Source organism: Ranitomeya variabilis, chromosome 2 (genome assembly GCF_051348905.1).
Source record: "Ranitomeya variabilis isolate aRanVar5 chromosome 2, aRanVar5.hap1, whole genome shotgun sequence".
NCBI lineage: Eukaryota > Metazoa > Chordata > Amphibia > Anura > Dendrobatidae > Ranitomeya > Ranitomeya variabilis.
In genome coordinates, this window is record NC_135233.1 from 256412598 (window position 1) to 256556776 (window position 144179).

Consider the following 144179-nt stretch of genomic DNA (forward strand, 5'->3'; position numbering starts at 1 on the left):
TGCTTGACATCAAGTGAATGCTGATGGAATTAGTCTTCATGGTCAATTAGGAAAGGAACATAGGGGATAATGGGAGTCATAATGCCCCGTTCACGGATGCCAGGACAAGGGAGCTGGATGGGGCACAGATTGATGACTGGGGAATAAGGACCTGAGACATCTTAGAGAATAGGCCACTTTTTTCTTCTCTAAATTCTTTTTAAGTTGGTTTAAGTGGAAACTTTTTTTTCTCAGGTCAAACTCAAGTTAACTAAATGAATGTAAAAGCTTTTCTTCCCCAGTCTGACTCTATTACATGCCCTGCTCAATTGTCGCTGGGAGAAAAGCGAGGATTTCAGGGCTGGTTGGTAAAGAGGAGATTTTGGTGGGAACCTGAAAAGGAGAAGATGCCACAGTTGTGAGAAGCCCAATGAGGGGTCGTCTCCGCCACCAGCCTCAATTGTCGGAAGAGAAATAGGAAAGCACTGTAAATATTTACACAAAAAAAACAAATTCAAACTATTTGGAAAAAGTGAAGGTGCAGCGGAGAGGGGCTGCTGCGAGGGGCGCAGGGTGGGCACTCACCTCCGGAGAAGGACTGGGCCAGGACCTCCGCGGTGAAGGCAGTTTTGGGGCTGCTGTGGTTGCTCTTCTCCTCAAACAGCTGCTCCCCCAGGACGTTCCTCCAGCGCCCATAGAGGAAGCTGTGCAGGATGTCGGAGGTGATCATCTCGGCCAGGGACAGACCTGGCTGCTTCAGGCCGCTCTTCAGCACCAAGGCTTCTGCGGGGAGCACTGAGCCCATCATGGGTGTGCTGGTGCTCTGGTGTCACCTGTGCTGGAGTCACCCCTGAGCAGCCTCTACCTCCTCCGAGCAGCGCTGTGTGCCACTGTCCTCCTCGCCGCAGCCCTGCCCTCTTTATATGGGCCGGATTGACCCTCCTAATTGGTTATTAATGACCTCCCTGACGTTGGAAGATAGACTTGTTCCACAGGAGAAGAGAGAGCCTCCTCCTCCCCTGAGAGACTGCAGGATAAAGAGAGAGCAGAGGATGGAGGGAAGGTGGGGAGGAGGAGGGGAGAGACGGCCCAGCACCCCCAGCCACCCCAGGCACCTGCTCCAAGCCCCCCAAACCTAGAAGGGTTCAGGTAATGGGACCAGGAGCATGGTGGCCCCAACAATTCAACACTCCATCTCCATTCTAGTCCTTTCTTTCATTTCTTCTTTCTCCTTTTTTTCTCTTTCTCTTATTCGGTTTTCCCCTCTTTCTTTCCTAATTGACCTATTTCCTTCTTTTTTCTTTTTTTTTTCTTTCTTCCATTTTTCCCTTTCTTGCCCTTACTTCTTAAACTCCACCTTCCTTTATTAGTTTGTTCTTGTTTTTTTTCTATACTTTCCACTTTCGAAATTTTTCTTAATTTCTCATTTCATTAGGTTAATCTTCTTCACTCATTTCTTTCTTTTTCTTCTTTTTTTTTGTTTTTCTCTTTCTTTCCTCTATGTATCTGATAGATACTTCCACGCAGTACACATCACACATCACATACATAAACCGCACACATCACATACATAAACCGCTCTATGCCCGCATTGTACAAGGCACCGGACTCTACAGGAGATTATTTCTGAGTTTCTATCTTTCTGAATGAATCAGTACAATTACAAGAAATGATGAACGACTTTCAACCCAATCCATAACCCGGACCCGTGATGCATCTACTAATTGTTTTGAAACGAAAGAAATATCTAATCTGCTCCCGGTGATTTTCGTTTCCCTACCTTTCACCAGACATCATCTCCAGCAGAAAAAAAACGGGATTCGTTCAAGAAGAATAAAATTAAACCAAAGATTCACAGCAAATTACCGAAAACCACCCGGAGGAGGCAGAAGATTTCCCAAGATCTTCAATTACCGGGCAGAGGAGAGAAAACAGGATCGTTCTCAGGGAAGGAAACGAAAAATTGAGAAAATGGATAACAATCACAGAAATTAACTTGTTGTATTCATCCACTGTAGATAAAAGGAAAGAACAAGATGTGGAAAGTCGCCCGGTAATTCAGAGAAACTGTGTGTAATAATGTCATGAATAGAAAAACACAGATAAAAAGATATGTGATAGGAGATAGATAAATAGATAGATTATAGATAATAGATAATAGGAGACAGATAGATTTATTATAGATAATAGATAGGAGATGGATAAATAGATACTAGAGTATAGATATGTGACAGATAGATGATAGATATGTGAATGACAATAGATAAATGATTGATAGATACAGCGATAAATAGATACTAGAGTATAGATATGTGCTAGATAGATGATAGATAGATAGATAGATAGATAATAGATAGATGATAGATAGATAGATAGATAATAGATAGATGATAGATAGATAGATAGATAGATAGATAGATAGATAGATACAAAGATAGATAAATAGATACTAGAGTATAGATATGTGATAGATAATAGCTATAACTAGGTAGACAGATAAGAAATACATATGTAATAGATAAGTTATATATATCAGAAATATAGATATTGATACCTAGATAAGAGATAAATATTAGAGCTGGATTTGAGCTATCAGACACATAGATGATAAATATTAGATAGGCTTCTATGTTACCATGACCTTATGGCTGATGATAGAAGTTTCTTCCCCTTAGTTAAGCACATATCTAGGAGTTGTATGAATATCTAATGGCCTCCAGCTAATCCCACTATTAGGCATGACCCACCTCTCCCCAGTTGTTAAATATTCATGACCATTAATTGAGCGTGTGACTCTATCGGGCCATTGTTGCGGGTGTATTGGGAGCCTGTCCCGGGCTGGTGAATGGGGTGAGTCCCATTCTTCCCCTGCTGCAGGGTGATGGTGATTGCAGAATACGTCTCTATCTCCAGCCCCAGCGGCCGCAGTGTCACCCAGGACTGGGGGCTTCCATGGAGGGGTGGTCAGAGGACAGCTCCAGCGGCAGAGGATGGAGCAGAGTGTGAATGACACTGCAAGAAAGGAGATTAGTGCAGTACAGCTGCTGGTAGCATGGAGGAGCCCCCTATCCTCACCCCATGAATGGGGCTCAGCAGTCTGCAGACTGATTTATATGTATGATGGTTAAACATTTATTACTGTCACTGAAAAGACTGAGAAAAGGCCTGATACAAAGGGGCCATTCTGAGAGATGCAGCCTGGGGCAGGTACAGGGGGAGCAGGGAGAACTTTCTAACTTTCTTCTTCTGCCTTTAAACTCACAGGGGGAGAAAGTAGGAACCCAACAACTGGGACCCATTATTTGTTATCCTATGCCATCTGTCTTCTATAGTTCCATCTATCATTCATCTATCTATCAATCAATCAATCTATCTATCTATCTATCTATCTATCTATCGAACTATCTATCTATCTATCTATCTATCTATCTATCTATCTATCTATCTATCTATCTATCTATCTATCACATATCTATCTATCTATCTATCTATCTATCTATCTATCTATCTATCTATCTATCGAACTATCTATCTATCTATCTATCTATCTATCTATCTATCTATCTATCTATCTATCACATATCTATCTATCTATCTATCTATCTATCTATCTATCTATCTATCTATCTATCTACCTATCTATCTTTGAACAAAAGAACACGGCCACCTCTTTAAGCTCTGAGATGCAAATATTGAAAATATTAAACTTGGATGCATTAGTGCTATACAAAATATAATTATATAATTAAGGTGCATTGTGCACAAATTGGAACATTTGTGAGAGCATATCTATCTATCTATCTATCTATCTATCTATCTATCTATCTATCTATCTATCTATCTATCTATCTATCTATCATACCTTAGATTGTAAATGCAGGAGGGTCCTCCCCCTCTGTACCAGTCTGTCAGTTTGTTTACTTTATTTTATATATGTTATATGTCTACAAGATGTGTTTTTCTAATAAGTATGTTATATGTATGTAATATGTATGTTATAGGTATGTTTTGTGGATGCTACATGTATGCAGTACGTATGTAATATGTATGTGTATGTAATATACAGTGGGGCAAAAAAGTATTTAGTCAGTCAGCAATAGTGCAAGTTCCACCACTTAAAAAGATGAGAGGCGTCTGTAATTTACATCATAGGTAGACCTCAACTATGGGAGACAAACTGAGAAACAAAAATCCCGAAAATCACATTGTCTGTTTTTTTATCATTTTATTTGCATATTATGGTGGAAAATAAGTATTTGGTCAAAAACAAACAATCAAGATTTCTGGCTCTCACAGACCTGTAACTTCTTCTTTAAGAGTCTCCTCTTTCCTCCACTCATTACCTGTAGTAATGGCACCTGTTTAAACTTGTTATCAGTATAAAAAGACACCTGTGCACACCCTCAAACAGTCTGACTCCAAACTCCACTATGGTGAAGACCAAAGAGCTGTCAAAGGACACCAGAAACAAAATTGTAGCCCTGCACCAGGCTGGGAAGACTGAATCAGCAATAGCCAACCAGCTTGGAGTGAAGAAATCAACAGTGGGAGCAATAATTAGAAAATGGAAGACATTCAAGACCACTGATAGTCTCCCTCGATCTGGGGCTCCACGCAAAATCCCACCCCGTGGGGTCAGAATGATCACAAGAACGGTGAGCAAAAATCCCAGAACCACGCGGGGGGACCTAGTGAATGAACTGCAGAGAGCTGGGACCAATGTAACAAGGCCTACCATAAGTAACACACTACGCCACCATGGACTCAGATCCTGCAGTGCCAGACGTGTCCCACTGCTTAAGCCAGTACATGTCCGGGCCCGTCTGAAGTTTGCTAGAGAGCATTTGGATGATCCAGAGGAGTTTTGGGAGAATGTCCTATGGTCTGATGAAACCAAACTGGAACTGTTTGGTAGAAACACAACTTGTCGTGTTTGGAGGAAAAAGAATACTGAGTTGCATCCATCAAACACCATACCTACTGTAAAGCATGGTGGTGGAAACATCATGCTTTGGGGCTGTTTCTCTGCCAAGGGGCCAGGACGACTGATCCGGGTACATGAAAGAATGAATGGGGCCATGTATCGTGAGATTTTGAGTGCAAACCTTCCATCAGCAAGGGCATTGAAGATGAAACGTGGCTGGGTCTTTCAACATGACAATGATCCAAAGCACACCGCCAGGGCAACGAAGGAGTGGCTTCGTAAGAAGCATTTCAAGGTCCTGGAGTGGCCTAGCCAGTCTCCAGATCTCAACCCTATAGAAAACCTTTGGAGGGAGTTGAAAGTCCGTGTTGCCAAGCGAAAAGCCAAAAACATCACTGCTCTAGAGGAGATCTGCATGGAGGAATGGGCCAACATACCAACAACAGTGTGTGGCAACCTTGTGAAGACTTACAGAAAACGTTTGACCCCTGTCATTGCCAACAAAGGATATATTGCAAAGTATTGAGATGAAATTTTGTTTCTGACCAAATACTTATTTTCCACCATAATATGCAAATAAAATGATAAAAAAAACAGACAATGTGATTTTCTGGATTTTTTTTCTCAGTTTGTCTCCCATAGTTGAGGTCTACCTATGATGTAAATTACAGACGCCTCTCATCTTTTTAAGTGGTGGAACTTGCACTATTGCTGACTGACTAAATACTTTTTTGCCCCACTGTATGTTACATGTATGTTTTTGTGTGTTATGTGCATGTTTTCTAATATACAGTTTGTGTATGTTATATGCATATAATACACATGCTATATGTTTGCAATATGTATGTTATATGTATGTTTCGTGTATATTATGTGTATATTATATGTATGTAATGTGTATTTAATATGTAGGCTTCATGTGTGTTATGTATGTAATTTGTATATTATATGTATGTAATATGTATGTTATATGCAAGGCGCGGACATACCACTTGTGCTGCACAGTGCCATTTCTCTTATGATGAGCTATTGGCCCCCAGAGGGTCCATCTATTGCTCTTGCCCGGGGTCTCTCCTGAGTGTGTCTGCCCCTGCTATGTGCATATCATCCATATCACATGTGCGCCAAGGAACTATTGGTGCTTTAGCAATACATAATACTAATAATTTCTGAGCCGTCCCATATGTCACACAGAGTTGCAGATGAATGGCGTCAGGGTGTTTTGGGTGTGATGTTTTGTGTCCTGCTCCTTGTGGGGCGACCACCATCCACCATCGTCCACCATCCAGGAAGCTGCTCAGAAGCGTCTTTTGTTCTGTCCAGTATATACGGTTTTAGTGACCATGGATTCCTCACACTTTCCCTTTGAACTTTAGTAGAAAATCTCTTATACCCTGGCTCCATGAAGGATGAGGGTCTTCCTCCTCCCCACACATCTGCTGGAGAAATCCAGACCCCAGGGCAAAAATCTGTAAACAGCAATTCATTAAAAAGATATTAGAGCAGGAGGGGCGCCCTGATCCGAAGTCCGGGAATCACCGCGGGAATATAATCAGCAGAAACTTCCATTTTGGGGCCCCATTTTCAGAGAATTTTCCCCAAAATTCAAACAAAAGTTTCAGAAATTTCAACCGGGTTTATGGGAAGTTTGTATGACACGACCACTAATGCTGCCGTCATGATAGTGGCCGCCCTTCCCAGGCCTGCTGGGAGTTTCAGCTTCCCCTGTCACCGCGAACTTGATGGGACCCTTGAATGTTGAAAGGGTGGAGCCATTTTTGGACTCTAGTTTTCATGTTTGGCATTTTCCAATTTAAGTGGGTTGTCAAGAACCAGAAACAAATGGCTGCTGTCTTCTAAAAATAGCGCCACCCCTGTTCTCAGTTTGTGTTCGGTATTACAGTTCACTTCAAATCATGTAAAATCAGACACAACATGTAGACAAGTGTAAGACAGTTTTGTGAGGAAGCAGCTGTGCTTTCTAAAACCTTTAAAGGGAAATTGACACCCCCAATGGATCCGCTTAAAGGGTTTGTCTCATCAAGGTAGGTGCTAACTCATTGATCATCTGGTCCCACTGCTGGAACTGCCAACAATCCCACCGTAGGGGCTCTGAAACGCCACTTTATTAATTGCCCCCATTTCTTTGGCTGGCAGTCCCATAGGCCATGAATGGAGCGATGGTGCGCATGCGTGGTCAATGCTCCATACTAATGGGGCACTTCACTGCACCTTTATTGGTGTTGGCGGATAAGTAATAAGCTGCTGATCTGTGGAGACATCCAACAATCTAAAAAAACTCACCTTTAAGTGCCCCATTTGTAGGAAATAATATCCGCAAATGCATATAGGAAATTCAGAGTCCCTTGCAAGGGGAAGTAGATGGGGGTCCCAGGTGTGGATTGTTGATAATATACTGATTTCTGGGGTCTGCAGCTGGGACCCCTCAGCAATCTCAATAACAGGGGTTTGAAGTTTCTCATTTGTAGGAAGGAATAGCCGTTCATGTGCATGGGCAGTTCAAAGTCCCATTTTGGGATCAGTGGGGGTCCCAGCTTGGATAAGAGATTAACTGCTGATCTCTGGGGTCTCATCTCTGAGACAACAATCCAAAGAATAGTGTCCCATTTGTAAGAAGCGATGGACGTACCTGAGCTTGGGAACTACACAGCCCTATTCTTGAGATCAGTGGGGGTCCCGGCTGTGAATAAGTGATAAGCTGCTGATTCCTGAGAGTCTCACCTTTGTGACACCCAACAATCCCAAAAACAAAGCTATGAAGTGTTCCATTTGTAGAAAAAAGTAAACACTCACATACAGCTCTGGCAAAAATTAAGAGACCACCACATCAAATCCCTGTCATGGGCAGCCCAATCTAAAGACCTGAACCCCATTGAAAACCTCTGGAATGTAATCAGGAGGATGATGGATTGTCACAAGTATCAAACAGAGAAGAACTGCTTACATTATTGTGCCAGAAGCAGTGTGAAAGACTGGTGGAAAGCATGCCAAGACGCATGAAAGCTGTGATTAAAAATCATGGTTATTCCACAAAATATTGATTTCTGAACTCTGAGTTAAAACATTAGGATTGTTGTTTCTAAATGATTATGAACTTGTTTTTTTGCATTATTAGAGGTCTGAAAGCACTGTTTTGTTTTTGTTTTTTATTTTGACCACTTTTCTGAAAAAAAAACAAACAAAAAACATTTATTGCCTGGAACTTCGTAGACATGTCAGTAATTTATAGAATAAAAGAGCAATTTACATTTTACTTAAAAATATACTTATAAATAGAAAAATCAGACAAACGGAACATTTTGCAGTGGTCTCTTAATTTTTGCCAGAGCTGTATATGGGAACTTCAGAGCCTTGTGGTTGGGTTGAAGTAAGGGATTTTAGGCTCCCCTAAATCCCAATAGAGCTTTTCTGTGGCCCGTTTGTAGGATGTAATGGCTGCGCAAGCACATGGGCACGTCAGAGCCCAATTCTCAGGGTAAGTGGGGTCCCAACTGAGGATAGGCAATAAGCTGCTGATCACTGGGTGATACGCCTAAGGACCCCCCCCTACAGTCCCAAGAACAGAGCTTATAGAGAGCAATGCCCGAACATACAAATCCACACTTAAGAGCCTCATGCTGAGATATGTGGGGGTCCCAGAGGTGCGACCCCCAGTAATAAGTTATCACATACCCCCTAGATAGATGATATCTTGATAAGCTGGGGCAAATCCTTTAATATATGAGAACTATAGGACACCCTGATAACACAACCTCTAATAAATCATACCCTTTATACAAATCCCGCCATGATCAGTGACAGGTAGGAAGTGTGCGTCTGACAGCATCATGTGATTGGCTGAAAAAGGTGAGTGATACCTCATAGATACATTGTAACAGACAGACCCACCTATGGGGAGTGGGGGGGGGACTAGGCAATAGGAGCTTTTAAAGTGACAATGCCCATTAAATAGAATTGTTTTAATTTTTACATTTTCTTTAAATATTTTTGTCCAGATGAGGAAGTTTTCAGCCGCTACAATGAACTGTTTACATCTCCGCGTCACTTGTGAGGGCGAGCATTGGTTCATTAGCACAAAGGCTGGAAGGTGATTTCACGATGGTGGCGGGGGGGATGTTCATAATGTAAAAATAAAAAGAGCCCCTGCAAAGGACAAAGAGATCTGCAAATGTTTTCAATAGGTTTCCTCAATGAGGAGGACATGTAGCGGAGTTTGCATTGACGGCTGAGTGCGGCGCTGAAGGCCGGGCACAATTTAATGGGAACTTGCAAATTTATTTGTTGGGAATCACATTTAATTAGCCACGTACGACCCTTCAGGGACAAAGATGTCTCAATCTGGAGCCAATCTAAAGCTCATTTCTAAACCCCGGCTCTTGCAAAAGTCAAAAGAAGCCGACGAGAGAAAAGGGCCACGCTTGAAAAGAGGCTGGAGGGTCTGCAGGAGGGGTCTGCAGGTGACTGGCACGCGTGGAGACAAGGGCCCCTCTGCGCTATAAAGCTCCATTCAAAGAGAGTGGAAACAAATGGGGTTTTCCTCAGGTTCTGCCTCTTTAAGGCTCAGTAAAAAAAACAACAAAAGATTTGAGGGGCTTAAAAGGGAGAATCTCCCGGGAGCCGGGCAAGCGGGGGCCATTAAGAGAGCGTCGGAGCAGCGGGGCCACCATTGGTTATGGGAATGCTCCCAAATGGCACCTGAAGTAGTATTTGTGCCGTCTACCTAGCCGTCCGCCCCCGCTCACTTGCCATTAGTGAACCGGCGGATTACAGCTTTTTTTGTGTGTTTGAGAAGTGGGTGAGTGCGTGGGGGTCCTCAAAATTTAGGTGCTAATTGCCGGCCAGACAGCTGCACAACTCACCGACAACCAGCCAGAAAAATATGGCTGCTGCTGCGGTCTCATTTCAAGGATCTGCATATATCAAGGGTATGGGGGGAATCAAACTGGATTGAAGGACCCCCATTTCCAAGAGGGTCTGCAAAGATAAGGAATGCAGGCGCAAACTGAAACCACCCATATTATTGTTCAGTGTATGGTAGTATTATCCTGGCACTACATGGCAGTACTATTTATGCCCCTTAACAGAGTACTGTTTGGATGGACCCTGCATATCATCTTGACATTATATGGTGGTAGAATTTGGGTTTGTTGAGAAATGGTTAGTTAAGTCCTACATGTTATTTTAGCACGTTATGGTAGTTTTACATGGGGGCTTTTTGGGAGCATTATTAGGATTCTTGCATAATATATTGGATAGTACCTGTCGGTATTATGTGAATGTTTTAATACAGCATTATTTGGATCCTACATACAGTCATGGTCAAAAGTGTTGACACTCTTGTAAATGTTCAAGGAAATTAAGTATTTCTCCCAGAAAATTATTGCAATTACACGTTTCGTTATATGCATGTTTATTATTTCCTTGGTGTGTATTGGAACAACGCAAAAAAAAAAAACAGAGGAAAAAAAAGGCAAACTGGACATGATTTCAAGCAAAAGAGGTCCAGACAAAATTGTTGGCACCCTCAACTTAATATTTGGCTGCACATCCTTTGGAATGTACACTCACCGGCCACTTTATTAGGTACACCATGCTAGTAACGGGTTGGACCCCCTTTTGCCTTCAGAACTGCCTCAATTCTTCGTGGCATAGATTCAACAAGGTGCTGGAAGCATTCCTCAGAGATTTTGGTCCATATTGACATGATGGCATCACACAGTTGCCGCAGATTTGTCGGCTGCACATCCCAAAGATGCTCCATACAAGGCAGGATGGATCCATGCTTTCATGTTGTTTACGCCAAATTCTGACCCTACCATCCGAATGTCGCAGCAGAAATCGAGACTCATCAGACCAAGCAACGTTTTTCCAATCTTCTACTGTCCAATTTCGATGAGCTTGTACAAATTGTAGCCTCAGTTTCCTGTTCTTAGCTGAAAGGAGTGGTACCCGGTGTGGTCTTCTGCTGCTGTAGCCCATCTGCCTCAAAGTTCGACGCACTGTGCGTTCAGAGATGCTCTTAGGCCTACCTTGGTTGTAACGGGTGGCGATTTGAGTCACTGTTGCCTTTCTATCAGCTCGAACCAGTCTGCCCATTCTCCTCTGACCTCTGGCATCAACAAGGCATTTCCGCCCACAGAACTGCCGCTCACTGGATTTTTTTTCTTTTTCGGACCATTCTCTGTAAACCCTAGAGATGGTTGTGCGTGAAAATCCCAGTAGATCAGCAGTTTCTGAAATACTCAGACCAGCCCTTCTGGCACCAACAACCATGCCACGTTCAAAGGCACTCAAATCACCTTTCTTCCCCATACTGATGCTCGGTTTGAACTGCAGGAGATTGTCTTGACCATGTCTACATGCCTAAATGCACTGAGTTGCCGCCATGTGATTGGCTGATTAGAAATTAAGTGTTAACAAGAAGTTGGACAGGTGTACCTAATAAAGTGGCCGGTGAGTGTATAATAGCAATAAATCGCTTCCTATATCCATCTACAAGCTTCTTACACCTCTCAATTGGAATTTTGGATCACTTTTCTTTTGCAAACTGCTCCAGGTCTCTCATATGTGAAAGCTGCCGTCTCCCAACAGCAATTTTAAGATTTCTTCACAGGTGTTCAATGGGATTTAGATCCGGACTCCTTTCTGCCAACTTCAGAAGTATGTTTGGGGTCATTGTCCTGTTGGAAGACTCATGACTAGGACGCAAACCCAGCTTTCTGACACTGGGCACTGCATTGCCACCCAAAATCTGTTGGTAATCTTCAGATTTCATGATGCCTTGCACACGGTCAAGACACCCAGTGCCAGAGGCAGCAAAACAACCCCAAAACATATCTGAATCTCTACCATATTTGACTGTAGGTACTTTGTTATTTCCTTTATAGGCCTCATTCCATTTTTGATAAACAGTAGAATGATGTGCTCTACCAAAAAGCTCTATCTTGGTCCCGCCTGCCCACCAAATTCTGTCCCAGAAGGATTTTGGCTTACTAACATACATTTTGACAAACTGCAGTCTAGCTTCTTTATGTCCCAGTGTCAGCAGTGGGGCCCTCCTGCCATAGCGTTTTATTTAATATAAATGTCATCAAATAGTTTGCGCTGACACTGATGCACCCTGAGCCTGCAGGACAGCTTGATTTTCTTTGGAACATGATTGGGGCTGCTTATCCACCATCCAGACTATCCTGCATTGCAACATTTCATCAATTTTTGTCTGCCGTGCACATCCAGGGAGATTAGCTACAGTGCCAGGGTTGTAAACTTCTTGATTATGTTGGGCACCGTGGACAAAGCAACATCAAGAACTCTGGAGATGGATTTGTAACCTTGAGATTATTCATAATGTTCAACAATATTGTTTCTCAAGTCCTCAGACAGTTCTCTTCTCCCCTTTCTGTTCTCCATGTTTAGTGTGGCATATACAGGTACATAATGCAAAGATTGAGTCAACTTCTCTTTTTATCTTGTTTCAGGTGTGATTCTCATATTGCCCACACCTGTTACTTGCCACAGGTGAGTTTGAACGAGCATCACATGCTTTAAACAGTTAATTAGTTATGCAGATTCTTGTCATGTCACTGCATTGTTACTCTTTTGCTCCTGATGATGGAAGAATCTTTTTCTTCCTGCATACTGCAAGATACAACCTGTTCTCACATTCCCTAATAGCTCAGTGTGTTATTAGGTTGATTCCCTAACGAAAGGTCACTGGTTCAAATCAAGGAGCAGCCGTGAAGACGATTTCTCAAGAAAAGAGAAACAACATCATCGAAACATCATCCTGCTCATCGATAGCGCTCTCTCTGCCAAGAAAGTTGCCAAAAGGCATGTGAGCGCCATGACAGTTGGGTAAATACTAAATGAAATCTGTCCATCCATTCATTTAGAAGCCAAGAGGTGTACAGTCAAGCAAAATATCGTCAGCAAGTCGGCTCATCCCAAGATCTATCAGTTCTGGTGCAACAAACACGGCAGTGGAGGTGGCTCGTATGCTTTGTAATAGTGAGATCACAGACGTCCATGCAAGCGCCGTGCGACACACGTTACCCAAGTCTGGAATGGTGGCCCAAAAAAAGGTGAAGAAACCTTGACTTTAATATTGTTATAAGAAGCATCAGCTTGAGTTTGCAAAAAAAGGATGAAAAATTGACAGGAGATTGGAAATGGGTGATTTGGAGTGATGAGACTCAACAGACTAGGCTCTGATGGGTGCAAATGGGTCTAGAAGAAACGAGGGAAAAAGGAGCTAACAGATCGGGAAATGGAAGGAACTGTCAAGTTTGGTGGAGGAAACCTGATGATATGGGGTGTTTCATAGCCAAAGGCGTTGGATACTTGACCAGGATCGATGGTGGTCTCACTGCTGAGCTATATGTGAGTGTCCTACAAGATGAGTTACTTCGTACACTCAAGCTCTATGGGTATGAAAAGGACGACAGTGTTCCAGCAGGACAACGACCCAAAGCATACGTTGAGATTGGCAAAGAAATAGGTCAATGACAATGAAGTAGAGGTGCTGGATTGGCCTCCACGGTCCCCAGACCTCAACCCAATCAAACACTTGTGGGTAGAATTGAAGAAGAAGCAATATATACACCCAAGTGAGGCTACCAATATGCATCAACTTGGGGAGCATGTAGAAGAGACGTGATGAGATTTCAGATGACAAATGCTTGAACCTAATTGAGAGCATACCCAGAATGATTCAGGCAGTGCTGAAAGCCAAAGGTGGATTTACAAAATACTAACAAAATAATACTTACAATTTCCATCTTTAGGAGCAAAACAGTAACAATGCAGTGACATTATAAGAATCCGCATAACTAATCATATGCTAAATATTTGCAAGTCAAATTTATGTATGAGATATCTAAGATGATCGTCTATAAAATGATTGTAGTCTCACGTTTAAAGCAGAAGTGGATGGTCAGATATGGAGCCTAAAAGTCAAAAGTTCAAAACATTGTTACCCTTTTGCTCTTCAATGTATGTGCAATAATAAGAAATTATACGGGGAAAAAGTTTTGAACACATGAAGAAGGAGAGTAGCAAAAAGCCATAGAAAGTCATGACACCAGCTGAAACCTATCAGTAATTAGAAAGTAATCCTGCCACTTAGTGAAAAATAATATCAGCTGGTTCAACTGATGACAAATAAAAAGGTGTCTCATTACCGAGGTGCCACACAAGAAACATCTCATAATGGGTAAAACCAGAGAGCTGTCTCAAGACCTTCACAAACTTATTGTTGCAAAACATACTAATGGCATTGGTTGCAAAAGAATTTCAAAACTACTGAATATTCCACTGAGCACTGTTGGGACGATAATCCGGAAGGGGAAAGAACATCATTTCAACATAAAGCGGCCATGACCAAGTGATCCCTGCAAGAGTGAAAAGAATCAGAAGAGTTGTCCAGGAGCCAAGGACCAACAATGGAGAGCTACAGAAAGACCTGGAATCAGCAGGTACAACTGTTTAAAAAAAAACAATAAGGCACTTGACCTCTATGGTTTGTATGCATTCTCACCACGCAAAACTCCATTTCTGAACAAAAAGCATGCTCAAGTCTGTTTAAAGTTTGCTCAGCAGCATTTAAACAAGCCTGTGAAATGCTGGGAGAATATAGTCTGGTCATATGAGACCAAAATCAAATTCTTTGGATGCTATAATAGACACCATGTTTGGAGGTTAAAAGGCAGTGCATATCACCCCAGACAGCATACCAACAGTGAAGTTTGGAGGTGAGAACATTTTGGTGTGGAGCTATTCTTCAGCATATGGCACTGGCAAACTTCATATAATTGAAAGAAGGATAAATAGACAAATGTACGGAGACATTCTTGATAAAAATCTGCTGCCATCTACCAGGATGATGAAGATAAAACGAGGGTGGACATTTCAGAAAGACAACGATTCCAAACACACAGCAAAGGAAACTCAGTTTCAGAGATAGAAAATAAAGCTGCTACAATGGCCAAGCCAATCACTGGATTTGAATCCAATAGAAAATCTATGGAAAGAACTAAAGCTCAGAGTCCATAGAAGGAGCGCACAGGACCTTCAGGATGTGAAGAGAGTTTGTGTGGAAGTATGGGCCAAAATCACACCTGAGCAATGCATGCGACTAGTTTCTCCATATAGGAGGCATCTTGAAGCTGTCACCACCAACAAAGGTTTTTGTACGAAGTATTAAATAAATTTCAGTAACCATGTTCAATACTTTTTCCCTGTGTAATTTCTAATTATTACACATAATTTATGGACATCTATGGTTTGATTGTTGATGGTTTGCTTGTGTGGATTGGATGGGTTGCTACCGACATTTGGTGAGAATTTAATGTCAATAGCACCTTTAGAAATATATTTACTTAGAAAGTTTGTGTCGTGTTCAATACTTATTTTACCCGTTGCATTCAGAACAATACAGATAATGAGAATTACACCCAATATACAGGACATGAGAAGTGGTAGTGTATATATATGGCTTAAGGAGTATTACAACGAGCATATACAGTTGTGTGAAATAAAGTTTGCCCACCTCCTGATTTCCTATTCATTTGCTTGTTTGTCACACTTAAATGTTTCAGATCACCAAACAAATGTAAATATTAGACAGAGATAACACAAGTAATCACAAAATTCAGTTTTGAAATGAAGGTCTTTATTATTAAGGGGAAAAGATATCCAAACCTACAGGACTCTGTGTGAAAGAGTGATTGCCCCCTTTCCCCTTAAAACATAAATTAACTGTGACTTATCACATCTTTGGTTAGCAGAGTTCAAATTCCCTACCCACACCCAAGCCTGTTTACTACCACACCTGTTCTCAATCAAGAAATCACTCAAATAGGACCTGCCTGACAAATTGAAGTAGACCAAAAGGTCCTCAAAGGCTAGACATCATGCCGCGACTCAAAGAAATTCTGGAGCAAAAGAGAAACAAAGTAATTGAGATCCATCAGTTTGGAAAAGGATATACAGCCATTTCTCAAGCTTTGGGACTCCAGCGAGCCAATTATACACAAATGGCAAAAATATTAAACAGTGGTGAACATTCCCAGGAGTGTTCAGCCGACCAAAATTAACCAAAGAGCACAGCGACAACACATCTAAGGCTACTTTCACACTAGCGTCGGGAACAACCCGTCGCTGTGCGTCGGGCCGAGGTTCCCGACGCTAGCGTGGTCTCCGCCGCACAACGGGGGCAGCGGATGCATTTTTCCCACACATCCGCTGCCCCATTGTGAGGTGCGGGGAAGTGCGGGGAGGTGGGGGCGGAGTTCCGGCCGCGCATGCGCGGTCGGAAAAAGCGGACCGTCGGGAGCAAAAAACGTTACATGTAACTTTTTTTCTCCCGACGGTCCGCTACCACACGCCCAAGCGTCGCAAAACGGACGCGACGTTTTGCAATGCGTCGCAAATGCGTCGCTAATGTTAGTCTATGACGAAAAAACGTATCCAGCAAGAACTTTTGCTGGATGCGTATTTTCGGCAAAACGACGCATTTGCGACGTATTGCAGTTAACGCTAGTGTGAAAGTAGCCTAAGAGGTCACAAAAAAACCCACAACAACATCCAAAGAACTGCAGGCCACATTTGCCTCAGTTAAGGTCAGTGTTCATGACTCCACTATAAGAAAGAGACTGGGGATAAATGGTCTGCATGGCAGAGTTCCAAAATGAAAACCACTGCTGAGCAATAAGAACATAAAGGCTCATCTCTGTTTTGCCAGAAAATACCGTGATGATCCACAAGACTTTTGGGAGAATATTCTGTGGATTGACAAGGCAAAAGTTTAACTTTTTGGAAAGTGTATGTCCCATTACATCTGGTGTAGAACTAACACATTTCAGAAATAGAACATCATACCAACATTAAAATATGGTTGTGGTAGTGTGATGGTCTGCTGCTTCAGGATCTGGAAGACTTGCTGTGATTAATAGAACCATGAATTCTGCGGTTTACAAAAATCCTGAAAGAGAATGTCTGGTCATCTATTTGTGACCTCAAGGTGAAGAGAACTTGGGACAAACAGGACAATGATCCAAAACACACCAGCAAGTCCACCTCTGAATGGCTTAAAAAATAAAGACAAAATTAAGACTTTGGAGTGGCCTAGTCAAAGTCCTGACCTTTATTCGAAGGAGATGCTGTGGCATGAACTTAAAAAACCTGTTCATCTTTGGAAACTCTTCCATGTGGCTGAATTACAACAATTCAACAAAAATGAGTGGGCCAAAATTCCTCCAGAGTGTTGTAAATGACTCATTGCCAGTTATCGCAAACATTTGATTGCAGTTGTTGCTGCAAAGGGTGGTCCAACCAGTTTTTAGGTTTAGGGACAATCGCTTTTCACACAGGGCCCGTAGGTTTGGATTTCTTTTCCCCTTAATAATAAAGACCTTCATTTAAAAACTGCATTTTGTGTTTACTTGTGTCATCTTTGTCTAATATTTAACCCCTAAAGTGAAAGTCAATTTTGTGCTTAATGACCAGGCCAATTTTTTACAATTCTGACCACTGTCACTTTATGAGGTTATACCTCTGAAACGCTTCAACGGATCCCACTGATTCTGAGATTTTTTTTTTTTTTACATATTGTACTTCATGTTAGTGGTAAAACTTATTCAATATGACTTGTGTTTATTTATGAAAAAAAAATGGATATTTGGCAAAAATTTTCCAGTTTTCAAACTTTTAATTTTTTGTGCCCTTAAATCAAAGTCATATCGCACAAAATAGTTAATAAATAACATTTCCCACAAGTCTACTTTACATCAGCACAATTTTGTAAATATAATTTATTTGTTAGGACCTTATAAGAGTTAAAAGTTGACCAGCGATTTCTAATTTTTCCAGCAAAATTTTCAAAAACATTTTTTTAGGGACCATCTCACATTTGAAGTGAGTTTGCGGGTCAACATAACAGAAAATACCCAAAAGTGACAATTCTAAAAACTGCTCCCCTCAATGTGCGCAAAACCACATACAAGAAGTTTATTAACCCTTCAGGTGCTTCACGAAAACTAAAGCAATGTGGAAGAAAAAAAATGAAAATTTTACTTTTTTCACAAAAAAATTATTGTGGAACCAAACTTTTTTATTTTCACAAAGGTATCAGGAGAAAATGGACTACAAAATTTGTTGTGCATTTTCTCTTGAGTACACTGATACCCTGTATGTGAGGGAAAGCCACTGTTTGGGCGCTTGGCAGGGCTCAGAAGGGAGGGAACACAGTTTGACTTTTTGAACACTAAAGTGGCTGGAACCAATGGCGGGTGCCATTTCACATTTGGTGACCCCTTGATGTACCTACACAGTGGAAACCCTCCAATTCTAACTCCAACCCTAACACATAAATAATCCCAACCCTTACCCCAACACACCTCTAACCCTAATCTCAACCCTAACCACAACACCACAACCCTAACCCCAACACAACAACCCTAACCCCAACACCACAACCGTAACCCTAGCCCCAACCCTAACACTAGCTCTAACCCTAGCTCCAACCCTAATCCTAGGCCAAACCTACCCTATCTCCAACACTAACCCTAGCTCTAACCACAACCCTAATAGAAAAATTAAAAAATATATATTTTTTTATTCCATTATTTATTTATTTTTACCAATCTAAGGGGGTGATAAAGGGGGGTTTCATTTACTATTATTTTATTTTGATCACTGTGATAGGGTCTATCACAGTGATCAAAATGAACTAATAGAAATAATCTATTGTTGCCGAGAGCCAGGGAACAAGACCGGTGGATGCCGGAGGTAACGGGGGAGGCTCGGTGGACCCCATTTCTCTCTCCTCTGATGTACTAGATCATATCAGAGGAGAGAGAAATAAATGGGAAATCGGACTTCTTTATTTATTTTTTTTGCAGTTGACGTTATTCGGTGAATAACGGCGATCGCAACACTGGGGTCGGTAAAAACCGACCCAAATCATTTTCTCTGGGGTCTCAGCTACCCCTGGCAGCCGAGACCCCGGAGATTTTCCAACTCTGGTGGGCACCATACTCTTTATTTTTCAGCACCATTAAAAAGCGGCGCTAAGGAATAAGTACCCTTAACTGCCGCCATTAAAAGGCGTATCGGCGGTCCTTAAGGAATTAAATTTGTTTGCTGATCTGAAAAATTGAAGTGTGACAAACATGCAAAAGAATAGGAAATCAGGAAGGTGGGCAAACACTTCCACAGAACTGTACATAAAGAGAAGTTCAATACTTACTACACCCACACCCACAGACATACTGATAGGGAATTTAGATTGTGAGCCCCATCGGGGACAGTGATGATAATGTGTGCAAACTGTAAAGCGCTGCGGAATATGTTAGCGCTATATAAAAATAAAGATTATTATTATTATGGGTGCTAGTTAAGCTGCCATTATTGCATCTCATCCTGGCACTATATGGCAGTGTCACATTGGCTATTTAGAGGAGAATTAGTCAGATCCTGCATATTATCATGGCCCTATTTGGCAATATTATGCTCCTAATAATAATGCTCTTAATATTCTATATGGGAGCATTATTGGGATTATGCCTATTTTTCTGGGCACTATCTGATGATATTTTGTGAGATAAAATTATAATATAAGAAAAGCTATGACAAAATGTCATTGTGAAGCTTTGCTTCGCTTATTGCCTAGGGTCCCATTTTCTGCACTGGAAGGTCTGACCTCCCAAAACAAGATCACATTTATCTAAAAGTGGACAATTCCTTAAAGTGTTCACCTTTTGATGTGCTGTGGATACAATGTCACCTCCTGTGGCAGTAGATCCTCTTACTATGGATGGCACTCTGACACTTTCTCTTCCTTTGAGTCTTATCTACAAAGTCTTTTCACCCCAGCTGGTATTCATATCAGAGCAGGTATCAGCCAATTCTTGAACCCTGAGGCCTCAGATAAGAACAGTCAGTAAAGACCTTGGGGCCATAGCATTATCTCCTGTAATCTCCCAGGTCTCTCCCATGGAACCTCCCCTCCCCTGGGAACCAAATACACTTAATTGAATCCAAGACCATTAAGCTTTTCCATCACTGGAAGAAAAGGAGATTCTGAGGTGTAAATATATGGATTAGGAAAGAAATAAGAGATGGATGGATAGATAGATAGAACAGATATTGAAAATAGACAGATAGATGATAGATAATAGATACAGGTGCTTCTCACTAAATTAGGATATAAAAAAGTGAATTTATTTCACTTTTTCAATAGAAAAAGTGAAATTCATATTATATATAGTCATTACAGAGTGATCAATTTCACGTGTTTATTTCTGTTACTGTTCATGATTATGGCTTACAGCCTATGAAAACCCAAAAGTCATTATCTCAGTAAATTATAATACTTTATAACCAGGGTCGTATTTAGAGTTTCTGCTGCCCTAGGCACTTTTAGCGCTGCCTCCCCCTTTGGTGAGTATGACACTATCGGCAGTGACTTTGGCAAGAATCGCTGATGTGAAAGTCGCCTTTTGCAGCAGATCCGGCAGTTTTTCTACATGTGCCGCGTAACGGATCACTTACAGCAACACTGCGTTCGGCCTCATTCATTCCCTATGGGATTTGCGGCACTTTGCCGTGATCTGGCAAATGCGGTACCATGTTATGGGGGGCGGTCGGTCGGGAGGAGACCCACGGCTTACAAAAAAAAACAACAAACCATGCTCAGGTCCCCGCCCTAGGCACGTGCCCTCAAGTGCCTAGTGGCAAATACAGCCCTGTTTATAACTCCAGCTTGAAAAATGATTTTAAAATTGAAAATGTTGGCCTACTGAAATGTATGTTCAGTAAATGCACTCAATACTTGGTCGGAGCTTCTTTTGCATCAATTACTGCATCATTGCAGCATGGCATGGAGGATATCAGTCTGTGGCACTGCTGAGGTGTTATGGAAGCCCAGGCTGCTTTGATTGCAGCCTTTAGCTCGTCTGCATTGTTGGGTCTGGCGTCTCATCTTCCTCTTGATAATACCCTATAGATTCTCTATGGGGTTAAGGTCAGGTGAGTTTGCTGCCAATCAAGCACAGTGTTACGGTTATTAGACCAGGTATTGGTACTTTTGGCAGTGTGGACAGGTGCCAAGTCCTGCTGGAGAATGAAATTTCAATCTCCAAAAAGCTTGTCGGCAAAGAGAAGCATGAAGTGCTCTAAAATTTCCTGGTAGACGGCTGCGCTGACTTTGGTCTTGATAAAACACAGTAGACCTACACCAGCAGAGGACATGGCTCCCCAAACCATCACTGACTGTGGAAACTTCACACTAGACCTCAAGCAGCTTGGATTGTGGCCTCTTCACTCTTCCTCCAGACTCTGGGACCTTGATTTCCAAATGAAATGCAAAATTTACTTTAATCTGAAAGCAACACCTTGGCCCACTGAGCAACAGTCCAGTTCTTTTTCTCCTTGGCCCAGATAAGACGCTTCTGGCTTTGTCTATTGGTCATGAGTGGTTGACACAAAGAATGTGACACTTGTAGCCCATGTCCTGGATACGTCTGTGGGTGGTGGCTCTTGAAGCAATGACTCCAGCAGCAGTCCACTCCTTGTGAATCTCCTCCAAGTTTTTGAATGACTTTTCTTAATCCTACCCGCCTGAAAAACCACAAATCGAAACACATTGGTTTTTACTATAGCACCTGTGTATCTGTGCCAACTATGTGCCTATATTTGGATTAAGCACTAAATGCTTCTTTTAATTGGCTCAATAAAAGCTGTATTTTATTTAAAAAGGGCACCTAGCCTACATCGTTGGATCATCACTCCCTTTTTTCCCCTGAGTCTGTTGTGGCTGCTCAGCTCTGATCCGTGCGAGGCTTGGACCTGTATTGGGAATAACATACTCGGAGAAGTGAGACAACTACATTTTTTTCTATCATCTTGTAAAAACACATGGTTCAGTTTAGCACCAACAGAAGCACGTTCCTGGAGTTACTCTCTCCAAACACGCTGAACCCTCAATGCCTCTGGAGGCTATTTAAGCCCCAGGCCACACCCAGGGTTGGAGATAGGGTGGACAACCTCCCATCCGCTCCATGGTTATCCACAAAAACCCAGACCTTAAACAAAATGGGTGATTAACTGCTCTCAACACTTAGTGTGCTGGAGCAAAATTTCTGAGTTTCAAATCACTGAAGCCAGTGATGTGACGTCTATACTGGAGCTGTGATAATGAGCAGCATGCTGTTCATTATGTCAGATATTTGGGTCTTGCCCTATACACCCTGTGACCCCTAGAGTCACCCTGCAATCCACAGATCATGATAAGCACAGGCTGGAATAGTCTCTTGGAGTCACACTGGGGGTAGTAGTGCCACTCTCCTTTGCAGGCCATGTGCTCAGTGTCTGCGACACCGCATGTAATGAGCCAGGTTTAAAGAAGATTAATATCCAGAAAGGAGAAGACACGGTTCCTGCAGATCTTAATGCGTCCAGCAGTGTCACTGGCGAGGAACTGACACTGCACACAATGGCGGGGACGCACATAATCCCACTGATGAGCGACACCTGCGCCAGATTAGACAGCGCTGCCCTGGACACACGATTAACGAGAATCCTGTATCTGACATTATCAGATCCATCACCTCACATTACATGCTTCACTACTACTCCCAACCTCCAGGGATAAACCGGTCTAAAGGACCCAGGTCACATGTTCAAATCTCACACCAGACAGGTACAGTACTATTATAGGCAGGATTCTGCACAGATACATCACAAATATAGCAAAGATGCAGTGCAGATACAGCACAGATATAGCAAAGATGCAGTGCAGATACAGCACAGATATAGCAAAGATGCAGTGCAGATACAGCACAGATATAGCAAAGATGCAGTGCAGATACAGCACAGATATAGCAAAGATGCAGTGCAGATACAGCACAGATATAGCAAAGATGCAGTGCAGATACAGAACAGACATAGCAAAGATGCAGCGCAGATACAGAACAGACATAGCAAAGATGCAGTGCAGATACAGCACAGATATAGCAAAGATGCAGTGCAGACACAGCACAGATATAGCAAAGATGCAGTGCAGACACAGCACAGATATAGCAAAGATGCAGTGCAGACACAGCACAGATATAGCAAAGATGCAGTGCAGACACAGCACAGATATAGCAAAGATGCAGTGCAGATACAGCACAGATATAGCAAAGATGCAGTGCAGATACAGAACAGACATAGCAAAGATGCAGTGCAGATACAGAACAGACATAGCAAAGATGCAGTGCAGATACAGTACAGATATAGCAAAGATGCAGTGCAGATACAGAACAGACATAGCAAAGATGCAGTGCAGATACAGAACAGACATAGCAAAGATGCAGTACAGATACAACAGGGATACAGCACAGATATAGCAAAGATGCAGTGCAAATACAGCACAGATATATGCTCTGTGGCCTCCCCTCTAACACTCTCACACACCTCCAATCTATCCTAAATTCTGCTGCCCGACTAATACACCTGTCCCTCCGTTATTCCCCGGCCCCTCCCCTCTGTCAATCCCTTCACTGGCTCCCCATTGCCCAGAGACTCCAGTTCAAAACCCTAACCATGACATAAAGCCATCCACAACCTGTCTCCTCCATACATCTGTGACCTCGTCTCCCCGTATTTACCTGCACGCAACCTCCGATCCTCATAAGATCTCCTTCTCTACTCCCTCTTATCTCCTCTTCCCACAATCACATACAAGATTTCTCTCGCGTATCACCCCTACTCTGGAACTCTCTACCACAACATATCAGACTCTCGCCTACCATCGAAACCTTCAAAAAGAACCTGAAGACCCACCTCTTCCGACAAGCCTACAACCTGCAGTAACCACCGATCGACCAAACTGCTGCATGACCAGCTCTGCCCTCACCTACTGTATCCTCCCCTATCCCTTGTATATTGTGAGCCCTTGCGGGCAGGGTCCTCTCTCCTCCTGTACCAGTTGTGACTTGTATTGTTCCAGATTATTGTACCTGTTTTTATTATGTATACTCCTCCTCCTCACATGTAAAGCGCCATGGAATAAATGGTGCTATAATAATAATAATATAGCAAAGATGCAGTGCAGATACAGCACAGATACCCTGTGTGCAGAATTATTAGGCAAGTTGTATTTTAGAGGATTATTTTATTATTGATCAACAACTATGTTCTCAATCAACCCAAAAGACTCAAATATCAAAGCATAATAGTTTTGGAAGTTGGAGTGTTTTTTTTTTTTACATTTAGCTATCTTAGGAGGATATCGGTTTGTGCAGGTAACTATTACTGTGCAGAATTATTAGGCAACTTAATAAAAACCAAATATATTCCCATCTCACTTGTTTATTTTTACCAGGTAAACCAATATAACTGCACAAAATTTAGAAAAACATTTCTGACATGCAAAATCTAAACCCAAAAAAATTAGTGACCAATATAGCCACCTTTCTTTATGATGACACTCAGCAGCCTTCCATCCATAGATTCTGTCAGTTGCTTGATCTGTTTACGACCAACATTGCGTGCAGCAGCCACCACAGCCTCCCAGACACTGTTCCGAGAGGTGGACTGTTTTCCCTCCCTGTAGATCTCACATTTTATGAGGGACCACAGGTTCTCTATGGGGTTCAGATCAGGTGTACAAGGGGGCCATGTCATTATTTTTTCTTCTTTGAGACCTTTACTGGCCAGCCACGCTGTGGAGTAGTTGGAGGCATGTGATGAAACATTGTCCTGCATGAAAATCATGTTTTTCTTGAACGATACCGACTTCTTCCTGTATCACTGCTTGAAGAAGTTGTCTTCCAGAAACTGGCAGTAGGTGCGAGAGTTGAGCTTCACTCCATCCTCAACCCGAAAAGGTCCCACAAGTTCATCTTTGATGATACCAGCCCGTACCAGTACCCCACCTCCACCTTGCTGGCGTCTGAGTCGGAGTGGAGCTCTCTGCCCTTTTCGGATCCAGCCTCTGGCCCATCTATCTGGCCCATCAAGTCACTCATTTCATCAGTCCATAAAACCTTTGAAAAGTCAGTCTTAAGATAAAACATCAAGACTGGGCCAAGAAATATCTTATGTTTCTTGTTCAAAGGTGGTCGTTTTTCAGCCTTCCTTACCTTGGCCATGTCCCTGAGTATCGCACACCTTGTGCTTTTTGTTACTGCCATAACGTTGCAGCTCTGAAATATGGCAAAACTGGTGGCAAATGGCATCTTGGCAGCTTCACGCTTGATTTTCCTCAATTCATGGGCAGTTATTTTGCGCCTTTTTTGCCCAACACGCTTCTTGCGACCCTGTTGGCTATTTGCCATGAAACGCTTGATTGTTCGGTGATCACTCTTCAAAAGTTTGGCAATTTCAAGACTGCTGCATCCCTCTGCAAGACATCGCACAATTTTGGACTTATCAGAGCCCGTCAAATCTCTCTTGACCTATTTTGCCAAAGGAAAGGAAGTTGCCTAATAATTAAGCACACCTTATATAGGGTTTTGATGTAATTAGACAACACCCCTCCTCATTACAGAGATGCACATCACCTGATTTACTTAATTGGTAGTTGGCTCTCAAGCCTGAACAGCTTGGAGTAGGACAACATGTATAAAACGTATCATGTGATCAACATACAACTTGCCTAATAATTCTGCACGCAGTGTATAGCAAAGATGCAGTGCAGATACAGCAGGGATACAGCACAGATATAGCAAGGACACAGCAGAGAAAACATGAATACAGCAAGTATAAAGCACAAATACAGCATAGATACAACAGGGATTAAGCACAGATATAGTATGGCTACTGCACAGAAAGCACGGATACAGCGAATCTATAACACAGATACAGCAGCGATTTAGCAGGGATACAGCACAGATGGAGAGGAGGGATCCAGCTAATCAACAGTGAGCAGTCTTTATTCACAAAGGTATATAACAGAGGACTAAAAACAAAGGTTTCATGATGATCGTAATAGAGGATGACAACATCAACGCATTTCGAGGGACCAAGCAGCCTTATTCAATGTTGAGCAAGGGTGCTTGGTTACGTGAAACCGTGATATTACCATCATCATGAAAACTGATTTTAATCCTCTGTTATACATCTTTGTGAATAAAAGACTATTCACTGTTCATGAGCTGGATTTAGGACAGATACAGCAGGTATATGGCATGGAAACAACATGGATACACAACACAGATAACAGCGGTTCAGCAGGGATACAGCACCGGGACAAAATTACAATACAGACAGATACAATAAGATAAAGCATAGATCAGCACGGATATAGTACAGATCCAGCAGCAAGTTTCATACATGACAGACTTAGATACACTGCTCAGCAGACAGTATAGCATAGGACAAGATAATATTTCATACATGGCTCAGCAGACCGTATCACACACAAAAAGCTTAGCTAAAACTCTGAATACTCAGTATCACACAGCATGAGCTTAGATACACAGGTCAGCAGCCAGTATTACACAGGATAGGCTAAGATGCATAGTTCAGTACAGTATTGCACATGGTATCATTAGATACAGCAGCCAGTATCCCACGAGAGGCTTAGATACATAGCTGTAATGTAGATGCTGTGATACAGCTCTTTTGGCCGCAGACGTCTTAGGATGCGCAGGTGGAGTAGAGATGGATGGTTAGTGCTGCGGGCCGGACTGACAGCCATAGAGCGGATGAGACAGCCTGTAATGCTGAGTATCGGGATGGGAATTGAAAGTGCAGAATTACAGCAAACATTTCCCTGTAATTCATCCTCGGAGCTCTGTGCCAAGATCACATTTGGCCGGGACCGGGGGGGTAATTGAGCAGTAATGAACTCTGAGGTGTCCCGTAATTGAGGACTGAGCATTGCGCTCCGTGCCAAAGCCATAAATGTCTGAGGATCTGCGGGCGGATGCAATCTCGCAGATATCTGTAAGTACAGCTCCGGCCGCTCCCTGTGGATCCCTTACTATGAATTATAGAAATCCTTCATTAGGACTCTGAGGCTTTTATCAAGGGCGGGGCGGGGGGCGAGAAGCGACCACCATTGTCAGTGCGCACTTCTGTTAGGATGGTACGTGGGCGTCTCGTTGGCGCGTCCATTACCTGCCATCAGCGGCCATTTTTATAGTCTAGGAGGGGCACTATGGATTGGGGCTTTAGGCTTTACTTTAGTCACCCCTGCGGCCTCGTAATGCAGGATGATAGATGACGCTTTGTGCTTGGCGCCCGGGAAGATGATATTTACTCTGCATAAAGGAAAGTCTTTACAATGGCCGACACGTGATGGCGTCAGCCCTTTCATATATGCAGCTCTAGCGAAAAGGCCCTATAGCATGACGCCTACCATAATGTGACGTGGGATGCCATATCTGCCATTTATATCGTTAGCACGGGCCTCATGGGTGGGAACAAGTTGCCAATAGCAACCGCTCAGATCATCACGCTCATTATTCCATAACAATCAGTAAGAACCCAGCTTGAATTTCTCTAGTGTTGGTAAGAAATAGAAGCAGTGAGCCGATTGGTTACTACGGGCAAAAACAAGCAAATAGATAATTGGTTGCTAAGGGGAAAACTTTAGATTTTTCTTGAAATTGCCATGGTAACATTCGTTTCCATGCATTATGCCTGACACATTTTGGTTAGACAAAATGGCCACTTCAGGTCTGAGGAAGAGATTAGTATCTCTATCACATGAGCTCCTGGATGAACTTCACCCAATGTGTGCTCAGTCCCAGAGTGAGGTAAGACCCGGTCACAAAATGACCTAAGGGGGTCAAGTGCATGGACATGAAACTTCTAGAAGTAGCCAGAAATGATCAATTCAAACAAAGAGAAAGTATGAAATACTGAAGGAATATAGAACGCCAGAAATATCTCCTCTCCATCCACACAAATCTATGTGACATGTATCCTCAGTCACCCACTTCTGGTGGAGGATGCGGGCACAACATGCAGAATTTCTCAATTAGCCGCAGTGCTGGGTTAGGATTGGCCTATTGTCCGTGAAACATGGAGTTTGACAGTTTACTGGACCCTCCATCAGGAGAGCGCAGGAGCGGCTGCTCCATTCACAGAAATACCTTCATGTCACAAAACTTAATATTCAGGAAAGCTCAGATTTATTTTTCAGGTCTAAGGCCTCAAATAAATTATCAGCAAATATCATCTGTAGTATTAGTTATCTAGGGCTAGATATCCCCCCCCCCCGCCCCTTAGTATACAAGGGCCGGTGACTGCGCGGAATATCCCCAGATGTACATTTCCATTTTAGTTTTTTGTTATTGTTCCGTCTGCAAAGAAGTGGTGCAATCTACCCCATCGCAGTGATCTCCTGTCAGGAGAAGATGGTCCTAATACTCCAATGAGAGTACTTACAGCGCTTCTACAGGAAGTGTGAAGTATTACACATTGCCCAGAAATATCCACGGCCTGACCAGGTAACGCAATACACGCCGGGTCCACTGGAGTAAGAGTAAAGCTGCTCTCTGATCAGGGGATCTATTAACGCTTCCAATCAGATATCATTAAACTGGACATGCCCTTTCAGCTCCATCCTTTATGAAGACCGATTAATTCGCTTCTAGTAATTGCAGTTCTCACAGCCCCGAACTAAATATGACATCACTAGGAAGATGCTCCCAAGACGTACAATTTCCAGGAACCACCACCCAAAATATTTACTTGCCCCTACAGCAGCGGAATCACATGACTAAGGAGAACACTCAAGCCAAGGCCGCCATGTCACACGTTTCCTGAACCAGTTGTAGACCCTAAACCTAGAACCACCAGGGAAAAGCCATCTCCCCAATATCCAAGAATCAGAAATATCAGATGACCCACTGGAGCATCACCATAATATATAGCAGTGTTCCCCAACTCCGGTCCTCAAGAGCCACCAACAGGTCATGTTTCCAGGATTTCCTTAGTATTGCACAGGTGATAGTTGCATCACCTGTGCAATACTAAGGAAATCCTGAAAACATGACCTGTTGGTGGCTCTTGAGGACCGGAGTTGGGGAAGACTGATATAGGATGGGAAGAAGCCCTCAGATCTGCTGGAAAGTTCCACGTCCTTGGATAATGGAGTCACCCCCTCCAAACCACTGCCGTCCCCATAGGCCATTTATTAGTGACAGCGCAGATCACAACAACTTGCGAAGAGAGATGTATGGATGGATGACTTCTGCCCACATGGCTGCTGATGTTACCGCAGGAGCCTCAACACTGCAATTTACAGGGAATAATGGAAAATGGCCAGGAAGAAGCATGCATGAACTAAAGCATGAGTGAAGAAGCATGAAGTCCAAGGGGAGAGAGGGTCTCTGCTATTGGACCCATTGGAAATTGTTCAACATTTAGGGCAATATTTTCCTCAACCAGGGGCATAGCGCAAGTAGAAGGAACAGCTGCACCCAGTGTTGGACCCTGATGGGGAACAGTAGGAGATTTTGCATTTGAGCCTAAAATAACTACATTTAATCACAACTTGGCCATCACTCAAAAGCAGATACCCCCACCCAAAAAGAAAGTGCAAGCCACTCCATACTTGGACTTCGTGGTCTCGTGTAAGGGCTGCACCACAGCTGCAGGTCTGTGGTACAGAGGAGTGAGCGATGCCGAGGGTACAATACGGGGTTCACAGACAGCGAAGATGCTATAACACAGCTATTATAGCTTCGCACATGGAAGAAAAGTCACTGGGATTGAAACCAGGAAAAAAAAAAAAATTATAATGTTGGACGTGGATTGGTCAGCGCAGGGAAAAAGTAAAATAATGAAAACTCTCTTTTTTTGGAACCACTTAAAAAAAAAAAAAAAAAACGAACCACAGACAAGTCCATTAAGCAGATTTCTTTCTCCAGCACCCCATGGAGATCTCAATGTCTCCAGTGCTAATTGTACGACTTGTATGCTTTTCACTTTAATTATTAATGTTTCTTCTTTTCATTTCGGCTTAAAATCATATTTTAATTACCACAATACAAGAGGTTAAGAACCTGCCACCAGGGCTACAAATTACCACCAGATATTTAAATAACGGGATTTCCCCCCTCCTTCAAGAAATTTCAAATTATAATTATATATATATATATATATATATATATATATATATATATATATATATATATATATATATATATATATATATATATATATATACACACACACACATATATACACACACACACACAACCCCAAAAAAAGAGAAGAAAACAGACAGAAGGCAAATTTCATCCACAAGCAGGTGTGTGGAATGGTTTCTTTTTTTTATTATATAGAGTGTAAAATGCAATTGTCAGATAAGACATCTCTGTAACATAATGAATATCATCCAAATGTGATTTTTTTATTTTTAATTTGTTAAAACATTTTTTTAAAAGGAAGAAAAAAAAAAAGTCAAACTCAACTTCCAAAAAAACGGAATGTTCTTAAAGATTAAAATTTGAAATTCACACACAAAAAAAAATTAGCTTGAATTCCGTTTTTTCGTCACCCAAAAAACAAAAACAAAATGTCTGTACACAGAAAAAATAAAATAAAACTACAAACATTCAACATCACATCCCTTTTATTAAATCAAATGTTTTTTTTATTTTTAGCACATACTGTGGTTAATACTAGAGTCTTTACTTTCTAGGATAAATTTGACAATTACATAAGAAAATATGTAAAACAAAACAAACAAACAAAAAAAAAATCAAAGCGACATGAACAAACCCTGGAGTTAAAAAATAGTTATTACGATTCTTTTTTTTTCTTCTTTTTTTTTAACCTAGGTTTCCACAGTGTTTGCATTTAAAGATTCTTCTTACAGTTGAAACTTTTTTTTAATTTTTTTCATATTAAAAAATAATAGTATTTATTTCTGACAGCACAAAAAAAGTAAATTTCTGTTATAGCTTGGAAGTCTGATATACAGAGGCATCTTCAGAAGTGATAAACATTGCTTTATAAAATGCCCCACCCTCCCCCGGTCCTACCAGACGGACGCCAATCACATTGCACTGCGATGTGTTAAAATGTCCATCGGGAAGGACAGGGAGGGGAAGGGGTTAACAATCATTTTTTTTTTTTAATATTAACCCTTCAAAACCCTAGGTATTGTACAAAGCCTACAAAAATGACCCTGCTCCCCCTCCCCTTTTACCCCGACACACAATACTTGTCTCAAGAAATAGATCCAAATATTTCCTTTTTAGAACGAGCAATAATTTCCAAGTAACATAGATCGATACTTCTCTTTAAAAAAAAAAAAAAGCAATAAAATCAAAAATACAGTCATAATACCAGAAAAATCAGACGTAAAACATTTAATGAATTTACAGTTAAGAATATTTAAATACACATTTAAAAAATTCAGGAACTGTGTACATAATTTTATATCATTTTGATAAGACCTCCAAGCTGCATCGTCTGATAGACAAAATGCTACGAAGAAAAAAATAAAAATAAGTTGAGACAAATATGTTGCAATATCAGCACCAAAAAAGGAGGCGACAGGAGCTACACAATGGAGGAATATACAGATTTTTTTTTTCTCTTTTTTTGCCGTTTTATATTTTCTTTTCAATATAACCTGATCTGTTCCAAGAAAAAAAAAAAAAAAAAAAAGAATTCATTTTAACACTTTTTTTCAAGGGTAAGAAATGTATACAAAGAAAAAAATAAAAATAAACGAATAAAAATACTCCCAGCACATTTATATCTTTAGTATATTACAGAATCCTGATTCTTAGCAAAGTTCAGTATAGATTTATCCCTATATTCACTAGTGTATTACAAACAGAAAGAGAAAGTCTTCATCAAAACATATGCAAATCTAGAAACCGGTTACAAATTAAGAATTAAAGGTTCTTCTGCAATGATTCTGAGGGAAAGGAGGGGAAAAAAATAAAAATAAAAAAGGAGGAAAAAAAAACAAAACAAAAAAATTTGAATGGAAACTGCCTGGATTATTGTTCTACTGCTCCTGGAAGACAAGAAAATATAAAAAAAAAAATAAATCAATCAGCAAATCGGAACCAAGTCAATCAGTAGGAATTTTATTTAACTTTTTATTATAAAAAAAATTATAAAATTCCAATTATCTAAGATAAAGCTATTAATACTTTCACAACTAATTATTTCTCATCTAACCTTGCAATTATTTTGGTGCTTTTGAAAGTGCTAATAAATAAGTGGTGATCTGCTTTTCCCTTCAGTCACTCACCTGGCTGTGGGTTTGCGTCTGTCCCAGAGACTGCCCATAGTAAGCAGCCTGCTGTCTGTAATACTCTGCCCACGCCATGGTGTAGTCGGGCTGGGAGCTTGGCTGAGACGGGGCGCTGGCTGCTTGATCTGACAAAATAAAAAAGACAAAACACATCTGACCGATCATCCACTAACAGGAATGAGAGGAATAAGAGCAGCAGGGACAATTCTCAGAGGTAACTCAGTCAGCGAGCGCAGACACCATCCCTACAGAACTCACTCTGCTTCTTGTAGTACTCCTCCCACGCTTTACTGTAATCGGGCTGTGCGTTCTGCTGCTGACTCTGCTGACCTGCGACCCAAACACGAGACAGGAGTGAGTGCGAGGAGGAGGAGTACAGGCAGCGCTCAGCATACGGTATAATCACACATACAGGAGGTCACAGCGCTCAGTATACGGTATAATCACACATATAGCAGGACGCAGCGCTCAGTATACGTATAATCACACATACAGGAGGACGCAGCGCTCAGTATACGGTATAATCATACATACAGGAGGACGCAGCGCTCAGTATACGTATAATCACACATACAGGAGGACGCAGCGCTCAGTATACGGTATAATCACACATAGGAGGATGCAGCGCTCAGTATACGGTATAATCATACATACAGGAGGACGCAGCGCTCAGTATACGGTATAATCATACATACAGGAGGACGCAGCGCTCAGTATACGGTATAATCACACATATAGGAGGACACAGCGCTCAGCATACGGTATAATCACACATACAGGAGGTCACAGCGCTCAGTATACGGTATAATCACACATATAGCAGGACGCAGCGCTCAGTATACGTATAATCACACATACAGGAGGACGCAGCGCTCAGTATACGGTATAATCATACATACATGAGGACGCAGCGCTCAGTATACGGTATAATCATACATACAGGAGGACGCAGCGCTCAGTATACGGTATAATCACACATATAGGAGGACAGCGCTCAGCATACGGTATAATCACACATACAGGAGGTCACAGCGCTCAGTATACGGTATAATCATACATACAGGAGGACGCAGCGCTCAGTATACGGTATAATCACACATAGGAGGATGCAGCGCTCAGTATATGGTATAATCATACATACAGGAGGTCACAGCGCTCAGTATACGGTAAAATCATACATACAGGAGGTCACAGCGCTCAGTATACGGTATAATCACACACAGGAGGTCACAGCGCTCAGTATACGGTATAATCACACACAGGAGGTCACAGCGCTCAGTATACGGTATAATCACACATACAGGAGGACGCAGCGCTCAGTATACGGTATAATCACACATACAGGAGGACAGCGCTCAGTATACGGTATAATCACACATACAGGAGGACGCAGCGCTCAGTATACGGTATAATCACACATACAGGAGGTCACTGCGCTCAGTATACGGTATAATCACACATACAGGAGGATGCAGCGCTCAGTATAATCATACATACAGGAGGTCACAGCGCTCAGTATACGGTATAATCATACATACAGGAGGACGCAGCGCTCAGTATACGTATAATCATACATACAGGAGGACGCAGCGCTCAGTATACAGTATAATCACACATACAGGAGGTCACAGCGCTCAGTATATGGTATAATCACACATACAGGAGGACGCAGCGCTCAGTATACGGTATAATCACACATACAGGAGGACGCAGCGCTCAGTATACGGTATAATGACACATACAGGAGGACGCAGCGCTCAGTATACAGTATAATCACACATACAGGAGGTCACAGCGCTCAGTATACGGTATAATCACACATACAGGAGGACGCAGCGCTCAGTATACGGTATAATCACACATACAGGAGGATGCAGCGCTCAGTATACGGTATAATCACACATACAGGAGGACACAGCGCTCAGTATACGGTATAATCACACATACAGGACGACGCAGCGCTCAGTATACGGTATAATCACACATACAGGAGGACACAGCGCTGAGTATACGGTATAATCACACATACAGGACGCAGTGCTCAGTATACGGTATAATCACACATACAGGACGACGCAGCGCTCAGTATACGGTATAATCACACATACAGGAGGACGTAGCGCTCAGTATACGGTATAATCATACATACAGGAGGACGCAGCACTCAGTATAATAATACATACAGGAGGACGCAGCGCTCAGTATAATAATACATACAGGAGGACGCAGCGCTCAGTATACAGTATAATCACACATACAGGAGGACGCAGCGCTCAGTATACGGTATAATCACACATACAGGAGGACCCAGTGCTCAGTATACAGTATAATCATACATACAGGACGCAGCGCTCAGTAGACGTATAATCATACATACAGGAGGACGTAGTGCTCAGTATACGGTATAATCATACATACAGGAGGACGCAGCACTCAGTATAATAATACATACAGGAGGACGCAGCGCTCAGTATAATAATACATACAGGAGGACGCAGCGCTCAGTATACAGTATAATCACACATACAGGAGGACGCAGCGCTCAGTATACGGTATAATCACACATACAGGAGGACGCAGCACTCAGTATAATAATACATACAGGAGGACGCAGCGCTCAGTATAATAATACATACAGGAGGACGCAGCGCTCAGTATACGGTATAATCATACATACAGGAGGACGCAGCACTCAGTATAATAATACATACAGGAGGACGCAGCGCTCAGTATAATAATACATACAGGAGGACGCAGCGCTCAGTATACAGTATAATCACACATACAGGAGGACGCAGCGCTCAGTATACGGTATAATCACACATACAGGAGGACCCAGTGCTCAGTATACAGTATAATCATACATACAGGACGCAGCGCTCAGTAGACGTATAATCATACATACAGGAGGACGTAGCGCTCAGTATACGGTATAATCACACATACAGGAGGACCCAGTGCTCAGTATACAGTATAATCATACATACAGGACGCAGCGCTCAGTAGACGTATAATCATACATACAGGAGGACGTAGCGCTCAGTATACGGTACAATCATACATACAGGAGGACCCAGTGCTCAGTATACGGTATAATCATGCATACAGGAGGACGCAGCGCTCAGTATAATAATACATACAGGAGGATGCAGCGCCCAGTATAATCATACATACAGGAGGATGCAGCGTTCAGTATACAGTATAATCATACATACAGGAGGACGCAGCGCTCAGTATACGGTATAATCATACATACAGGAGGTCACAGTGCTCAATATACGGTATAATCATACATACAGGAGGACGCAGCGCTCAGTATAATCATACATACAGGAGGACGCAGCGCTCAGTATACGTATAATCACACATACAGGAGGACACAGCGCTCAGTATACAGTATAATCATACATACAGGAGGACGCAGGGCTCAGCATACGGTATAATCACACAGGTGGATGCAGGGCTCAGCATACGGTATAATCACACAGGAGGACAGCGCTCAGTATACGGTATAATCACAAGGATGCAGGGCTCAGTATATGGTATAAGCACACATACAGGAGGATGCAGGGCTCAGCATACGGTATAATCGCACATACAGGAGGATGCAGGGCTCAGCATACGGTATAATCGCACATACAGGAGGATGCAGCGCTCAGTATAATCATACATACAAGAGGACGCAGCGCTCAGTATAATCATACATACAAGAGGACGCAGCGCTCAGTATACAGTATAATCACACATACAGGAGGACGCAGCGCTCAGTATACGGTATAATCACACATACAGGAGGACCCAGTGCTCAGTATACAGTATAATCATACATACAGGACGCAGCGCTCAGTAGACGTATAATCATACATACAGGAGGACGTAGCGCTCAGTATACGGTATAATCATACAGGAGGACCCAGTGCTCAGTATACGGTATAATCATGCATACAGGAGGACGCAGCGCTCAGTATACGGTATAATCATACATACAGGAGGACGCAGCGCTCCGTATAATAATACATACAGGAGGATGCAGCGCCCAGTATAATCATACATACAGGAGGACGCAGCGTTCAGTATCAGGGTGGATTGATTTAAATCACGCCGATTTAAATCATGATTTAAATCACTGATTTAAATCAAAAGGTTTTTTTTTAATATAAATCACGATTAAAATGAGAAGTGAGAGCAGTGCGCATGTGCGCCCATAGTTACACGGACGAAACTAGGGGCAACGATCTAACGCCAGGGTGAGGGGGGGACCCCAAAGTAAGTAAAAATCTTTTTTGTTTTACTATATGGCAATAGGTAGGTGTTTAAAAGCAGCATGTCTTAATTGTATAAACTATTAATAGCCTCCACATTTTGTTCATACTGCCCCTTTAATTCCACACTTCTAGCTTGGTTTCACTTTTGGTTTAGTTTCTTTTTCCATTCAGTTGACATGCCCAAACTTGTTGGATAGTCAGCATCCTACAGAAACCTCTGGAAGAGCATGGCATTGTGAATGTTACACATATACAGCCTTTATTCTACTGAGTTAAACAACTCAGCTTTATCTCATGATGGAAGAACCTTTGGATGGTAAAATATTTTCCTCAAAAAGCAGTTTATTGAAAAAAATCCGATTTAAATCAAAAAAATCCGATTTAAATCAAAAAAATCCGATTTTTTTGATTTTTTTAAAAAAACATTGATTTTTATCCACCCTGTTCAGTATACAGTATAATCATACATACAGGAGGACGCAGCGCTCAGTATACGGTATAATCATACATACAGGAGGACGCAGCGCTCAGTATACGGTATAATCACACATACAGGAGGTCACAGCGCTCAATATACGGTATAATCATACATACAGGAGGACGCAGCGCTCAGTATAATCATACAGGAGGACGCAGCGCTCAGTATACGTATAATCACACATACAGGAGGACACAGCGCTCAGTATACAGTATAATCATACATACAGGAGGACGCAGCGCTCAGTATACGGTATAATCATACATACAGGTGGACGCAGCGCTCAGTATACGGTATAATCATACATACAGGTGGACGCAGCGCTCAGTATACGGTATAATCATACATACAGGTGGACGCAGCGCTCAGTATACGGTATAATCATACATACAGGTGGACGCAGCGCTCAGTATACGGTATAATCATACATACAGGTGGACGCAGCGGTCAGTATAATAATACATACAGGAGGATGCAGCGCTCATTATACGGTATAATCACACATACAGGAGGACCCAGCGCTCAGTATACGGTATAAACACATATACAGGAGGACGCAGCGCTCAGTATATGGTATCACACATACAATGAGGACATCACACAGTATACGATATAATCACACATACAATGAGGACAGCGCTCAGTATACGTTATAATCATACATACATACATACATACATGAGGACACAGCACTCATACAGTATAATCATACATAAAGGAGAACGCAGCACTCAGTGTACGGTATAATCAAGCTCAGAATACGGTATAACATACAGGAGGACCCAGCGCTCCGTATACGTAGAATCACACATACAGGAGGACAGCATCCATTATATGGTACAAGTCACACATACAGAAGATAGCTCATACGGTATAATCACACATACAGCAGGACAGCACTCAGTATAATCACATACAGGAGGACGCAGCGCTCAGTATACTGTATAATCATACAGGAGGACGCAGAGCTCAGTATATGGTATAATCACACATACAGGACGCAGCGCTCAGTATACAGTAGAATCATACATACAGGAGGACGCAGCGCTCAGTATACGGTATAATCACACATACAGGAGGACCCAGTGCTCAGTATACGGTACAATCACACGCACAGGAGGTCACAGCGCTCAGTATACTGTATAATCATACATACAGGAGTACACGCAGCACACAGTATACGGTATAATCATACATACAGGATGGTCACAGCACTCAGTATACGGTATAATCACATACAGGAGGGTCACAGCGCTCAGTATACGGTATAATCACACATACAGCAGGAGGGTCACAGTGCTCAGTATACGGTATAATCACACACAGGAGGACACAGCGCTCAGTATACGGTATAATCACACACAGGAGGACCCAGTGCTCAGTATATGGTATAATCGCACATACAGGACGACCAAGCACACAGTATACGGTATAATCACACATACAGGAGGACACAGCACTCAGTATAGTCACACATACAGGAAGACCGCTCATACGGTATAATCACACATACAGGAGGACAGCATTCAGTATAGTCACACATACAGGAGGACGCAGGGCTCAGTATACGGTATAATCACAGGAGGGCATACCGCTCAGTATACGGTATAATCACACATACAGGAGGTTACAGCACTCAGTATACGGTATAATCATACATACAGGAGGACGCAGGGCTCAATATACGGTATAATCACGCAGGAGAGCACAGCGCTCAGTATACGGCATAATTACACAGGAGGACAGTGTTCAGTATACAGTATAATCACACATACAGGAGGATGCAGGGCTCAGCATACGGTATAATCACACAGGTGGATGCAGGGCTCAGCATACGGTATAATCACACAGGAGGACAGCGCTCAGTATACGGTATAATCACACATACAGGAGGATGCAGGGCTCAGCATACGGTATAATCACACATACAGGAGGATGCAGGGCTCAGCATACGGTATAATCGCACATATAGGAGGACACAGCGCTCAGCATACGGTATAATCGCACATACAGGAGGTCACAGCGCTCAGAATATAGTATCACACATACGGGATGCATTTTGTTCTCTACTTTTTCCCCATTTGGACAACCTTTCTGAGTCTGCTCTGTTAACACTGGATGTTATTTAGAGATACCAGGACCTTTGAATAAGTAGACAGCTCAGGAAAGTGAGAACAGTGACTAAGAGAACTGCTCTGGAAACTGCTTATGGTGGAGGAGGTGGAGGCTTCCAATACGGATATCAGATTAGGAGCAAAGAGGGAGGAGAGCCATACTTGGCAGCCAGGCTCACTACTGCCCCACTGATCATCTATAGCAGTGGTGGTCACACACGCTCACTACTGCCCACTCACCGTCTATAGCAGTGGTGGTCACACTCGCTCACTACCGCCCCACTCACCGTCTATAGCAGTGGTGGTCACACTCGCTCACTACCGCCCCACTCACCGTCTATAGCAGTGGTGGTCACACACGCTCACTACCGCCCCACTCACCGTCTATAGCAGTGGTGGTTGCACACGCTCACTACTGCCCACTCACCGTCTATAGCAGTGGTGGTCACACTCGCTCACTACTGCCCACTCACCATCTATAGCAGTGGTGGTCACACACGCTCACTACTGCCCACTCACCGTCTATAGCAGTGGTGGTCACACTCGCTCACTACTGCCCACTCACCGTCTATAGCAGTGGTGGTTGCACACGCTCACTACTGCCCCACTCACCGTCTATAGCAGTGGTGGTCACACACGCTCACTACTGCCCACTCACCGTCTATAGCAGTGGTGGTCACACTCGCTCACTACCGCCCCACTCACCGTCTATAGCAGTGGTGGTTGCACACGCTCACTACCGCCCACTCACAGTCTATAGCAGTGGTTGTCGCACTCGCTCACTACCGCCCCACTCACCGTCTATAGCAGTGGTGGTCGCACTCGCTCACTACCGCCCCACTCACAGTCTATAGCAGTGGTGGTCGCACTCGCTCACTACCGCCCCACTCACCGTCTATAGCAGTGGTGGTCACATGCTCACTACGCCCCACTCACCATCTATAGTAGTGGTGGTTGCACTTGCTCACTACCGCCCAACTCACCATCTATAGTAGTGTAGTAGTGGTGGTCGCACTTGCTCACTACCGCTCCAACCATGCAGGTGACTTTAGGCCCTCAATTCACAAAAAGGATTGTGGGGTCCTCACCAGCCAGACACTCAGCAATCCTACATTCATCATCTTTCCTATGCATAGGTGATAACTTTTTATTCTCCCTGTGATTGTTCGACCTCTTCGTCAAACACTTCAGGACTACAGTATATAGTGACATTAATCTCCTATGGAGCCCAGGAAGGGCTTTGTGGGAGTACAAAGATGGTGTGATAGGGGCCTTCAGTAGTCTGTGACATGCACCAATGCAGATGGTAAATGGTTAAGTAGCAGTGATCGGCGCTCGCTCTGATCACTGCTGTATGGCCAATGTCCCGACATGTAAGGAGCGGGCGCAGCTCCTGAGCACGCAGCGGATATCAGGAAGTTAGGAATTGTACAATGAGCAGTGGCAAACACAGAAGGCCTCTTCACAGAACGCTAAATGCTCAGTGAAACACCAGCAAAGAAACATCACAAGTTGGACCCGCACGTAAAAAAAAAAATCCCCATAAAACTGGGTATAATCTAAATTTATTACAATTTACAAAGAAACATGAAGGAAGCTATAAGAGAGGCTTAAGAGCACCAGGAATGGGTTAAGGGTTGACCATTGCCACAAGTCAGGCCAATGTTTCTTTATCAATTACTCAGGGGTCACAAAGAGCCCACCTGCCAGTCCCCACAATGGGGAGCTCAATCAATGGCCTTTCTTTGGGAAGTCATTGAGGGACACGCCAATTAATGGACTGCAGGCCGGCATGTTTAACCTCATCCATGGCTTTATATGTCTGCGAGGGAGGATTGTAAGGAGCAATAAACCCCTCCATGTTTAGATCACTGGTTAGGACTTGGTGGTGGTGATGGGGGGTTTTGCTCGCTCAATTTGTCCACCAGTTGGAATAGTTACTGACGCTCGCTGCTTGCATACAATATGACCAGCAGGACATAAGCTGTGGGGATGGGACTGGCACCAAATAATGTAGTTGGAAAGGATTACAGCCGCGAGATGGAGCCCATCTCCCCACTCGCTTCCTATATCCCTCTCAGTGGGAAGCCTCGGCTCGGATCGATATCTCATACTCTGCTCAAGCAAAGGAAAGTGATCTGAGGCTCGTGGGCAGGCAGGCATCAAGCCCAAACCATGGCTATCAGTTTACGATTATTCTGGCTTCATGCCTCACATGTGGGAGGACAGGGGGGAAAAAAAAGTAATGAGTCCCTTCATTAAATGGGTTGTCTGCTTAGCTTTTCCCTGAAGCAGGAGACCCCAGGACAGCACCACAGGGAGAATGCAGCAATGCACTGCTGCCTATGTAGTGCGCAGGCCTGCCTTACCCTGGGGGGCTACCTCCTCAGCATGCACCATCTGAGCGTTCATCAGACATGGCGGTTGGCAAGTTAGATACGTGCAGGGTCACGTCTGTACCATGTAACCTGGCTTCCCTCCCTGGAGCGAGCGCCACTACGCAGGAGTACAGGACGGAGGGAATGTCGCTGGCATACTTGTACAGTTCACCTTGGAAACCACGAATAGAGTGCACATGATAGCAGACAAGTGAGGGGATGGGTGACCATTAACGTATCAACATGTGATATTCCTCCCAGGATCACAACTATTATCATCCGCAAATCCTCTCCTGCAAGGAGAAATAACCCAGACAACGCGGCTGTGATGTGCGATGCACAGGCAGTCCAGAGTGCTCATATGGGTATGGAACTACAAGTGCCAGCTGCTGTCAACAGAATGTGGCAATAAGCAATTGATAGAAAACAAATTAAACTGTGAACCCACCTGGAAGCTGCTGAGTAGGCTGCTGCCATGCTTGGTAAGTGCTACCCCAACCCTGTGTTACGAACGCCTGAGGACCACTGAAAAAAAAAAATTATATATAAATTATATTTATATAGTGATTAATGACACCATGAGCTCATAGGGACGAGAGTAGTGCAAACAGAACTCCCTGCAATACAGGAATAGCCAGTTGCATGTAAAGACTGACATGGCATAGGGATTAATTGTTCCAGGGATAATAGGGATTTAGGCTGCAGAAGTGCAAAAGGCCAACATGAATCTTCTAGGTAAAGAAAGTGCATACATAGCAATTACCACATAAGAGTAGGCAAGAAAAAGAGGATCACCTTATAATAGAAATTTATCAATTACACCATAAACCACAACCTGATAAAAACAAATTAAAAAGCCTAAAAAGGCAAAATAGATACAAATATAACTATATCAAACAGGCTGAAGTCAAACTGAATGAATATATAGCCAGTAGTGCACTATAAAGATCCAAATAAGGGTTAAATGAGTACGGAAATGTAATAATACCGATGGGGCAAAGATCATGCACAAACCTACACCCTACTCGCTATATATGCATTCAGTTTGTCTTCAGCCTGGTTAATATAGTTACAGTGCCTTGCGAAAGTATTCGGCTCCCTGGAACTTTTCAGCCTTTTCCCACATATCATGCTTCAAACTAAGATACCAAATGTAATTTTTTGGTTTATAATCAACAACAAGTGGAACACAATTGTGAAGTTGAACGAAATTTATTGGTCATTTTAAATTTTTGTGGAAATTCAAAAACTGAAAAGTGGGGCGTGCAATATTATTTATTCTAGTCAAGCAGGGGGGTTCTGATATGCCTCTCTAGCAATCCTACGAGAAAGCTCTCACTGAAATGTTGCTTGGTCTTCCAGATGTTATCTTGAACTCCACTGTTCCTGTTAACTGTCAATTCTTAATTACATTTCAAACTGAGGAAAGGGCAATTGAAAACACTTTGCTATCTTCTTAGAGCCTTCTCCTGCTTTGTGGGCTGCCACCATTTTTTTTTTCTGAGTGCTAGGCAGCGGCTTAGAAAAAAAACATGGCTGCTGTTTTTTAGCACAACGGCCCCAGAAGAAGCAGTGGGCGAAACGCGCGTCGGGGAGCCAGAGGGGAACACCCGACGTACTACCTGCACGGTCTCTCCATATATTCAGCGGCCAAGGGAAAGGTAATATTATGGGCTCTTATGCACTTTTAGATATACTATGATTATGGGATTTGATTAGCTATCACACTATAGACGGATTAGTTATATGGATGCTGTCCAGCACCTTTCATGTGTTTTTTTCTGGTCCTTGCTCTCTAGTAGTGAACATTGCTGTGTATTTTAGTACCATATTTACATGTGTTTGCATAGTTAGTCCGTTTTTCCTTTTCCTATGCATATTATACCATAAGATCTCTATGCTTAGAGTCTTGACCGGGTGTTCCTCTAAGATCCGGGGTATTTGTTCGTAAAATTTATTAATGTGGTCATTTGGATCCTTTTAAAAGTTTATTCAATAAATGATATATTTTAATGAATTTTATTGGTTGGCTTCATTTAGTCAGCGGTGTATTTACTGCTGCCTGGGTTGTTTATGATTATAGAAGTACCAATTGGTTTCTTAGTTTAGGACAAATTTGTGATTATTGGGTTTTTATAAAGCTGTGAAATTTGCATCAGCTGGACTTTCCCCAACGATGATCATGAACAAGCCATAACCCTAACAGGCTAATTAACGTCTGAAACCTTGGTCAAAGTTAACTGACCACAAAAATCTCCAAGGGTGCCAAAACTTTTGCATCAGCCCATTTTCCTTTTAATCTGGGGGTATTTTCTTTGACATTTGTATCATGTTGTGGGTTATGGTTTAATTAATATATATTTATTATTGTAAGGTGATCCATTCTTGCTTACTTTCAAGTGGTAATTTACTTGTTTTGGTAGGCCTAAGGTAATCTCTATTATAGAGGTGGTGCCCTCTGTTTGTTGCTCAGTGGATAGCAACTCCTCATTCCTATTCGTACATATACCAATTGCAAAAAAAAAAAAAAAAAAAAGTAAATAATTAGGCCCATAGGTGAAAAAAGACTCAAGACACCACACCCATGGGACAAGCCCCACACTTACTTCTGATGAGGTGTCGCGTGTGCCTGGTTGAAAGGACTCTGACCAAAGCTGCTCGGAGCTCCTATGGCAGAACCCTGGAAGAGGAAAGGGTTAAACGTCAGAACTGAAGTGTCAGTGAGCAGCAAAACCCCCTGTACAAGAGTGCGGAGGGCCCAATACAGCTACTGGCTCCGGGTACGGTATAACCCACCCCAACTTTCTCATCAATGAGATGCCGGGCCAGCTCGATCTGCTGTGGGAGGCCTCGGATGGTGAATATCCGAACGCCAGGGTCCGTGTTGGGAGGCGGATTTCTCTGAAGCTCCACATGGGCTCCCGATTGCTGGTTTATGCTTTTGATATTTTCACCCCCTGAAAAAAAGAAAAATTTTATATTACAATATAAATTATTAATATCGTAATGTGTGTATATATATATATATATATATATATATATATATATATATATATATATATATATATATATATATATATATATATATATATGAAAAATTGTAAAATAAGGAATATTAAAAGCTAAAGCCTTTGCACCATTCCAAAAAGAAAAAAAAAGCCCCCCCCCACCCACCCCATAGCTGCTCCTTCGTTTACTTATAGAGACTAAACAAATAAAATGCAGCGCCGTTTTAGATAAAGGAATTATCCAATTATCCAGAGATTACTAGTCATAGCCTAATTATGGCAGTAATGACATCTGATAGAAGCATATTGTTCTGTGCTGCCGCCCCAGACATGCCGCGCTCCGACACAACAGACTGCCAGGACGGAGCATATGGGAGATTGGCGTCTGCAAACAAGTCAGCAGGGTATGGAGAATTGATTAAAAGCATGTCCTCTTGCTGTATAGTGATGCTGCACCAGTACAGACAGCAGGGGGCGCAGCAGATTAGCTATTCATTACTGGCACGACCCCTGACCACTACACCCTGGTCTTATATTCATGACCGTCCCACACACAGGAGACCGGCACAAAGGACATCGAGCATGGAGGGAGTCTGATGAGCACTGTACGGACTCCTGCAATGGACTGAAGCTTTCTGGCAAGTCCTGGACAGGGTGAGTCGCTGATGGGAACAGATACATCAGCAATATATCTAGAATCTGGGAGGCATCCGGATCATTATGTAACATGCGGAGCGCCTGCTATGTATACTCCGTGCGCTGAACGCCGCTCACCGCACAATTCCCATCACTTAGCAACAAGCGCCACGAGCGGTCACCGCATTAATGACTGCACCGAGCGGATTCCGCAAGCTACAGGTTGCTAAGTAGAGAAAGCCATTTAGATGCTGCACCCAAGACGCAGGGTCGGGGAGTGAAGGTCTGATCCTGGGAGGACTCGCATCCATCAGCCGTAACGCACTAAGTCATCAGACACAGTGCAGCCCCCACTGCAACCCAACTTATTTATACATCCTGGGGGAGCACACAGCAAGACCTGCCGTATACCAGGGAACACCTCAAGACCCGCCGTATACCAAGGAACACCCTCGCAAGACCTTCCGTATACCAAGGAACACCTCCACAAGACCAGCTGTATACCGGGCAACACCCCCGCAAGACCCGCCGTATACCAAGGAACACCATCGCAAGACCCGCCATATACCAGGAAACACCACGCAAGACCTGCCATATATCAGGGAACACCACGCAAGACCAATCATATACCGCGGAACACCGTCGCAAGACCCGCCATAAACTGCGGAACACCAAACAAGACTCACCATAAACCGCAAGACCCGCTATATACCTGGGAAGATCTGCCGTATACAGCGGAACACCAAGCAAGACCGCATATTTTGAAGATGAGCCAGTAACATCACAGTTGGGCTTTTGATGCTTCTTCCGTTTGTCCATTTTACCTGCTCACAAGACTTCCAACCCCATCGCTCTTGTCCCCAGGTAATCACTGTTTTATCACACACCAATGGTATTAATGTTATGGCAGTTGGATGTATTGCTGCAACTTTCAAGCAGAATTTGTGATTCCTTTACAAACTATTGTCAAGATTTCTGCTTGAAGTCTGTGGGGAAAAAACCTACAATATTCTTGGAATGAAAATGTAGTACAACCCTTAATATTGTCAAATATGTCTTCTATCTCCATATTCAGTATAACGTGCCCCCGACAGTGGGATCTGGAGTCGGGATGGGGGTAGTCGACGCTGTATCTTCCAGGAGCAGAGATGGGACTTGCTTGTCTTGCTTTCTATATCTGCACGATTTCTACATGTAAACGGCCTTATATAGCTTTGCCCCAATTTGTTCCTCCTTAGACTGAATTACAATGCAGCAGCTCCTGCCCTTTTCTATTTACAGGGACCGCATTGGTAAAAAAAAAAAAAAAGAAAAGAATTTATCAAGTCAGTTTAAAGGCAGAAAGGACAGCCCCCCACCCCACCTCTGTTTATCATGGAAATGTGACTGGGCCAAGGAGCAGGGGTCGGATGGAGCCGAGGCCAGAGCTTATGCCCCAATGATATGGACATTACTAAAAAAACCTAATTAGCGCCGAGTCATAGTATCTCGACTACTATGGGGAAAACAAAAGTCCGAACAGCGAGCAATGACCTAGAGTGATCCAGTGCCTCAGGTTAAGTGGCTATACACCAAAAATAATTGGACCTGGCACACAATACCAAAATTAGGCTGTGAAAGGCTGGCGTAACACCAACCATCCTCCATCCCTAAATGCAAGTAAGAAAAACAAGAAAACACCACGGCGTTATTATGGTCCATTAACACGAGCCAGTGCAGTATAAATGTGCGCTATATGGACACCACATTACCAGCGCACAGCTTTACTGAACCTGATGAGCGCAATTTTACCGAAGAGAGAGGGCAAGCTGGGGAAGCAAATTGGCTCTAAATATTCTTAAGTGCCCGGGCTTCTAATCGTTATGTTATTATAATCTAATTACACCGCCACGCTTCACCAGGCGAAGGAAGCACAAGAGATTTGTGGATGCTGAGAGCTTACAAGACTCCTGAGCAGCACGAAAATCACAAGAGAGGATGCCGAATTACAGGGGAAGAGACGGCGTGACAAAGGGCAAAAAAATAAAAATCCAACTTTCTACGCACAATGTTCAGATGCCACCATTGTCAGCCATATGGTCAGGATTGTACTTAGCAGAATGGGAGCCGCAGGGTCGCTGTACAATGTGAATGTGATGCAGCACAACTTGCAGTCATGTAAAATGCAGCGCTCAAAGGCTGCTGTGGCCGCGGTACCTTTGCCTATGACGAGACCACATTTGTCGGCCGGCACGGTGTACGTAATCTCTTGCATCCCGCCTGTGCAATAATTCCATTCGCTCCGGGTACGCCCTTTCCCTCGTGTCATAGCCAGACTCCCAAACCCATCTCGTTCCTGCAAAAAGAAAAATGAAGTATTAGCCAAATTAGAAAACAACCACCTCCATTCTTAATATTTGTCCAGGCCTTTTAAAGAGGGTCCCCGAGATATGACTGGAAGCTTTCCTTTAGCCCTATAGATCATAAACAGGTTGTATTGTCTAAAGAAATGTACCACTACCATGTGACTGATGTCAGGCAGCTTACACACGACGACCAAATCACAGCGAGCTAAGGGTTAAAAGTGTCATGTCTGCCGTCTCACCTGTGCGGTCAGGATCAGCTCATTGATGATGTGCGCTGCATGCTGACATCGGTCAGGGAGGCCCATTACTTGCGCCATTCTCTCAGGGCTGATTCCGTCATCTGCAGGAGGGAGACACAACCAAAGCAAAGCATTAAACCCCCGGCGGTCGTGCAGCGAAGCTTCACATCGTTGCATCCAAGAATCAACAGCAGCAAACACAAACCCTACGCTCAGATGGAAAAACGCCATCCTGCAGGAACGCAACAGAAACTACAAGGCCCCGACCCAAATGTTTAACACCCCTTCACCCGCAGCTTCAGGACATGGGAGAGATGAAAAGTGACATAACCCCATGACCCATCTCACAAACCTGGTTTGAACTGAATTCTTACGCCAGCGTCGTTCTGAATCTTTTTGATCATCTCACCGTTTCTGCCAATCACAATTCCTACAGCAAACCTTGGGACGGAGACCTGGTTGGGATGGAAAAGAAAAGAGGGGATATTACAGAAAAATACGGCATCATCGGTGTTGGCATGTATTCAGGCTGATGCACAAAACCGCAACGCCAATCAGATTACAGCATGCTGGCAGTTGTAGTACGAGCTACGTGTTACAATGCTGTAGACAGACCACTGTGAAAATGGACACACGGAATTTTGACTACAGTCCACCGAGCCATCAGAAATTCTGAGGCTCCAACAAATCATGATATCTTGGTTGCCCCACATTTAGTCCAATATGGTCCCCATTAAAGGGCCATTGTTTTAGCCAGTCAAAGACCAAGTGCGACAGGAAACTGCATCCTTTCCAATGGTGCGCACCTCTATACTGCCCCCCATTCTGGAGCTCAGGTCGCTGCGGACCCCTCTGAAGTCAGCCATGTCCTTTTCTCGGATGATTTCTAAGACCAAATCTCTTGCTTGCTGCAATACAAAGAGGAAAAGAATAAAAAAAAAGGTTCACCGGCAGATTCATAATGGCATGAGGGTCTGCGCTAGCGCAAGGGTCTCTAGTTAAAACAATGTTAACTGTGGTGGCAACAAACATTAGGGCTGCGATTCAGACGCCCCTACTACAACTAGAAAACTGCCGCATGCAAGACCCAAACAATGGCGAACAGTCAGCTGATTGGTGGGACCCTCATCCAAAAAGTGCCCCCGAGATAGAGGCATGGGTGACACCAAGTCTTCCGATTAAGGCACCCTTCAAGTTACAGGCATCAACTAAGAAAGCTCTACGGCGTGAAAACAGCTCCTGTATCTTAGACCGTTCTGAGCAGGACACAGCTGAGAGTGAAATACGAAGCGTCTCTGCAATCAGTAACAACTTCCATGTGACATTTTGGCTGAAGTGCTGGTCTACGGTCCAGGATTAGACTGTCAGCCCTCACCACTTTCACCAATTTACTGTTTGTCTTTCCTATTCGGCCGACATCCCGCCCGTACCTTGTACTTCGTACATAAACTTATTATTAGAAGCTATGAGGCGGGGGGAGGGGAGCACATGAAGCTGGAACTTAGGAACAAGAAATGAGTGTGTGCTCCTTTAGGCTATGTGCACACGATGCGGATTTTGGTGTCCGCAGCTGTTTCCCATGAGTTTACATTACAATGTAAACCTATGGGAAACAGAAAACGCTGTGCCCATGCTGCAGGAAAAAACGCGTGAAAACGCAGCGGTTTACATTCCGCAGCATGTCACTTCTTTCTGCAGATTCCGCAGCGGTTTTACACCTGCTCCAATAGAAAACCGCAGGTGTAAAACCGCAGTGAAATCTGCAAAAAAAACGCGGTAAATCCGTGATAAATCTGCAGCAAAAACGCAGTGTTTTTGCCCTGCAGATTTATTAGATCCGCTGTGGAAAAATCCGCAGTGGACCATTCTACGTGTGCACATACCCTTAATATTACACCGCTGACGAAGGCAAAGTGCTGAAATGCGCGTTGGGGAAGACGCCATCCAGGAGAGCGAGATCCATACCACATGTGTAAGCAGCATTATTCTTTCCAGTTTTGGCTTGATTTTCACATACAGATATTTGATCTCATATATATATATCTACCTATCTATATATATCTCCTGACATTACAGAACAGTGGAGATGCAGAGGAGCTGGGTACCCTGAGGGAGCCCTATCTGGCCACGGGCTCACCACCCCTCCGACAACTCTGGTCTAGTTCTAGTGGGGGATGGGTCAATGAGCGGCCTATAAATACTTCTATAACCTGCGCCCACACAAGGCTCTAATTCTTCATGGTTTGCTCCAACATCCTGGTGTGAAACTGTCTGAAATGCTGCAAAATTCAGAACAACTTATGCAACTAGTCGCATTTTAATGGCACCTCTGCAAAAAAAGGTTTTTAAAAGTGGGTGGAGCTTTTGTAGGAGGCGTGGCTGATTTATCACAATATATGGTACTAAGTGCTGTAGATCCCAGCATGCACTTCAGTTCCCGACAGGGGAACATTTTGTACGGTGGTGAATAGCTGTGGGAAGATGCACCCACTGTTTAAAGGACTGCGGCGGACCCTTCGCCTTGAATGGCATGCAAAGTGTTCAATTATTCGCTGCTACCTCGGCATCCAGAAGAGTTTTCGCCAGTACCTGCACTTTGTATGGGTCTCCTGTGATCCGAAGGGGCTTGTCGGCACCGGTTGGTAATGGGCCATCTTGGATCATAATCATTTTTACGCCAGTTCTCTCCTGTGCAAACAGATAAAAGGTCATTTCAGAAAAAGCGGCGGAAAAAAAGAGATTTTTGTATACTCACCGTAAAATCTTTTTCTCCGAGACACTCATTGGGGGACACAGGACCATGGGTGTTATGCTGCTGCCACTAGGAGGACACTAAGTAGACAGAAAGATTATCTCCTCCTCTGCAGTATACACCCCTTCACTGGATACCATTTCAACCAGTTCGGTAGTAAAGCAGTAGGAGCATGAACAAAGACAAACTATGTCAAAACTAAGAAGTAACAACAAGCCAAAAAACAGGCTAACAGGGTGGGTGCTGTGTCCCCCAATGAGTGTCTCGGAGAAAAAGATTTTACGGTGAGTATACAAAAATCTCTTTTTCTCCTACGCCTCATTGGGGGACACAGGACCATGGGACGTACCAAAGCAGTCCCTGGGTGGGGAGCAATATGCTAATACCCCATGTACCACTGGTCTACGGCTTAAGGAACTGCCGCTTGCAAAATGCGCCTTCCAAGGGCGGCGTCTGCAGAAGAGATAGAATGAATGTGGTAATGCTTGGTAAAAGTGTGCAAACTGGACCACGTCGCAGCTTTGCAGACCTGCTGTGCTGACGCCTGGTGCCGAATGGCCCACGAGGCGCCCACCGACCGAGTAGAATGGGCCTTGATCCCCTCTGGGATAGGACCACCTTTGACACGATAGGATTCTTGAATGGCTGATCGAATCCATTTAGCCAGAGTGGCCTTTGAAGCGGGGGAACCCTTCCTGGGCCCCTCTGGAAGTACGAACAGGACGTCCGACGTGCGGAAGGGAGCCGTCCTCGAGACGTACCGACGAAGAGCCCTCACCACATCAAGAGTGTGGAGAGCCTTTTCGATACGATGGGATGGTGCCGGGCAGAACGAAGGCAGAACAATCTCCTCATTGAGGTGGAAAGAAGAGACAACCTTGGGCAAAAAGGTGGGAGAGGTCCTCAATACCGCCTTGTCCGGATGAAAAAGTAGAAAGGGAGGGCGGCAGGAGAGTGCAGCCAACTCCGAAACCCTTCTGATGGACGTAATGGCTACAAGGAAAACTACCTTCCAGGAAAGGAAGGTCAAGGAAACGTCCTGTAGCGGTTCAAAGGGAGTCTCCTGAAGAGCTCCGAGAACCAAATTAAGATCCCACGGATCCAAGGGCGATTTGTAGGGAGGCGCCACACGGGAAACTCCCTGGAAAAAAGTTTTCACCGGCAACCTATTGGCAATCTTCCTCTGGAAAAAGACTGACAAAGCCGAAACCTGACCCTTTAGGGAGCTAAGGGCGAGTCCCGACTCTAGTCCAGACTGAAGAAACTCTAGTATGGAAGGAATAGAGAATACTAGAGGCGATCGTCCCTGAGCATCACACCATGAGAAAAAAATTCGCCAGGTACGGTGGTAACTGCGCATGGAAACAGGTTTCCTGGCTCTGATCATGGTGGAGGACACCTTGGGAGTGAAACCCGCTTGGGCTAGGATCCAGGACTCAACGGCCAAGCCGTCAAAGACAGGGCCCCTGAGTTCTGGTGGTAAATCGGGCCCTGTGAAAGAAGATCCACGCGATCTGGAAGACGCCAGGGGACATCGGCTACCAGCTGAACCAGTTCGGCGTACCATGCCCGACGCGGCCAGTCTGGCGCGACGAGAATCACTGGCACCCCCTCTGCCCTGATCTTTTTGATGACCCTCGGTAGCAGGGGAAGAGGAGGAAAAATGTACGGGAGGCGGAATTGGCTCCAAGGCAAGACCAGGGCGTCTACTCCGAGGGCCCGTGGGTCGAGGGACCGAGCAAAGAACTGAGGAACCTTGTTGTTCATCCTGGAAGCCATGAGATCCACATCCGGGGTCCCCCAGCGATGGCAAATCTGCTGGAAGACCTCCGGGTGAAGGGACCACTCTCCGGCGGCGAGGCCCTGGCGGCTGAGAAAGTCCGCCGCCCAATTCTCCACACCTGGAATGTGGATCGCCGAGATGGGCGAATGGTTTGACTCCGCCCAATGAAGGATGTGAGACACCTCGAGCATGGCCGTCCTGCTGCGGGTGCCGCCCTGACGGTTGATGTACGCCACGGCCGTGGCGTTGTCGGACTGGATTCTGACTGGGTGACCTGCCAGAAAGCGGTGAAACTGGAACAATGCTAGCCGGATAGCTCGAATCTCGAGGATATTGATGGCAAGGCGAGATTCTTGAATGGACCACCGCCCCTGGGCTGTGTGATGGTTGAAGACCGCTCCCCAGCCTATGAGACTGGCATCGGTGGTCACCACCAGCCACCGTACTGGGAGAAAGGACCTTCCCTGGGTTAGGGAGGACTTCAGCGTCCACCACCTGAGGGTTTTCCTGACCCGTGGGGGCAGGATGAATCGGCGGTCGAGGGAGGACGGGTTGCCGTCCCAAGCCGACAGAAGCGCATGCTGCAGGGGACGGAGGTGAAACTGCGCAAATGGGACCGCTTCCATGGCAGCTACCATCTGCCCGAGAACTCGCATGCTGGTACGAATGGAGTGGGAAACTGGACGGGAAAGACTCTGAGCTCCCTGCCGCAAGGCCAAAACCTTGTCTTGAGGGAGTATGACCAGACCGCAGGAAGTGTCTAGTATCATCCCCAGAAAAGAGATCTGTTGAGCCGGAATTGGAGAAGACTTTTCGAAGTTTATCTTCCATCCCAGGCGAGTAAGAGTATCCACCGTGAGAACGACGGACTCTTCGCACGCTGGGTAGGAAGGACCCTTTATCAGTAGGTCGTCCAGGTACGGAATTACCACCACTCCCCTGGAATGAAGAATGGCCATGGCAGCCGCCATGACCTTCGTGAAGACTCTGGGAGCGGTGGCGAGACCGAAGGGCAAGGCCACAAATTGGAAGTGTTCCCCGCGAAAAGCGAAGCGAAGGAACTGCTGATGCGGAGGGAAGATTGGTATGTGCAGGTAGGCATCCTTGATGTCTATGGATGCCAGGAATTCTCCTGTTTCCATAGACGCGACCACAGAACGGAGGGACTCCATCCTGAAGTGCCGGATTTTCACGAATCTGTTTAGTAGCTTTAGGTCTAGTATCGGACGTAGTGATCCGTCCTTCTTTGGGACCACGAAGAGATTCGAATAGAAACCCTTGAATCTTTGTTCTAGGGGGACCGGAATGATGACTCCGTCCCTTTGCAGTGCCCGTATTGCCTGGAGAAACGCAGTGGCTTTTGACCTTTGAGGGCAAGACTGGAAGAAGCGTGTAGGGGGGGGAAAGGAAAATTCTATTTTGTATCCGGTGGACACCAGTTCTCTGACCCACTCGTCGGAGACGACAGAGCCAGGCTTGGCGGAACAAAAGCAGGCGTCCGCCTACTTTGTTGGTGCCCACCGGCTGTTGCAAGGAGTCATTGGGCAGAGGATCCATGGGATGTGGATCCCTTAGACCCGGGTGGTTTAGGCCTGGGTCTCCAGTTGCGAGTAGGTCTGTAAGAGACCTGGGTGCTTCGGCCACCGCGGGAACCTCGTCCTGATGCGGAGGTAGAGGACGTAGAAGACCAGTTGGCATTCGGCCGAAAAGGCCGAAATGGAGGTTGCTGCTGGTACCGAAAGGGCCGGGTAGGTTTTTTCTGGGGGAGAAATTTACTTTTCCCTCCGGTAGCATCCGAGATCATTTGGTCCAATTTTTCTCCAAACAACCGACCAGCCTGGAAAGGCAGGGCTGTTAGAGAACGTTTGGAAGCCGAATCTGCTCGCCAATCCCTGAGCCACAGGGCTCTCCTGATGGAGATTGCATTGGCGGCTGCCTGTGCAGCGCAATTGGCTGCGTCCATAGAGGCGTTGACTATGAAGTCTCCGGCCTGCGCTATCTGGTTAACCAGGATGCCGGCTTCCGGATGTAAGTCACTGGCTTGGATGGTAGAGGAAAGAGTCTCGGTCCAGGCGACCATAGCCTTCGCCACCCAGGAGGTGCGAAGGATGGGAAGAGAGACGCTCCTGTGGCCTCGAAGGCAGAACGAGCCAGATATTCAATCTGGCGATCGGAGGGGTTCTTAACGGAGGAACCGTCCGAAAGAGACAGGATGGTCTTGGACGCGAGGTGTGACACAGCAGGATCCACTGAGGGAGACTGCAGCCAGTCCTTGATTAATTCCCGAGAAAAAGGGTATTTTGCCTCAATGGACTTTTGTCCCATGAAACGTTTATCTGGGTGATCCCTATGTTTTTGTACAATCTCCTTAAAGTGAGGGTGAGTGACAAAGACCTTTTGAACACGTTTAGTCCATTTGAAAGACACCATGTGTTCGGGTTCCGATACGGAATCCTCAGTCACCTTAAGGGTCTGGTTGACCGCCTCGATGAGAGAGTCGAGAGACTCCTGGGAGGAGGGGGGAGTCCTGAACATAGGAAATGTCGGACTCAAATTCAGAGTTATCAGAGGTTGGGGAAGGGGACCGGGAAGCAGAGCTTGCAGGTACTGAAGGGCCCGCTAGCTCATGGTCAGGGGATGAAACGTGAACGCGTTTGCGAGATCCCCGAATAGAAAGTGACCGGGTACGCCCCCTGCTGGTGGGCGGATCCATACCGTCATCTGAATCCGCCGCGGTCCGACCTGGAGAGGGGCCCCTGAGGGAGTCAATTGCCCTGGCTAGGGAAGCCACAGATCGTGACAGAGAAGCCGCCCACTCAGGGGGGCTAGGCTCTACAGGGTCGACGGCTGCGGCATCGGCGACAGTACCAGCGGCGGCAAGAGGCGGCTGCACAGAGGGCAAGGTACAAGCCGCACACAGTGGGCTACTGTGGGCACGGGGCAGGGCCGTATTGCAAGTGGCACATACAGTGAAAAACACTGTGTGCTTTTTGTTACCCTTTTTAGTCTCCTTGGATTGAGACATAGTGCCTTTGGAACAGAGCGGGCAGTATACGCTGGGAAGGGGTTAAGCCTTCTTGAAGCAGCTTACCCACGGTCCAGACTGTGTCCCCAGGGAGAGATATGGCGGTGGAGCGCTTAAAGGCCACTGTAGAAACGTGGGCTCCGTGCAGAGATATTGGAAATATGGCCCCCGAGATTTGGAGGGCGCTTCTCGTCCCAGGCGAGAAGCGCCGGTGTAGGGGGCGGAGCTACGGACGAGGGAGGGATTTATCCACTGCGGCCTACTCCGGCTGAAGAAGCCGGGGACTAAATTTTTGGGGCCTGCCGGCGATGTGCGGCCGCGACGGAGCTTTCTGAACCTCCGCCTAGCACCGCCGACCCCCGGCCGGTGGTGCCTCTCCCCAGGGACCCGGACCGCATAACTGCCGCACAACTGCCGCACAACTGCCGCACACGGGGGAGCAGGGGGGAATGTACTTACAGTCGCGGTGCTCCCCGTTCTCACATGTGAACTCAATCCATGCACCCTGGATGGGGATGGAGAGTGAGGCATCCTCAATGATCAGAGGGGTTTGCGGCACATCTTCCACTCCGGCTGCCTTTCCTGAGCACAATGCTCTAATGCAGGCGGGAGGTTAAATCGGGACCGTATAGGAACCGTTGCCCCGGCGCAAGCTTTCCGTGCGCCATACGTCGCAGGAGAGGGACGGGGAGGTATACTCGCCGTGCTCGCCTGTTGCTGGTTCGGGGGAGAGCGGGTCCCATAAAAAAGGATCCGTCGCCCCCTTCACTCCGTTGAATAAAAAATAACAATTTACAGAAAAATAAAAATTAAAAACTAAAATAAGAAAGTTGGGGTCTGAAAACAGACCCAAGTGCCTCCTACAGACACTAAGCAAGAACTGGTTGAAATGGTATCCAGTGAAGGGGTGTATACTGCAGAGGAGGAGTTAATCTTTCTGTCTACTTAGTGTCCTCCTAGTGGCAGCAGCATAACACCCATGGTCCTGTGTCCCCCAATGAGGCGTAGGAGAAATGACATTAGCTAAATGCAGCTTCTGTTACTGACAATCAGGCGGCACATGGGTAATGACTGCCACAGAGCACCACACTCCTTTACTGGTGGCGTCGGGTATAGCAGGTCAGATCTATCCACCTATATACCATGCACAGCCATGGACAACAGTGGAAGGAGGCAGCCATGTTTTATCTTACTTCTAACTAGGCCATAATTGTCTGTCTGTGCTAATCCTGGTGCCCACAGTCGCCTTATACAGTTGCTCTCATCTAAATTTTGCATTTCCTCCTCCACATTTTCTGACCCTGTGACAGGAGTGACACGGTAGCAATCGTGCCCTCAATCATCCTGCCCCTCCTCCTCTCCTGGCGCTGACATTTCTAGTACCTGTCACCTGAGGACCTGACTGACGAGCGACTGCTCATTACGTAACTGCAACCAGTGATTATTGGCGTTCGCCCGACATTCAAGAAGTGTAAAACATCTCGCTTTTTTCTTTTATTTTCAAATAAAAACCAAAGAAAGAAAAACAAAAAAAAAAAATGATAAAAAGTGAGTTTATTAGCGTTTTACTTTATTTTTATGGCGCTGCGGTTACCAGAAATTAAGTGTTAATTAGAGTCAGACTGAACTCCTGAAAATTAACATCCTACAAAGCCCGCACCACACTGAGCGTAATTACACGCTTATACCTGCTGCAGAGCAAAACTATTAGCAAAATGGTGTAGATGGAGAGAGTGAAAAAAAAAAAACACCTAGTACTGGGGGGAGAGCGTGGAGTATGATGGTGGTGGTAGGTCAGAGGGAATTACGAATTAACCCTCACAGGGCCAGGATCTATTACCTGAAGCTGTTTGATGGTCTCCCCTCCTTTACCGATCACCAGACCAACTTTGGAAGCTGGGATGAGAATTTCCTGGACGGTGCTGTTTCCGTCCATGTCGTTATGGAAACCGGGGCCATTCCGGCAGCGCTCCACGATCTGACTCAGTAGACGCTTTGCCTGCCTGTGGGGACGCAGTAAAAATGGACACAGGGTTAGACAGAGTAACTTTAATAACCCACTGCAGCGTGGAGGATATGAAATCCTCCATGGCGGTGGTCTGCAACCTGTCGCTCTACAGCTGCTGCAAAACCTGTCGGTGCATGATGGGAGTTGTAGTTTTGTAAGAGTTGGAAACCACTGCCCTAGAGAGACTATAAGCCTGTCAATGCATAATGGAAGTTGAAGATTTGCAACATCTGGAGACAAACAGGTTGACATGGTGTTCAGGTTACATAACCTAAGCCGTTCTGGGTATATACCATAACTTAGGGAGTATCTAGATCCATATGACCCTCCCAAATGTGAAACTCCCACCCTGAACTTTAACCATAAAACCTTGCTCCACTGAAACAGCGTAGCAGAAAGCGACGCAGCTGCCTGATAGCTGTTAATTTCACCCAAGGTGCGTTTTTCTTAAAAGTGGTGACAGAACCCCTTAAAGAGGCATACCCATCTCATACCCACTTGTGGGCATCATATCCTAATGTACATAATGGGAATATCCTCCCCTCCCTTTAAACTCATCTAAGATCTCCGCTCGCTGGCCAGGCATGAAAGGGTTAAAGAGCGTGACTGCTGCCACAATGATTTCTTAGCACAGTAATGGGTATATCTTCAAGAAAGAGGAAAAAAAAAAAAAAGAAAACAAAGCCGATACTCGGGCGCTTGCTGTGTAATATGCAGTTGCCAATAACACTTATTCCAGATCAGCAGTCACAGCAGCCCGGCGGGAATGAGGGGGCTATTGAAGATGCTGGAGACTTGCTGGGGTGCAGCGAAACCAGTTATCTGCACAGAGTCTGGGAACGGCAGGCGGACGGTTGGCCATCGCCAGCTCTGAGCAAAGTTGGGGGCGCAGGGAGGAAAGGGAAGAAAGAACCCTGCGCAGCATCACCTCCGCCCGCTGAGTTACCTTTACTGACTTTTGTGTTCACTCGCCAAGCGGAAAAAGAAAAAAAAAAAAAAAAAGGAAAGAAAAGTGCAGTAATTGTGGAAAGAGAATGTAGGGAACGAGGAGGGAGGATGGGGAGATCGGAGCCGGATTACACAGCACTGCAGCAGTCAGATACAAAGGGAAATGGCTACTGGCGCTGTAGCGGGCGGGCGGCTTACTCAATGCTTTCTGGGGCTCCAGTAAGGACACAGGGTCTCTCAGGCATTCCTCCGCTATCTGAAAGAAAAACAAAAACACTGTGAACCCCGGTGCTTGAGGTAACAGGCACATTACAGATATTCCCTGCCAGCGTGCTGCTTTCTGGGAGTCGTAGCTTTACTCCCAGAAGCTGCTCTGCAGACGGAAGCAGCATCACAAGGAGCCTTTGTGTTATGGCCATTGTGGTGCCATCTACACCATGCAAGTGTGGACAGAGCGTGAGCTGCACCTCTATTCTGCTATAACCAACTGCCTCTATAGCCTAACACCCCAGTCAAATAACCCTATTCCACTGTACCCCTACCGCTATGGCCCCGCACACCTATTCAGCTACAACTCCCTCTACAGCCCCACACCCCACCCACACCAATAACCCTATTCCACTGTACCCCTACCGCTATGGCCCCACACCCCTATTCAGCTACAACTCCCTCTACAGCTTCACACCCCACCCAGACCAATAAACCTATTCCACTGTACACCTACCGCTATTGCCCCACACCCCTATTCAGCCCCACAGCCCACCCAGACCAATAACCCTATTCCACTGTACCCCTACCGCTATGGCCCCGCACCCCTATTCAGCTACAACTCCCTCTACAGCCCCACACCCCACCCAGACCAATAACCCTATTCCACTGTACACCTACTGCTATAGCCCCACACCCCTATTCAGCTACAACTCCCTCTACAGCCCCACACCCCACCCAGACCAATAACCCTATTCCACTGTACACCTACCGCTATGGCCCCGCACCTCTATTCTGCTATAACTCCCTCTACAGCCCTACACCCCACCCAGACCAATAACCCTATTCCACTGTACCCCTACCGCTATGGCCCCACACCCCTATTCAGCTACAACTCCCTCTACAGCCCCACACCCCACCCAGACCAATAACCCCATTCCACTGTACCCCTACCGCTATGGCCCCACACTTCTATTCTGCTGTAACTCCCTCTACCACTACAGCCCCACACCCCAGCCCTATAACCTTATTCCACTGTACCCCTACCGCTATGGCCCCCCACACCTCTATTCTGCTATAACTCCCTCTACCACTACGGCCCCACACCCCAGCCCTATAACCTTATTCCTCTGTACACCTACTGCTATGGCCCCACACTTCTATTCTGCTATAACTCCCTCTACCACTACAGCCCCACACCCCAGCGCTATCCCACTGTACACATAGTGCTATGGCCATGCACCCCTATTCAGCTACAACTCCCTCTACAACCCCACCCAGACCAATAACCCTATTCCACTGTACCTTATTGCACTGTACCCCTATTGCTATAACTCCCTCTACAGCTCCACACCCCAGCCCTATAATATTTCACTGTATCCCTAATGCAATGACCCCGAACCTCTATTCTGGAATAACTCACTACCAGTAGAGCCCTACATCCCAGCCCTATAACCCTATTCAACTGTACTCCTAACGCTATGGCCCCGCACCCCTTTTCTACTATAACTCCCTCTTCAGCCCCTCACCCCAACCAAATAACCCTATTCCACTGTACCCCTAATGCTACGGCCCTGTACCCCCATTCGCTATAATTCCCTCCACCACTCTTACATCAGCACACACCACGGACATCCATATTTCTAGCCATATTTACCTGGTGCGATCTGAATCTTGCATCCGGATTCTGTCTGGATTCTTGAGATCTGTTCCCCTCCTCGCCCAATAACTAGGAGAGAACAAAAGTGATCAGCAGCAAACAGCACAAGCAGCCACCAATTAAATCCACCCTCCTTTATAAGGCATTTCCCCCCTAAATGAAAATAAAAAAAAAAACACATGTAAATCTACATTTTTAAAAACCACAGTCGCTTTCATCTATATGCAAAAGCCAGGCAATAACTCTACAGAGGATTTACAGCTTACACTGGGGAGTCACCCAGCTTTCCTCGGCCCCTGAAGGGCCGATGAGCCAAGATGTCTCCACGCAAACGACCACATAAGACACTGCACACTTACTGAATCCCACCATCTTGTCAGGCACTTTAAATTCTTCAGTCATCACAGTCCTGGAAAGAAAGAAAAACAAAGATGTCAGGAGCAAAAAAAAAAAAAAAAAAAAAGGTCCGATCATGGTAAATAGTGCAGCAGCCAAAAATGCAGCCAGGAAAACAAACCAGCCCCCCGAATCCTACCACTACAGGAATGTAACAACCCCCCATGGTGGCTGCGGTCCATAGAGGTGGTGGTGGAACTAAGCATTTACACGTCGTCTCCCGAAAAGCTGCTCACTGGCTAAAACTACACTGTGGTCTGCCATATTGGAATCTCCCTGTCCTCGCTGGAAGGCTGTTCCAGTGTGCTTGAGTGGGGGTATTAATAGCATCATACACTTGTTCCCCTTCTATTATGACCCTGCCCTTCATGTGCTCAGGACCTGCTTTAGTCTGATCCCCCCTGACAGGGCGTGCCCACCTTTTACTACAATCACAAAACTCCCTTTCCTATAAAATGCCTGACGTCATGGAGTGGGACAGTGCGTAGTCATAAATCAAAAACTATATCGACCCCCTCTTATTACTCCACATGCTGGACATTGTGTGAACTACACCCCCTCATCAGAGTACAGATGGCGGATCAATACACAGTTAGATTCCGATCAATAGATAATAAAACGGAGCCCGCGGCTTTACCTTTGATGTACCAGGGCCCCGAGCTGGGCACCAACTGTGGAAGAGAAGAAGAAAAAAGAAAAAAATCATAAGTATGAAAATAACAGATAATGTGGGGTCCGAACGAGGGTGGGGAGGGGTGCGGACCTTGTACATTAGGTCTATAAATGGTAGGAAGCAGCTGGACATCGATCAGAGGCTTTCATGAGAGGATCTGGAGAATAATGCGCTGACGGACCCCCATAACCAAAATGTACAAAAAAAAAAAAAAAAATCTTTAAATACTCCCCACTGGCCGCCAAATTAAAGATGATGTAAAGAGCGGCAGATTGGTGTCCGGCCGGGACATATGTCTGCCCTTGTAAACGCTGATCGATATGAGGACATTGACGCGTCCACCGGGAGCTGCGACTCCTCGGGGTCCTCCCATTTCCGTACTATGATCTCCTCCATTATAGCAGGTGCCACAGCAATGGGAGACTGGCACCAGCACAATGGAAGTCCAATGTGCCCAAGTCACCAACCACATGATGCCAATTCATTCTTATTCTCTGCTTGCTGTCAGTGAATGGAAGCAACCTTGCTGAGATATCCCTAATCTGGCCACCTGCTACAATGCAGAGAAAAAGTATCAAGAGGGAAACCCAGCATTGTCTACCTGACAAATATAGAAAGATTAAAGGGGGTAGTATCCGGGACTTTATAGAGAAACAAAAAATGTACTTAAGCACTAACAGGCAGAGAATTACAACTTACCTGTCTGTTGTGCACGGTGACGTGCCTCCCCGGCACAGACCGCTCCTGCTAACGCTACGGGGTGGGATTCTGACGTCATTCTAATTGACAGCCGCGCCCACAGTTTGATAGCCGCAACCCCGCTGCCTTATGCTGTGTGCACACGTCGTGTTTTTTTTTTGCTATAAAAACGCTATAAAACCGCAAAAAAAGGCTCACATTAAGCATCCTATTTAATAGAATGCAATCCGCATTTTTTGTGCACATGCTGCGTTGTTTTCCTGAGCGGAAATGCATTCCAGAAAAAAACGCAGCATGTTCATTAATTTGCGGAATCGCGGGGATTCTGCACACCTAGGAATGCATTGATCTGCTTACTTCCCGCATGTGGCTATGCCCACCATGTGGGAAGTAAGCGGATCATGTGCGGTTGGTACATGGTTGACTTTCCTCCACGGACTGGGCACCATATAATAGTAAAAAAAAAAAAAAAAGAATTAAAATAAAAAATTGTGATATACTCACATTCTGATGGCCCCCGGAGTCCTCCCGCTTCTCAGCGGTGCACGCCTCTGCTTCCGTTCCCATGGATGCTTTGTGTGAAGGACCTGCGATGACGCCGCGGTCACGTGACGTCATCGCAGGTCCTGCACACAAAGAATCTATAGGAACGGAAGCCGCCGCGTGCATCGCTGAGGAGATCGGGTGACGACGGAAGGTGAGAATAACCTTTTTTTTTTATTATTATTTTTAACATTATATCTTTTTACTATTGATGCTGCATAGGCAGCATCAATAGTAAAAAGTTGGTCACACTTGTCAAACACTGTGTTTGACTAGTGTGACCAACCTGTCAATCAGTTTTCCAAGCGATGCTACAGATCGCTTGGAAAATGCTAGCATTCTGCAAGCTAATTACGCTTTCAAAACGCTAGTATTTAGCAGGAATATGCATGCCAATTCCGCATGCGATATACCCGGGGCAGGAGTTTCAGAATTGCCGCGGAAATTCAGCGACGTGTGCACTTAGCAGAATGACGTCAGAAGTCCGCCCCATCGACAGAGCGGAGAGGAAAAGAAGCCTCTGCTCTGCAGAGACTTCTGTCCTGGTGAAGAATGGCGCTGCGTACAACTGGCAGGTAAGTTTCAATTACCTAAATTAAAATTGCATTTAACCAGTGGCGCTAGCGGGACCCCTGCTGCAAATACTAGGACAACGCCACCTAATTTGTCCCAATGTGCAAATGGATAAACTGAAAAAATAGTATATTTGCACTAGGGGGTGCCCTGTATAGATCAATCTAATGGTCAATAAAATGTGATGAATAAAATATGAATAAAATCACAAATCATGCTGGATTAGTAATAAAAGACTTGGAATAAAGAAGTAACGACGTGTAGCACTAATATGACTAGCTAACCTTAACCGGCTATCATGTAATATAGATCGTGCCCCGCTAGTTTAGCATATCCTAAGTGAATAAGCAATCAGGCATGGTCTATAGAAATACACGTGTTTTATGCTTTGTGTCTTGAGCAGTGTTGTAAAGTGTCAGCTAGGCATGGCCAAACCAAGGAAGGGCCCCGGCTTTCATCCTGCACATGCTCAGTGACTTCCCGTGCATGCGCCACCTCTGCTGCAACCTCTAATATACAGTGATGCGCCTAGTTACCAACGCCGCCAAGAAAGTAGAGGAGTAAAGATCTTTAAAGGGAATCTGTCACCTCATTTTGGCCCTATAAACTGCGGTCACCGCCATCAGGGGCTAATCTACAGCATTATGCAATGCTTTAGATTCCCCCCCCCGATGTAACCTGAAAGATTAGAAAAATAAAGTTAGATTATACCCACCGAGGGGCGGTCTGGGTCCGATGGGCGTTGGGGTCCAAAGCCTCCCATCTTCATATGATGTCATCCTCCTCCTTATTTCTGTGGCGGCTCCGGCGCAGGCGTTCTGATTTGCCCTGTTAATGGCAGCGTAAAGTACTGCAGTGCGCAGGCGCTGGGCTCCTCAGACCTTTCCCTGCACACTGCAGTACATTGCTCTCCCCTCAACAGGGCAAATCAGTACGCCTGCGCCGGAGCCGCAACAGGAAGCAAAGAAGAGGACGTCATCGCATGAAGATGGGAGGCGTCGGACCCAGAACGCGATGCCCATCGGACCCGGACCGCCCCGGGTGAGTATAATATAACCTGTTTTTCTTATCTTTCAGGTTACATCGGGGGCTTATCTACAGCATTACAGAATGATGGCGGTGGCTGCAGTTTATAAGGCAAAAATGAGGTGACAGATTCCCTTTAAAGACGGCTGCGGCGCTCACCTCCCAGGTCTGTTTATATCACAGCATTGTGTGTATCGAGAGATCATTGATTAGAGTTGTATGCATTCACAAGCATGTCTACAGATTTAACAAATACGCAGAGGGCGACCAGCAGGTGCCCCCCAACCATTCCCACTGAGGGCGGCTCCGCCCCACCACACCTGCTCCAGGAACGCTCAGCTGAGTGGAGGTGAAGTAAGGAGGACTCGCTCTGTCCACCCCCAGTAATGCCATGGAGTAACTCAGTGCCGTCCCCTGCCCGGCCTCCTCTGGAGATAGCGAGGTTTGCTCTTGATAGCCGAGGCTATTTATACTGCTCCCGCCGCCCTCGTACCACTCTCTCCATGAGATTTTCCCAGTGCTCCGCGGCTGTGCAAAGCCACAACTCCAGGAGATCGGATGACACGACAGATGTTATTTATACGTCGGGTAAACAAGAGCGAATAGACGCATGTCGTAAATTAACTCTCCTGGAGCACACAACTACAACTCCCAGGAATCAAGGAACCATGAGTGTCACTATATGCTGCCCTGTAATACGATGTGGAGCTCCCACTTGTACTTCTACTTCTTCATGCAAACCCACAAAATAATCCTTCAGTCCTCCAACCAGGAGCCAACGCCGGAACCACATCGCGGTAATTACAGACCAGGTCTCATCACATCACATGATCACTGGGATCGGTTGCCACACACGCTACAGGAGATCCTCCAATGAAGGGCTGACCACGGGGTTCCCAGTGCCGACATGACCAGACAAGATGTCCCTATAGGTGGATTATACCATCACCCTGGAGAGACACAGGAAAGGCAGCAGCCTGTGCTCCGGAGCAGCGTGCAATATGTCACAGGCAGGAACATCTCCAGCTCCCAACTGGAAGCAGCGATGATGGGAATTTCAACAGGAAACGGGAAGCAGCAATTCCAAGAGTGCACGGAGGCGACATCGCGCAATCGCCGGGGGGGGTTGCGGAGGAGGTGACATTGCATACCCCATAGTGGGCACACGGTGGCTACGACAATGCATGCACACCACAGGGAGCACACAGTGGTGACAAAGAACACTCCACAGGGTGTGCATGACAGCCGCAGCGAGTGTGTGGCAGCGACACTGCACACCACAAAGGGCATGCGGGGCAGTTAAAACATTGCACAAACACCACAGGACTTGCATGGCAACTACACTGCACACTCCAGATGGCGCGGCGGCACCATAACAGTGTGATGCATGAGGTTGCTCCCATTCACTAGATTATGACAATACACTTGAAATAAAAGCAGCAGATAATTGGCGCTACCTCCGTCATCTAGGGGTCTTTTCTGGATGCCATATCCATACAACGAGGGGTCCACGAGCGGTCCGGAATTATTCAAGTGTGGGATTCCATCAATCTTAGCAGCGATCTGTAAAATAGATGTAAAAGAAAATGGTTATGGGGGTTTATGACTGCAAGAAAACAGAAAGGGTTAAGACCTCCTTGCAGCTACAGGACGTGGTCTGCATTGCCACCTGTTGATACCAGTAGGGTGATACACAGATCAGGACTGGGCAACAGCTGGCGAGGGGCAGTGACTGACATGCTGCAGAGTTCACGCCACGGAGCCAAAGAAAGCGCAGGTGGAGAGCCAACGTGACACCAGGGGATAGAGACGACTCTAGTCCGCGCTCAGACTTAATCTTGTTGTGTGACCTTGGCGTAGCGTCACAACGAGCGGCTGACACAGAGCTGCTGGCAGCAAGTGCAACAAGGGGTTAATCGCACCAATGGGATGAAAAAAAAAAAGGAGGCCGTCAATATGCCGCGGTGCAATCCTTACCGCAGCAACGCCATGTGTTATAGGCATGTGTTGCCATGTCACCACATTAGGGAATCACATTCCAAGTAACTTCCCAAGAATACTGGAAATATTCCCAATATAAGCGAGTCATGGGGATGACGGTGGCGGGCACTTCCATTCAGGCACCTGCGATTATATGGAGGACAGTTGTGAGGTCTTCATACAGGGAAACTGCTCACAATACAATTCCCAAAGGTAACATATTCACCAGAAGGAGCTGGGTCACATTCATGTGAGCACAGATCTCTCACCACCTGCCTCAGAGCTCTGACTACTACTCTTAGCATCCCTGACTACGGTCTGGGCATCAGAAGGGACAAGAGGAATACGAGACGAGAGTGAGGAGGTCAACAGTGAATCACCATTTTAAGAATTTTCAGTGTGAAGATAAGATCCAAGCTAAACTACATCTCCAAATATGCAGATAGCTGGCAAGGCATGCTAGTAGTCTTTACAGCAGCTAAAGGAGTCAGCCGTCCAATTGTGCAAAGTTGATAAAAAATAAATAAAAAAAATGGGGTTACTACATGGCAGGGACTGTGATGACTGCCATATCAGATGCACTCATACTCCTGGCAAACCTAGGAGATAACCATTAGGGTCTGTTCATAAATAAAATGATGAGACCAACATATTCTGATCATCCCGCCCAGACCATATGGGGAACACATGAAACACCCAGCACTGACCTGCCTGCAGATAAGGGGCCACATTGAAAAGCAAACCTTTATTAGAGACAGAACCACAACTGGAAGTTACAGAAAGACAGCAGCAGATGAAACCAGGAAACTGCAACAAGTGCTGAAGTTACATCTTCCCACCATAGGCATGCTGGGAGTTGTAGTTTCATCCCAACTCTAGAGAATGCAACCTACTGGGATAAAAGAAGTATAGATGCAACAAGGAGAACACCAGGACGGTCAGTGGAAGGTCACACATCGGCATGTTAGAGCAGGGACCGGCCGAGGGAGTCCATACCCAAACTAGAAAAACTCATACAAGTCTATTTGGATGTGAAGTCCGCGCCAAGAAACCCACAGCTGGTCAGCACATCTGTGTTCAGACTGTGACATGTGCAAATGTAGCCTAGACACAGAACAATATGGCAGTACGTCGAGTAAGAAGGGTCAGATTAGGGCACAGGGCAGTGAAGGTGACTTGCTGGGTATTATAGTTCTTTAGCAGCTGCAAAGGTAGCAAAAGTGGAAAAAAAACTTTTGTATTTTGTTTTATATGTTGTAGTCCTGCAATTCTGCACAGTTCAGTGGGGTCAGAATCATAACACCCCACACATTGCATGCACAGGGGAGAGTGCAGATTCAATAGTCAAGACCCGTGTACTGACCTTGCACTCTGCTCGGTGGTCTCCGTACTCGGACCCCCACTGATATATGCAAGCTTCTAATTTCACATTCATGAGTGTACAGCAATACGACAAATCCCAGCACATACTACCTGGGGGCCATGCTGGGAGTTGTAGTTCTGGCTTCAAAATTACACTGTACTCTTACATATTGGTAGAAATGGGGACAAACTGTAAAAGAACCGTAGTGAGACAGTGGGGATAGTAGAGAGCGAGACTGACACATGGTGGTCACGAGACTACAGCAGGAAAGGAAATGGAATCACAAGTCCCAGCATGCATTTTGCAAACAGTTTTGTATTTCCGCAGCAGAAACTATTGGGTGAAAAGTCACATGCAGGAAGGAATGAGAGAACACAGACATTGGGGAAGTGTGAGCTCTGCGGACCAGGCAGCAGAGGAAAATTTAAGCGTGGAGGTCAATGCGACAGATTGCGTAGAGCTAGGGGGTTACGGAAGAACAATGGGGGTGGTCATAGCAGACGAACCAAGCTTGGATAGAAGGATTGTGGTGGCAAAGGTGCAATGAGAGGAGGGAATTGTGACAAATGTGATGATTTGGGAGTTGCGGTGGAGCACACAGTGTTGGGGAGTTGCAGCGGAGCCAAAGCACGTGGCTGGATGGGATACGACAGAGGAGCAGTCATGTCTGAGGAGCACTCAGGTCACGGTGCTGGAGGAGCACGCTGGGCGACGTAATGGTGGAGAAATAGGCTGCGCAATGGGTGGGAGGTGGCAGTAGGGAAGTGTCCGCTGGGCGGGAGGTGGGGGTAAGAAGTTTTCCCCAGGTGGGAGGTGGCGGTAGGGAAGCGCACGCTGGGCGGGAGGTGGCGGTAGGGAAGCGCACGCTGGGCGGGAGGTGGCGGTAGGGAAGCGCACGCTGGGCGGGAGGTGGCGGTAGGGAAGCGCACGCTGGGCGGGAGGTGGCGGTAGGGAAGCGCACGCTGGGCGGGAGGTGGCGGTAGGGAAGCGCACGCTGGGCGGGAGGTGGCGGTAGGGAAGCGCACGCTGGGCGGGAGGTGGCGGTAGGGAAGCGCACGCTGGGCGGGAGGTGGCGGTAGGGAAGCGCACGCTGGGCGGGAGGTGGCGGTAGGGAAGCGCACGCTGGGCGGGAGGTGGCGGTAGGGAAGCGCACGCTGGGCGGGAGGTGGCGGTAGGGAAGCGCACGCTGGGCGGGAGGTGGCGGTAGGGAAGCGCACGCTGGGCGGGAGGTGGCGGTAGGGAAGCGCACGCTGGGCGGGAGGTGGCGGTAGGGAAGCGCACGCTGGGCGGGAGGTGGCGGTAGGGAAGCGCACGCTGGGCGGGAGGTGGCGGTAGGGAAGCGCACGCTGGGCGGGAGGTGGCGGTAGGGAAGCGCACGCTGGGCGGGAGGTGGCGGTAGGGAAGCGCACGCTGGGCGGGAGGTGGCGGTAGGGAAGCGCACGCTGGGCGGGAGGTGGCGGTAGGGAAGCGCACGCTGGGCGGGAGGTGGCGGTAGGGAAGCGCACGCTGGGCGGGAGGTGGCGGTAGGGAAGCGCACGCTGGGCGGGAGGTGGCGGTAGGGAAGCGCACGCTGGGCGGGAGGTGGCGGTAGGGAAGCGCACGCTGGGCGGGAGGTGGCGGTAGGGAAGCGCACGCTGGGCGGGAGGTGGCGGTAGGGAAGCGCACGCTGGGCGGGAGGTGGCGGTAGGGAAGCGCACGCTGGGCGGGAGGTGGCGGTAGGGAAGCGCACGCTGGGCGGGAGGTGGCGGTAGGGAAGCGCACGCTGGGCGGGAGGTGGCGGTAGGGAAGCGCACGCTGGGCGGGAGGTGGCGGTAGGGAAGCGCACGCTGGGCGGGAGGTGGCGGTAGGGAAGCGCACGCTGGGCGGGAGGTGGCGGTAGGGAAGCGCACGCTGGGCGGGAGGTGGCGGTAGGGAAGCGCACGCTGGGCGGGAGGTGGCGGTAGGGAAGCGCACGCTGGGCGGGAGGTGGCGGTAGGGAAGCGCACGCTGGGCGGGAGGTGGCGGTAGGGAAGCGCACGCTGGGCGGGAGGTGGCGGTAGAGACGTGTACGCTGGGCGGGAGGTGGCGGTAGAGACGTGTACGCTGGGCGGGAGGTGGCGGTAGAGACGTGTACGCTGGGCGGGAGGTGGCGGTAGAGACGTGTACGCTGGGCGGGAGGTGGCGGTAGGGAAGTGTACGCTGGGCGGGAGGTGGCGGTAGGGAAGTGCACGCTGGGCGGGAGGTGGCGGTAGGGAAGTGCACGCTGGGCGGGAGGTGGCGGTAGGGAAGTGCATGCTGGGCGGGAGGTGGCGGTAGAGACGTGTACGCTGGGCGGGAGGTGGCGGTAGGGAAGTGTACGCTGGGCGGGAGGTGGCGGTAGGGAAGTGTACGCTGGGCGGGAGGTGGTGGTAGAGACGTGCACGCTGGGTGGGAGGCTGAGATGACAGAGGAGCACACTGGGCTGGGGGCGTAATGACAAAGGTGTGGGTCATGACGACAGGAGTGTGCTGGAGGGGTCATGGTGGCACATGCTGGGAGTTGTAGTTTCACAGTTGCTCCAAAACTTGCTGTAAACACGTGCAATAAGAAGCCGGCAGGGGGACGCGGAACTACAGAGCCCAGCATGCACCCGTGCACGGATGATGAGGTCAGTAATCCTGCTAACAGCTGTGTGCAGTCAGCAGCACATAATCAGGGCCGCGCTGCATGCTGGGGCTCCCCCGAGTGTCAGTTCTGCGGCCGAGCCCTGGTGACAGCGGGGGGATGGGCAGGGCCTAGCAGCAGCGCGGACCTCCCTCCACACAGCGCCGGCGTGAGGAGATCCAGAACAGCGCTCCCCCGAGGCCCCGCCACTGCCAAGCGCCCGGGCCCTCGGCTCCCCCTCCCCCAGGAGCCGCGGCCTGCTCCCCTCCCGTACACGTCCGGCCTCACCTGCCGGACCCGGTGGTGCAGCACGTCCGCCAATCCGTCAGGCTTGATCCCCACGGGAGCCGCGCTCTGTCCCTGCACCAGCTCCGCCATGGTACCGGCCACCCACAGGAGGAGGCCGCCGCCGTTACACCGACCTCACTCACTGCTCCCGGGGACCCGGAAACGGAAACCAACAGCAAGAACTACTTCCTCCGGAACTACGTCACCCACGCGCAACCATTTCGCTAAACTAATAGACAGATTTCAGGATTACGTCATCCGGACTGAAACCGAGGCTGCGGCAGAGCGGAAATAGCTTACGGGGACATGTGAGTGACGGAGACTAGCGCACCTCAGGGGTCTCCGGTCGGGGGGTCTCAGTGCCCCCTCATCTTCAGCATGGTTAACTCCTCATTGTCCTGTCGTTTACTGCACCATTTTCAGGCAGGAGATCTTCTGTCTCAGATCTGGCCTTTAATTTAATTCTGCCACGTGGATCAGTGGGAAGTTGCGCCTGCTAGCACGGCCTGACTGCCCAGACTGCCCAGACTGCCCAGACTGCCCAGACTGGGGGGTGGGGGGGTTCCTGGTTCACAGCCGCTGTCGGGTTGTCACAGTCCTGGCACTGCTTGGTTCTTACAGCGGATCTGTGTGATGGTAATAATAATTTTCAAGGGCGGCACGATCACGGCGATGCTGGATTACATTCATTGCATTTCTTCAGATTTGAGTGATCAAAAAACCTCAACTTTGTGAAACATTTTTTTCCCACAATATTTATTTTCCTGTGGAAGGAGCTGTGTGAGAGCGCGTTTTCTGTGCTGTGTGAGAGAGCGCGTCTTCTGTGCTGTGTGAGAGCGCGTCTTCTGTGCTGTGTGAGAGCGCGTCTTCTGTGCTGTGTGAGAGAGCGCGTTTTCTGTGCGGTGTGAGAGAGCGCGTTTTCTGTGCTGTGTGAGAGCGCGTCTTCTGTGCTGTGTGAGAGAGCGCGTCTTCTGTGCTGTGTGAGAGCGCGTCTTCTGTGCTGTGTGAGAGCGCGTCTTCTGTGCTGTGTGAGAGAGCGCGTCTTCTGTGCTGTGTGAGAGAGCGCGTCTTCTGTGCTGTGTGAGAGCGCGTCTTCTGTGCTGTGTGAGAGCGCGTCTTCTGTGCTGTGTGAGAGAGCGCGTCTTCTGTGCTGTGTGAGAGCGCGTTTTCTGTGCTGTGTGAGAGAGCGCGTCTTCTGTGCTGTGTGAGAGAGCGTCTTCTGTGCTGTGAGAGAGCACGTCTTCTGTGCTGTGTGAGAGAGCGCGTCTTCTGTGCTGTGTGAGAGCGCATTTTCTGTGCTGTGTGAGAGAGCGCGTCTTCTGTGCTGTGTGAGAGAGCGTCTTCTGTGCTGTGTGAGAGCGCGTTTTCTGTGCTGTGTGAGAGCGCGTCTTCTGTGCTGTGAGAGAGCGCGTCTTCTGTGCTGTGTGAGAGAGCGTCTTCTGTGCTGTGTGAGAGAGCACGTCTTCTGTGCTGTGTGAGAGCGCGTTTTCTGTGCTGTGTGAGAGCGCGTCTTCTGTGCTGTGTGAGAGAGCGCGTCTTCTGTGCTGTGAGAGAGCGCGTTTTCTGTGCTGTGTGAGAGAGCGCGTCTTCTGTGCTGTGTGAGAGAGCGTCTTCTGTGCTGTGAGAGAGCACGTCTTCTGTGCTGTGTGAGAGAGCGCGTCTTCTGTGCTGTGTGAGAGCGCATTTTCTGTGCTGTGTGAGAGAGCGCGTCTTCTGTGCTGTGTGAGAGAGCGTCTTCTGTGCTGTGTGAGAGCGCGTTTTCTGTGCTGTGTGAGAGCGCGTCTTCTGTGCTGTGTGAGAGAGCGTCTTCTGTGCTGTGTGAGAGAGCGTCTTCTGTGCTGTGTGAGAGCGCGTTTTCTGTGCTGTGTGAGAGCGCGTCTTCTGTGCTGTGTGAGAGAGCACGTCTTCTGTGCTGTGTGAGAGCGCGTTTTCTGTGCTGTGTGAGAGCGCGTCTTCTGTGCTGTGTGAGAGCGCGTCTTCTGTGCTGTGTGAGAGCGCGTCTTCTGTGCTGTGAGAGAGCGCGTCTTCTGTGCTGAGAGAGCGCGTCTTCTGTGCTGTGAGAGAGCGAGTTTTCTGTGCTGTGTGAGAGCGCGTTTTCTGTGCTGTGTGAGAGAGCGCGTCTTCTGTGCTGTGTGAGAGCGCGTCTTCTGTGCTGTATGAGAGCGTGTTTTCTGTGCTGTGTGAGAGCGTGTTTTCTGTGCTGTGTGAGAGCGCGTCTTCTGTGCTGTGTGAGAGCGTGTTTTCTGTGCTGTGTGAGAGCGCGTCTTCTGTGCTGTGTGAGAGCGCGTTTTCTGCACGGTGAGAGAGCGCGTTTTCTGTGCGGTGTGAGAGAGCGCGTCTTCTGTGCTGTGTGAGAGCGCGTCTTCTGTGCTGTATGAGAGCGTGTTTTCTGTGCTGTATGAGAGCGTGTTTTCTGTGCTGTGTGAGAGCGCGTCTTCTGTGCTGTGTGAGAGCGTGTTTTCTGTGCTGTGAGAGAGCACGTTTTCTGTGCGGTGTGTGAGCGCGTTTTCTGCACGGTGAGAGAGCGCGTTTTCTGTGCGGTGTGTGTGAGCACGTTTTCTCTGCGGTGTGAGAACAGTTTCATTGGTAACATTGGGGAATATACCACATTTTGCTCACTTTGCATTTTTGTTTAGAAGTGCACAAAAAAAGACAGCAATTCTGGCGTCTCAAGTGTTTCTTTTTAGGCTGTCGTTGCAGATTGGTGTGCGGATTTTTCCTCACTGTTTTTGCAAAATCCGCAGGTAAAACACACTGTGGATTACCCACGGATTTGCCATGGTTTTTGTGTGGATTCCACCTGCGGTTTTACACCTGCAGATTCGTATTGAGGAGCAGGTGTAAACCACAGCGGAATCCGCGCAGAGAATTGACATGCTGCGGAATAAACAACGCTGTGTTTCCGCACGTTTTTTCCTGCAGCATGTGCACTGCGGATTTTGTTTTCCATACGTTTACATGGTACTGTACAACGCATGGAAAACAGCTGCGAATCCGCAATGTTTGCACATAGCCTTAAGGCCCCGTCTCACTTAGCGACGCTAAAGCGATCCCGACAACGATACGACCTTCAGGGATCATTGCTGCATCGCTATGTGGTTGCTGGTGAGATGTCAAACAGTGAGATCTTCCCAACGATCGATACTGCGATCTCACTGTTTGACATCTCACCAGCGACCTGTAGCGACCAGTACAACGATGTCACATGGGAGCTATTATGACGATTCAGTGTCTTGAGTCGTCAACGAGGTCGTTGGTAAGGTGTCAAAACACAGCGATGTGTGCTACCCAGCGGGACCTCAACGATCAAAAAAAGGTCCAGGCCATTCCGACACGACCAGCGATCTCACAGCAGGGGCCTGGTCGCTGCTACGTGTCACACATAGCGAGATCGCTACTGAGGTCGCTGTTGCGTCACAAAACTTGTGACTCAGCAGCGATCTCGCTAGCGATCTCACTTAGTGAGACGGGGGCTTAACAGTGTATAACGCATTTCAGGGTAAATATTCCTACATTTTGATCTGGCCAGCAATACCAGTTACTTAAAAAAAAAAAAAAATTGTATTAGGAAAAGAAGGCGCTTTAAACTTTTTTTTAATACATTTTTTTGGATTCCTTTTTGTCTGATCCTTTCCTCCAAGGAAACTGTCGTAACATTGCTAACCTCTTCTGTAGCCTGGACACAGGCTCGACTTCACAGGAGCACAAAGATGGCGGCAATGGGAGCCTTCAATACACTGTGTTCCAAATTATTATGCACATGATATTTTTCTCGGATTTTCCTAAATGGTCGGTGCAAATGACAGTCAGTCTAATAAAATTCATCACCCTTTAGGGTACCGTCTCACAGTGGCACTTTTGTCGCTACGATGGTACGATCCGTGACGTTCCAGCGATATCCATACGATATCGCTGTGTCTGACACGCAGCAGCGATCAGGGACCCCGCTGAGAATCGTACGTCGTAGCAGATCGTTTGGAACTTTATTTCGTCGCTGGATCTCCCGCTGTCATCGCTGGATCGGTGTGTGTGACACCGATCCAACGATGCGTTCGCTTGTAACCAGGGTAAACATCGGGTTACTAAGCGCAGGGCCGTGCTTAGTAACCCGATGTTTACCCTGGTTACCATCGTAAATGTAAAAAAAAAAAAAACGTACATACTCACATTCCGGTGTCCGTCAGGTCCCTAGCCGTCTGCTTCCCGCACTGACTGACTGCCGGCCGGAAAGTAAAAGCAGAGCACAGCGGTGACGTCACCGCTGTGCTCTGCTTTCACTTTACGGCCGGCACTCAGTCAGTGCGGGAAGCAGACGGCTAGGGACCTGACGGACACCGGAATGTGAGTATGTATGGTTTGTTTTTTTTACATTTACGATGGTAACCAGGGTAAAAATCGGGTTACTAAGCGCGGCCCTGCGCTTAGTAACCCAATGTTTACCCTAGTTACCCGGGGACTTCGGCATCGTTGGTCGCTGGAGAGCTGTCTGTGTGACAGCTCTCCAGCGACCACACGACTTACCAACGATCACGGCCAGGTCGTATCGCTGGTCATGATCGTTGGTAAATCGTTTTGTGTAACGGTACCCTTAGAGTATACATCGAATTTTATTGAAGAAACCTCCCAATGATAACAGTATAATCTCCAAAAAGGATAAAAACTCAAAATGCACTGTTCCAAATTATTAGGCACAGTAGAATTTCTAAACAAGAACTGAGCTGAAAATGCTCATTTGTGGAATTTGCAGCATTAGGAGGTCACATTCACTGAGCAAAAAAGCTATTTAACTCCAAAACATCCTAACAGGCCAAGTTACATGTTAACATAAGAACCCTTCTTTGATATCACCTTCACAATTCTTGCATCCATTGAACTTGTGAGTTTTTGGAGAGTTTCTGCTTGTATTTCTTTGCATGAAGTCAGAATAGCCTCCCAGAGCTGCTGCTTTGATGTGAACTGCCTCCCACCCTCATAGATCTTTTGCTTGATGATACTCCAAAGGTTCTCTATAGGGTTGAGGTCAGGGGAAGGTGGTGGCCACACCATGAGTTTATCTCCTTTTATGCCCATAGCAGCCAATGACTCAGAGGGATTCTTTGCAGCAAGAGATGGTGCATTGTCATGCATGAAGATGATTTTGCTCCTGAAGGCACGTTTCTGCTTTTTATACCATGGAAGGCCGGTTTCACACATCAGTGGCTCCGGTACGTGTGGTGACAGTTTTCTCACGTACCGGAGACACTGACTCACGTAGACACATTAAAATCAATGTGTCTCTGCACATGTCAGCGTGTTTTCACGGACCGTGTGTCCGTTTGAAAAACACGGAGACATGTCAGTGTTCGTGGGAGCGCACGTATCACACGGACCCATTAAAGTCAATGGGTCCGTGTAAAACGCGTACTGCACACGGATGCTGTCTGTGTGCTGTCCGTGTGCCGTGCAGGAGACAGCGCTACAGTAAGCGCTGTCCCCCCAGCTTGTGTTTCTGAAGCCGCCATTCATTTCTTCTCTCCAGCAGCGTTCGCTGGAGAGAAGGAATGAAAAATCATTGCTTTTTTTTTGTGTTTAAAATAAAGATCCTTGTCACCACCCCCCTCCCACCCCCTGTGCGTCCGCCCGCTGGAAATAAAATACTCACCCGGCTCCCTCGATGCTTCCTCTCAGCGCCGCAGCTTGTCCTGTATGAGCGGTCACGTGGTGCCGCTCATTACAGTGATGAATATGCGGCTCCACCTCCCATCCATCCATATGGACCATCCAGGGTTGCTCGACACTCATCAGTAAACAAGACTGTTTGAAAATTAGTCTTCATGTATGTCTGGGCCCACTGCAACCGTCTCTGCTCGTGAACACTGTTTAGAGGTGGCTGAATAGTAGGATTATGCACCACAGCAAGCCTTTGAAGGGTCCTACACCTTGAGGTTCGAGGGACTCCTGAGCACCAGCAGCTTCAAATAACTGTTTGCTGCTTTGTAATGGTATTTTGGCAGCTGCTCTCTTAATCCAATGAGTTTGTCTGGCAGAAACCTTCCTCATTATGCCTCTGCATGAACTCTGTCTGCTCTGTTTCAGTCACAAATGTCATCACAGTATGATGATCACTCTTAAGTTTTCGTGAAATATCTAATGTTTTCATACCTTGGCCAAGGCATTGCACTATTTAACGCTTTTCAGCAGCAGAGAGATCCTTTTTATTTCCTATATTGCTTGAAACCTGTGGCCTGCTTAGTAATGTGGAACATTATTTTTAAGTAGTTTTCCTTTAATTAGAATCACCTGGAAAACTAATTATCACACTAGATGTTTCCAGCCAGCTAACGCTCGGCATGCTCATTGCTATCTAATTAACGCTAAAATAACGCTAAATAAACGCTAAATAACAACATTCAATAGCGCTTACGCAGGAGGTAAATTAACTTAAAATGAAGTTAATAACAATAGTGTGGTGGGGGGGTGGGATTGGATGTGGTGGGGGGGTGGGATTGGATGTGGTGGGGGGGTGGGATTGGATGTGGTGGGGGGGCGGGATTGGATGTGGTGGGGGGGCGGGATTATGTGTGGTGATGTGTTGGGGGGCGGGATTATGTGTGGGGGCGGGATTATGTGTGGGGGTGGGGGCGGGATTATGTGAGGTGATGTGTTGGGGAGGCAGGATTATGTGTGGGGGGGCGGGATTATGTGTGGTGATGTGGGGGGGGCGGGATTATGTGTGGTGATGTGGGGGGCGGGATTGTGTGGTAATGTGGTGGGGCGGGATTGTGTGGTAATGTGGTGGGGCGGGATTGTGTGGTAATGTGGTGGGGGCGGGATTGTGTGGTAATGTGGTGGGGGCGGGATTGTGTGGTAATGTGGTGGGGGGCGGGATTGTGTGGTAATGTGGTGGGGGGCGGGATTATGTGTGGTAATGTGGTGGGGGGCGGGATTATGTGTGGTAATGTGGTGGTAGGCGGAATTATGTGTGGTAATGTGGGGTGGCGGGATTATGTGTGGTAATGTGGGGGGCGGGATTATGTGTGGTAATGTGGTGAAGGAGCGGGATTATGTGTAGTGGTGGGGGCGGGATTATGTGGTGGGGTGGCGGGATTATGTGTGGTGATGTGGTGGGGTGGCGGGATTATGTGTGGTGATGGGGTGGGGGGGTGGGATTGGATGTGGTGGGGGGGTGGGATTGGATGTGGTGGGGGGGCGGGATTATGTGTGGTGATGTGGGGGGGCGGGATTATGTGTGGTGATGTGTTGGGGGGCGGGATTATGTGTGGGGGCGGGATTATGTGTGGGGGTGGGGGCGGGATTATGTGAGGTGATGTGTTGGGGAGGCAGGATTATGTGTGGGGGGCGGGATTATGTGTGGTGATGTGGGGGGGGGCGGGATTATGTGTGGTGATGTGGGGGGCGGGATTGTGTGGTAATGTGGTGGGGCGGGATTGTGTGGTAATGTGGTGGGGCGGGATTGTGTGGTAATGTGGTGGGGGCGGGATTGTGTGGTAATGTGGTGGGGGGCGGGATTGTGTGGTAATGTGGTGGGGGGCGGGATTATGTGTGGTAATGTGGTGGTAGGCGGAATTATGTGTGGTAATGTGGGGTGGCGGGATTATGTGTGGTAATGTGGGGGGCGGGATTATGTGTGGTAATGTGGTGAAGGAGCGGGATTATGTGTAGTGGTGGGGGGCGGGATTATGTGGTGGGGTGGCGGGATTATGTGTGGTGATGTGGTGGGGTGGCGGGATTATGTGTGGTGATGTGGTGGGGGGGCGGGATTATGTGTGGTGAAGTGGTGGGGGGCGGTGTAATAATTATAGGGGATAATTCAGGATACTCTTTGCGTGGAACAAGACAACAGGACACAGTTTTATAAGTGGTAAATATATTATATTATCACACAGTGGTTCAAGCAGGTGCAGAGAGAAACTCAAGTCCACAACACTTGGTGCAAATAATAAACGCAGCTTAGCAGTCAATAGGAAACTTCAGAGGTAGATGCAAACACAGAAAGTCTATGAAGCACAGTTATTCTTGAGGAAATTTGACACGAATAGATCCTTGACTTAGTCCAGACACAGATAGATATGCTATTAGGCAGTTCAAATCATATCTTAGCTCAACCAGGGAGGCCTGGATAATAGTCTCAGGTTTTTGCAGAGCAGAAACAGCTTACATGTCCAGCAAATGCAGATGGAAGTAACACGAGCAGCAGATGAAGGAGGATTACTGAACACTGGTATATGCAGCAGGAACTCAGAGCAGAGTGGCAGGATCTCCAACACAGGTTCACAGGAGCAGGTGCAGGTGCAGGTGCAGGTGCAAGGCCAGGGAGTAATCAGGAGCTGGATGCAAAGCAGAATAATCTAGCACAGACTGAAGGCTGGGGTGGAGTTTTATAGCAGGAAGATAAGTGCACATGAGACCAAAGACGCCATGATGGAAAAGGGCAGTAATGCACAAAAGGTAAAAAATGTTCAGAGTCCTGACAGGCGGGATTGTGTGTGGTGATGGGGTGGGGGGCGGGATTATGTGTGGTGATGTGGTGGGGTGGCGGGATTATGTGTGGTGATGTGGTGGGGTGGCGGGATTATGTGTGTTGTTGTGGTGGGGGGGCGGGATTGTGTGTGGTAATGTGGTGGGGGGGCGGGATTGTGTGTGGTAATGTGTTGAAGGGGCGGGATTGTATGTGGTAATGTGGTGGGGTGCGGGATTATGTGTGGTGATGTGGGGGGCGGGATTGTGTGAGGTGGGATTGTGTGAGGTGATGTGGCGGGATTATGTGTGGTGATGTGGGGGGGCGGGGTTATGTGTGGTGATGTGGGGGGCGGGATTGTGTGTGGTAATGTGGCGGGCGGAGCTACTGTGCAGGGGGCGGGATTAGCGAGAAATCACGATGCCTCTTATATATATATATATATTTATAAGTAGATGTGTTTAAGATTGATTTCAGTGATCCATTGAGCCCTGAGACACAATACCATCCACTAGTTTATTTGAAAAACAAACCAATTAATTCTTTATGACACTTAAATCCAATTTGCATAATAATTTGGAACACACTGTAGTTCCTCGTCTGCCATGTAAGGCTGCGTGTCCACGTTCAGGATGGCCGGCGGTATCGCCGGAGCGGGGAAGCCCCGCCCCCTTCTGGGACGCGATCATGCCGGATGTGTTAACTGTACACATCCGGGATCATCGCCCCCCTCCCATAGGGCCCTGTGTTATGCCTTGCGGGGACGCTGCGTCCCCTCAAGGTGTACGGACATGCTGCGATCTGAAAAGACGCGCAGCATGTCCGGAGTCGCAGGCCCGCCGCGTGCGTGTTTCCACGCATAGTGGACACGGGATTTCAAAAAATCCCCTCCACTATGCTGGAACATCTGGACGCTGCGTGTTTGACGCTGCAGCTCTGCGCAGCGTCAAACAAGCAGCGTTTACTGACCGTGGACACACACCCTTACAGGCAGGAGCAGTGGATCGATGCCCAAATCAACGCTCACTAGCGAGCTACTCCAATAGAAATACTATAGACTGTAGTCACTGATCATAGCTGTGCCCAAAGAGAGCAGATCTGCAGTGTAAAGCATGAAGGGGAGGCATAATGGGGCCCGGAAACACATGAAGGCTATGTGCACACGTTGCGGAATTGGGGTGCAGAATTTTCTGCACAAAATCTGCATCTCCAGGCTGAAAACGCAGGTGCGGATTTGATGCATTTTTTACCCCTGCGGAATTCTATAATGGAAGGGTACAAAAACTCTGCAGATCCGCACAAATAAGTGACATGCTCCTTCTTTTGATCTGCAGCGTTTCCGCGCGGAATTTTCCGCACCATTAGCACAGCATTTTTTTTCCTATTGATTTACATTGTACTGTAAATCACTTTGCGGATCTGCAGCGTTTCTGCGCGGAAATAAACGCTGCGAATCCGCATCGTGTGCACATAGTCGCCGTCTGCAGTGGACGAGGCAGCTAAGCTGGAGCATGGCGGTCACAGAGCAGAGCTGCAGTGTGAAGCATGAGGGATGGATTCTGAATTGTCTGCTGTTGTCGGACTCCTCTCCGGGAGACAATCGGTTCCCCTATCCCGTAAGTTGTCACATTACTAATCACTGGGATTTCCTAACATCTTGTATCCTCGACCTCCACAGCTCAGTGGATTTACACGTCTGCTGCCGATTACTCAGCTGCTTGTTTCTGCCACGAAAATGGGGAAAAATTAGTAAACGTAATACGACATCAATTACAGAACGCAGTTGAAGAAGATTCATGGACAGATGCCATGGGAGTCTGCCAAGGTCACAGAACGGAGGCGGGCGCCATCTATGTGCTATGACGGGAGACGCACAACTGCTGCCAGGACACAACGGGGTTAATGGAACGAGCGATGTAATTCCAATAATTGGGTTTACAGGTAGTCACTGGTAGTTGCCCACAGCAACCAATCAGATAATTGTTTTCATTTTCCTAGTGTTGTCAAGATATGGAGCAACTGACTCCAAGCAAACCAATCAGATCCTGTCTTTTATTTTCCAGGGAAAAATGTAAAACTAGAATCTGATTGGTTGCTGAGGGTTATACACAAAATAAAGATGTTTCTTCTTGCAACCAATTGGATCATTACTAAATGTGGCGCAACGTCCCACTAGCAACCAATCAGATCCTGCCTATTTTCTAGGGTGTTTAGGGAAGATGTAAACTGGAATTTGATTGGGAGGGATTTGCCCCTAGCAACCAATGAAATCATTACTGAACATATGGAGCAGCTGCCCACTAGCAACCAATCAGGTTCTGTCTCTCATTTTCTAAAGTGCTCGGGGAACATGTAATCTGGAATCTTGTGGTGGTAATCAGATCTGTCTGAATGAGGCCTAAATCTGCGTCCCCAGAATATTCAGAGTGGTGAATACAGGGTGTGTGGGGTTAACGGATACCCCTGTGGGGCTGCAGGTCTAATGGATAGTCTCCTTCCCTCCTGGGATGAGCTGGAAAAGCGTGCCTGTAAGGGGCGAGTATGAGGGAGGGCAAAAGAAGCCCCCTCCGTGCCCCATACACCTTGCGCTCTTCCCGTATGTGCACATTCATGTAATGATTGGGGAGATGGCGCTGTGTCTGTCAGGAGGAAATCCTTTTTGGACGACTCCATCATCAAATACTGGAAGCAGCAGCAGATATCTGGAAAGGGTTTCCCGCTAATTCATCTCAGAGGAAATTCTTTCTTGGGAGGTTCTGGATGCAGAAAAAAGATACAAGGGACAACTAGGCAAGAGGATTCGGGTTTCAAAAACAACTCTGGAGTCACAAGTTTGGTGGCTCTACAGGGAGAATTTGCTTTAGGGAGTTCCTGGGAAATCTTGAGTCCGTCGGTTATCACCACTGATGCAAGTCCCATCAGTTGGGGGGCACATCTGGAGAACAGCTTTTCTGGGGCAGCGGGCACAGGCTCTGAGACAAGCATCCTCAACACTGAAGCAACTGACAGCAGTCAGGTTGGCTCTGGTAGAAGCCCTACTTGGACTAAAAAAAACCAAAATGTGAAAATTCTTTCAGACAACAGGACAACGATGTTCTATGTAGACAAGCAAGGGGGGGAGACAAGGTCCAGGTGTCTGATGAAAGAAACAGGGAAACTCATGGCGGTGGCCGAAATCAGCAGATTATCTAAAAGGAAAGAACAATAATCAAAGCAGACGATCTAAGCCCTCACCAGTGAAGTCAGGATGAATGGTCCCTAAACCTTTCAGTATTTCAGACGATGGTAGCATTATGAGCCAGCCTCAGATAGACCCCCCATCCAAGGTCAATAAGATTTTTTTTCCCTAGATCCGAGGGAATCCCTTTTGAATGACTCTGTACCATGGACTAGGATCTTAAAATTCTTACATAAAGTCCTGGAGATAGTTATGTCAGGTAACACCCTTAAGGTACATATATCAGCCTTGGGACGTTTTTTTTTTAATAAAAGAATTGCTGACACCCCCCCCCCCCCCATGGGTAGTGAGCTTCATACGTTCAGTGGGCAGGTCTAGACTTGAGGTTCCATCTTAGGTCCCACCATTTAGTCTTTGAGCCGTTAGCTGAAGTACAGTTTAAAGTTCTTACCTGTAAAACTCCTCTGCTTGTGGCCTTTACCTCAGCTAGAAGGATAGGGAAATTACAGTAAACCAACCATTTACCAATAGTCTCGCTGATAGTGGTCATTAGAACAGACCCATCTTTTCTCTCTAAGGTGTCCTTATTCTTTCATAGGTCTCATCTTTTTACCCTCTTTTTGTAATGACCCCAGGGATGAGAAGGAGGCTAGATCCAATCTTTAGATGTCAGAAGGTGTTTAACCCCTTAGTGACAGAGCCAATTTGGTACTTAATGACCGAGCCAATTTTTACAATTCTGACCAGTGTCACTTTAAGAGGTTATAACTCTGGAACACTTTATCGGATCTCGCTGATTCTGAGATTGTTTTTTCGTGACATTCTGTACTTCAAGTTAGTGGTAACATTTCTTCGATATTACTTGCGATTATTTATGAATAAAATGGAAATATGGCGAAAATTTTTAAAATTTTGCAATTTTCAAAATTTGTATTTTTATGCCCTTAAATCAGAGAGATATGTCACAAAAAATAGTTCATAAATAACATTTCCCACATGTCTACTTTACATCAGCACAATTTTGGAAACAATTTTTTTTTTTGTTAGGGAGTTATAAGGGTTAAAATTTGACCAGCAATTTCTCATTTTTACAACACCATGTTTTTTTTAGGGACCACATCACCTTTGAAGTCATTTTGAGGGGTCTATATGATAGAAAATAACCAAGTGTGACACCATTCTAAAAACTGCACCCCTCAAGCTGCTCAAAACCACATTCAAGAAGTTTATTAACCCTTTATGTACTTCACAGGAACTGAAACAATGTGGAAGAAAAAAATGAACATTTAACTTTTTTTTGCAAACATTTTACTTCAGAACCATTTTTTTTAATTTTCACAAGTGTAAAAACAGAAATTTAACCACAAATTTTGTTGTGCAATTTTTCCTGAGTACGCCGATACCCCATATGTGGAGGTAAACTACTGTTTGGGCACACTGCAGAGCTTGGAAGTGAAGGAGCACCGTTTGACTGTTTCAATGCAGAATTGGCTGGAATTGAGATCGGACGCCATGTCGCATTTGGAGAGCCCCTAATGTGCCTAAACAGTGGAAACCCCCCACAAGTAACACCATTTTGGAAACTAGACCCCTTAAGGAACTTATCTAGATGTGTGGTGAGCACTTTGAACCCCCAAGTGCTTCACAGAAGTTTATAACGTAGAGCCGTGAAAATAAAAAATCGCATTTGTTTTCACAAAAATGATTTTTTCGTCCACAAATTCTTATTTTCACAAGGGTAACAGGAGAAATTAGACCACAAAAGTTGTTGTGCAATTTCTCCTGAGTACGTCGATACCCCATATGTGGGGGTAAACCACTGTTTGGGCGCACCGCAGAGCTTGGAAGATAAGGAGTGTCGTTTTACTTTTTCAATGTAGAATTGGCTGGAATTGAGATCGGACGCCATGTCACGTTTGGAGAGCTGCTGATGTGCCTAAACAGTGGAGACCCCCCACAAATGACACCATTTTGGAAACTAGACCCCTTAAGGAACTTATCTAGATGTGTGGTGAGCACTTTAAACCCCCAGGTGCTTCACAGAAGTTTATAATGTAGAGCCGTGAAAATAAAAAAATCGCATTTTTTCTACAAAAATGATCTTTTTGCCTCCAAATTTTTATTTTACCAAGGGTAACAGGAGAAAATGGACCCCAGAAGTTGTTGTACAATTTGTCTTGAGTACGCCGACACCCCATATGTGGGGGTAAACCACTGTTTGGGCGCATGGCTGAGCTCAGAAGCAAAGGAGCGCCATTTGACTTTTCAATGCAAAATTGACTGGAATTGAGATCGGACGCCATGTCGCATTTGGAGAGCCCCTGATGTGCCTAAACAGTAGAAACCCCCCAAAAGTGACCCCATTTTGGAAACTAGACCCCCCATGGAATTTATCTAGATGTGTAGTGAGGCCATGCGAGCCTTAAATAGTTGCAGCATGTACAGGACCTTCCTAGAAGGACCAATGAGAGGCTGCCACAGAGCGTGAGCACCTACAGGACCTTCCTGAAGGACCAATGGCCTAAGCTGCAGTATCTGATCATGTGACCCTCGATCTCCACTGAGAGATCTTACTCTGGGCATGCTCAGAACGAGAAAAGCAGGACTTAGTCCCAGAAGCGTCTGCTCGCTGCTGCCCAGCACTGACTTCAATGGCAGAAGCAGGGAAAGCAGCAGTAATTCTTTGTACAGAGTCAGACTGAGCGAGACGCTGGGACCGACGTCTCCGCTGAGCAGGCTCCACTGCGGCAGGAGAAGAATGGGAGACCACAGCGGAGATGGACCGAGATTCCCCCTGTGCAAAGGCAGGAACTCGACCCCTAACACTTTCTAGCCTAAGAACATTTAAAAACGTAATACAAAGCACAGTCCTTGTAGTTGCGGGTTTCTTCCCGCTCAGGGTCAGCAAGACACTGGTTCAGATTTGCACAAACACCTTTCTGGAGTTAGCCTCTCCAGACACACTGAACATTGAATGCCTCAGAAGGCCCACTATTTAAACCCTGGACCACACCCTGGGGTGGAGATAAGGTGGACAACCTCCCACCAGCTCTATAGTTGTCCACAAAACCCAGCCCTTAAAATGTCAAGTAAGCCCTCTAAACACATAGTGTGCTGGAGCAAACTTGCAGGTTTCAAATCACTGAAGCTAATAACCTCAGTGAAGCATATCTACCTCCAACACTTTGCCATTAACTTTGTCACATATCCCTCCAACTCTGCCCAAAGGCGAGGGTTTTGGCACCTTCACTCTCTCTAAACGGGAGTCTGAACGGGATATCTGCACTGGGCCTGTGTTCCACATGAAAACTTTAGTCTTGGAGTGCTAGAAACCACCTAGTCACCCTGACGTTCTTCCCCTTCCTTTCCCTTATCCATCTCGGGGGCGCATGATCTGATACTAGCCTGAGCTTCTGGCTTAACAGGTAGTACCAGCATGTAAATTGCCCATTTGATTGAAAATCACTCACTTTTTCACAATGGCGTAGTATTTCTCACAGGTAGAGAGTTTTCTGCTTAAGTATAGGATGGGAAGTTCCTACCCATTTACTTCTTGGGACAACACAGCCCCTAACCTGACCTTTGAGGCGTTTATCTGAACTGCGAATGCTTTAATGAAGTCTGGTGCAACCAAGATCGGCTGTTTGCCTAGGGCGAGCTTCAACTCCTGGAATGCCACCTCTTCTTCAAAGGACCATTTCACCATTGACGTCTTTGTGCCCTTAAGAAGATCAGTGTAATAATTATAGGGGATAACTCAGGAGACTCTTTGCGTGGAACAAGACAACTACAGGACACAGTTTTATAAGTGGTAAAGTCTATATTATCACACGGTGATTCAAACAGGTGCAGAGAGAAACTCAAGTCCACAACACTTGGTGCAAATAATAAACGCAGCTTAGCAGTCTATAGGAAACTTCAGAGGAAAATGCAATCAAGCAGAAAGTCTATGAAGCACAGTTATTCTTGAGGATACTTGACACGAATAAATCCTTGTCTTAGTCCAGGCACAGATAGATATGCTTATTAGGCAGTTCAAATCATATCTTAGCTCAACCAGGGAGGCCTGGTTAATAGTCTCAGGTTATTGCAAAGCAGAAACAGCTTACATGTCCAGCAAATGCAGATGGAAGTAAACACGAACAGCAGATGAAGGAGGATTACTGGAACTTGTGTATGCAGCAGGAACTCAGAGCAGAGTAGCAGGATCACCACACAGGTTCACAGGAGCAGGTATATAGCCAGGGAGTAATCAGAGGTCAGGAGCTGGATGCAAGGCAGAATACTCTAGCACAGACTGAAGGCTGGGGTGGAGTTTTATAGCAGGAAAACACAGTGCACATGAGACCAAAGACGCCATCTTGGAAAAGGGCAGTAATGCACAAAAGGTAAAAAATGTTCAGAGCCCTGACAATCAGTCGGGGGCTGTTATTGTGAAATTCAGGATAAATTGCCTATAGTATGTCACTGTTCTCAGAAACACACTAACCTGCTTTTTGGAGACCGGTTACTGCCAGTTCTGGATTGCATCTACTCTATGTACTTGCGGCTTGACTTCGCCCCTTCCAACTTTATAGCCCAAGTATTTAGACTCTTCTTTGCCCATGGCGCACTTCTTTGGTTCATGGCAAACCCTGCCTTCCTTAGCGCATCCAGTACTGCCTGGACCTTCTGTAGATGACTTTCCCAATCTGGGCTGAAGATCACAATGTCGTTCAGGTAAGCTGTGGCATACTTTTTGTGAGAGGCTAGGATCCAGCCCATGGCCCTCTGGAAGGTAGCTCGGACACCCTGCAGACCGAACGGCATCCTGGTATACTGAAAACATCCATCAGGCGTAGAATAGGCCATCTTCTGATTGGCATTTGGGGACAGGAGAATTTGCCAGTACCCTTTCATTAAGTCCAGGGTGGTGATATATCTGGCTGACCTTGGCTTCTCAATGAACTCATCGATCCAGGGCATCGATATGCGTCGAACTTGGGACACCTCATTTAGTGTCCTGTAGTCATTACATAAATTCCACTCTCTATCTGGCTTAGGCACAAGGACAATAGGTCTGGACCAGCCGCTCTTTGACTCCTCTGATGCCCAGGCTCAACATTCACCTCCTTGGAGATAACCTCACGGCGGGCTTTGGGAATCCGATATGGCTTTTAGTTCACCCTCACATGCGATTCCAACAGGATTTTGTGTTCCACCGCCTGCGTGCAACCAGGCAACTCTTAAAACAGGTCCCGGTTCAGCTGAATCTGCTGTCGGCACTGTTGCTTCTGGGCCGGTGTGTCACATCCTCCTGGGAGATCGGGGGTTAGGTGTTCTTTGTGTACTATGAATCTCAGGTCTTCCATTTAGCCTGTGTGCTTTGTTCCTCATATTAAATAAGCTTAGTTTCCTTTGGCACTGAAGAGGTTAATGACTATTTTTCTGCTGGTTAGAGACATGAAGCTCCATCTGACAGCTGCTCCTGACCTGCTCATTTTCTCTCTATATAAAACCTGGCCAGACCTTCTCATCCCTGTCTGTGCAAGTTTACTTCTTGGCTTGCTGACATTGGAGTTCGTAGTTGATGCTGGAGATTGTTGTTTAATGCTTTTTGGGTGTATGCTTTCTCCATTATCCTGCTCCCAGTTGGTTTGTACCTCCCTATTCTTCCCTTTATTCCTCTGTACCCTTGGTCAGTGTTTTTGAATGTAAGTTGCTTTTTGTTATTCCTGTTTGTCTTACATGTTTATACACTAACACATTTGTCTCAGGCCTCCTGCAGGAGTGGACAGCTTAGGACAGAGCATAGTAAGGTCAGAGACTTGGGCGCCTCTACCTTTTAAGAGTACCCCCGAAACAGGGATAGTTAGAGTTCCAGGGACAGTTTGAGCCCCCCTTCCTTACCGAAGATCGTCACAGTGTGATATTTTCACAGGCCCCACATTTTTGATGTTGACATGGATCCGGTCATTAGCTTTACGAGACAGCTGCAGGGTTGGTCTTTTGAGCTATCAGACCTATGGTCTAAGGTTTCTTTACACCAGACAGCTGGACCAGAACCTAAAGTGGCGCTTCCGAACTAGTTTTAGGGGGGGTCGGGACAAATTTGTCACATTCCGAGAAGTCTGTAAGCACAATTTCAGGCTTCGTACCCGGTCATCTGGGAGTGAGGTACAGAGGGTAGAGATTGTTGTCTCCCTCTTTCAAGGAGACCCTCAATCCTTGGCTTTATCACTCCCGTCTGACTCATTGTCACTTCAGTCAGTGGATGGATTTTTCAGGGCTCTTGGCCTCGTTTTTAATGACCCAGACCGAGTCTCCCTTGTGGAATCTAAACTACGGAAGATCCAGCTGGGAGACCGACCACCAGAGGAATTTTATTCAGAATTCCATAGATGGGCTACTGACACCCAGTGGATTGATCTCGCTCTTAGAAGACAGTTTTGTCAGGACATGTCTGAATGGTTGAAAAAAGCATTAGCACTGTATGAAACTCCAGCGTCGTTGGAGGCAGCCATGGCTCTTGCCATACATATAGACACATGCCTTTGGGATAGACCAATAGTGACACAATCTCCTGTGGTACCTCCTAGGACTACATTAGCCTATTTCCAGTTGGTTTGTACATTTCCCATACTTCCCTTTATTCCTCCGTACCCTTGGTAAGTGTTTTTGTATGTATAGTGGGTACGGAAAGTATTCAGATCCCTTTAAATTTTTCACTCTTTGTTTCATTGCAGCCATTTGGTAAATTCAAAAAAATTCATGTTTTCACATTAATGTACACTCTACACTTCATCTTGACTGAAAAAAACAAATGTAGAATTTTTTGCGAATTTACTAGAAGAGAAAAACTGAAATATCACATGGTCATAAGTATTCAGACCCTTTGCTCAGACACTCATATTTAAGTTACATGCTGTCCATTTCCTTGCGATCCTCCTTGAGATGGTTCTACTCCTTCATTGGAGCAGCTGTGTTTAATTAAACTGATAGGACTTGATTTGGTCAAAGGAACTGGCCAAGAAGCTCAGAGGCAGATCTGTGGCAAGGCTCAGACCTGGCCAAGGTTACAACAGAATTTCTGCAGTACTCAAGGTTCCTAAGAGCACAGTTGCCTCCATAATCCTTAAGTGGAAGAAGTTTGGGACCACCAGAAGTCTTCCTACACCTGGCCGTCCAGCCAAACTGAGCAATTGTGGGAGAAGAGCCTTGGTGAGAGAGGTAAAAAATAACTCCAAGATCACTGTGGCTGAGCTTCAGAGATGCAGTAGGGAGATTGGAGAACGTTCCACAAAGTCAACTGTCACAGCAGCCCTCCACCAGTCGAGCCTTTATGGCAGAATGGCCCGACGGAAGCCTCTCCTCAGTGCAAGATATATGAAAGCCTGCATAGTTTGCTAAAAAAACACACGAAGGACTCCCAAACTATGAGAAATAAGATTCTCTGGTCTGATGAGACGAAGATAGACCTTTTTGGTGATAATTCTAAGTGGTATGTGTGGAGAAGACCAGGCAATGCTCATCACCTGCCCAATACAATCCCAACAGTGAAACATGGTGGTTGTAGCATCATCCTATGTGGGTGTTTTTCAGCTGTGGGAAAAGGACGACTGGTTGTCATTGAAGGAAACATGAATGCCGCCAAGTACAGAAATATCGTGGATGAAAACCTCTTCCAGAGTGCTCTGGACCTTAGATTTGGCCGAAAGTTCACCTTCCAACAAGACAATGACCCTAAGCATGCAGCTAAAATAACAAAGGAGTGGCTTCAGAACAACTCTGTGACCATTCTTGACTGGCCCAGCCAGAGCTCTGACCTAAACCCAATTGAGCATCTCTTGAGAGACTTGAAAATGGCTGTCCACCAACGTTCACCATCCAACCTGGTGGAACTGGAGAGGATCTACAAGGAAGAATAGCAGAGGATCCCCAAATCCAGGTGTGAAAAACTTGTTGCATCATTCCCAAAAGGACTCATGGCTGTACTAGCTCAAAAAGGTGCTTCTACTCAATACTGAGGAAAGGGTCTGAATACTTATGACCATGTGATATTTCAGTTTTTCTTTTTTAATAAATATGCAAAAAATTATACGTTTGTTTTTTTATTTCAGTCAAGATGGGGTGCAGAGTGTACATTAATGAGAAAAAAAATGAACTTTTTTGAATTAACCAATTGACTGCAATGAAAGAGTGAAAAATTTAAAGGGGTCTGAATACTTTCCGTACCCACTGTAAGTTGTTTTTTTGTTATCACTATTCGTGTTACATGTTTATGCTCTAACTGTCTATCTATCTGTCCCAGGCCTCCTAGGAGAGGGGGCAGCTTAGGACATTAACAGGAGCGTAGTAAGGTCGGAGACTCGGGCCTCTCTACCTTTAAGAGTACCCCAGGTACAGGGATAATTAGGGTTGCAGGGACAGTTTGAGGCACTTCTTCCTTACTGAAGACTGTCACAGCATGACACAGTGACAGTGTCTCTTTCACTGTGACATCATTGACCCTTAGCTTCAGGGTTGGCCCCCAGGCATGTACAGTCATGGTCAAAAGTATTGACACCCCTGCAATTCTGTCAGATAATACTCAGTTTCTTCCTGAAAATGATTGCAAACACAAATTCTTTGTTGTTATTATCTTCATTTAATTTGTCTTAAATGAAAAAACGCAAAAGAGAATGAAGCAAAAAGCAAAACATTGATCATTTCACACAAAACTCCAAAAATGGGCCAGACAAAAGTATTGGCACCATCAGCCTAATACTTGGTTGCACAACCTTTAGCCAAAATAACTGCGACCAACCAATTCCGGTAACCATCAATGAGTTTCTTACAATGCTCTGCTGGAATTTTAGACCATTCTTCTTTGGCAAACTGCTCCAGGTCCGTGATATTTGAAGGGTGCCTTCTTCAAACTGCCATTTTTAGATCTCTCCACAGGTGTTCTATGGGATTCAGGTCTGGACTCATTGCTGGCCACCTTAGAAGTATCCAGTGCTTTCTCTCAAACCATTTTCTAGTGCTTTTTTAAGTGTGTTTTGGGTCATTGTCCTGCTGGAAGACCCATGACCTCTGAGGGAGACCCAGATTTCTCACACTGGGCCCTACATTATGCTGCAAAATTTGTTGGTAGTCTTCAGACTTCATAATGCCATGCACACAGTCAAGCAGTCCAGTGCCAGAGGCAGCAAAGCAGCCCCAAAACATCAGGGAACCTCCGCCATGTTTGACTGTAGGGACCGTGTTCTTTTCTTTGAATGCCTCTTTTTCTCATGTAAACTCTATGTTGATGCCTTTGCCCAAAAAGCTCTACTTTTGTCTCTTCTGACCAGAGAACATTCTTCCAAAACGTTTTAGGCTTTTTCAGTTAAGTTTTGGCAAACTCCAGCCTGGCTTTTTTATGTCTCGGGGTAAGAAGTGGGGTCTTCCTAGGTCTCCTACCATACAGTCCCTTTTCATTCAGACACCAACGGATAGTAGGGGTTGACACTTGTACCCTCGGACTGCAGGGCAGCTTGAACTTGTTTGGATGTTAGTCGAGGTTCTTTGTGCGGATGTTGGATAATCTTGCGTTGAAATCTCTTGTCAATTTTTCTTTTCCGTCCACATCTAGGGAGGTTAGCCACAGTGACATGGGCTTTAAACTTCTTGATGACACTGCGCACGGTAGACACAGGAACATTCAGGTCTTTGGAGATGGACTTGTAGCCTTGAGATTTCTCATGCTTCCTCACAATTTGGTTTCTCAAGTCCTCAGACAGTTCTTTGGTCTTCTTTCTTTTCTCCATGCTCAATGTGGTATAGACAAGGACACAGGACAGAGGTTGAGTCAACTTTAATCCATGTCAACTGGCTGCAAGTGTGATTTAGTTATTGCCAACACCTGTTAGGTGCCACAGGTAAGTTACAGGTGCTGTTAATTACACAAATTAGAGAAGCATCACATGATTTTTCGAACAGTGCCAATACTTTTGTCCACCCCCTTTTTTATGTTTGGTGTGGAATTATATCCAATTTGGCTTTAGGACAATTCTTTTTGTGTTTTTTCATTTAAGACAAATTAAATGAAGATAATAATACCAAAGAATTTGTGTTTGCAATCATTTTCAGGAAGAAACTGAGTATTATCTGACAGAATTGCAGGGGTGTCAATACTTTTGGCCATGACTGTAGCTTCCACCGGTTCCCTGTCTTGCCATGGTTTGAGCAGGTTAATATGGTACACCTGATACGTCTTTCTTTTCTTCCTGGTTGTTGGACCTCATAGTTGAAGTCATTCAGCTTTTCAGCCTCTTTGTATGGCCCTTGCCACTTGGCCAGGAACTTTCTTTCCACCTTGGGGATCAACATCCACACTCGGTTTCCAGGGCTAAACTATCTCAGTCTCGCCAACCGATTGTAGACCTTTGCCTGGGCCTCTTTTGCTTGAAGGAGGCTCTCCCTCACAATCAGCCTCACCCTCGCAATAGTGTCCTACATCTGGATCACATGTTCGATGACACTTTGGTGGGGTGTTACCTCCGCTTCCTGGGACTCCTTTGCAATGTCCCGAAGTCCTCCAGGGTACTGTCCATATAGCTGTAACAACTCTGCTGACATCACTGCATGGCCTCCCATCCCCCACCTGCATTACACTCAACTCACTCACTTCTCTGGGCCATCTTGTGACTTCTCTCTGCTGCCAGATCCATGCTGTGTGCCTCATGTCTGCTGTTTGCTCTGTGCAACTTACTCCCTCAGTCAGTTCTTAGCTGCTGAGGTGCCAGGCACTGTCTCTCTTACTCTTATGTCTGCCACCCAGGGGGGCGTTGTACCCTGGTCTGTTTTCTGTGTAGCCACCCAGCGGGGCTTCGTACCCTGGCCTATGTCTGCCACCCAGGGGGGCGTTGTACCCTGGTCTGTTTTCTGTGTAGCCACCCAGCGGGGCTTCGTACCCTGGCCTACGTCCGCCACCCAGAGGGGCGTCGTACCCTGGCTTGTGTCCATGTCTCTGTGCCTAGTCTTGTTCCTGACTCTGTCTTAGTCTAGTCCCGTTCTTGTGTCCGTTTATATCCGTCTTGGATTGCTTTTTCTGCCGTGCGTACTCTGTGTCTTGCTTTACTCTGCTTTCGGCTCCGCTCTCTGCAACCTTGCTTTCCTCCTTGCTCTGCATTCTGTGATCTTGCTCTGCACTCTGTGTTTTTGCTCTCGGCTCTGCACTCTGTGTCTTGCTCTGCACTCCGACTTTGCTCTGCTCTTAGCTCTCCGTTCTGTGGCTTTGCTCTCAGCTCTGCTCTCTGTAGCTTTGCTCTTCACTTTGCTCTGTACCCTGACTTTGCTCTGCACTCTGTGACCCTGCTCTGCGGCTCCACTCAGCTCTCGCTCTGCGGCTCCGCTTCTTGTGGTTCTACTTCTCCCGCTCTTGGCTCCTCCTCCTGCGTTTCTGCACTTGGCTCCATCTCTTGGCTCCGCCCCCTGCGTTACTGCACTTGGCTCCAGCTCTTGGCTCCGCCTCCTGCGTTTCTGCACTTGGCTCCGCCTCCAGCTCTTGGCTCCGCCTCCTGCGTTTCTGCACGGCTCTGCCTCCTGCGTTTTTGCACTTGGCTCCTCCTCCAGCTCTTGGCTCCGCCTCCTGCTTTCTGCACTTGGCTCCGCCTCCTCTTGGCTCCGCCTCCTGCGTTTCTGTTCTTGGCTCTAGCTCCTGTGCTTTCGCTCTGCATCCGCTCTTGCGGTCTTTCTCTACCTATTATTTAGTCCTCCTGTCTGAACAGGTTCTTACCTGTTTCACATACCTGCCTGTAGACCGGTCCCTACCGGTTCTTCCAGTGTACCAGCCTTGTCCGCCTGTCCTGCCAGAGAGCCAGCCGTACCTGCCTGCCTACCAGAGAGCCAGCCGTGACCGCCTGCCTGCCAGTGTCTCTGTTGTACCCGTCTGTCTGCCTGTGTCCCAGCCGTGCCCGCCTGTCTGCCAGAGTGTCAGCGTGCCCTCTTGCCTATGTTCCGTTCCCCAGGTGGGATCAGCAGCCATAGCCAGACACCACCCTGGAGTGGTACCTGGTAGCTTCCTATTGCACAAGTCTGACCTCACCATCAGAGGCTCCAGCGAACACCTAGGAAGCTACTTACTTACGCCCCTTCCACGGAAGTTTGGTCTGTGGTCCAGTGGGGCCACACACCCGCGCCAACCAGTCTTGGCGTGAGCGTGACAGTTTGCACAGGCCATGGTTCCCGCTGAGTCCCATGTCCTTTCGCTCTCGGAGCAGGATGCACCAATCATTGTCTCTGATGCTATCTATAATTTACTTCTGGCCTTCTAAAAGCAAGCTCCAGCAGATCCACCAAGGTACTATGGGGATCCAAAACTGTGCCGTGTGTTCCTGGAGCAGTGTATGCTGAACTTTGAATGGTATGCTTCCGATTTCCCCTCTGATCTGTTCAAAGTGGCATACATAATGTCCTACCTAGCAGGAGATGCTTTGGAATGGATCAACCCCCTCTTTGAAGCAGGGGATCCCATCATCACGGACTTGGAGGCCTTCCTGGCGGCCTTCCATAAAGTCTTCGATGTGCCTACTTCTGCGTCTCCTGAAAAGTCTTCCCCTCCAAGCTCACAGAGACGGTCCAGACGAAAGAAACCTGTGGGTTAAACCATCAGTTCCGTCCATGACCGTCCAAGACTCACCTGTTCCACAACCTGCCGAAGCAGCCACCCGAGCAAGATCCAAGAGGTCTAATAAGAGGGGGCTGGCAAATCTGCAGCCTGAATCTGGTGCTGAGATTGAAATACGGTATCCCTGTAGTTGTAAACATTCAGATGGTCTTTGCCCTGTGAAGCCTGTACTCCAAAACCCTGGGCCAGTAGGAGAGGCTGCCCCTGGCAAGAGTACTTTCTCTCCATCAAAGTTAATGACTGTTTCTCTGCCTTCTGGGAGCTATGGTGTGTTTAAGCCGCCTGTCATACGGAGTCGGTGTATGGTCTCCGTTTCTCTGTTCTACTGCTCCAGAACCCGTTGTGGGCGTTGCCTGATAATGGCTGAGCCCTGCTAAAGAGCAGTCTAGTCCTGCAAGGACAACTACAGCTCCAAGTTGGAGCCTTATACACAAAGAAGTTTGTTTTCCGTATGCTGTCTGTTATGCCCATGGGTCATTCTGAGCCAAGGACTCTACCACCCGCTCTGATCAAGAGTTCCAGTAAAGTGCTTCGTTTGAACTTACCCAGTCTTGAGAAGTGTCTGGTTCCCATGCGTCAAAGACACTCAGCAGTTTCATCTTCAGCTGGTCTGCTAGTCGTCGAGTCAAGGTGTGCTGATGTCACCGAAGATGGGGAAACTGTGACAATGTCTCCACACATCTCCAGCGACTATACCAGTAAACAGTTAGTCGTCGAGTCAAGGTGTGCTAACGTCACCGAAGATGGGGAAGCGGTGACGATCTCTCCATACATCTCCAACGACTATACCTGTAATCCGTTCCTAGGAACATCCCTGTTGTTCAGACGATTTCTTCTGGATAACGGGCAGAAAATGGTTCCTATGTGGATACCTTCAGCGTCCTTGTGGCCGGCTGGTGAAGATTTCAAAACAGAAGTTTGTTCACCTCAATTTTTCTCTGACCCGGTGGAGCTGTTGTTCTCCACACTAATCTCTAATGACTTTTCTTGTGTTCCGTACCTAAGAACATCTCTGCTACCTGTCGGGCAAAAGTTGAATCCTATGAGAATGTTTCCAGTTTCCATGTGTCCGGCTGGTGAAGATGTTAAGACAGCAGCATTCAAGTCCCTGTTACCTGTCTACCAGGAGGAGGTGGTCCAGCTTATTGTGAAACCGAACCCTGTTGAGCACCAAGAGACTTTTTTTTTCTGAGATACCTGGTGGCCCTCCTGCCTTATTCTACCCTGAAGATGTCATGTTGGCCTGGACTGTGTGTGAACCTATTCTTCTTCTGCAAATCATCCTGGCGAACTTGAAGAAGAGGGGCCGTAAATGGGGGGTACTGTAACAACTCTGCTGGCATCACTGCATGGCCTCCCATCCCCCACCTGCATTACACTCAACTCACTCACTTCTCTGGGCCATCTTGTGACTTCTCTCTGCTGCCAGATCCATGCTGTGTGCCTCATGTCTGCTGTTTGTTCTGTGCATGCTCTGTCCGTGTGCATAGGGGGGCGGCGCCGCCAACTCCTGTTTCTTATTGAGACTGTGTGCACCTTGCTAAGGTCTCCCAGGCCAATCGCCATGATGCTTCCTGTATTTAAGACATCCCCACCCATTGGTGGGGGGCCTGTGCAACTTACTCCCTCAGTCAGTTCTTAGCTGCTGAGGTGCCAGTCCCTGTCTCGCTTACTCTTATGTCTGCCACCCAGGGGGGCTTTGTACCCTGGTCTGTTTTCTGTGTAGCCACCCAGCGGGGCTTCATACCCTGGCCTACGTCCGCCACCCAGAGGGGCGTCGTACCCTGGCTTGTGTCCATGTCTCTGTGCCTAGTCTCGTTCCTGACTCTGTCTTAGTCTAGTCCCGTTCCTGTGTCCGTTTATATCCCTGTCTTGGTTTGCTTTTTCTGCTGTGCGTACTCTGTGTCTTGCTTTGCTCTGCTCTGCCCTCTGTGTCTTGCTTTGCTCTGCTTTCGGCTCCGCTCTCTGCAACCTTGCTTTGCTCCTTGCTCTGCATTCTGTGATCTTGCTCTGCACTCTGTCTTTTTGCTCTCGGCTCTACACTCTGTGTCTTGCTCTGCACTCCGACTTTGCTCTGCTCTTAGCTCTGCACTCTGTGGCTTTGCTCTCAGCTCTGCTCTCTGTAGCTTTGCTCTGCACTTTGCTCTGTACTCTGACTTTGCTCTGCACTCTGTGGCCTTGCTCTGCGGCTCCGCTCAGCTCTTGCTCTGTGGCTCCGCTTCTTGTGGTTCTACTTCTCCCACTCTTGGCTCCTCCTCCTGCGTTTCTGCACTTGGCTCTGCCTCCAACTCTTGGCTCCGCCTCCTGCGTTTCTGCACTTGGCTCTAGCTCCTGTGCTTTCGCTCTGCATCCGCTCTTGCGGTCTTTCTCTACCTATTATTCAGTCCTCCTGTCTGAATAGGTTCTTACCTGTTTCACATACCTGCCTGCAGACCGGTCCCTACCTATTCTTTCAGTGTACCAGCCTTGTCCGCCTGTCCTGCCAGAGAGCCAGCCGTGACCGCCTGCCTGCCAGTGTCTCTGTTGTACCCGTCTGTCTGCCTGTGTCCCAGCCGTGCCCGCCTGTCTGCCAGAGTGCCAGCCGTGCCCGCTTGCCTGTCTATGTTCCGTTCCCCAGGTGGGATCAGCAGCCACAGCCAGATACCACCCTGGAGTGGTACCTGGTAGCTTCCTATTGCACAAGTCTGACCTCACCATCAGAGGCTCCAGCGAACACCTAGGAAGCTACTTAGTTACACCCCTTCTAGGGAAGTTTGGTCTGTGGTCCAGTGGGGCCACACCCCCGCACGCCCGCGCTAACGAGTCTGGGCGTGAGCGTGACAATAGCAGCTCACACGGTGAGAACCCCATAGAGGCCTGTGGGACTTCTCTATTGGTGAACAGTAGGTACGGTAGCAGGCAATCCCAGTCTCTACCACCCTTCTCCATGACCTTCTTAAGCATAGATTTCAAAGTCTTGTTGAGCCTCTTCATCATGCCGTCTGTCTGTGAATGGTACACCAACGTCTGGATTTGGATAATCTGGAGAGCCTTACAAAATCCCTCATCACTTTGGACATAAGAGGAGTCCCTTGTGTCATCAGGATCTCTTTTGGCAGGCCCATCATATGGACTAGCTCTCGTTCTATACTACTGGCAGAGTTACCGCCTCCGGGCACCATGTTGCACAGTCCATTACCACCATAATGTATTGGTGACCCCTGGCTGACTTAAATAAGGGGACGACAAGGTCAATGGCAATCCGGTCAAATTCTACCTCTATAATGGGCAACGGCAGTAGGAGACTACGGAAGTGGGATGCGAGAACAGTTAGCTGACAGGTAGGGCAGGATCGCCAGAAATTAACAATATCTTGGTGACACCCAGGTCAGAAGAACCTCTGAAGGACCCGTTCTTGAGATTTGTCTACTCCCAGTTGCCTACCCAAGACATGAGAATGGGCCAGAACTAATACTCTACGCTTATAGGGACCTGGTACCAACAACTGCTCCATCACTTACCCTTTCGGTTTAGAATTGAGAGTCCTCAGTGGTTGATACCTTTTAATGGCTAACTGAAAAGATGGTAACAAATTGCAAGCGTTCGAGACTACACAGGTTTCTTCATCAGGCAAAGACTAAAAGTAATTCTGAAGAATCACATATTTATGCACAACATGGCACAGAAAAACAAAAAACACACAAAAAAAAACCCCATGGATAAGACAGGTGACATGAAGCAGAATTACCATGAGTGATAAACAGTTATGTCCATAAATATTGGACCAGTTTTTAGATAAGGAATGTTTTATTGTCCTCTGGGGTCTGTTTCTGTTGTGATAACCCCTCATAGTCTGATGGGCAAGTTCCTTAGTTGATGTAAAAAGTCATAAATCCATGCGACACATTCATTCCTGTGCAAAGGTCAGTCTTAGCGCAGGAATGAATGTGTTGCATGGATTTATGTCTATTTACATCAACTAAGGAACTTGCCCCTCAGACTGAGGGGTCATCACAACAGAACCAGACCCCAATCAGAGGACAATAAAACATTCCTTATCTAAAAACTGGTCCAATATTTATGGACATAACTGTTTATCACTCATGGTAATTCTGCTTCACGTCACCTGTCTTATCCATGGTTTTTTTTTTTTTTTTTTTTTTGGGGGGGGGGGGGGGGGGTTCTGTTCTATGTTGTGCATAAATATGTGATTCTTCAGAATTACTTTTAGTCTTTGCCTGATGAAGAGGCCTGTGTAGTCTCGAAAGCTTGCAATTTGTTACCATCTTTTCAGTTAGCCATTAAAAGGTATCAACAACTGAGGACTCTCAATTCTAAATATTTTTCTATCTACTGGCTGACACGGTACCAAGATATATATCTTTTCTGTACCTTTTGGTTTAGTGACCTGATAAAGCAACTCTTTAGTTAAAGTGAAATACGGAAACCTGGTGTCGCCCCCCAGCTTTGAGCAATCCCATTAATCACAGTTACATTGTCAAATGCACTTTTTAAAGGAAACCTGTCACCTGAATTTGGCGGGACCAGTTTTGGGTCATATGGGTGGGGTTTTCGGGTGTTTGATTCACCCTTTCCTTACCCGCTGGCTGCATGCTGGCCGCAATATTGGATTGAAGTTCATTCTCTGTCCTCCGGAGTACACGCCAGCGCAAGGCAATATTGCCTTGCGCTGGCGTGTACTCCAGAGGACAGAGAATGAACTTCAATCCAATATTGCTGCCAGCATGCAGCCAGAGGGTAAGGAAAGGGTGAATCAAACACCCGAAAACCCCACCCATATGACCCAAAACTGGTCCCGCCAAATTCAGGTGACAGGTTCCCTTTAATGTAAGAACCTGCATTTGGGCATTCCCAAAATTTCCCCCAGAAACACCCAACTCAGGAATTTTTGTCTCGTTGGTCACTGTCTCGGAGAACTCATCCACCTCCGACTTCGATTGGGGATTGAGCGCTCTTCCCTATGCACAACCATGCTTTTCTCCAGTGCTGCATACACATGAACTTTGCCACATGATCTTATGCTGCTTGACTCCAGCTACTCGCATTCATTTCCATTCCCTGTTCTGAGGAAGGCCTTTGGGCCAAAATGTCATAAATATTTTTGCAACAGAGTCGATAATACATGAAATAAATCTTTTTCATCATCACCCTCAGTGCCACATTATTTTATTACCGTATATACTCGAGTATAAGCCGAGACCCCTAATTTTGCCACAAAAAACTGGGAAAACTTAATGACTCGAGTATAAGCCTAGGGTGGGAAATGCAGCAGCTACCGGTAAATTTCAAAAGTAAAAATAGATGCCAATAAAAGTAAAATTAATTGAGACATCAGTAATTTAAGTGTTTTTGAATATCCATATTGAATCAGGAGCCCCTTATAATGCTCCATACAGTTCATGATGGGCCCCATAAGATGCTCCATATTAAAATATGCCCCATATAATCCTGCATAAAGGTTAATAATGACCTCATAAGATGTTCCATAGACACATTTGCCCCATATAATGCTGCACAAATGTTGATTATGGCCCCATAAGATGCTTCATAGAGATATTTACCCCATATAGTGCTGCACAAACGCTATGGCCCCATAAGATGCTCCATAAAGATAGTTGCCCCATATAGTTCTGCACAAACGTTGATTATGGCCCCATAAGATGCTCCATACAGACACTTGCCCCATATAGTGCTGCACAAACGTTGATTATGGCCCCATAAGATGCTCCAAAAAGATAGTTGCCCCATATAGTGCTGCACAAACGTTAATTATGGCCCCATAAGATGCTCCATAAAGATAGTTGCCCCATATAGTGCTGCACAAATGTTGATTATGGCCCCATAAGATGCTCCATACAGACACTTGCCCCATATAGTGCTGCACAAACGTTAATTATGGCCCCATAAGATGCTCCATAAAGATATTTGCCCCATATGCTGTTGCTGCGATAAAAAAAAATAAAAAAATCACACACTCACCTCTCGCCGCTCAGGCCCCCGGTATTTTCAATATTCACCTGTCCTCGTTTTGGGCGCCGCTTCGTCTTCAGCGTCTTCTGCACTGATGTTCAGGCAGAGGGGGCGCCCTAACCACGTCATCGCGCCCTCTGACCTGAGCGTCACTGCAGAAGACACTGAAGACGGAGCAGCGCCTGGAACGAGGAGCGGTGAATATTGCGCAGCGGTCCCCCTCCCCATTATACTCACCTGCTCCCGGCGCGGTCCCTGCAGGTCCCTGGTTCTCCGGTGCCGCAGCTTCTTCCTGTACTGAGCGGTCACTGTTACCGATCATTACAGTAATGAATATGCGGATCCACCCCTATGGGAGTGAAGTCGGGTCCATATTCTGTAATGAGCGGTACCATGTGACCGCTCACTACAGGAAGAAGCTGCGGCGCCGGGAGAACCAGGGACCTGCAGGGAGTGCGCCGGGAGCAGGTGAGTATTATTAGACTCCCCTCCCCTGCCAACCCCTGGGTATGACTCGAGTATAAGCCAAGAGGGGGACTTTCAGCCCAAAAAAATGGGCTGAAAATCTCGGCTTATACTCGAGAATATGCGGTATATAGATTAGAGTGGATTCCTATTTGTGCACCCGAAACACGTTGTGTGTGCCGCATAGCCTCTTTTTGTGATTGGGGATTCATCGTGGTTGACCCGGCTCCTGTCTGAGTTACTTAGTATCTCCGCCTCCATATGTTGCAGTCCATTTGTTCGGAGGACATAGGACAAGGGGCGGCAATATGTCCAGGACCGTGACACGTCCAAAAGAGCAAGCCTTTTCCAGTGGCCTTTGGGACTTCAGATTCCCCCTATTGTGGCTCTACTACCCCTCTTTTGAGATTCGGGCTCTTTCTGGGTACCCCAGTATGAGAATGCAACACCGCCTGGCTTCCTTAGGGATCTTTCAAACACCTCATACTTTTGCACAGGGCCAGCGAGGTTGTCTACATTTTGGGAGTGTCCCTGGGCAAACCAGGTCTGCACTGGCCTAGGAAGGGAGTGAATAAATCTGTCCTTGGGAACCTGCTTGACCATCTGGGCTGAAGTGGAGGACTCCGGCTGCAACCACTTCAAAACAAGATGCAGTAAGTCAAACATTTGGGAGCCAGGGGGTTTGTCCCCATATGTCCAGTGGTGAACCCTTTGTGCTCAGACCAACAGTCACTCCAGTGCGTGCCAAGATTTCAGTTTCTAATTTTGCATATTCCTGTGCATCCTGTAATGCCAGATCATAAAAAGCCTTTTGAGACTCACCAGTTAGATGGGGGTGAGCACCTCCGCCCACTGCTCTGGGGGCAGCTTCACCCACTCTGCTACCCATTCAAAACAAACAAAATGTCTCCACATCATCCCTTGGAGTCATTTTTTGCATGGATCGTCTTACCGCTTTCTGGACGTATGAGTCAGTATTTGGTGTTGGGGAAGGGACTGCCGGCCTCTCACGAACAGCCTCAGTTGCCGTGTAAGCACCTCCTGCCGCTGCTGTTGGGGCTGCTGCACCAAGAGTTTACTTGCTTCCTGTTGCGCCAGCTGCTGCTGCTGTTGGACCTGGACCAGATGCTTGTGAAGTTCCTCCATGCTGTCCGTCATTGCTTCCGGGCTTATGGCCTCCTTTACCTAGGACATGCAGTTTGTCCACAGCCGCTTTACATGTTCCTGGAATGTTGCTGACATTTGAAACACCACCTGTGGTAGAATGGATCACTCGGCTGCATACGAAGGAAGACTCAGGAACACTGACTCTGGTTTATTATGGATACTGCATAAGCCAGTGCGGAGTTGGCAAAGAAAACAAACATGGCCTTTCTGGCCTAAGAAAAAACAAAAACGTAATACAAAGCATAGTCCTTGTAGTTGCGGGGTTTCGCACACTCAGGTTTAGCAGGATACTGGTTCAGGTTAGCACAAACACGAACACTTCTTGGAGTTATCCTCTCCAGAAACACTGAATGCCTCAGAAGGCCGACTATTTAAACCCCAGACCACACCCTGGGTGGAGATAAGGTGGACAGTCTCCCACCCGCTCTATGGTTCTCCACAAAAACCCTGCCTTTAAAATGGACGAATAACCCATCTCAACACAGTGTGCTTTAGCACACATCTGAGTTTCAAATGCCTGAAGCTTATAGCGTCAGTGAAGTGTTTCTCCCCTCCAGCACTTTGTCACAGTGTGTATGCATGTATATATACACACATATATAATTATAATGTGTGTGTTCTCTACCTAACTAATTAAAAGGAGGTTATCTCATGCTCTGTAAACCACTGAAGTGGGAAGAAAGGCTCCGCCTTTTAAACCTGTAGGTTTCCTGTCCTTGGGGGCGGATACTCTCTAGTTATGGTGGTGTCATGGGTTCCGGAAAATTAAATTACTGGAAAGTAATTAACATTTTTCTATTATGTACAAGACGCTGTTCTCCGACCCTCCTTTGAGGGATTTTGCAAAAAATTGGAAAAACAGAATTGTCTTCCTGTTTTCTGCAGATAGTTTATTTCATGTCACCTGGTGACTAGTTACTTGGCTAAGGCTCTGGGGGCCGCCATAATTGCATCTGTCTACTGAATGGTGTAATATTGGACCTCTTCGGCTCCTCTGTAGGTAATGGAAATGCCGCTGCGGTCCTGGGAGCCACCATAATTGCATCTCTTGCATTAATGTAATGACGGACCTTCTTTGCTTCTCTGTAGATGAGGGTGATGCGGTGGGATCTGCAAGAGGAACATGAGCATGTACACTGGGGTGCTGGGGACACCTGCGACGCACCAGGACTAACAGGTACAGATAACACACTGGAACATAGCTATAAGACCCTCCAAGCAAAACATTTTTTTTCTGCTTTCCACCATTTTTGCCGATTTTTTTGAAATGTGGGTGGTGCTGAGCTGGAGGGTGTGGGGTCTGATGTGTGAATTATAATTTTGTATTATTAATTGGCATATATCTGGACATATCTATGACAATTCACGCGTGGGGTGTTTAGAGATTCACCAAATTTCTTATCATGTGAGAACTAAATGTGTGAATCTCCAGTCTCTACTACTTCTCGACATCCTCCATACATACACTGCGCAAGTTGGATGCAGGTGTATGTTGTGAGCTCAGGAACTGAAAAATAAAACCAAAAAACCTAGCCACTTTTTCCCCCGAGTTAAAAAGAAATAGACATATTCAGTATCGATATTGAAAAATTTTCTCCTGAGCGCCTCCTTTTAGCAGTGAGCACCCCATATATATTCTCTCATATTCAGTATCAACGTATCCATAGAGGTCCGATCTGTCAAGATCTAAAATTATTAAACTCTGTTAAAAAAAAAAAAAAAAAAAAGTACTCCTGCAAAAAAATGCAATATCTCAAAATGGAATCAATACAAAGGTCACCTCGCCACGCCAAAAAAAAACAAGCGCTCGCACGGCTCCAGCAATGAAAAAATTCAAACTTGACTAGGTTCAGAAAATTGAACCGCACATTGAACTCTGTAAAAACAAATGTCCAGAAAACAATGGCAGAATTGTTTTGTTTTTTTTCTGCACCATTTCACCTTGCTTAGAATTTTTTTTTAGGACATTATGTAATAAAATGAATTCTGAAATTCACAACTACAACTCGTCCCGCAATAAACAAGCCCTGAAACAGAAAAATAAACTACGGCTCCTGCAACAAACGGAGGAAAAAAAAGCAAAAGTGCAGAAATGTAAATTGGCCAAGGTGGGAAGGGGTTAATAAATGCTGTGAAACTTGTAAAAAGAAAAATGTGATAACTTTTTTTTAGTTTTCTAAATTAGCACCTGGGCCAAGGGCCCGTTCAGTGCCCCTGTAGCCACTGATCGCACCCGTCATGCGCTGGTCTCACACACTGCAGCCGATCCTTTTGGCATTTAAAAACTGAGTGATATTGACGGCCAGAATTAAGTCTCCAGCCTATAGCTCAAAAGCTATAATAACACTACAACTCCCAGCATGCCCCGATAGCCGCATGGAGCCGCAGCAGCTGTGGAGACCCCTGCTGTAGATGAACGGCTGTCGGATCTCCCATAGTAAAGCTGTCAGCCCCGCTGCCATAAAACAATCCCTCACCTGCTTCCGGTCAGTTTCGGCCTGTGCACATTGTTACCCAGTTTCTTGAGCAGGATGATGGGGGCAATGGTGCGAGAGCAAGCTCCCTCCACCCCAGTTCATCACAGTTCACAATGAGAGCATGGAGTATGACCTCCGTCATCATAAAAAAAAAAAACTAATCTGAATCGCCCTCTTTTTCTCTATTAATAAAAAGAAAAACATTTGTTATCACCGCATCTATAAAGATTTCATCTAGTCGCAAATTATTGAATGTCGTAAAACAAAGTAATCAAAACTCCAAAATTTCAATTTCTTTGGTGTACACAGCCTCCCAAGTGTCTATAACCCCCATCATCACAGCCTCCCAAGTGCCTATAAGCCCCATCATCACAGCCTCCCAAGTGTCTATAACCCCCATCATCACAGCCTCCCAAGTGTCTATAACCCCCATCATCACAGCCTCCCAAGTGCCTATAACCCCCATCATCACAGACTCCCAAGTGTCTATAACCCCCATCATCACAGCCTCCCAAGTGCCTATAACCCCCATCATCACAGACTCCCAAGTGTCTATAACCCCCATCATCACAGCCTCCCAAGTGCCTATAACCCCCATCATCACAGACTCCCAAGTGTCTATAACCCCCATCATCACAGCCTCCCAAGTGTCTATAACCCCCATCATCACAGCCTCCCAAGTGTCTATAACCCCCATCATCACAGCCTCTCAAATGCCTACAACCCCAATCATCACATCCTCCCAAGTGTCTATAACCCCCATCATCACAGCCTGCCAAGTGTCTATAACCCCCATCATCACAGCCTGCCAAGTGCCTATAAACCCCATCATCACAGCCTCCCAAGTGTCTATAACCCCCATCATCACAGCCTCCCAAGTGTCTATAACCCCCATCATCACAGCCTCCCAAGTGTCTATAACCCCCATCATCACAGCCTCTCAAATGCCTACAACCCCAATCATCACATCCTCCCAAGTGTCTATAACCCCCATCATCACAGCCTGCCAAGTGTCTATAACCCCCATCATCACAGCCCCCCAAGTGTCTATAACCCCCATCATCACAGCCTCCCAAGTGTCTATAACCCCCATTATCACAGCCTCCCAAGTGTCTATAACCCCCATCATCACAGCCTCCCAAGTGCCTATAACCCCCATTATCACAGTCTCCCAAGTGCCTATAACCCCCATCATCACAGCCTCCCAAGTGTCTATAACCCCCATCATCACGGCCTCCCAAGTGCCTATAACCCCATCATCACATCCTCCCAAGTGCCTATAACCCCCATCATCATGGCCTCCCAAGTACCTATAACCCCCATCATCACAGCCTCCCAAGTGCCTATAACCCCCATCATCACAGCCTCCCAAGTGTCTATAACCCCCATCATCACAGCCTCCCAAGTGTCTATAACCCCCATCATCACAGCCTCCCAAGTGTCTATAACCCCCATCATCACAGCCTCCCAAGTGTCTATAACCCCCATCATCATGGCGTCCTTACTCCAAGTAACAATAACCTCAATCATCACTACCTTACAAACAAGTGAACGCAAAGAACATCATCCCAGCCGACATGCTCCCCAGGAAGAAACCCCTAATTAGTGGTAATTGGTTTATAAAGACATGTAAAGGCCCCGTCTCACTAAGCGATTTACCAACGATCACGACCAGCGATACGACCTGGCCGTGATCGTTGGTAAGTCGTTGTGTGGTCGCTGGGGAGCTGTCACACAGACAGCTCTCCCCAGCGACCAACGATCAGGGGAACGACTTCGGCATCGTTGAAACTGTCTTCAACGATGCCGAAGTCCCCCTGCAGCACCCGGGTAACCAGGGTAAACATCGGGTTACTAAGCGCAGGGCCGCGCTTAGTAACCCGATGTTTACCCTGGTTACCAAAAAAAACAAACACTACATACTCGCCTTTCGGTGTCCAGGTCCCTTGCCGTCTGCTTCCTGCTCTGACTGAGATCCGGCCGTACACTGAGAGCAGAGCGCAGCGGTGACGTCACTGCTGTGCTGTGCTCTCACTGTACGGCAGGCAGTCAGTGAGAGCAGGAAGCAGACGGCAAGGGACCTGGACACCGAAAGGCCAGTATGTACTGTTTGGTTTTTTTTACATTTACGCTGGTAACCAGGGTAAACATCGGGTTACTAAGCGCGGCCCTGCGCTTAGTAACCCGATGTTTACCCTGGTTACCAGTGAAGACATCGCTGGATCGGTGTCACACACACCGATTCAGCGATGTCAGCGGGGCCTCAACGACCAAAAAAAGGTCCAGGCCATTCCGACACGACCAGCGATCTCGCAGCAGGGGCCTGATCGCTGGTACGTGTCACACATAGCGAGATCGCTACTGAGATCGCTGTTGCGTCACAAAACTTGTGACTCAGCAGCGATCTCGCTAGCGATCTCGCTATGTGAGACGGGGCCTTAAGTCATGGCACACTGTGCCGAATCCTCTCCCCACACACCCAGGGCAAGAAACCTATGTACACAGTCACATATAACCAGACACCATGTCATATATCAGATGCAGGAGATCATTAGATACACAGGATAGGATTAGATACATCGTCAGCAGACAGTATCACACAGGATAGGATTAGATACACAGCTCAGCAGACAGTATCACACAGGATAGGATTAGATACACAGCTCAGCAAACAGTATTACACAGGATAGGATTAGATACACGGCTCAGCAGACAGTATCACACAGGATAGGATTAGATACACGGCTCAGCAGACAGTATCACACAGGATAGGATTAGATACACGGCTCAGCAGACAGTATCACACAGGATAGGATTAGATACATGGCTCAGCAAACTGTACTGCACATGAGCGGATTAGATACACTGCTCAGCAGACGGTATCGCATATTAGATACAGTGGGATGCTGGTGACAGCTGACCTTCCTATGTATGGATAACTTGGTGCAGCAGGGATCTGCATTAACCCCTCGGACACATTAGCAGTATACTGAGTAGTTTGCCCGGTGGGTGGTCGATCACGAGGTTGTGCCCCTGCCCAGGAGGTGTCTGCACCTGCCACTTCCACTCCTACAGCACGCTGTGCCATATTCTATCAGATGCCGGACAACTGGAATCTGTCATTTCTCTCACGTCTTTGGCTTGGGGTCTTTGCTCCCTTATTACCGTCGAGACTAATCCTCTTCGCTCATTTTCAAGGGTTAACGATTCAGAAAAGAAAAAATTACCCGGAGGTATAAGACTGTAAATTAAAAAAAAAACAAACTAACTAAAATTTGCAGGATCTCAATCTGAACTTCGCCGAGACGCGATAATTCATTGCCAGGAAATTACGTCCCTTAAACACGAAGAAACAAATTTCCGTCGTAAATCTTCCAATAAGAAACATAAAAAATTAAACCGCCGGCGCGCAATCAACAAAAATGAATTTTTACATTTTTTTTTCTTTCCCACGTGCAGCAGCCGCCGTCAGAAAATAAGAAATGAAGGGATTTGGGTGAGGGGTGTGAGCGTGCCGCCTATGACATAATCCCCGCATCTCCATCGCTCCCGCTTCCCTTCACCTCCGCGCCGATGCCGGTTTTATTTGTATCATAATGGTTCAATTACTGAAAAACCCCACAGAGAAAATTATGGCTGTTTGACTGTATTTTTCTCCCCCAGTCTGGACAACTGGAGATATTTTGTGTTTTTTTATTATTATTGCTGGCTCGGGAGGGGGCGAGAGGTACTTAAGGATTTCTTTTCAATTCCTTTCGGGTCCGGGGCTCAGCGGATGATTCTCTGTACATTGTGCTTCCAACACTAAAATCTCATCGCTAATAGCAGCTTCTGGGGAAAGGGCAAAACCTGCGTTGGCCGAGAAGTGTAAATAATAAATATTACAAAAATTCTACATTTAAAACGAAAAAAATCTATATTTTTTATAATAAATTTTAAAATAATACGGTATATATTTTTGTAAAATCTAGATTTTCTTAAAATTAAAACTTATTAAAATAATGTAATATATGATTTAAATATGCATTTACTATATATGTGTGTGTGTGTGTGTGTGTGTGTGTGTGTGTGTGTGTGTGTGTGTGTGTGTGTGTGTGTGTGTGTATATATATATATATATATATATATATATATATATATATATATATATATATATATATATATATATATATATATATATATATATATATATATATATATATATATATAGTAAATAGACCATTTCTGAGGTCTGAAATTAAGAAATGAAATTAAGCTAGAAGGAGAAAATCAAAAATGTTGCATGCAAATTATATATTTATGACAATGCAATTTCTAGAAGGGTTAAGTTACGGCCTTTAAATAAAAAAAAAAAAAAGTTTTCTTATTTTATGCCAATATTCCAGCCTGGAACTTCCACCAATTTCTAAGCTATCGTGCTGTGTGAATGATGCCTCTAAAGAAAAGGTAGAGAACAGAATTTGGGACTGTGATGATTGACATCCTGTGATGACATGAGCTCTCCTAAAGGGATGCAATGACTATTTTGCCTCAATAACAGGCACATTTTGAGTGATGACATGTTGGGGGTAAGACCATTACGTGGGTGCAGAAACATCTCATAACTTCGGCTCATGAGGACATCACCGAAAATAAAGGCTGTATTGACGGACAGTGAGACTGTAGCACGGGGTAGAATCACAGGCCACAGCACCATGAATGCCCTTTCTTTTTATAGTGTCGCCTGTGAAGGTCCTGCTGAGCTGGTGTTGTGGTCGCAGCGTCCTGACAGGTCGTACCCCGGAGTGAGGTCCCTCTCCGCAGAGAATCGAGGTGACTGGGGGGGAGAGGAGGACGGTTCTACTCGGTGAGACGCATTGAGCTGTAGTGAAACCATTTGGCTTCTCCTCTGGGAGTTTTGGAGATAACGAGATGTATGAAGTGCCATGATTTGGTGAGGAGAACATGAGCTACATTGTCACACACCGCCATGACCAAGACCTGATGGTCGAAACGCCTCGGCGTTGACCACCTGGGACCCCCATCTCTTTTTTGCAAATGTTTGCATTTTAAAATGTTTCCAATAAATTGACTTTTTAGAAGATCCATGCTGGAGATTATTTTTCCTCTTTTATTCTATAAACTTCTGACAATATGTCTCTGAAGTTCCAAACAATAAATTGTGTATTTTATTTCTGACAAAGAAAAATGGTCAAAATTAAAAAACAAACAAACCGTGCTTTCAGACCTCAAATAATGCAAAGAAAACAAGTTCATAATCATTTAGAAACAACAATACTAATGTTTAACTCAGGAAGAGTTCAGAAATCAATATTTTGAGGAATATCCATGATTTTTAATCACAGCTTTCATGCGTCTTGGCATGCTTTCCACCAGTCTTTCACACTGCTTCTGGCACAATAATGTGAGTAGTTCTTCTCTGTTTGATGGCTTGTGACTATCCATCTTCCTCTTGATTACATTCCAGAGGTTTTCAATGGGGTTCAGGTCTGGAGATTGGGCTGCCCATGACAGGGATTTGATGTGGTGGTCTCTTAATTTTTGCCAGAGCTGTACAGTGCAGTGCCACCTAGTGACCTGAAATATACAGTGCCACCTAGTGACCTGAAATCTAAAAAATATACAGCTGCACCTAGTGACCAATAATCTGAGAATCATGCAGCAACACAGTGACCACTAATCTAAGAATAAACAGCGCCACCTAGTGACCAATTATCTAAGAAATAAACCGCCATCTAGTGACCACTAATCCAAGACTCATACAGTGCCACCTAGTGACCACTAATCCAAGGCTCATACAGTGCCATCTAGTGACCACTAATCTAAGACTCATACAGCACCATCTAATGACCACTAATCTAAGACTCATACAGCGCCATCTAGTGACCACTAATCTAAGACTCATACAGCGCCATCTAGTGACCACTAATCTAAGACTCATACAGCACCATCTAGTGACCACTAATCTAAGACTCATACAGCACCATCTAGTGACCACTAATCTAAGACTCATACAGCGCCATCTAGTGACCACTAATCTAAGATTCATACAGCGCCATCTAGTGACCACTAATCTAAGACTCATACAGCGCCATCTAATGACCACTAATCTAAGATTCATACAGCGCCATCTAGTGACCACTAATCCAAGACTCATACAGCGCCAAGTAGTGACCACTAATCTAAGACTCATACAGCGGTACTACTAGTGACCACTAACCTAAGAAAGAGACAGCGCCATCTAGTGACCACCAGTCTAAGAAATATACAGTGCCATATAGTGACACCTTATGCCCACGAACTAAGAAATATGTGACCACTAATTAAGAAATATGCAGCGCATGCTAGTTACCACTAATCTAAGAAATATTCATCGCCACCTAGTGACCACTAATCTAAGATCTATACTGAACACTTAATGACCACTAATCTAATGATTATACATCATTATCTAGTGACCACTAAACTTAGACCATTACTTTAATAAATAGTCACTGCATATCTAAGAAATATTCATTGCCACCTAGTAATGATCAAAGAATCGTACAGCGCCATCTAGTGACCACTAATCTAAGAACTACACAGCGTCACCTAGTGATCACCAGTGTGTGCACGTGGCCTTAGTGCCACAGCGGGGGGGTGCAGAGGCCAGCTGCAGGGCATAGTGCCGAGTCTTAGCACGGCCTGGACGTGGAGCAGCGCAGGCTCTTCCTATAAACAGATGGCCGTGATTACTTTTGCAATGTAGTGAAAAGGGCAGTAGTGATCAGCCAATTAGAAGATTTCCATTAGTGTACCCTAATGAACGAGCAGATCATGTGATCTGCTCAATCAGCAACTGAGAAAGGCTAAGCAGCAGGGCTGAAGCGGGTAAGTGTGGCACATGAAACGCAGGATGGAGATAATTGTATGTAAAGAATAAGCAGAGAAAATCCGCTTGTGGAAGCCGGGGAGCCACTTGGCTAATGTTCTTGGCTACAGTCAGGCAAGCATTAAGCTGCAGGGGATAAATATGTGTGCTGTATCTTTAAGAGAGGGAGAAAAAACAAGAAACTGGCGAAATTGGCCCAGTGGGTAGACCTGCTATTTCACTGCTGTTGGGGGGTGGGGGGGTGGTATGAAGTACAGTGAATTACTACATAGATGATAGCCCTGACAGGTGCTATTTGCTCCGGCTCCGGTGCCATAATGGAAGTGAAATGCTGCGAACCCTGTGCGCTGACAGCTCTGCCCGTGGAGGGGGCAGAGGCGACCGGCAGAGGGGTTTGGATTCCTGTCTCCTTGACAGATGGGACAGTTCAACCCCAAAACCACTAATCCCATGATTGCTGCTTGGCACCTGATCATTTAAAACTACAGTGCAGCAGGCGCGCAACTGCAGGGGAATCCGGCAAAGAGAGCGGCCGCTATAGGTGATCGTGGGCATTATCAACCACCGGTAGTGGGGCCACACACATTGTATAGGGGGAGGAAGAGCTAACAATTTTCAGGCCATTGGATGCAGTATATGGAGAAAGTACTGGGCGCGGCACATCTTAGTCATTGAATTCCGGTTTCTTGTTCAGTCCTCCTATTCCCCCTGGTGTATAACATCTGGCCCCATTGCCCCAAGTGTCTAATCTCGAGTTCCTCGTCCACCGATGTATAACTTCCTGCCCCCCCGTCGTGTTATCTACATTTACTGACCTGACAGAACGGCCGGTGGTGCAGACCTCACGGACCCCAGCGCGGTCCTGTAATATTAGACACCAGGCTAATAAATGTGTTCCTGACACTTCTTCCTCCTGAATCTTCCCCCATCACCTGTGAGTGATATTATTGAGAAGTGGAAGCAAATCGCAGCAGCTCAGCCACAAATTGGAGACCCCACCACATTACAGAGCGAGAGACCGAGTGCTGAGGAGCAGAGGGTAGAAAAGTCACCACCGCTCTGCTGACCCCATGACAGAAGTGTCCAGACCTCCTCTGGTACCAGCACCAACACTGCTCCCCCCACCAGGAGCTTCATGGTCGAGCAGCTGCATGTAGCCGTACATCTCCAAGCACAATGCCGAGCATCAGATGGAGTGGTGTACAACTGCCACCACTGGACTCTGGAGGACACATGTTCTTTGCAGTGACAGATCACACTTCTCTATCTGGCGTCTGATGGTCCTTTTCTCTTCCCAATAAAAGTGCCCAGAGCACAAGGTCCTTACAGACAAAGTTGAGGGAGTTTGGTGGAAGAACATGAGAGAGGCACAGAGCCCCAACTCCATCCAAGAATGGACATTGTGAGTCCGGAACATACTTATGTCTATGGATGTAGATAGAGGACAGAGAAGCCGTTGGGGGGCACATACTTTTCTCCATATTATGTCTATGGATGTAGATGGAGGACAGAGAAGGCCCTGAAGGAGGATGTGGGGGGCACATACTTTTTTCCATATTATGTCTATAGATGTAGATGGAGGACAGAGAAGCCCCTGGAGGTGGATGTGGGGGTCACATACTTTTCTTCATATTATGTCTGTGGATGTAGATAGAGGACAGAGAAGCTCCTGGAAGTGGATATGGTAGGGGCACAAACTTTTCTCCGTATTATGCCTATGGATGTAGATGGAGGACATAGAAGCCCCTGGAGGAGGAAGCTGAAGTAGGCCGGAGAAAGCAATGGGGTTTGTCTGGTTGCTTAGGGAAGGGCTCTGTGCCTAGATGCGGTGTAGCTAGGGCACAGACTATACAGTCACTCTTGTTCATGGCGAGTGCAGAGTATTTTACCCACTGTAACCAATAATTGGTCTCAGAGTATGCCGTCTCCACAGATTGAGGATAAACTAAGGTTAGGTGCACTATGAATGAATCTTTGGAAGTACTGGGTTGTGGGGTCTCAGTTTTATTTAGGTCCCTGATATGCTTAAGATAAATGTTTCCTAATTGGTCCGTGCCCCCCGGGATATTTATGTCCATCACATATAGTCCTGTGTCCATAACAGAGGGGTTCTCTATCGTCAAGTATAGCTGGAGATAGTTGCCAGACTTACAAATAAGATAGGTCCCTACTGTATAATGTTTGGACACGTATTCTGGTTGTAACAGAGTCATTCTAGTAAGGAGGCTTCTATCTTTGCTGTCTGTCTTTTCTCTGGCTACAGTAGGGTTGTAGGGCCAGTCTTCCCCAGTGTTTCACTCCACCATATTCCCGGACTCGCAATCAGACACATATTTGGTGACACATATATACTTTTGGGTATAGTGTATAGGTGTCCCCATGCAGCCACTCCACACTAGGGCAGGAGACCATGTTACACAGGTCAAATTTATAGCTGACTACAGGGTCTGAAGTATTAAATCAGAAAGTGGTAACCAGCTCCTCATTCTTTCTCTCTTGGGACATAGCCTTCGGTGAAAACCTATGTATCAAGGCAAAAAGGATGTGGCACAGGGTGTGTGTCCACATCATTCGGTGGCTTTCTTAGGCTCCGCTGTCTTTCTGTAGTGTGAGGTGTGGATACAGTTGGGCTTTCCCTCAAGCTTTACGGCCATCTCAGTTGTCAGCAGATCTTGGAAGGATCCATCAAATTGAGGCTCAAGGCTTTTCTGACGTGTCTTTTGACCAGCACCCAGTCTCCAGGCTGCAGGAGATGGCTCCCTTCCACAGAATTTGGATCTGGAGAGAAGAGTAAACTCGAGAAAATATGTTAAACAAGCATTTTGTAAGTGCAACAACATAAGATGACAGCCTATCATGTTGCATATGGAGCTTCTGTGGAAAATACAACCCCATCCTAGGGGCTGACCTAACACCTCATATGGGCTGATGCCTGTCTTTTTGTTGGGAGTATACCTGATTGAGTAGAGTGCAAGGGTCATACATTCTGTCCATGATCTGCTGTTTCAGCCATGGCTTTTTGGATTTTCAGTTTCAGGGTCTCATTCAATCTCTCTACTGTACCACTACTTTGCAGCAAGGTGCATCTACTAACGGTGAGCTGACTACTTCCCCTCACTACTTTGTGGCTGGTATGGAGTATGAAAGACATGTTCCATTCCCAGGGCGGACATTATTTCCTGCATTACATCTCCCATAACATGGTTGCCTCTATCACTCTCTATGGTCTCGGGTACCCCATATCTGCAGATGACATCTGAGATTAATTTCTTCACTGTAGCCTTGGCGGTGACTATAAACACGGTACACTCCTGTCCACCCTGAGAAGAGGTTGACACATACAAGTACATGCTCATAGGTTTGCACATTGGGAAACTGAATGTAGTCTTTTTGAAGGCGCTGAAATGGGTACAGGGGCCTTGGTGTGTATCTCATAGGCGTCTTGGTGGTGTGCCCCACACTATTGAGTGCACAGGTCAGGCAGACTTGAACGTGTTTGGCTGCAGTAAGGCTAAACCCAGGAGCATACCAATGACCGTGGACGAGGTCTGTCATGGCAGTCTTAGATTGGAGGGTATTGCCATAGGTGGCTTAAGCCATCAAGGAGTACAGAACTCGGGGAAGGAAAACTTTGTCCTCCACGAGCCACAGTCCTTCTGGTGACTTCTCTCATCCCTTGCTATCTGGTGAGTTTTTCAACACCAGCCTGTTGTGGTAACTTCTGGAGAAGGTCACATGTGGGTCCGCAGTGGAGGCCACCTGTGCAGGTGATACCTCGGCAGGGTTGTTTCTTGGTTGGTAATCCTGGTTGGCAAGGTGGTTGCCTTTAGCTGTTATTGAGTCATCCGTTGCATGACCTTTGACTTTCACAATGTCAACTTTCTCGGGTAAAAGTAGGACCACCATTAGGTGTTGGACAGATTTATCATTCTTGATAGGTTTACTGGCCGCTGCGAGAAAAGCTCGAGCTCTCCATATAGGTCCATAGTTGTGAGCTATGCCAAAAGCATAGAGGCTGTCTGTATAAATGGCATCAGTCTGGTCTTTAGCATGTCTGCAGGCTTCTTCTAGGGCATGGAGTTCGGGTTCCTAGGTTGACGTGTGGGAGCAGCAGTTCTCCTTTTGTGGTTTCATGGAGGGAAACATCAGCATATCCAGTGTAGAACTGGCCATCCACACCATACCGCGATCCATCCACAAAGAGCTCATGGTCTGGGTTATCTAGTTGGACATCGGTAAAATGACTGAAAGTGTTTCCTGGGACATTAGTTGTACATAGTCATGTTCCTCTTGTGGCTCAGTTAGCAGGTCACCCAAGTCACCACTACTACCCCCTTCAGAGTATTGTAATGGTGAATGGTGATGTTATCAGGCATGAGGAGGGCACATTGAAGCCTGAGATGGTGAGCAGTACTGAGATGTTTAGGTTGTACTTGAGAAATAATAGCAGTAACATCATGAGACATAAACAGTGAGGGAGAAAGTCAGAACAATTTCAGCAGACTTAGCCAGGAGTTGCACAGCAGATATGGCTTACTGGGACCCTGACTCCACCCTGGAGAGGGTAGAGGAGAGGGGTTATCATGTTTTCCGCTGAGTCTATGAGGGCTGCAATTTCTCTGTGTCCAGTCTTTCAACAATTATAATGTGAATTCTTTGTTATTGCCTGGTCTGGTCATACATAAGAGTGACTCTTGACCAGGCCCTTGCCTTGTTATTCAGGACATCGGTTGCTTACATGCTGTTTGGCTACTTGGAGTATCAGCAGGGGACTTGGTCTGGCACTCCAGGCAGGGCACTATTAGTGGCTCTCTAATCACAGGCTTTAAACCTTTAACAAAGGCACAGGACAGTAAACAGGTGTGAACTTTGGACGAGTTCTCATATCCTAAGTTCTGCCATCTTTGCCAGAGCTAGGTATAATAGACTGCTCAAAAAAATAAAGGGAACACTTAAACAACAGGATATAGTGCAGCGCCCCAGAGTCCTGGTCGTTGCAGTACTGACGCTCCGCCACTAAGGGGAGTGATGGTATGTCTGATGGCACTAAAGGAGTTCACCTGACCAGGTATCACAGTCACACATTACACTTCACACTCTGGCCACCAGGGGGAGCAAAGGGTTCTATGTATTAGGCCACTCCTCACAATCTGATAAAACTGGGGGCTGGATAGGAAGTTAGCCAGAAGCTGACTGGGTTGTAGTGATGGGCAGTCCGGCTCTTTTTGGTGATCCGGCTCTCATGGCTCCGCTCACCAAAAAAAGCCGGCTCTTTCGGCTCACGAACCGGCTCTTTTTGGATCCTAAATGGATCCGTATTAAATATCTGAGCAGGCGTCCGAAACTCCGCCCATCTACTGCAGAAACTCCGCCCACTTCTTAGAGCCAATTAATTTGAAGAGTGGGCGGGGTTTTGCTCAGGTGGGCGGAGTTACACATGCCGAAGTCCGGGATTTTACGCCCAGTGAGAGCCATTCAGGAATTTTAGTGGCTCTCACTGGTGTGCCGGCTCCCATCGTTCACAGCAGGGAGCCGTCTCTTTGTGTCGGCTCGTTCGTGAACGACACATCACTACTGGGTTGGATCCAGGCAACATCCTGTGGCAGAGGGTGTTGAAGGGGAAGATTCAGGGGGGTCCCTGTCAGGGGTGGGATCCTGACAGAGGCCTAGCGAAAAGGACAGAACGTTACGGAACCGCGCCTGCACCTGATTGCGGCGGTATCTTAAGGAAGGACAAGAAGCAAGGTTTATTGTGGAGAAGTGAGAAACGAGATCGCAGCACAAAGGAGAATAGAACCAGTAGGAGTCGTGCCTTAAGATCGTGGCAACATCCTACTGAGGCGCGTAGCAGGTGGCCGGAACGCCGAGGAAGTATTGGGCTCCAAGCATTACTTCAAACAGCGGCAGGGCAGTTGACTTTAGGTTGGCTGTCTCACCTAAGCAGACATAGGAGGCAATTGTGGGAGAGGGGCGACGCTAGGGTCCCGGAAGAACTCCAGGCCTACCCGTCATACGGGTGCGTCCTAGCCATATCATCTGGGGGACGGAGAAGAACATCAGAACAGATACGAGTTGTGAGAAAGAACATCAGAAACATACACAACAGTTGTGAGGACTATCCCGTGGTGCTCAGCAGGGAGGTACTACAACACACAGGCGCTAGAAGGTAGGCACTGATTTCCACCTACAAAGGGAACTCTGGATGTGCCTTCGGACCGGCCGGTCTCAGCCAGCCCTGTTAGCAGTACTCTGGATTGCGGATCCCGAAGCCTTCAGTAACATAGTAACATAGTAACATAGTAACATAGTTAGTAAGGCCGAAAAAAGACATTTGTCCATCCAGTTCAGCCTATATTCCATCATAATAAATCCCCAGATCTATATCCTTCTACAGAACCTAATAATTGTATGATACAATATTGTTCTGCTCCAGGAAGACATCCAGGCCTCTCTTGAACCCCTCGACTGAGTTCGCCATCACCACCTCCTCAGGCAAGCAATTCCAGATTCTCACTGCCCTAACAGTAAAGAATCCTCTTCTATGTTGGTGGAAAAACCTTCTCTCCTCCAGACGCAAAGAATGCCCCCTTGTGCCCATCACCTTCCTTGGTATAAACAGATCCTCAGCGAGATATTTGTATTGTCCCCTTATATACTTATACATGGTTATTAGATCGCCCCTCAGTCGTCTTTTTTCTAGACTAAATAATCCTAATTTCGCTAATCTATCTGGGTATTGTAGTTCTCCCATCCCCTTTATTAACTTTGTTGCCCTCCTTTGTACTCTCTCTAGTTCCATTATATCCTTCCTGAGCACCGGTGCCCAAAACTGGACACAGTACTCCATGTGCGGTCTAACTAGGGATTTGTACAGAGGCAGTATAATGCTCTCATCATGTGTATCCAGACCTCTTTTAATGCACCCCATGATCCTGTTTGCCTTGGCAGCTGCTGCCTGGCACTGGCTGCTCCAGGTAAGTTTATCATTAACTAGGATCCCCAAGTCCTTCTCCCTGTCAGATTTACCCAGTGGTTTCCCGTTCAGTGTGTAATGGTGATATTGATTCCTTCTTCCCATGTGTATAACCTTACATTTATTATTGTTAAACCTCATCTGCCACCTTTCAGCCCAAGTTTCCAACTTATCCAGATCCATCTGTAGCAGAATACTATCTTCTCTTGTATTAACTGCTTTACATAGTTTTGTATCATCTGCAAATATCAATATTTTACTGTGTAAACCTTCTACCAGATCATTAATGAATATGTTGAAGAGAACAGGTCCCAATACCGACCCCTGCGGTACCCCACTGGTCACAGTGACCCAGTTAGAGACTATACCATTTATAACCACCCTCTGCTTTCTATCACTAAGCCAGTTACTAACCCATTTACACACATTTTCCCCCAGACCAAGCATTCTCATTTTGTGTACCAACCTCTTGTGCGGCACGGTATCAAACGCTTTGGAAAAATCGAGATATACCACGTCCAATGACTCACCGTGGTCTAGCCTATAGCTTACCTCTTCATAAAAACTGATTAGATTGGTTTGACATGAGCGATTTCTCATAAACCCATGCTGATATGGAGTTAAACAGTTATTCTCATTGAGATAATCCAGAATAACATCCTTCAGAAACCCTTCAAATATTTTACCAACAGTAGAGGTTAGACTTACTGGCCTATAATTTCCAGGTTCACTTTTAGAGCCCTTTTTGAATATTGGCACCACATTTGCTATGCGCCAGTCCTGCGGAACAGACCCCGTCGCTATAGAGTCCCTAAAAATAAGAAATAATGGTTTATCTATTACATTACTTAGTTCTCTTAGTACTCGTGGGTGTATGCCATCCGGACCCGGAGATTTATCTATTTTAATCTTATTTAGCCGGTTTCGCACCTCTTCTTGGGTTAGATTGGTGACCCTTAATATAGGGTTTTCATTGTTTCTTGGGATTTCACCTAGCATTTCATTTTCCACCGTGAATACCGTGGAGAAGAAGGTGTTTAATATGTTAGCCTTTTCCTCGTCATCTACAACCATTCTTTCCTCACTGTTTTTTAAGGGGCCTACATTTTCAGTTTTTATTCTTTTACTATTGATATAGTTGAAGAACAGTTTGGGATTAGTTTTACTCTCCTTAGCAATGTGCTTCTCTGTTTGCTTTTTGGCAGCTTTAATTAGTTTTTTAGATAAAGTATTTTTCTCCCTATAGTTTTTTAGAGCTTCAATGGTGCCATCCTGCTTTAGTAGTGCAAATGCTTTCTTTTTACTGTTAATTGCCTGTCTTACTTCTTTGTTTAGCCACATTGGGTTTTTCCTATTTCTAGTCCTTTTATTCCCACAAGGTATAAACCGCTTACAGTGCCTATTTAGGATGTTCTTAAACATTTTCCATTTATTATCTGTATTCTTATTTCTGAGGATATTGTCCCAGTCTACCAGATTAAGGGCATCTCTAAGCTGGTCAAACTTTGCCTTCCTAAAGTTCAGTGTTTTTGTGACTCCCTGACAAGTCCCCCTAGTGAAAGACAGGTGAAACTGTACAATATTGTGGTCGCTATTTCCTAGATGCCCGACCACCTGCAGATTTGTTATTCTGTCAGGTCTATTAGATAGTATTAGGTCTAAAAGTGCTGCTCCTCTGGTTGGATTCTGCACCAATTGTGAAAGATAATTTTTCTTGGTTATTAGCAGAAACCTGTTGCCTTTATGGGTTTCACAGGTTTCTGTTTCCCAGTTAATATCCGGGTAGTTAAAGTCCCCCATAACCAGGACCTCATTATGGGTTGCAGCTTCATCTATCTGCTTTAGAAGTAGACTTTCCATGATTTCTGTTATATTTGGGGGTTTGTAACAGACCCCAATGAGAATTTTGTTACCATTTTTCCCTCCATGAATTTCGACCCATATGGACTCGACATCCTCATTCCCTTCGCTAATATCCTCCCTTAAAGTGGACTTTAGACAAGACTTTACATAGAGACAAACCCCTCCTCCTCTCCGATTTTTACGATCCTTTCTAAACAGACTGTAACCCTGTAAGTTAACTGCCCAGTCATAGCTTTCATCTAACCATGTCTCGGTTATTCCCACTATGTCAAAGTTACCTGTAGATATTTCTGCTTCTAGTTCTTCCATCTTGTTTGTCAGGCTTCTGGCATTTGCGAGCATGCAGTTTAGAGGATTTTGTTTTGTACCTCTAAAGAGGTAAAGAGACTGCAACCCTGTGTCCTCGTTATTCATCGCGACCTGCACCACGCACCCTCAACACACCTTTCATTGGACGCCCCTTAGCAGGGTCACGGACCGAGTCTAGCCACCGTGACAACCCCAGGACCGAAACTGAAGGGCCCGGTACCGAGTACCCCGCGGCCCTGCGTCTGGGGGCGCTCCAACTTGGCGTCACGAACAGGATCTACTTAAGCCTGAAGAATCAGGTCATGTGTGCCTTGGACTGTGTCTGAATTGTGCTTGAACTGTGATTTATTGCAAAGGCTGTGGATTGCCACTTGCCGCCAAAAGTTCCCGCCAAAACCGCCGCCATTGCAGCTGTCATGGATCCCAATGGCTGGGGATCGCACTGGACAAGCAAAATAACATAAATAACGGACGAGCTCTAGGGTGATGGAACCTGGGCTGACCGCTGCCCTACTCCTGACAAACACAACTAGAAATAGCCAGGGAGCGTGCCTACGTTGATTCTAGACGCCACGCGCCAGCCTAAGAGCTAACTAGCACTGCAGAGGAAATAAAGACCTAGCTTGCCTCCAGAGGAATGAACCCCAAAAGGTATAGTTGCCCCCCACATGTATTGACGGTGAAATGAGAGGAAGGCACGCACATAGAGATGAAAATAGATTTAGCAAAATGAGGCCCGCTATAACTAGAAAGCAGAATGATACAAAAGGGGTCTGAGCGGTCAGCAAAAAACCCTAATCAAAAACCATCCTGAGATTACAAGAACCCATGTGCCAACTCATGGCACATGGGGAGAACCTCAGCCCACTAGAGCTACCAGCTAGCATAGAGTCATAATTAGCAAGCTGGACAAAAAACCAAACAACTAAAAAACAGAACTTAGCTTATCCTGAGAGATCTGGGAGCAGGTAGTCAGGAACCAAACTGAGCACATCTGAGTACATTGATAGCCGGCAAGGGAATGACAGAAAAGCCAGGTTAAATAGGAAACACCCAGCCTCTGATGGACAGGTGGAAAGCAGAGACCGCAACCCACCAAAGTCACCCAGTACCAGCCGTAACCACCAGAGGGAGCCCAAAAACAGAATCCACAACATGCAGCGCCACGGGGAGCGCAGAAGAAGAAGAAGGGCGTGCCATGGGAGGAGACTATCAAAATGGCACCACAAGCAGCGGCCGCCCCCTCCGACTACTGTTGCGAGATGACGACCTGCCCAGAAGCAGAGGAGAACCGCCCCCTGATTTGCAAACGGTGGGAATGAGGAAGAGGAAGCTACGCCCTCAGAAAATGGAGGAGCAACGTGCATGTGCCACCGAAGATCCCGGAGCAGGGATGGCGACCAGCGAATCCCAGAGCGACGGCGAAGTGATCCCGGCCTGTCCTCGCCCACCGGAGACGGACCCGAACCCACCGCAGCTGGAGGATCCCTAACTCTCGGAGCTACAGGTGGCGGAGCCGAGCCAGCCGATCCCGAACACGGAGCCAGCCGCTGTGAAGCCACGGAAGTCGGAGCCGAGCGAGAGGGTCGCATTGGAGGAACCGCAGTCCGGGCTGCAGCCGATTCCAGTGTCCTCGTCAACGGAACAGATCGACATCGGTGGAACCACATCAGGAGCAGGTATGGAAAGCGTCCCTGCTCTCCCGACCGATCCTGCTCCTGTGACCACTCCCCAGCCCGACAATAACCGAGTCCTCACCGCTGAGCTGGTAGTGATAACCCCAGGCACTATGGAGAAGCTGGTGCCTCCGTTACCAACAACGATGGGGAAACCGCTAGATGTGAGCCCAGAGGGGGTGATCTTCCAATGGGACACTCCACAGATTGGGCCGGACGGGGCCAGGCAGGAGGGCCTCAGCATTGCTGCGCTCACCTGGGAACAATATAAGCAATGCTTAATTCTACAATGGCAAAACCAAAAAGAGACAGAACCAAATGACCCACCAAAAGTACAAAGACCAAAGACTGAACACAATAAGAGGAACTCGGTAAGGCAGGGGACTGTACTAGCCTTCCACCCGAAGCGGGGTTGGGGCTCTATACAGGAATCGGGACTGCCGACTGAAGTCTTCTTTACTAGCTACAATGTGAAGACCCCATTCCGCAACAGATGTGACAACCAACTATGTAAAGGGGACCAGGTGACCTACACTCGCTATCGGAGTGCGCAAGGGTGGTGCTCTCGGGATATTCAACGATGCGAACCGGCGGTGGCGCCACCTACTGTCCTGACCACGGCTAATCCTGATTTGACAAACGCTACTACTGTTGCCACGGTGTGTATTATCGCCGCTACTGAACTTGCAACCACAGCCGACATTCGAATCCAGACGCCGGGTGAGCTGACCGCACCGGGGAGACAAACCAATGATACCGATCCCGCATCAGCCGAGAACAGAGGACCGCAGCCTTACCGGTCGGGGAGTGTTCGCCACCAGCTGATGCAGTGTAACCTCCTGTAAGGATAAACCTCGGAACCACGAGTATGTAAATAGTTAACTGTTTGTTTCCCTGCTTTTTGCTGCTAATACTCGACCAGGGTTATTATTAAAGGGATCTCTTTGTTTACCCGGGATCTCTATTGCTTTTTATTTTCACTCTTGTTTTTATTTTTGCTTTTGTTCATCCAAGTTACAAAGACTGCCGAATCATGGACGGTGAATGGTTCACAAACTGTATTGTAAATAGTTCGCACCTTCTTAAAGGTGCCCTTTACTGGTTTTACAAAAGAGAGAGCTTTTTGAAGAGACTGATCCTGAGTACAGCATGGAAGCTCTTGCCTTAACTGGACTTGCAGATAGAGAGAGTCTGCATTACCTCAAAGAGACTTGGTTCCCTCTTAAAGGGAACGTTCACTAGTTGCACTTAAAGTATAATGTTGCCTTAAAGAAAGTAAATGGTAATAATGTTTTACATAGAAGTAATATGTAGTTAGTTAGATAGTTATAGAGAATGTTTAAGAATATTACTAGAGAATGAGGACTGGAAAGAGTTGAAAGCCGAATTTCAATAAAGTAAACCCGCAGGGGTTAGTTAGTGAGTCCTCCTGAGAGCCATAGAGAGATGGTTAATTGATCCTGTACTAAGAAAAGAGGCAGTAGGCCTGGGCAGATAGACAGGCGGTCCTGCATATGAAGAATCAGAGAGTAAAAAGAAAAATGTTGCACTTAGAAAAGAGAAGTAAAGAAGAAGTTAATTTATATTTCAGAGTTTTATAGTAAGCCTTTAGTGGGTTCAGCCTATACGCCCTTAAAGGAAAAGTTAAATTATTGTTCAGAATTTGCACTTAGTAGAATACCCGGCTATGTAATAGAAGTTATTTATAGTATGTTATTTAAAATATTTAAACATGTTTTTGTTTGTAACGTTCAAGAGTCCTCACCTCCCATAAAGGGAAGCACTGTTATATTTACTTATTCATTGCATTTAAAAATTTTGTATGTCTTTTGCTGACATGTATTGTTGTTTTCTTCCCAGTCCGGGAGTACTGGATTTAACTGGGGGGGAGTGCAGCACCCCAGAGTCCTGGTCGTTGCAGTACTGACGCTCCGCCACTAAGGGGGGGAGTGATGGTACGTCTGATGGCACTAAAGGAGTTCACCTGACCAGGTGTCACAGTCACACATTACACTTCACACTCTGGCCACCAGGGGGAGCAAAGGGTTCTATGTATTAGGCCACTCCTCACAATCTGGTAAAACTGGGGGCTCGATAGGATGTTAGCCATGAGCTGACTGGGTTGGATCCAGGCAACATCCTGTGGCAGAGGGTGTTGCAGGGGAAGATTCAGGGGGGTCCCTGTCAGGGGTGGGATCCTGACAGAGGCCTAGCAAAAAGGACAGAACATTACGGAACCGCGCCTGCACCTGATTGCGGCGGTATCTTAAGGAAGGACAAGAAGCGAGGTTTATTGTGGAGAAGTGAGAAACGAGATCGCAGCACAAAGGAGAATAGAACCAGTAGGAGTCGTGCCTTAAGATCGTGGCAACATCCTACTGAGGCGTGTAGCCGGTGGCCGGAACGCCGAGGAAGTATTGGGCTCCAAGCATTACTTCAAACAGCGGCAGGCAGTTGACTTTAGGTTGGCTGTCTCACCTAAATCACCTAAGCAGACATAGGAGGCAATTGTGGGAGAGGGGCGACACTAGGGTCCCGGAAGAACTCCAGGCCTACCCGTCATATGGGTGCGTCCTAGCCATATCATCTGGGGGACGGAGAAGAACATCAGAACAGATACGAGTTGTGAGAAAGAACATCAGAAACATACACAACAGTTGTGAGGACTATCCCGTGGTGCTCAGCAGGGAGGTACTACAACACACAGGCGCTAGAAGGTAGGCACTGATTTCCACCTGCAAAGGGAACTCTGGATGTGCCTTCGGACCGGCCGGTCTCAGCCAGCCCTGTTAGCAGTACTCTGGATTGCGGATCCCGAAGCCTTCAGTAAAGAGGTAAAGAGACTGCAACCCTGTGTCCTCGTTATTCATCGCGACCTGCACCATGCACCCTCAACACACCTTTCATTGGACGCCCCTTAGCATGGTCACGGACCGGGTCTAGCCACCGTGACAACCCCAGGACCGAGACTGAGGGGCCCGGTACCGAGTACCCCGCGGCCCTGCGTCTGGGGGCGCTCCAATAACTCCCAAGTAAATCAAACTTCTGTGAAATCAAACTGTCTACTTAGGAAGCAACACTGTTTGACAATCAATTTCACATGCTGTTGTGCAAATGGAATAGACAACAAATGGAAATTATTGCCAATTATCAAGACACGTTCAATAAAGGAGTGGTTCTGCAGATGGGGACCACAGACCACATCTCAGTACCAATGCTTTCTGGCTGATGTTTTGGTCACTTTTGAATGTTGGTTGTGCTTTCACACTCGTGGTAGCATGAGACAGACTCTACAACCCACACAAGTGGCTCAGGTAGTGCAGCTCATCCAGGATGGCACATCAATGCGAGCTTTGGCAAGAAGGTTTGCTGTGTCTGTCAGCGTAGTGTCTAGAGGCTGGAGGCGCTACCAGAAGACAGGCCACTACACCAGGAGACGTGGAGGGGGCGCAGGAGGGCAACAACTCAGCGGCAGGACCGCTACCTCAGCCTTTGTGCAAGGAGGAACAGAAGGAGCACTGCCAGAGCCCTGCAAAATTACCTCCATCAGGCCACAAATGAGCATGTGTCTGCACAAACAGTTAGAAACCGACTCCATGAGGATGGTCTGAGTGCCCGATGTCCACAGATGGAGGTTGTGCTCACAGCCCAACACTGTTCAGGACACTTGACATTTGCCACAGAACACCAGGATTGGCAAATTCACCACTAGCGCCCTGTGCTCTTCACAGGTGAAAGCAGGTTCACACTGAGCACATGTGACAGACGTGACAGACTCTGAAGACGCCGTGGAGAGCGATCTGCTGCCTACAACATCCTTCAGCATGACCGGTTTGACAGTGGGTCAGTAATGGTGTGGGGTGGCATTTCTTTGTGCGCTCCATGTGCTCGCCAGAGGTAGCTTGACTGCCATTAGGTACCAAGATGAGATCCTCAGACCCCTTGTGAGACCATATGCTGGTGCGGTTGGCCCTGGGTTCCTCATAATGCAGGACAATGCCAGACCTCATATGGCTGGAGTGTGTCAGCAGTTCCTGCAAGATGAAGGCATTGAAGCTATGGACTGGCCTGCCCATTCCCCAGACCTGAATCTGTTGTGAATTCTGTTGTGGGTTCTGCTCTTAGGCTCCCTCCGGTGGTTATAAGTGGTAGTGCTGCTGTTTGTCCTTCACAACAGTCATCAGCTGCTTCCACTTTGGATGGGGCTATTTAGTCTGGCTCCTTCCTTTGAGTGCCAGTTGTCCATTGTTTTCTAGGGATCCACATCTCTGCTTGGTTTCTCCTTCTGGATTGTCCAAATCATCAAAGATAAGTCCTGGCTCTGTTTTTGCAGTCCACATGCGGTGGACTTAATAGTTCTGTGAATTGCTATGTTTTTTCTTGTCCAGCTTTGTCTGTGTTAAGATTTACTCAGCCAAGTTGGAAGCTCTGGAGTCACAGAGTTACCCTCCATGCCTTTAGTTAGGTGTGGAGATTTTTGTATTCTCTGTGGTGGATTTTGTAGTATTTTTTATACTGACCGCACAGTACTCTTTCCTGTCTTTTCTTTCTAGGTAGCGTGGCCTCCTTTGCTAAATTCTGTTTTCAGTCTGCGTTTGTAATTTCCCTCTCCTCTCACAGTCAATATTTGTGGGGGGCTGCCTTTCCTTTGGGAATTTTCTCTGAGGCAAGATAGTATTCCTGTTTCTTCCTTTAGGTGTAATTAGTCCTCCGGCCGTGACGAGGTGTCTAGGGAGTGACAGGAACATCCCACGGCTACTTCTAGTTGATGTGTTAAGTTCAGGGTCTGCGGTCAGTATAGAGGCCACCTACTCCAGAGCTCATCCATGCTACTCCAGAGCTCGTCCATGCTGCTCCTAGGCCACCAGTTCATAACAGTACAACTGGCCAACAATGAGTTAACCGCATCTCAAAAGAAGGGAAAGAAAGTGCTGAGCCATTTTTTTTTCTGTACTCTGTTGTGTTTTTTTCCCTCTTCACTTCTGGGTGGCTCAGGAGTTAGGCGTTGACATGGATGTTCAGGGACTTGCTTCTCGGGTGGATCAACTTGCTGCTAGAGTACAGGGTATTTCTGATTATATCGTGCAGACTCCTGTTTTAGAGCCTAGAATTCCTACCCCCGATCTGTTCTTCGGGGACAGGTCCAAATTTTTGAGCTTTAAAAATAACTGTAAACTGTTTTTTGCTCTTAAGCCCCGTTCCTCTGGTGATCCCATCCAGCAGGTAAAAATTGTCATTTCTCTGTTGCGTGGTGACCTGCAGGATTGGGCATTTTCCCTGGAATCTGGGAATCCGGCCTTGCTTAATGTAGACACCTTTTTTCAGGCGCTTGGGTTATTGTATGATGAACCTAACTCTGTAGCGCATGCTGAGAAAACACTTTTGGCCCTGCGTCAGAGTCATATTGCCAGAAATTCAGAAAATGGTCTGTGCTTAATAAGTGGAATGAGGATGCTTTGGCGGCAATTTTCAGAAAGGGTCTTTCTGAATCTGTTAAAGATGTTATGGTGGGGTTCCCCACGCCTGCAGGTCTGAGTGATTCTATGTCTCTGGCCATTCAAATTGATCGGCGCTTGCGTGAGCGCAGAGTTGTGCACACTATGGCGTTGTCTTCCGAGCAGAGTCCTGAGCCTATGCAGTGTGATAGGATTGTCTCTAGAGCGGAACGCCAAGGATTCAGACGTCAGAATAGGTTGTGCTTTTACTGCGGCGATTCTGCTCATGTTATTTCTGATTGCCCTAAGCGTGCCAAAAGAATCGCTAATTCCGTTACTATCAGTACTGTACAACCTAAATTTCTATTATCTGTGACCCTGATCTGCTCATTATCGTCATTCTCTGTCATGGCATTTGTGGATTCAGGCGCCGCTTTAAATTTAATGGACTTAGAATTTGCCAGACGTTGTGGTTTTTCCTTACAGCCTTTGCGGAGTCCTATCCCTTTGAGGGGGATTGATGCTACACCATTGGCTAAAAATAAACCTCAGTTTTGGACACAGTTAACCATGTGCATGGCGCCAGCCCATCAGGAAGATTGTCGCTTCCTGGTGTTACATAATTTGCATGATGCTGTTGTGCTGGGGTTTCCATGGTTACAGGTACATAATCCGGTGTTGGATTGGAAATCTATGTCTGTGACTAGTTGGGGTTGTCAGGGGGTTCACAATGACGTTCCTCTGATGTCAATTTCCTCCTCCCCCTCTTCTGAAATTCCTGAGTTTCTGTCAGATTTCCAGGATGTTTTCGATGAGCCCAAGTCCAGTTCCCTTCCACCGCATAGGGACTGTGATTGTGCTATTGATTTGATTCCAGGCTGTAAGTTTCCTAAGGGCCGACTTTTCAACCTGTCTGTGCCTGAACATGCCACCATGCGGAGCTATGTAAGGGAGTCTTTGGAGAAGGGGCATATTCGGCCATCTTCTTCTCCATTAGGAGCAGGTTTTTTTTTTTGTTGCCAAGAAGGATGGCTCCTTGAGTCCCTGTATTGATTATCGCCTCTTGAATAAGATCACGGTCAAATTCCAATACCCTTTGCTTTCTGATTTGTTTGCCAGAATTAAGGGGGCTAGTTGGTTTACTAAGATTGACCTTCGAGGGGCATATAATCTGGTTCGTATTAAGCAGGGTGACGAATGGAAAACTGCGTTTAATACGCCCAAGGGCCATTTTGAGTATCTTGTGATGCCATTCGGACTCTCTAATGCCCCATCTGTGTTTCAGTCCTTCATGCATGATATTTTTCGGAATTATCTTGATAAATTCATGATTGTATATTTGGATGATATTTTGATTTTTTCAGATGATTGGGAGTCTCATGTGAAACAAGTTAGGATGGTATTTCAGGTCCTTCGTGACAATGCCTTGTTTGTGAAGGGGTCTAAGTGCCTCTTTGGTGTACAGAAGGTGTCTTTTTTGGGCTTCATTTTTTCTCCATCATCTATAGAAATGGATCCGGCTAAGGTTCAGGCCATTCATGATTGGATCCAGCCCACATCCGTGAAGAGCCTTCAGAAATTTTTGGGCTTTGCTAATTTTTATCGCCGTTTCATTGCCAACTTCTCCAGTGGGGTTAAACCCCTGACCGATTTGACGAGGAAGGGCGCTGATGTAGCTAATTGGTCCTCTGAGGCCGTTTCTGCCTTTCAGGAGCTTAAGCGCCGATTTACTTCTGCCCCTGTGTTGCGTCAGCCGGATGTTTCTCTTCCTTTTCAGGTTGAGGTTGACGCTTCTGAGATTGGGGCAGGGGCCATTTTGTCTCAGAGGAATTCTGATGGTTCCTTGATGAAACCGTGTGCCTTCTTTTCTCAAACGTTTTCACCTGCGGAACGCAATTATGATGTCGGCAATCGTGAGTTGTTGGCTATGAAGTGGGCATTTGAGGAGTGGCGACATTGGCTTGAGGGGGCCAAGCACCGTATTGTGGTCTTGACCGATCATAAGAATCTGATTTACCTCGAGTCTGCCAAACGGCTGAATCCTAGACAGGCCCGATGGTCCCTGTTTTTCTCCTGTTTTGATTTTGTTGTCTCGTATCTTCCAGGTTCTAAGAATGTTAAGGCTGATGCCCTCTCTAGGAGTTTCTTGCCTGATTCCTCTGGGATTCTTGAGCCGGTTGGTATTCTTAAGGAGGGGGTGATTCTTTCTGCCATCTCCCCTGATTTGCGACGGGCTCTTCAGGAGTTTCAGGCTGATAAACCTGATCGCTGTCCAGCGGGGAAACTGTTTGTTCCTGACAGATGGACTAGTAAAGTGATTTCTGAGGTTCACTGTTCTGTGTTGGCTGGCCATCCTGGGATTTTTGGTACCAGAGATTTGGTTAGTAGGTCCTTTTGGTGGCCTTCTTTGTCACGGGATGTGCGTTCTTTTGCGCAGTCCTGTGGGACTTGTGCGCGGGCCAAACCTTGCAGCTCCCGCGCCAGTAGGTTGCTTTTGCCTTTGCCGGTCCCTGAGAGGCCTTGGACGCATATTTCTATGGATTTTATGTCAGATCTTTCTGTTTCCCAGAGGATGTCTGTTATCTGGGTGGTCTGTGACCGGTTTTCTAAGATGGTTCATTTGGTACCTTTGCCTAAGTTGCCTTCATCTTCTGAGTTGGTTCCGTTGTTTTTTCAGCATGTGGTTCGTTTGCATGGCATTCCGGAGAATATTGTGTCCGATAGAGGTTCCCAGTTTGTTTCTAGGTTTTGGCGGTCCTTTTGTGCTAAGCTGGGCATTGACTTGTCTTTTTCTTCCGCATTTCATCCTCAGACAAACGGCCAAACCGAGCGAACTAACCAGACTTTGGAAACTTATTTGAGATGCTTTGTGTCTGCCGATCAGGATGATTGGGTGGCTTTCTTGCCATTGGCCGAGTTTGCCCTTAATAATCGGGCTAGTTCTGCTACCTTGGTGTCACCATTCTTTTGTAATTCTGGGTTTCATCCTCGTTTTTCTTCAGGGCAGGTTGAGTCTTCTGATTGTCCTGGGGTGGACTCTGTGGTTGACAGGTTGCAGCAGATTTGGGCTCATGTTGTGGACAATTTGGTGTTGTCTCAGGAGGAGGATCAGCTTTTTGCCAACCGTCGTCGGCGTGTGGGTTCCCGGCTTCGGGTTGGGGATTTGGTCTGGTTGTCTTCTCGTCATGTTCCTATGAAGGTTTCTTCCCCGAAGTTCAAGCCTCGGTTTATTGGTCCTTATAGGATTTCTGAGATTATCAATCCAGTGTCTTTTCGTTTGGCCCTTCCAGCCTCTTTTTCCATCCATAATGTTTTTCATAGATCTTTGTTGCGGAAATATGTGGTGCCCGTGGTTCCCTCTGTTGATCCTTCTGCCCCGGTGTTGATTGATGGGGAGTTGGAGTATGTTGTGGAGAAGATCTTGGATTCTCGTTTTTCTAGACGGAGGCTTCAGTATCTTGTCAAGTGGAAGGGTTATGGCCAGGAGGATAATTCTTGGGTTGTTGCCTCCGATGTTCATGCTGACGATTTGGTTCGTGCCTTACATTTGGCTCGTCCGGATCGGCCTGGGGGCTCTGGTGAGGGTTTGGTGACTCCTCCTCAAGGGGGGGATACTGTTGTGAATTCTGTTGTGGGTTCTGCTCTTAGGCTCCCTCCAGTGGTTATAAGTGGTAGTGCTGCTGTTTGTCCTTCACAACATTCAAAGGAATGGAGCACACTCAGCAAATCATGTGGTGCAGGCTGTACTTGGGAAGAACCCAATACCAGTCAAATAAGCGAGAAAACAGCCGCACTCTCTCGGGTTATAGCTTGCAAAGTGGTGTATTTATTCACATGTGTTTGACATTCAAATATATGTACACATACAGCAGGATAAGAAAAAAAGTGACGTTTCGACCCAGTTCCGGGTCTTTCTCAAACTGAGTAGCTGATGCTGTTTGAAAATTTGAAATTAGGTCCCAAAAGGGGCTCCTCTTGGTGTGGCGCTGGGGTATCCTGCTTCAATCCTGAAGCAGGATACCCCAGCGCCACACCAAGAGGAGCCCCTTTTGGGACCTAATTTCAAATTTTCAAACAGCATCAGCTACTCAGTTTGAGAAAGACCCGGAACTGGGTCGAAACGTCACTTTTTTTCTTATCCTGCTGTATGTGTACATATATTTGAATGTCAAACACATGTGAATAAATACACCACTTTGCAAGCTATAACCCGAGAGAGTGCGGCTGTTTTCTCGCTTATTTGTCCTTCACAACAGTCATCAGCTGCTTCCACTTTGGACGGGGCTATTTAGTCTAGCTCCTTCCTTTATTGAGTGCCAGTTGTCCATTGTTTTCTAGGGATCCACATCTCTGCTTGGTTTCTCCTTCTGGATTGTCCAAATCATCAAAGATAAGTCCTGGCTCTGTTTTTGCAGTCCACATGCGGTGGACTTAATAGTTCTGTGAATTGCTATGTTTTTTCTTGTCCAGCTTTGTCTGTGTTAAGATTTACTCAGCCAAGTTGGAAGCTCTGGAGTCACAGAGTTACCCTCCATGCCTTTAGTTAGGTGTGGAGATTTTTGTATTCTCTGTGGTGGATTTTGTAGTATTTTTTATACTGACCGCACAGTACTCTTTCCTGTCTTTTCTTTCTAGGTAGCGTGGCCTCCTTTGCTAAATTCTGTTTTCAGTCTGCGTTTGTAATTTCCCTCTCCTCTCACAGTCAATATTTGTGGGGGGCTGCCTTTCCTTTGGGAATTTTCTCTGAGGCAAGATAGTATTCCTGTTTCTTCCTTTAGGTGTAATTAGTCCTCCGGCCGTGATGAGGTGTCTAGGGAGTGACAGGAACATCCCACGGCTACTTCTAGTTGATGTGTTAAGTTCAGGGTCTGCGGTCAGTATAGAGGCCACCTACTCCAGAGCTTGTCCATGCTGCTCCTAGGCCACCAGTTCATAACATGAATCCGATTGAACACATCTGGGACATCATATCTCGCACCACAGACTGTCCAGGAGTTGGCGGATGCTTTAGTCCATGTCTGGGAGGAGATCCCTCAGGAGACCATCCGTCGCCTCATTAGGAGCATGCCCAGGCGTTGTAGGGAGATCATACAGGCACGTGGAGGCCACATACACTACTGAGCATCATTTCCGTGACTTGAGGCATTTCCATTGAAGTTGTATCAGCCTGTAACTTCATTTTCCACTTTGAATTTGAGCATCATTCCAACTCCAGATCTCCATGGGATATTAGTTGTGATTTACGTTGATCATTTTTAGGTTTTATTGTTCTCAAGACATTCCACTATGTAATGAATAAAGATTTACAACTGGAATATTTCATTCAGTGATATCTAGGATGTGGGATTTTAGTGTTTTCTTTATTTTTTTGAGCAGCATATTTTTCTACTGAATCTGTAGCATCCTGTTGGATATCATAAGGGTGGCTGACTGGGAGGCTTACCTGCCCTGACCCCACTGGGTGAGTTTTCTCAAATACTGCTTCCCCAAGTTTAGTGATGCATCATCCACAGGTGGGGCCCCAATTGCCCTGCCACAAGTGGGTAGAAGATATCCCTTGCCTTTCCTGACACCAGGTCCTTTAAATCCTGCCAACAGGAGAAAAACTTTTTGAATTTTCTCTACCTTTCTAACAAGTGGCATGGGAAACCGTTCATGGTCTGGCATTCTACTTATCATAGCCAGCATTTCACTAGGATTCCAGGAATGCCACACACTTGGGCTCTACAGTATCGGTTCCCCTTGACTGGCGTGTGATGTTTGGTTGTAGCAATCTGGGCAAGAGCAGCAGGCGAGTAAGTGGGGTGAGGTGAGCTGCCCACCCTGATTGAGTAATTTTTCTAGTGAGTCTTGGATGGCAGCAAAGAACTGACATATAACTGCTGCATTAATTTGGGTTTTGTCAGAAGAGGAGCTGGAGGGCAGGGCAGGGTGTGAATTGGCTTTGGTCCCATAAAGTGCAGGCATTATATTCATTGGTGGCATGGCTGAGACTTGTGGGGGTGTAGCACTTGGATACTGGCCAGGTGGGGCCACACTGACTTGACTGGGCTCTGGGGGCTTATAGTATGCAAACGGTTATGGGGCGATAGCAAAAATACACTCCTAGCTTAGGAATAGGAAGTTTATCAGTTTCTATATTATGACAGGGGTCACCACATACACGGCAGGTCTGCACCCAATCTGCGTTCTGATTCCTACATACACAATAATGCTGACGAGCTGAAGGCTGCTATCAAAGCAACCTGGGCTTCCATAACCCTTCAGCAGTGCCACAGGCTGATCGCCTCCATGCCACGTCGCATTGATGCAGTAATTGATGCCAAAGGAGCCCCGACCAAGTATTGATTGCATTTACTGAACATACATTTCAGTAGGCCAACAATTCAGATGTTAAAATCATTTTTTCAAGCTGGTGTTATAAAGTATTCTAATTTACTGAGATAATGACTTTTCAGTTTTCATTGACTGTAAACCGTAAACCCCAACATTAACAGAAATAAACACGTGAAATAGATGACTCTGTGTGTAATGACTCTATATAATATGTGAGTTTCACTTTTTGTATTGAAGAATTGAAATAAATTAACTTTATGATGATATTCTAATTTTGTGAGATGCATCTGTATATCTATGGATGTAGATGGAGGACCGAGAAGCCCCTGGAGGGGTATGTGTGGGGCACATACGTTTCTCCATATTATTCCTATGGATGTAGATGGAGGACAGAGAAGTCCCCAGAGAAGGATGTGGGGGGCACATACTTTTCTCCATATTATGTCTATGGATGTAGTTGGAGGACAGAGAAGCCCCTGGATGTGGGGGGCACATACTTTTCTCTATATTATTCCTAGGGATGTAGATGGAGGACAGAGAAGCCCCTGGATGTGGATGTGTGGGGCACATACGTTTCTCTATATTATTCCTATGGATGTAGATGGAGGACAGAGAAGTCCCCAGAGAAGGATGTGGGGGGCACATACTTTTCTCCATATTATGTCTATGGATGTAGATGGAGGACAGAGAAGCCCCTGGATGTGGGGGGCACATACTTCTCTCTATATTATTCCTAGGGATGTAGATGGAGGACAGATAAGCCCCTGGAGGTGCATGTGGGGGGCACATACTTTTCTCCATATTATGTCTACGTATGTAGATGGAGGACAGAGAAGCCCCTGGATGTGGGGGGCACATACTTTTCTCCATATTATGTCTATGGATGTAGATGGAGGACAGAGAAGCCCCTGGAGGTGGATGTGGGGGGCACATACGTTTCTCCATATTAGGCTGGTTTCACATTTGCGGTTGTGTCCGCAGCGTTTGTACCGCATATATCCGCATGCGTTTTGTATTCCTATATTTAACATTAGGGATGCATGCGTTTTTGCTTTTTCGCGTTTAACGACGCATGCGTCGTTTCGTCATCTGCGGCTTGGCGCGGAAATGCAACATGTATTAATTTTTAGAGGCGTCAATTTGCCGCCTGGAAACGCATGCGGTCGATTGCTCAAGGATTGCGACAAAAAAACGCATTGCTGTCTATATGAACGCATGCATTTACAAGCACATGCGTTTGGTTGCGTTCATGAACGCATGCGTTCCACAAAAGAAAAACATGTCTAGACACTGATAAGACACCCCCCACATACAAGGTGATAAAGGGAGGGTGTGGACAGTTGCAGGTCACTTCTCAGCAGACAGCCAAGCAGAGCAGACAGACCACAGCACCTTGGAGCAAACAAGCCTCTGAACAATGTGAGTATATCCTAGCCAATGCCTTTATTTTCTATTTTCTTTCTCTACATGTCCTAATTTCTGCCATTTCTTTCTTTCTACATGCATCAGAATGTCTTCTTCGGATTCTTCTCATGAGGAGTTTCTTCCTGGGCCGTCTGAAGTCGAGCATGTCAGTGAGGTGAGTACTTGCCTCGTCAGATTGGTAAGTATTCACTGTCACATCTACACATGTGACATTTTGAATTTTTCTTTTTTTTAGAGCTCTTCTTCTACTGCGGCAGAGACAGGGCAGGAGCAGCGGAGTCAAGGTCCGGTGGAAAGACAGCAGCGGGTACGTATACAAGGCTGACTGTTATCTTGAATCTTCCTTTCTTTCCATTCGTATTTCTTAACTTTTTTCTTCTGGAATTCTTTTGTATGTTGACTTTCCTATTCATGCCATTTCTCAGCATCTTTTTTCTTTCTTTTCCTTATGTTAATTGAGCAAACTTTAATGACTTTATTTAATTTTTAGGTTTCACAACGGGAGGATGATCTTATTGAGAATGACCTCCTCATCTCGCTGGTCCAGGAGCGAGTCCCGTTGTGGGACACCCGGGATCCACTGCACTCAAACAACATCACGATCCGGCGCTTATGGAATGAGGTGGCCAAAGAGATGTGGGATGGCTGGGACAACGCCCCGACACGGGTCCGAAATGCATTTGGTAAGTATTGCACTGCAGTGTGAAGCAGCAGAGACCTTGGCCGTGCTCACTCGACTGTGTGTGATGAAAGAAACTCTCAGGAGTTTCTGTCATCACACACAGTTGTGTGAGCACGGCCAAAAGTCCTTTTTCTGACCACAATTTTTTTTTAACAGTGGCCAAAGTCAAAACACGTTGGCGTTCGATGAAGGACCGCTTCAACAAGGACCTGCGTCAAGCGAGCCGTGTTCCCAGTGGTTCAGGAGCAAGGATCAGAAGATACAAATACCATCGAGTTCTGGCATTTTTAAGGCCGGTCCTTGCCCAGAGAACGTAAGTATCACGTGCATTAGGTTGTATTGTATTGCCATAATCTGTATTTTTATATTCCACAGGATTTTGCGTCTTGTTAATTTTTGGTATTAATTTTCTTTTTCCTTTTTTCACAGCACATACAGCACTACTGTTGGCCCAGGTTCTGGAGCGGTCCTTCATCCGACAGCCACGGACCCGTCCCAGCCATCCAGCAGCGCAGCAGCAAGTGGGCCTTCCACACTAACTGGAGACCAGGGAGCTGGTCCATCAGGTCTTCCCCTTTCGCAGTCCTCTTCCACTGCCCCTTTTTTCGGGGGGCTCCTCCCGGCAGTGGCAGAGGGCTTCGGACAGGTCACTCATGCCCGAGTTTTTGCACTTGAGCTCGGTTTTACACGAAGCAGTCAAGGCTTTGGGTGACCGAATGGATGTTTCACATAGCCTCTTGAATGCATGTATCCAGGAGGTCAGCAAAAGCCTTGACCAAGTGAAAGCCGACCTCCAGAGGCAAGCACATCATTTTTTTAACCAAATTGAGCAGGGCATGTCGGAACACCTTACTCCTGATCTCCAGCTGAGTGTCATGCAGGCCTACAATGCTGCTTACGTTCAGGCTATGCAGCAGAGTCGGTATTTCCAGCAGACAGTGTCGGCATATCCACCTGTGCCTTCACTGTCATGAATGACCTCAATGCTGACCTCTGCTGCTTACCACTGCACGGCCACCTCAATTCCTTCCACAGCCGGACACCACTACAGCACCATCACCATGTCGAGTGCAATTGGACATCCCACCGCCACCACCATGACAACCGCTGCTCCTGCTTGGACCTCCTCCACTGACACCACGATGCAGCAGGACCCTGGCATGGCCTTCCGTACCGCCACCACCACGATGCAGCAGGACCCTGGCATGGCCTTCTGTACCGCCACCACCACGATGCAGCAGGACCCTGGCATGGCCTTCCGTACCGCCACCACCACGATGCAGCAGGACCCTGGCATGGCCTTCTGCTCTACAAGCTCTATGGACTCTGGCATGGCCTTCCGCTCTACGAGCACTATGGACTCTGGCATGGCTGCACACTCTACGAGCACTATGGACTCTGGCATGGCTGCACGCTCTACGAGCGCTATGGACTCTGGCATGGCTGCACGCTCTACGAGCGCTATGGACTCTGGCATGGCTGCACGATCTACGAGCACAATGGACTCTGACACAGTGCAGCCGGACCCTGAAAGGTCACCCACCACCACGCCACGCCATATGAGCCCACCAAGACCTCCCACAACCAGGCAAACAAAAAAAAAAACAACAAAAAAAACCAGGACTCTTAGCATTCCTCCCCCTTCACCTCCCAATGTGTCTGTAATGTCAGGTTTGTCTCACCCTTCCAGTGCGTCTCAAGCCTCTCATGTATCACGCCCCATCCCCGACCTACCAGACCCCAGTAGTTTCATTGCCCCTTCTCCTGCCACCTCTGCGTCGTCCACGGTTAGCCAGGCCTCAGTGCTTCACACTCCACGTTTACATCACTCTACCCCAAGCCGGCGCAGTTAAATAAAGTTTTTTGGTTGTAAAAAAATAAATACAATTTGATTAGCCCAAATTAGGTTTGGTTTATTGTGTCTATCGCCGCCGGCAACACACACCGTGCGCCAACTAAGAAACTTCGCCACACACTTACTTTTTGGGCCACATCATATCTCCAGTAGTTAAAAAAAAAAAAGACTGCAGCTTTGTGTGTCTTTAGTATACAGATATGAGGTGGGCCCAAAAATACTAGATGTATTATCTCCATAATCTCTTCTTTCTGCTTAGTGTGTGACTAGTGTGGCAGTCTGAAGAGAAAATGGCGGACATACAGTGCAGACCTCTACTGAACAGGTCAGGTGTCAAAAAACTCATTAGTTGGGACGCCTGACCTGGTGAGTATAGAACTGCCTTGTATAACCACCATTTTCTCTTTTTTGTACATAATCTATTACACACAAATTGAGGGGACAATGGTGGTCACACACTGCATATCTGCACAGGTGTCGGAAGTAGTGAGTTCATGAAGCTTATATGTGCATCATGAATTCATTATTTCTGACACCAGACTTGATGAGTATAGATCTCTTTAGTGTAACAGTCATTGTCTCTTCAGTCTGTGTCCAATGCATACAGCAGAACAGAATCAGGACGCAATGACCTCAACAAGCTTAAATAAAGCAACATGGCTGCCATAACACTAGCAGTATGTGGCCAGTGTTTTATATCAGTATTTGTAAGCCAAAACAAGGAATGGAACAATTAGAAGTAAATTCTGATATTAATATAATAACTATCACCTCTGCCTCTATCACCCACTCCTGGTTTTGGATTACAAATACTGATATTAAATACAGACCAAATACTGCAAGTTTTAGGACAGCCTTGGTTTGGAGAGGAAAAAGATAGGAGACACGGTCAACACAACCAAAAATAAAGTTTATTAATGAGAAATATTATCATTGCAGAAAAGTACTGGTACAGATGTAATTACAACAGGACCTTTAGGGTATGTTTCCACGTTCAGTTTTGCTTCAGGCTTTGGTCAGGATTTTATGCAGGTAAAATCCTGACCAAAACTGCACCTGAGGTCACTGGCAGGTCACCTGCGGTGTACCTGCGTGTTTTGCTCATAGTAGCAACATGCTGCGTTTCAAAAAAACGCACCACGCATGCGTTTTCGCGGCAAAAACGCATGCGTTTTTTAACGCATAGTGGAGTCTGGATTTCATGAAATCCCATCCACTATGCTGTAACATCTGGACGCTGCGTTTTTGACGCTGCGGAAAAACGCAGCGTCAAAAACGCAGCGTTTCCTGAACGTGGAAATATACCCTTACACCACATTGTCCTGCCATGACACACGTTCAATATCTGAATCAAAAAAGGCAGCAAATACGTCCCGCATGTGACCAACGGCTGCAGTTGACCGCAGCGGGTGATGCTGGAAATCGGGCAGTGGGTGTGCAACTGGTTCATCCAGTTCAATGTTGGGTTGCTCCTTAACCATTATATAATTGTGCAGAACCACACAGGCTTTGACCACCTCGTCGACTGTTTCCACTTTTAGATTTATGGCTGATGCAAGAATGCGCCATTTAGAGACCAGAATGCCAAAGGTACACTCTACTGTTCTTCGGGCCCTGGTCAGTCTGTAGTTAAAGATCCTTCTAGTGTGGTTCAAGTCCCGACTGGAATAGGGCTTCAGTAGGTTTTCACACATCTGAAAGGCCTCATCCCCAACCATAACAAATGGCATCGGTGGACCTTGAGTGTTGGGGAGAGGTTGTGACGGGGGAAAATTGAAATTTTGGCCATACACACGGCGGCCCATATCCGAGTTCTTGAAAGTTTGGGAATCTTTGCCACGGCCAAAAGCTCCAATGTCCACGGCGATGAAGCGACAGTTCGCATCGGCTATTGCCATGAGCACAACAGAAAAATATTTTTTGTAGTTGAAATACTCCGATCCTGTTCTGGCAGGTTTGGTAATGCGGATGTGCTTTCCATCCACCGCTCCCAAACAGTTGGGGAAATCACACACATTCCAGAATTTTTCCGAAATTTCAAGCCACATGTCCAAGGTGGGTAGGGGTATAAACTCATCCCGGAGTACATTCCACAAAGCCCGACAGGTGTCCGCAACTATTCCGGACAGGGTGGATATTCCGAGCCGGTATTGGAAGTGGAGGGATGATAAACTCTCTCTGGTTGCCAGAAATCTGTAATTAAAAAAAAACCCCAAAAATTACAATCTATTCTATTTATGGTGTGATTACGCTAAAGAAAGAAAGGAAAATACCAAAAACATACATGTCAGAAAACACAAAATTTGGACTGTCATTGGTTTTGATTTGGAACAAACAGCTTGATGCTTAAATCCAGGTTGAAATAAAAGCTCTCCATGCGAAGATCCATCATGACACAGGATACAGGAGCAAAATCTGAACATTTCAGCTGTTCAAGGGTCTATATATAGAGATTCCATAATACACGCCCTCTGTAGTCCCATTGGCGGTGTCTGGTTGTCTAGATTTTTCTCTTGTGAAATTTCACATCATGCGCACCAATAACGCAAATGCAGGAAAAAACGCATATAAACGCGTACAAACGCGGCGCTTTTTTAACCGCATGCGTCTAAAAAAAGCCGCGTTTGTACGCGTTTATATGCGTTTTTTCCACCACTTGTGGATGCGTTTTAAACGCGGATTTAAACGCAAATGTGAAACTAGCCTTATTCCTATGGATTTAGATGGAGGACAGAGAAGTCCGCAGAGAAGGATGTGGGGGGCACATACTTTTCTCCATATTATGTCTATGGATGTAGATGGAGGACAGAGAAGCCCCTGGAGGTGGATATGGGGGGCACATACTTTTCTCTATATTATTCCTATGGATGTAGATGGTGGACAGAGAAGCCCCTGGAGGTGGATGTGGGGGGCACATCCTTTTCTCTATATTATTCCTATGGATGTAGATGGAGGACATAGAAGCCCCTGGGGGAGGTTGGGGGGGGGGGCACATACTTTTCTTCACATTAGGTCTATGGATGTGGAGGTTTGAGAGGTAAATCTGAGGATATAAGATGATAAGATGGACAGATATGTCCCGGTGTGCGGTGGTGCTCTCTCCCGGCGGGGGGCCTCTGTTTGTTTAGGTGGGCACGTGTTTGCAGCCGCGGGGACCCTGCAGGTAAGCGCACAATTAGCTAACAAGTGGCTGTTTTGTGTTGGATTGTGGCTGATGTGTTTTAAGTGTTTTTATCTGAGTGGAAAATGTCTGTGTGAGCGAGCAAACACACAAAGGCCGAGTGCATTAGGTTTATTGGTCGGCTTTGCGCACATCTGACGTTGCTCTATTCTGCTCGGCCGCCACCGGTGGAAGTAGAAAAAAAAAGAGATAAAAAAAAGCTTAAAAGTAAAAAGCAAAGCAAGAATAAAAGGCATGAAAAGATTCCGAGCGACTCCAGCGATGGGATAATGGGCCGCCATAGTGAGGACCCGAGTTACCAGATGGGACCCGCCATTTCAGCAGGGGCAGCTTTAAATAAGAATGCAGCTCCAGAGCCCAAATAAAGCGGCATCAAATAATTAGCTGAGTATTATATTGTTATAGGCATAATACAGTGGAGACGTTACTGCCCCTCCCCCGCGTCTGAGCACTTCACCAAAACCAGCGCTCGCTTCCAGTCCCGTCAAGGACGTCGTTAAATCAGGAAACGTTTCACAACCCGAGAAGTGGGTGCTTGTGAAGCCAACGCAGGCGGAGGTCTCGGCCCATCGCCATTATATCAGCTTATCGAATAATAACTGGATGATGAACGCGGCAGCGGCTGCTAATGGGAGTATTTACAAATTTTACTTTTCTTCCCATTCACATACAAAGTGAAATCCACAGCACCGCTTATCTGTTAGGTCATATGACGATCCGTCAGCAGAAGTGACGGCAGCTCTGGGTGTAACTGGAGCATAGGGGCTCATTCACACTTCACAGTCGTATCTCAGATGTTCCGCAGTGTAGACTTTCGGACGCCATCATCAATGATTTTATCCATGATGCTTTACTAGTGGACAGCACTTCCCTCTTCTCTTGTATGGTCAAACAGACTTGTAATGACAGCGCCCCCTGCAGGACACATTTCTCTCAGTTTTCACTCCCACACACTGCCTTCATATTTGCAAAAAGAAAAGTTCTCACCAGTTCCAAGGTCCTTGCTGGCAGTCAGTGAATAGGAACACTAACCACAAATCTCTGTTCTCTGACTGCTCTTCCCTGCACTGCAACATTGTAACAAACAGCAGCTTTGTGAGCAGAACTTGGGGAGGACAGGTTCTTAGCTGCTGGATGTAAACTATATACAGGTGCATCTCACTAAATTAGAATATCATCAAAAAGTTAATTTAATTCAGTTCTTAAATACAAAAAGTGAAACCCATACATTATATAGTCATAACAATCATAGTGATCTATTTAACGTGTTTATTTCTGTTAATGTTGATGATTATGGATTGCAGCCAATGAAAACCCAAAAGTCATTATCTCAGTAAATTAGAATACTTTATAACACCAGCTTGAAAAATGAATTTAAAATCCAAAAGATTGGCCTACTGAAATGTATGTTCATTAATTGCACTGACTTTGGTCTTCATAAAACACAGTGGACCTACACCAGCAGATGACATGGCTCCCCAAACCATCACTGACTGTGGATACTTCACACTAGGTCTCAAGCAGCTTGGATTGTGGCCTCTCCACTCTTCCTCCAGACTCTGGGACCTTGATTTCCAAATGAAATGCAAAATTTTCTTTTATGTGAAGACAACACCTTGGACCACTGAACAGTCCAGTTCTTTTTCTCCTTGGTCCAGGTAAGACTCTTCTGGTGTTGTCTGTTGGTCATGAGTGGTCTGACACAAGTAATGCGACACTTGTAGCCCATGTCCTGGATACGTCTGTGTGTGGTGGCTCTTGAAGCAATGACTCCAGCAGCAGTCCACTCCTTGTCAATCTCCCCCAAATTTCTGGATGGCCTTTTTTTAACAATCATTTAAAGTGCAGTTATCCCGGTTGCTTGTGCACCTTTTTCTACCACACTTTATCCTTCCACTCAACTTTCCATTAATATGCTTGGATACAGCACTCTGTGAATAGCCAGCATCTTTAGCAATGACCTTTTGTGGCTTACCCTCCTTGTGAAGTGTGTCAATGACTGCCTTCTGGACATCTCTCAAGTCAGCAGTCTTCCCCATCATTGTGGAGCCTACAGAAACATACTAAGGGACCTTTTTAAACACTTAGGAAGCCTTTGCAGATGTTTTTTGTTAGCTATTCTAATTTACTGAGATAATGACTTTTGAGTTTTGATTGGCTGTAAGCCATAGTCATCAATAGGGTTGAGCGAAACGGATCGTTAATTTTCATAAGTCGCCGACTTTTGGCAAAGTCGGCGTCTCATGAAACCGAGCCGATCCCTGTGTGGGGTCGGCCATGTGGTACGCGACTTTCGCGCCAAAGTCGCGTTTCAATGACGCTAAAAGCTCCATTTCTCAGCCAATGAAGGTGGACGCAGAGTGTGGGCAGCGTGATGACATAGATCTCAGTCCCCACCATCTTAGAGAAGGGCATTGCAGTGATTGGCTTGCTTTCTGCGGCGTCACAGGGGCTATAAAGGGGCGTTCCCGCCGACCGCCATCTTACTGCTGCTGATCTGAGCGTAGGGAGAGGTTGCTGCAGCTTCTTCGGAAGCAGGGATAGTGATAGGCAGGGTACATAAAGCCACAAACCGCTTGTGCTGTAGCGATTTCCACTGTCCAATACCACCTTTTGTTTGCAGGACAGTGGAAGCTACATTTTTTTTCCCTCAGCGCTGTAGCTCATTGGGCTGCCCTAGAAGGCTCCCTGATAGCTGCGTTGCTTTGTGTGTACGCCGCTGTGTAAACCAACTGCTTTTTTCAAAGCAGAAATCCTGTTTTTCCTTCCTTTCTGCACAGCTATCTTGTTTGTTTGTCCACACTTTTGTGTGCAGCAGTCCTTTTTATAGCTGCCTGCCATACTTTTCTGAGATAACTGCAGGGAGATAAATATTGGCAAGTCTGACTCCGTGCCATTGCTGTGTGTGGCATATCTCTCTCATTGTGTGGCACCGAAAACACTGTGTAATACTTGGCCTTTTTTTTTTTTTTTCTAAATTCTCCCTTTTCCCAAAAAAAAATTAGTGGGAGATAAATATTGGCAAGTCTGCCTCCGTGCCATTGCTGTGTGTGGCATCTCTCTCTCATTGTGTGGCA

At 46.4% G+C, this 144179-nt stretch overlaps 2 protein-coding genes and 1 long non-coding RNA gene across 4 annotated transcripts in view; 1 reads left to right on the forward strand and 2 right to left on the reverse strand.

Annotated features, from left to right (window-relative positions):
- The window catches only part of PRDM12 (PR/SET domain 12), a 13523-nt gene extending 12619 nt beyond the window's left edge, over window positions 1-904 (reverse strand). The window contains exon 1 of the mRNA XM_077292412.1: window positions 565-904. Within this exon, the coding sequence (XP_077148527.1) occupies window positions 565-787 (223 nt within the window). The 5' untranslated portion in view covers window positions 788-904. The remainder of the gene's footprint in view (window positions 1-564) is intronic.
- Window positions 905-30157: 29253 nt separating this feature from the next.
- Window positions 30158-70359, reverse strand: FUBP3 (far upstream element binding protein 3). 2 transcript variants are annotated; one of them, XM_077284735.1, is made up of 18 exons: window positions 70151-70353; window positions 65355-65460; window positions 61021-61054; window positions 60347-60396; window positions 59985-60056; window positions 58319-58376; window positions 57005-57167; window positions 50194-50292; window positions 48411-48512; window positions 47957-48059; window positions 47605-47705; window positions 47217-47355; window positions 44173-44333; window positions 43983-44056; window positions 41825-41901; window positions 32400-32471; window positions 32139-32266; window positions 30158-31898 (listed from the first exon to the last, which is right to left on the reverse strand). In XM_077284735.1, exons 1-18 carry the CDS (start codon window positions 70238-70240, stop codon window positions 31890-31892), a joined length of 1638 nt encoding a protein of 545 aa, XP_077140850.1. In that variant the 5' UTR covers window positions 70241-70353; the 3' UTR covers window positions 30158-31889. The 2 variants fall into 2 exon arrangements, with proteins under 2 accessions (XP_077140850.1, XP_077140851.1); XM_077284736.1 differs by lacking the exon at window positions 32400-32471 and having other exon boundaries at window positions 31175-31898; window positions 70151-70359.
- Window positions 70328-109347, forward strand: LOC143805420 (uncharacterized). Its single transcript, XR_013221235.1, has 3 exons — window positions 70328-70458; window positions 103109-103196; window positions 109214-109347. It is a non-coding gene; the product is annotated as an uncharacterized LOC143805420 (long non-coding RNA).
- Window positions 109348-144179: the final 34832 nt, after the last annotated feature.

Bases quoted from the DNA above. Each gene is read 5' to 3' on its own strand.
- FUBP3 (XM_077284735.1), bottom strand. From the start codon at position 70,240: ATGGCGGAGCTGGTGCAGGGACAGAGCGCGGCTCCCGTGGGGATCAAG. The intron at 60,397-61,020 runs GTAAAGCCGCGG...CTTTCTTTCCAG, and splicing joins GGGGCCCTGGTACATCAAAG to GACTGTGATGACTGAAGAAT. The intron at 48,513-50,193 runs GTACTGGCGAAA...TTTGTATTGCAG, and splicing joins GAGACCCATACAAAGTGCAG to CAAGCAAGAGATTTGGTCTT.